Source organism: Lontra canadensis, unplaced genomic scaffold (genome assembly GCF_010015895.1).
Source record: "Lontra canadensis isolate GAN:19392208 unplaced genomic scaffold, GSC_riverotter_1.0 scaffold8, whole genome shotgun sequence".
Taxonomy (NCBI): domain Eukaryota; kingdom Metazoa; phylum Chordata; class Mammalia; order Carnivora; family Mustelidae; genus Lontra; species Lontra canadensis.
Genome location: NW_022631002.1, coordinates 1,184,025 through 1,321,999, shown reverse-complemented (window position 1 = coordinate 1,321,999; position 137,975 = coordinate 1,184,025). Strand labels below are relative to the sequence as shown.

Genomic DNA, 137,975 nt, shown 5'->3' with positions numbered 1-137,975 from the left:
GGCAGGGCTCTGCAGGGGCCAAGGGCTGGGAGGGGTGCACGGCGCCAGCGACAAGTCCAGGCAGGAGGGCACTGTAGGGCATGGTCGCACAGCCCGGGTTCTGCTGGACGCTGCTTCCCAGCTTCTCCCCGGCGAGGAACCTACCCTAGCCGGCTGGCCCAGTCCACTCCGGTTCATTCTAGATGTGCGCAGAAGGAGGGAGACTTGAGCAGGGCGAGAGCAGCCCACCTTCCCATGACTGCAGGCGGCACTAAACCTGGAGCCCTTCATTCCAGGCCGGCCGCCGCCCCATGCCATCCCCCTCCCCCATGATCGTTCTTGGGGTCCACTCTTGGGATGCCCTTCCCGCCTCCTGCCCGTGACCTCCCCGCCGGGACACCCAGCCTCCTGTCTCCCATCTCCAACAGCCAGCCACCTCCTTGCCATGGCTCGTGTCCCTGACCCCGTCAGAACCCTGCCCTGTCTGCTCCGGCCTCAGCCCCTCCGGCACCCCACCTGCAGGTGTGTGTGGGCACGGCTCATCCCTCCACTAGAGGACACCCGCTTGGTGCCCCGTCCCCGCTGGGCCGGCTGTAGCGGCACTCGGCACATGGCCTGGGGGGCTCGCGGGACTCTCAGAGAGAATGAGCTCGGGTCGTGTTGGAGATGAGCCGGAGCTTGGCGGAGGGCGTGGTGGGGAGGTGGGGGAGGCAGAGCCAGATGTCCCTGCAGGTACCAACGCCCGTGTCTTCGCCTCTCCCCTGTTAGCGGGGCCTCCCCCTTTGTCTTGCAGCCACAGCTGGGGCGGCAAATGCTGTCCTCGGGGACCGACTGCAGTGCTGTACGTCAGTCCCACAGTGAGGTCAGCCGGGGAGGCCCCATCTCTCTGGGCGGAAGGAAAAGTGGGTCTGTATGTCGAGCAGGCTGGTCACTGCATGGGGGCCGCCAGCCTGCCGAGGGGCTCTGTCCACCCAGGGCACCACCCAGAGGGCCCCACTTGAGACATATGTGCTATACGTGGACCGCTGTCCTAGTCCCGAGGACGTCATGTGTGCCTACTGGAAACTGCCCCCCGCCCCCCAAGGCCAGAGAGTGAGACATCTGTCACTTCTGACCTGAGATTCCCTTCTTCCTCATCACGGGCTGTCAAGCCTCCAAGACCCCTCCAGGTCATTCGGGGTCAACGTCACTCTTGTAGGCCCTCCTTTGGCTCAGGTGCATCAGGCCAGCTTTGGGAAGGGGTAGGAAGCGGGGTGGCAGGCCAGTCAGGAGCCCACTGAGGGCGGCGGAGTGGTGGGGATGGGGGAGGGGGGGTGGTGGCAGGGCCAGCCCTGGTTAGCACCACTGGGAGCTCCTGCCTCCAGATGTTCATCAAAGCCCACGGGCCCCGCCCCCTCGCCCTGCCCTGCGGTTTCTGGTCCTGCTTCCCAACCACCAGAAAGTGAGGTCAGCGACTACACTGGCAGGGCTTTGGGGGTTGTGACCCCAGCGTCAAACTATAGGTTTCCTGCTCATTACTCATCTCAGCTCCTGTCGGGGTCGAGGTGGTCTCGGAGAATTACATCCTTGCTTAAATAGAGCCGGCTTTGGGGAGGAGAATTCCAGATCTGAGTGCGGGGTGACTGTGGGCGGAGCCTAAAGGCGGAGGGGGGAGGCTGGGCTTGTCTGGGGGACTCCGGGGTTGGCCCCCAATCTTGAAATGGTGGTCCCAGGCCCCCTGCCCACCTCTTCTCCCTGTCCCCCAGTGCTCGATGAAAGCCTCCGCGCGCAGACGGCAGAGCAGTCCTCCCATCCCCCATGGGGGCTCTGCATTCCCGGGGATGGTGCTCAAGGCCCTTGAGGGAAAGCAGCGTGGACTTGGGGCCCCTCAGAGCCCTCGGTCAGGTCCCACTCTCTGGCTGCGCCGCCCCTCCAGGCACGCCTGGACCACAGAGACCGTGGCCAGCCCGGGCTGGAGGCCGCGTACCCGTTAGCGTGTGCACGGACAGGTGGGCACTCAGGACCGCAGCCCCCTCCTCGCTCCTGGCCCCTGGCTAGAGCCAGGGCGGGACGGGGACATTCCATCCCTGGCCGCCTGCTCACAGCCTCTGTCCCGACTCAGGACTGCTCGCAGGGCCTACGTCCCAGCCAAACAGGCCAAACAAAATCCACATTCATGAGCGGCCATTGAGGCTTGCTGGCGGCCCGGGCACAGAGGCCGCCTGCAGATGTGACCGTTGTCTTCCCCACATTCCTCCGGAGCTGCCGCGCCAAGGTGGCCGTGGGTAAACAGGGCTGCCCCTCCCGGCCCGGCATGGGGTTGGCCGGGCCCTGCCCTCTAGGGACACGGCAGAGGGGGGCTTCTCTGGGCTCCTGGCAAGGGGCAGGGGTGGGGGGTGGTGAGTGTAGAGACGCCAAGACCCTGGCTGGACCAAACGAGGGAGCCAGGACTGGGTCCCGGTGCTGGAGGAAAGGCCCCCTCGGCCGAGGCCAGTGGTCGTCCCGTGTCCCAGACCAGCCCAACTCAGCAGGGACCTCCCGGGCTGGAGCAGAGTTCGCAGAGCCCAAGTGCGGGGCTCTGGGTCCATAGTGTGTTCACACGCGTGTGCTGGCAAGCCCGCCGCCTCCTCCTGGAGCGCTTCCATCCCCCAGAAACAAACGCTGCGCCCCGTGGCGCTCCCTGCCCGCCCCCAGGGCTGGAAACCACGAATCCAATGTCCGCCTCTGCAGAGTTGCCTACTCAGGACATTTGCCGTGCATGAAATCACACGGCGTTTGTGGCTGCCTGGCTTCGCTCCTCGGAGCGTCGCCGCGGGGCGTCCCCAGCATAGCGTGCCCGGGGCCTCGTTCCTTTTTATGGCTGAGTACTATTCCGTGGTATGGCTGGACCACCGGTCGTGCAGAGCCGCTGGGAGCACTGGGAACACGTCTCAGTGGGGCGTGCATTTGAGGTTCTCAAGGACAGAGTCTGGGAGTGGGACGCCGGCCTCCGTGCTCACCGTCACCATCCCCAGCGGCACCGTGTCCCGTCCGCGCCAGTGTGTAAGGCTGTGGGGGCCTCTGTATCCCTTTCTGTGCGCGAGGAAGCCAGGACATGGAGGAGAAGGCCCAGTGTCCCATGGCTGGGAAGTGAGGCCCTGGATGTGACCTCTGCCCAGGCTCCAGAGCCACAAGCACACAGACGGGGAAGTCGAGGCAGAGACCATGACAGTCGCAGCTCTGGGCACTGCCCTGTGGGAGGCTCTGCCCTCTCACCCCTGCCCTCCCTGAGGCTTCTCCTGGGCCCTTAGCACATGCCGGGAGGTGCCCCCTCTGCACACACGTTCCCTGCTGTCGTCCTCACAGTGCCCTCAGGGGAGGGCCCTGCTACACTGCCAGAAACTTCTGCTGCTCGTCATTGTCCCAGCCAACAGGACCTGTGGCCTTTTCCCAGGCCAACAGCTCACTGCAGAAAAGGAATCACCCCACCATTCAGAGACACGGATCCAGGAGGCCCAAGCATCACACGCTGAGGTCAGCTGACCGGTGGGCCTTTAGCCCTGGCCTGCCCCAGAGTAGCAGGGGCCCCGAGCCCGTCCTGTGGCTACAGTTCCAGAATTCACGATCACAATGGACGTAGCCAACAACTAGCGGGATCCACAGCTCTCCCCCGCAAGAGTGATAACATGGTCCCAAGTGCACCCAGCAGGGAGCTGTCAGGGGGCTCGGGTGCTCAGGCCAGGCTGCCTCACCGGACACAGGACAAGAGTGCACACACCTTCCACAGCTCCCGTGGGGTGTGAAGACTGGGAGCCTCTGCCCTGGGCCACCCTAGGCTGGCTCCTGCTGGAAGGTGTCTCCTGGACACAGCCACATCAGAGAGAGAGCGTCGGGGGCTCAGTGTCCCCCCAGGGCAGTCTGACCACTCCTTAGCCATACATATCCTGTGTGCAGAGGCAGAGGGGACAGTGTCCTCCCCAGGACAGCCACAGAGCTGGGCACACTCCGTGCTTCCTGCACGGGTCTGGGGGTCATCTGCTGAAGGCCACTGGGGGCCAGGCTGTGCCCCAGGCCTTGGGGCCGCTGGAACAGGACGGTCAGCCTTCCCCCTTAGGCTGTCCAGGGCTGATCTGCGCTCTAGTGGCCGAGCCGCTGTGAATGCTGTGTCGCCCTCCTGGAAAGGCAAGACTGCTGCAGCTGCTTTGTAGGTGAGGAAACAGGTATGGCGTTGGGGGACCAGCCTGTCCCTGGAGCCTAAGGGCCTGGGGGGGGGGACACCCACCCCCAGCCCTGCTCACGGCCTTCCTTGTCCAAGTGCTTCACAGCGTGTGGCCATGAGAGCAGGGAAGCGTGTGAGTGTGTGTGAGCGTGCCTGCACGTGCAGACACCTGTGGCCGCGTGTGTGCACATCTGAGTGTGCGTGTCTGTGGCGTGTGCACGTGTGTAACATCGTACGAGAATGTGAAGACACAGCACAAGCCACAGTTGCAAGGTGCACAGGTGACCCTGAAAGTTCGGATGAAATTCCTTAAGTGTCATACGTCACAACCAAAATGCCGCCATCCCAGCGTGTCTTCAGCCTACAGTCAAGGGGGGAGTCCAGCTTCTTGAGACCTGGAGTGTTAGTTTTGTATGTAATTGGAGTCTCGGTTCCGACCAGCCGCGTGCGAGCACTCCGTGTCTCCGTGCGTCTGCGGCCGCCGTGTGCCATTGGCGTCTGGGTCGCCCCCGCTCCCGCCGACTGTGGAGCCCCCGGTGCCCACCCCTTGCAGAGGTCACCTCCCGCCCCTTGCCCCCATGTCCTCCAGGAAGCCCTCCAGACTTCTCTTCCTTCTCGGACCCTCAGTTTCTCAGACGGGGGTCAGCAGCCCTGGGTCGGACTCCCTGCATCCCCCCTGCTCTGCTGGGTTGGAACCGATGGGGGCGGCCTGGGACCCTGAAGCCTTGTCCACATGGAAGTTCGGGGCCCTCTGGGGGCGCCCGTGCGTTCTTCCCCAGACGCCGTGTGCCGGGCACATGGGATGGCAGCTGTCCCCAAGAGCACTGTCCCCTTGCTCACCTCCAAAGCAAAGCGCATGCTCCTTGTGATGTCTGAAAAACAGACCGTCCCTCAGAGCCCACCTCAGGGGCTGCCCCACCTTTCCTCTGAGACGGCGTCCCTCCCGAGGCAGCACGGTCCCCTCCCCTCCTCTCTCCTTTCAGAACCCCCCACCCTGTGCATGTGGGTCCCACGTCTCATGTCCCGGAGTGCCCGTCCTCTTCCAGCTCCTGGAGCGCCACCAGGCCCGGGCGTGGAGCAGCCGCGCGCATCGGTGCCGGCGGACTCCGGGCGCGCGTGGGCGGAGCGGTCTCTGCCATCTGGGGAAAACGTCTGGCCGCAGGCCCTGGCAGGAAGCGGACCTTGAGGGTGCCACTCGGCTGGCAGCCGTGCCCATTTATAAATACATGTTACTCCCGGGCCAGCCCACGTGCATTCCTGCTCCCCGCCCTGCAGCGCCCTCCCAGCGGAAGGAGGACAGCCGGCGGCCCTCCGCGCCCGGCCCCCGCGGTCAGTCCCGGTGATGGGAGCGTGCCTGAGGCAGGGTCAGCTCAGGGCCTGCGGCATCCGATTGTTATCTGAGTGCGCTCGCCGACCTGCCCAGCGCCGAGGCTGCATTTAGCCCCGGGAAGGCTCCCTGTGCCGGCAGCGTGCTTTTCTTGGCCCTCGGGGCTGTACTTATGCCGGGCCAGTGCCTGGGGAGTAATTAGAGGCTCAGAAGCTGCTGGAGGGGCCTGAGCCCTGAGGCCTCTTAGGCCGTGTCCCCCAGAACTTGTCGAGCAGAACAACAGCACTGAATTTACCCAAGCAGCTCCACGCTGAGCCCACGGGGACCCAGAGACCCCGGCATGTCGGGCCCGAGGAGGAGCTCAGGGCAAAAGTCCACGGGCGGGCATGGGGTGTAGTCAGGGCATCTCCCCACCTCCTCCAGCCTCAGTCTCCCCACCTGTCCTGCCTCCCAGGACAGGAATGAGAGCTTGTGTGGCTGACAATCAGCCTGAAAATGCGTCGCTAGCCGGGGACTGGGAACGGCATCCGGCAACAGGCGTTCCACCAGAAGGCAGAGTGGACGCCACGTCCCCAGCCTTCTGGTCACCGGTCGTCCCAGACACGTGCCCTCAGGAAGAGTGGCAGGCCCCCAAGTGCGGGCGGCCGTGGGGTCTCGGCAGAAAGGGGCTCGCCGTCCACACTGGCGCCATCCAGAGAGCCGGGATGCGAGTCCTGAAGCGGGGAGTTTGTGTCGTGATCGGGGACCGCGGGTTGGGAAGGGCAAGAGGTCAGCGGGGTCACACGTCTCAAACACAAGCCTGCATGTAAATGCAAACACGCGTGTATCGTGCTGCATGTTATGGGGATCGCCGTGTATGTAACCGATACCAACTGCGTGGCTGTGTGTGCGTGTGCATAGCGTGTAAATGGCATGTCTGGTCTGTTGCACGTCAGCTCCTGACACCATGTGCCAGGCACCGTGCTGGAGCCGTGCCCAGGTCACGGGTGTGATTCCCACAGGACCCCTCTGTGTAGATGACATGAGGATACTGTGCGTGGAGCCTCCAGGGGGCACACCCAGCACCCCAAGGAGGGCTTGAACCCCAGTTTGCAAATCTAAAGTCTTTCCTCCCCTGTGTTGGGTTGTCCCAGAGCCCAGCAAGGCCACAGTCCACGCACGTGCCCCCAGTGCCAGGACAGTGTCACGGCCGGTGCCCCAGGAGGGAGACTCAGAAGCTCAGGGGAGCTCGGATGTGGACCCCTTGCTTGGCCGGAGCGTCCATGGGGGCCCTGGGAGCAGATGGACAGAATGGACCTGCGACACCTCCACCAGAAAGCGGTCATTTTCATGGGTTGGGGACAAAGCAGGTGATGAGAGCATCACACTGTGCCGACAGCCTGACCCCCACCCCTGCCCCATCTGGTTTAGTGCCCGACCACCCCTATGAACAGAGGGGATCTCTAGAGTGAGAGCCCATGAGAACCACACCTGTCACTCGCTGTGTAAGCAACAGCCCCAAACCCAGGATGGCAGCGGCCGTTCACGGAGCATTTGCAGTGGGCCAGTCTGTGCGCCATGGGCTAGGCCGGGAAGGGGCACAGGGGTCCTTACAAGCTGCCGGGCTCCTTCCGAGCATCTGCTGCTTTCCAGAGCCCTCGCGGAGGGACCGCCTCTCCAGCCCAGCCCAGCTGAGGATGGTAGCAGCGACAGGCCTGGGACTGGCCCAGCCACAGGTCGGCCACTGGCTACGGGGTGGGATCTCTAGGCAGAGATGGAGGGGAGTGGGGGAGCTGGGCCTCTTGGTGCCCTGGTCTGTCGGCAGTCAGCTCTGTTCTCAGCGCAGCACGGTAGTGTCTTGTAGGAGCCCAGCACGGTGGAGCAGGCCCAGGGAAGACAGCCAGGGTCGGGACAGGGGACGGGAAGGGGGTCAGAGAGAGCATGACAGTGTTTCCTGCCAGGGGATGGCAGAGCATCTACTCTAGGGGAAGGACAAGTCTGGCTCCCCAACCCCTAGCCTCCGCTCTGGCCTGCATGCCCTGGGGCCCTCCAGAGGCTCCAGAGAAAAGGGGATCCAGACTCAGATGGCTGCGTAAGGTCCCACCTCCCGCAGGACTCCCACTGAACAGGAGTGTACCCAGGAGAGGGCACAGCTTGTCCCTTCTCCCAGCCATGAGACAGAGGCTGTTGGTGATAGTGCTGTGGGCTCCCAGGCCACCCAACTCCAATCATGTCATGTCCTCTTCTGGGGTGATGAGGGCAGGTGGTGGGGCAGTTGCTAACTCTAAGATTTTGCTCCCTTGGCCCTGCAGTGAGCCAGGGGCTAAAGTATAGCAGTCAAGACCCGAAGACCTGAACTCCAGTCCTGACAATGGATGGACGGATCGATGGATGGAAGGATGATGGATGGGTGGATGTGTGGATGGAAGGATGGGTGGATGGATGACTACGTTTTCCAGGCAGTGTGCCGGGCAGAGACACAACTGTGCACCTGTCATGCTAGGCTCTGTCCCCCAGGGGCTTCTCATCTAAACAGGAGGCCATTAATCCAGGTGAACAGGTGTGTGGAGGACCTTGAAGCCATGAGCAGGCGCTACAAGTGTTGCCAGATGATGAAGTCTCTGAAATGTCACGAGGGGAGATGACAAGGAGACAGTGAAGGGACAGTGATGTGGCGAGAAGCTGCTACATGAGCACGAGTGTGAGGGCGAGTGGGGACAGACATTGTGCGTCCCAGCAGAGCCTCAGTGTCCCCTGGGCCCTTGCCCGTTCTCCAGCACTGCACGGTTACCCACTGTCTTTGAGCCCACACGGGGACTCACTCTGCCAGGGGCCAGGGGCACAGAGAGCGGCCAGGCTGCCTACATGCCTATGGGTACCTCTCCTCTGCTTCCTGGGGCCTCTCTGCCCGAGTACACCCCTGTTTGTCTCCCCTATGCAGTTCCTCCCCTGGTGGGGACACAAGCTGGGGAGGGCGTCCGGGGGCTAAGCCCAGGTCATGCGACCAGTCAGGCTTTGCTGGGGTCTGCCGACTGTCTCATCTGACCGGCCTGCACAGAGCAGAAAGACCCCATAAAAAAGGCCAGCTCAGCCTGGGGAAATAAAACTGAGCGCCGACACCCAGCCTCACATACCAGAGGTGACATATGTGGGAGATATGTGTGCATCAGGACACTGTCAACTTCTACAAGGTCCAGACCCTTGGAGGGGGAGGAGGAAGGGTGGGACGCAGGAGTCAGGGTCAGAAGCACAGAGCCCAGGACCCGGAGTCCCGGGGGCAGGGCGGCGACACCACATGGGAGCGTCCGTCCGGCAGGGCGACCCCGGGCCGTGGTCCGACACCCCATGTGGCCTAGCAGTCACCCCGGGCATGACAGACGGTGCAGACCGACCGCTCTGAGTGCGTGTCGTAGCCGCGCCTTTACACTCGCAGCATTTCTCAAAGCGACACCCGGAAGCCGGATCATTCTGCCTGTAGAAAATTCCAGAAACACTGTTGGCCTTCAGGGACAAGCCAGTGGTCAGCAGTTAGGGGTTTCAAAGAGGGTCGTAACGAGTTACCAGTGCAGATGAGTCACTGGCCTTTCTAATGGAAGCGAGCGTGAATTTGAGGCCTTCCCTGTGGCCGTGTCCCTTTTCAGCCCCATTCTGTGAGGCTTTCTTGGCAGGCGAGGACTGGAAGGTGAGGGAGCCCCTTGCAGCTGAGCTGCCGGAAGCGACGGTCCCTGGAGCACGGACGTCATCTGTGCCGGGTCTCACAGGAAGACCCAGGAGCTTTAGAGAACTTTGGAAACCTCTGGCGCAGGACGGTTGCTTTGAGAGCACACGCGAATGTGCTCACGGGGCAGTCGTCCCTTCTGAACGGCCGGGTGGGGGGACAGAGGGGCGCAGCAGGACGGAGGCACTGACCACTGTACAGAGCTGAGTCCTAGTGGCCACGTGAGGAGAAGGATGATAAAGTAAGGCACAGGGTGGGTTGGGCCTCTCAGGACAGCTAGCTGCTGGCCAAGGACAGGACCGGTGCCCAGTGGAGTCGCCTATGAGCCCCCATATGAGGCTGTATTGGTCACAGGGGGACAGAACTCAGCTCAAAACAGGTTAAGCGAAAGGAAACCATTTGGCTCACAAAATGGGGTGACACAGGGTCTGCATCATGTGTAGCTGGGTCCAGACACACCCATAGTGGCCTCGGAGTCCAGGCCGAGAGTCAGCCCACTGGAACCACATGGACGGGGAGGAGAGGAGGCGTGCTCCCCAAGGCATACCCGAGTGACCGTTGCCAGAAACAGGGAGGGGTGCTGGGCAGGCAAGGGACGGATGCCACACGGAGACCACCGGCAGGGGTGGCCCTGGGTGGGAGATGGAGCCGAGCAGGAAGACTCAAGCCCTAAACCTTGGGGTACAGCCCCCAAGCAGGATGGGGGTTGCGAGCTCGCAGCTCCCGGGTCAGATCCATTCTGCATGCGTGTCTGGCGTGGCCTTGGGCTGTTTTTAAAATCACAGAAGTCCACAGTGATACTCACGCTTCCTTGGAAACCTGCGGGGGACATCCCTGCCACGGCCCCACGGCCACGGGACATGGCAGAGGGTGGGGACATGAACAGGCCGCAGCGTCCTCCGTGGCTGTCCCAGCTCCTGCCTCGCGTGCTCTCACCCAGCCCCTTGAGGCCTGCGGGGACTGTGGCTGGGAGAGAGCACGGGTCCTGGCACGGCCGGCGGGACTGAGACGCGGCTAACCATAGGGGTGGGACCAGACCCAGGGCTGTGGGGTCCTGCGGGCCCCCCAGGAAACAGGCGAGGTCGGGAGCCTCGGGCCGTCAAGCCCAGCCCCTCCCAGCCACCCCCACGGGGCTGCAGTGTCCTTCCCAGTCAGTGCCCGCCCGCCCGAGGGCCCAGGCCAGAAGGGCCCCTGGCCCTGCCGCTGGCAAGGCAAGCTGGCTTCCGCGGCGCCCACCCCCGAGCACACGCGCTAGAGCTCTTGGTGGCTGGTGAGCGCTGACGTGGCTCCGTTGCTTTGGGGACTTTGAAGGAAACTAATTAAAAGCAGCTGAGATGTGAACAGCTGGACAGTGGCAGGGGCCAGGGGCGACTTTCCACAGGGCCCAGAGCGAGCCACCATGAACCACTGCGTCCGGCTGGGCCTGCAACGGCCCCGGGCCGGGAAGCTGCCGCCGTGCACCCAGGGGATCCAGGGGTCTGGGGGACGGGGGACAGGAGTGTGCGCATGCTCGGGGCTCAGGGTGGCTGCTGTGGCAGAGGGGGGTGGTCCTTTGCTGTGACCCCTAGAGCAGCCGTCCCCCAGCCTGGGTTTGTCCCTCCCAGAGGGGCCCTGCAGAGCATCATGCTGCTCCTCTGCCTGGAGGTCTGCAGGAGACCCGCTCTCGGATCCTTGTCATTGTAAGTGCCCCTGCCTTGCGTCGGAAAGCCAGAAGGCCAAGGGCATGCCCTCCCTCTGCGCGGCCTCGGGGAGTCCTGGGGATGCCCTTCCTGGGGGGAGCTGTGAAGCCCTACAGTCTTCCTCTGACATAAAAACCGGTGTCCACCTTCTACCTGGGGGAAGAGGACCAACACGGTCCCGACAGCGTGGGAGGGGGCGGCGTGAACTAGCGAGCCCCTCTAGACGCCTGGAGCCTGTGCGCCCAGCAGCCAGGGCTCTCCCGCCCCTGTGACCCCAGCAGGCCTGCAGTCAAGCCAGGGAGCCCAGGGGCCAGCAGCCGGCTGTGACGGGCCCTCAGGAGTGGAGTGGAGACCGCGGGGGCCTGGCTGGCACAGAGCTACCCTGGGCCTCCTGTCCACACCAGTCCGTGCGTAGCCGCACCGGGAGAGCTCAGGGTGCTTGTCCGTGCAGGAGCAGAGTGACGTGGCCATGGTGGGGGCCCCTCTGCTCCGCGGGACACACGTTGCTGGCTCCACATATTCCGCGTCCGATTCGATCACGTCTCACGGAGGCTCCACCAGGCCAGCAGGGAGGTCTCTGACACCCGCTGGCTCACTGAAACCTCCCACAGCCTGTGTGGCAGGTACTGCTGGGATCCCCACTGTCCGCAGGGGACGCAGGTGTCATGACCCACGCAGCTGGATTCCACACCGGCTCCTAAAATTCTACGTAGGTTTTCAGGGTGTTTCCAGCTGCCCCGGCCCCACTGGTGACCCCAGACAGGAAGAAACCAGAGGCGGTGGTGTCCCGAGCTGTCAGGGCTCCCAAGGGCCTCTGAGCGACCGAGCCCAGTGTCTTGCATGTAGAGACGTCAGCAGTAGGACAGACCACAGGCACACACACCCCGGTGTGCACACGCACACAGCCGCACGTGCACACGCGGGCACACACGGACACACACGCACGCGGGCACACACGGACACACGCGCGGGCACACACAGCCACACATGCACGTGCGCACGCGGGCACACAGGTACACACGCATGGGCGCACGCAGGCACACACGGGCACACAGGCACATGTGCACACACGGGCACACACGCACGGGCACACACAGGCACACACGCATGGGGGCACACGGGCACACACAGGCGCGGGTGCTCACTGCACCCTGACTCCCGCCTCCTCCGAGCCGGCTAGGCCAGGAACCTGGTAACAGGCACCCCCTGCTGGACGTCGAGGGGACAGGAGGGCCGCACACCCAGAGGCCCCCACAGCCTCTCTGAGACCCCAGCTGGGAACCAGCTCAGTGTGGGCGGGGGCCGGCGAGATCTCATGGGGAAATGGGGTCCCAGAGAGACACATTTGTAGCATCATTTTGTGAGGATCTGAATTCCTGCCGTGTAGGAGGTCTGTCCGCACACCCGGAGGGCAACGACTGATGGTTCATTATACAAACACCAGTGACACGATGACAGCGAAAACTCACTGGGGCGCGCCATGAGCTGATGCTCGACCTGTGCCGTCTGATGTGACCCTGCAGACCCCACGAGCAGGGACCAGCGTCAGACCCACTTACAGGCGGGTGAATGGGGCTGAGAGCCTAAGTGCATGGCCCAAGGTCACCCAGCAAGGAAACGGTGGTGCCTCCCTCAGACCACAGTGTCTGCGTCCTCGGTCCCACTTTCCCGATGGGCCTGACTGGCCCATGGCCCCCAGCTCGTGGAGGGGCCAGGACCCCTCTCCTGAGGCATCAGAGAGCCCGTGGCTGGGCCAGACTCATGGGGACTTGGGGAGCTGCACTGCCGGCCCGGGCGTGGCCATCACCCTGCGTGAGCTATGGGCGCCAGCAAGGTGGCTCCCAGGCCCTCCTTGAAGAAACATGTGGTCTCAGCCCTGTCCAGCCAGGGTCCCGGGCCCCAGGGACCCCAAGGCAAGTGCCAGGACTGACACGCTCTGTCCTCAGGGACACGTGGTCCAGCAGTGGGGCACGGGGGTCAAGCAAGCACGGGGTGAGAGGCCGTGGACAAGACCAGGTAGGCTTCCGGGCAGGTGACATTCCTGAAGACAGAGGCCCGCTGGGAGCACAGGCCTGGCCCCCCACTCCTGCACCTCCTGGGTCCCCGCCCCACCCCCACCCAGATCGCAGCAGGCAGAGCTGAGCAAGTCCATTAAATTAGAGCCCAGACCGGGCGACTCTCAGGAGGGCTGCGGCCGTGAGACCAGGCCGTCCGTCCCATAGCAGGATGTGTTTGCCAACTCCCCATGGAAGAAGGGCTCTCCGGGCCGTGTGGGGCTCCCTGTGCCAGTCCCGGGGGGAGAGGGGCCCGTGAATGCCCCCGAGTGCCTGCCGCTCACTGCACGACACGCCGACGGAGTGTCCACCCTGCTGGGCCTCAGTGTCCCCTCCTGCACAGCACTGGTGGGGGGCGGTGATGGCCGGAGACAGGTGTCCTGTCGGAGTGTCCTGCACCAGCAGGGGTGGACACTGTCTGGTGGTACGTTTGGCTCTGTGGCCTTGGCCTCCGTTCTGCCCTCTGGGAAAGGGGTGACCGTGAAAGCAGCTGGGGACAGAGGGTTGCACAGCAGACCCTGCTCCTTGGCCCACACGGTGCTCTCTGGCCCCTGGGCAGGCTCTGTGGACGGTGGGGAGGGAGCCCAGGCCTGCCCCCTACTCTGCCATGTGTGCCAGGAGGGCAGGAGATGGCTGCCGTCGGGGGAGGCACTGAGAGGCCTGGGGGCAGCTGGGGGCGGCCAGGAGTGGTAAGCTGCCCCCCCGGGGCCCCTGAGACCCACCACCAGGAGGCTGCGGTTGGAGATACTCTGGGTCCCCTCAGTGTCAGGAATCGGGGACTCCCTAAGGGATGGGGGAGCGGCAGGCCCCCCAGGCTGGTTCCCGCGGTTTGTCACCCCTATGCACCCCTCAGATGGAGGCCCTGCATGTCCACAGGAGGATGGACGGGTCTGCTGGAAGCCCCTGCCTGGCCTCTTCCGGCCACCCCAGTCCACAGGAGCCTCGGGTTTGCCGCCCAAAGCTCCCCATGACCCACATACCTCACTCCAGTCAACAATGGGTGTTGCCGCCATACCCAAGCGAGAATGTGGGCAGAGGGGGACATAGTCTGGGCCGGTGAGCGGCTGGCAGGGGACAGCAGGAGGAAAGACGGGCTCATTTCCGGGGCCTCGGAAGCCCAGGGGGACTGTGGGGCCGCGAAAGCCGGGACTGGAAAGGGGTCCAGGTGGCAGCTTCAAGGGCAGACCTGGGGTTTATCAGAGCGAGAGGCTCGCCTGACACACAGCTCAGCGCCCCTGCCGAGTGGGGGTTCCCTGCCCACTGGAAAGGGCTGCTCGGAGGGCCGGGGTCAGCCAGATGCGCTGGGCCCAGGGAGAGCACGGCCAGGCCCCCCACCTGGGGCTGCCCAGACACCGGCCGAGACTCCTGGCAGGACAGTGGGCTGGACCCCAGACAGCCTCACGGAAAACAGGGAGAGGAAGGTCACTGCCCTGAGCTGCTGAGCTAGAGGCCCCAACCTGCCTTCCAGCCCGTGGCCTTGAGTTGCTTTCCCTCCCAGAGCCTGTGTCTCTGCTCTGGGCGACAGGGAGCACGACAGAACCACCTCGCAGGCCTGAGAGGCTTAACGCGGTTGCGCTGGCTCTCAGGCATTGTCGGCGGGGCCGTGCGTCATCGGGGGACGCACTGAGGGGCCTGCGTTAAGGCTAGGACCCCCCGTGTGGGAAGGCACGTGAACCCCCCACCTCTTGGGGGCCTGCCACCAGGGGAGGGTTTTCCAAACGGTGCTAAGGGGTCCGGCAGGTACGGAGCCAGAAGCAGCCCCCGGGGCCTCCTGGCCTCCCCGGGACCCGCCTGCGGTGGGAATTCCAGCCTCCCTCTACAAACGCGGCCCCAGCACGTTCTGGGGCGGCAGGACGCAACAAGAGGAGAGACGGAGCTTGGAGCTGGGCACGAGCCCCGACCTCCCGCACGGGAGCCCTGTGACCTTGAGCCCGTCCCCCAAACCTGAGCCTCGGTTTCCCACTTGTGTGAACAAGCTGCGTGCTGCTTCCCCAGTTCCACAGGGCCACTGGCGCCTCCAGGATGGACGGCCTGGGAACGCCTCGGCCGGCACTCGGTCAGCTCAGCACTCGGCACCGCGTCCTCCCACAGCCCGGACGCAGTGGCAGGTCACCCCATGTGGCAGGGCCCCGTGCTGAGGGCCCCCCCGAGCCAGCTGCCCGCCAGCGTGGTGCTAATCCTTTCCTCCTTGGGAAGTGAAATTATAAATACTTTTAATTGAAAAAGGAGGCTGATAGGATCCAGAACCTGACGGGAGAGCAACGAGCACTGCCACCGGGCCTCCACAGAAGCTCGTTCATCTTGTCGCTCGGGAAACCGCTCGTTAAACCCCGCCATCCGCACGGCCCAGCAAGCGAGGGAAGGAGGGCTTCTGGGAGGGTCTCGCTCAGTTTCCCAACGTCACAAGGCTCCCCGGCCTCCTGGGGGGTGTCGGGGCACCGCTGTCGGCCGGCTCCCTTTCCACCTGCAGCCTCGGCTTCCTCGCCTGTGAAATGGGTCTAAGGCTGCTCCCCCAGGCTGGCTGGAAGCAGGGAAGACCGGCCTGAGGCACCTCACCCCGAGCCCCAGGGGAGCAGGAGCCGAGCCCAGCCCCAGCCAGGCTGGCCCCCAGGGGCCCGTTCCCTCCGGGTCCGCAATGCTCTGCTGCCCTCTTGTAGAACTTAATCTCTGTGCCACAGTCAGGGTCACAGGGTGGGGGGTGACCGCTTACGAGTTTCCCGAGGCATGCTCTGGGCCCCCACCCCGCCCTCCCTCGGGTGCCGGTCCTCTGCCCTCCCTTGGCATCAAAGGTCGGGAAGCCGCTCGCTCCCTGAAGGCGTGGTCGGTGTGCCCTGGGCTTCATGCGGGGCTGAGAAAGGGACGGCAAAGGATGGACTTTCGTCAGTGGATGGATTGTCTGGGGGAAGGACGACGACAGGCTTTCCCCAAAAATCAGAGCCATGGGAAGCTTTGAACATCCATCTTCAGGTGTTCCCAGTGGGACCCTGAGCCCAGGGGGCCAAGGCCAACTGAGGCTGGAGGCACTGAGGTTCCTGCCCCGCACTCGGGCAGTGATGGGGGGCTGCAAAGAAGGACCGAGAGCCAGGTCTCCGAGAGGGGGTGTCCGCGCCGAAAGAGCCCATGGGGACCTCGGGTCTGCAACCATATGGGGTTCAGGGTCCACCCTGGGGACAGAGGGCACCAGGATAAGGCCAGCCACCCCCACCGCCCAGCTTCCCCCAACCTTGGGCCCTCTAGCCGCGTTCCCTCCCGGCCAGTGGGGTTGGGGTTGATAGAGCTGGTACCCAAACCGGGCAGTGCCAGCCCTTCCTCAGACCAGCTGCTCGGCACCCAGACAAGTGTCTTCCCTTCTCTGGGGCAGGGGGGCCGGGAGCAGGGACACTAACAGCTGCTTCAAGCGTCGCTGGAACGCTGCCCTGGCCACGACCTCGATGCCCCTGGTCCCGGGAGCCCAGGTTCTGCCACTGTGGCCTCCAGCAAGCCCGCGCCCTCTCTGAGCGGGCAGAGCTCAGAGCAGTGTGCAGCTGAAGTGAGCACAGAAAGCTAGGTGCCCCCAGAGATCCTTGTTCTAGAATCATGAGCCCACTCTGAAGAAGACGCCTTGCCCGCGTTACCGTAAACAGTGGTTTCCTTGGACCCCCGAGTTCTGCTGCTGCCGTTAGTCCTCATGAGCCACTGCCCTGGGGGAGCTACTCTCGGCTTTAGGACAGTAGACACTTGCTGCACACACCCCCGCCTTGGCCGACAGCTTGCTGGGGCCTCTGAATCCCAGGGCGGCGACCCCGGCATGGCAGACCCTGGGTGTCACCACCCCTGCGGCACTTTGTCCCTCTGAACCGGGGAGAAACTCGTCCCAAGGAATAGGCCAGGGGGCCGCCAGCCTGTGCCAGGACTAGCTGCGTCTGGTGTTGGCATTCGCGGTACCAGACGCACCTCCCAAACTGAGCATCGGCCTTGCCCCCAGACGTCCCTGCCCTCGGGTGTCAGGGCAGAGATGGAGGGGCCCCGGGCAGCGCCCCTGCCTGCTGCCTCCTCCAGGGGAACAGGGTCCAGAGTCTGAAGACCGTGCGCCCCTCCACGGCCTGGGAGAGCCCACAGGACGTGCATGTGTGTGTTTGCACATGTGTGTGTCCACGTGCTGGGGACTGTTCACACATTCGGGCGTGTGTGCACGGGTACCCGTGTGTGCATGCTTCTGGGTGGGCACACATGGGCGTGCATGTGCTGAGGGGGGCATCTGGCCCATCTCACCGACGGACAAACAGGGCTGCAGAGCTTCCCCAAGGCACCCAGAGAGGTCAGCAGAAGGCTGGGCAGAGCCCGGTCTTCTGAAGCCTGTGCTGGACCCCGAGGGTGGGGCCGAGCCCACACGGCCACAGGACAGGCTGGACCCCAGCCCTCATGGTGCCTGCGGTGGAGTTTGGGGCAGTGCATCAGCAAGCCGGGGAGGGCCAGAGAATGACCGCAGGCAGCAGCTATGCTAGTTCCATGGGCAGGGAGGACTTCCTGGAGGAGGTGGCACTGCAGCTAGACCAGGGGAGGAGGGAAAGGAGGCATATCCTGGGAAGGGAATGGCCAGGGCAGGTGCCGAAGGCAGGAGCCTGCCCGGTGTGCAGGGACGTGGAGCATGGCAGAGGGCAAGCAGGTACCAGGGACGGTGGAGGGGTGCGGGCAGAGGGTGGCAGGACAGAAAGATCTAGGCAGTGCCGTGCGCAGACCTCTCGGGCATGTGGCGCCCGAACCAGGAGCTCGGGCGTGAAGGCACAGGATTCCCCGCAGCGATTCTCCCCGGGTACCCAGCACGTTGCCCTCCAAAGGACTTGACACCTCTCCTACTTTTGATTCCCCAGTCTCCCTCTGTGGCCCTTCCGTGGCCAGCCTGTATGGGACGGTGTGGTCACTGCCGTCTTGCGGGTGAGAGCGCCAAGGTCCCTAGAGAGCTGGCCGGGCTCCTGTCACCGAGGACTGCTGGTGCCTGGGGTTCCAGAGGGCACCGTCAGCGCAGGCGTCGGGGACAGCCCCTGGCCAGAGTGGTGACCGGGCCGGGACTCCCACCCTTGATTCCTGGCGCCTCTCCACATGCCAGGTGGTCAGCTGGGCCAGCAAGTGCGTTCCGGACCACACGGGCTGCCGGACGTGCCAGACCAGGCCACTCAGGCTCGGGGACAGTTCCCCCGGGCCGGGCTGGACACGGGCAGTCCAATGTGTGTCCATCTCCTCCTGTGGTCCCTGCTCCCACAGCCAGCCGCAGTCAGCGCAACCCTGTCACATGTCGGCCAGACCCTGTCCGTCCCTGCCGGGGACCCCAGGGCTCCTAGCTCCCTGGGGATCAGATCTGCAGCCCCGCCCAGGGGAGGGCGTGTGGGGTCTGGGATGGGCCGCCGCAGCCGCACGTGGTACAGGGATCCCACTCTGTCACCAGGTGCGGCAACTAGGCTCCATCTGGCCTGTGGGCACTGGCTGGCCGGCTGACCCCTGAAGTCTGGGAAGCGAGGAGCTGCTGCGGGAGTGTTTGCACTTCCAGCGTCGGTCCTCGCGGAACAGAAGGGCAGGGCGAGGGGCCTGTCTGGGCCACCGGGTGGGCGACGGCCCCATCCGGAGGCAGGAGTCCCCGCTGCCCCGCCAGCCCCCTCCCTGTCATTCTCGAAGACATCGTCTTCTCCCTCGTGCTCCTCTTATCTCCCTCCTGTTCAAGGATCTCAAATGTGCGCCCCGATAAGGCAGACAAACCCGCTTCCCGGCCCCGTGCAACGCCTGCCTCCACGTTTCCCCAAGTCATTAAGATGAACGCAGCCGATAATTGGCAGGGCGCTCGTAAGCACTGCCGCAGCCCACGGCCTAGATACCGTGGCACCGGCACGGGATTATCTGCGCACTCGGGTAACAGTTTTTAAGCAAAGCGGCAGCGTTTGAAGGGAAAGGGCAGGAGAGTGTCGGTAGAAGGAATGTCACTAGGAGCCGCGCCACAGCGCCCAGAGCACCCAGCTGGTGACTAGGAGCCCCGGTGTGGCTCGGGGCCACGGCACTCAGCTCCCCGAGGATCCAGGGCCCATGCGGAGACACGGCCGGCCAGGGCCGGGATGGATGCGGCAGGAACAGAGAGCGAGCGAGGGGGGCACTGTGTGCCACATGCTTGGCGTGGGGGTGCGTGGGGACACAGCTCTGCCTGGCTATGCTCTAGCAGAGACCCTGGAGCCGCTGGCCCCGCCCTGCAGAGCTGGCACCAGGCCCCCCTGCACGCTCCCCTGCCCCCAGGGGGCGGCCAGGAGGGGTGCACGCCAGGGAGGCCAGCAGCAGGGCCGGAGGTGGGGGCAGGCTGCCAGAGGCAGGACAGGGAACCAGGGGTCAGGGCACCTCCCAGCCAGGAGGCCCTGACCCGGCCGCAGTGCTGAGAGGCCCTTCCCCACCTGTCGGGCCCTGCACGCCCTCACTGGCCCTGGCTCCTACCCTAACACCCCGCGTGTTCCGTCCCAGCCCCTACTCCCACGTCTGAGCCTGCTTCTGCCTCCCTCGGCTGCCCCAGCTGGGAGAGAGACCCCTCACGTGCCTCAGCATCCCGTCTGTAGTTCATGAGGGGGCCTGGCAGGGCGGCGTGAGGAGAGCAGCCCACCGTGGGGCCACATTCTGTGGCGGGTTCTCTGGGGCCACGGGGGCGCGGTGGGGAGGGCTGAAGCAAGAAGCAGGGCACACAGCACTTGAACCCCGGTGGGCGGCCTTGTGTGGCTCGTCCCGGCCCGCCTGACCCCCTGACCCCTGGCTGGTCCGGACCCCGGCAGGTGCCTCGGGTAGGGGGCTGAGCTGGGGGGCTGAGGAGTTCCTGAGCAGGGAGGGTCTCATGCTCGGGCACAGCCCCACAGCCAGGAGACAGGCCGGGGCACCAGGCTCTGACTGCACAGGCCAGCCCAGGACATGGGAGCACGGACTGCCATGACCGCGGGGGACACCCTCAGTGATCACCTGACCAGTATCGCCCTGGGGGATACACGTGCAAGCAGGAGGGCTTCTCAGAAGAGGCAGACAGAGAGGACCTAGGAAGCGCCCCCCTCCACAGGGGCCCACTGCATGCTGGTTTTTGCACGAATCATGGAGCGCCAGGAACCCCCTGAGGTCAGGACACTGACGGTCCCAGAGAGGCCCGGGCTGGCCCCGTTGACCCGTTGCAGATGTGTGGGAATCAGGAAGGCGGGAAAGAAGCAGGTGAGGTGTCCTAGGTGCGGCGGGGGTCTCCAGAGCAGCCCTGAAGTGAAGGGACAGGAGAGCAGAGAGAGGGCACGGCGACATAGGGCAGATTGGGGGCAGGGGAGGAGCCGGAACAGAGGCCAGACGCCATGCAGGGGGTCGGGGGGTCGCAGGGAGGCCCCGGGAGGGCCAGGTCCAAGCCTACAGCAGGACTGCCGGGAGCCACCGCCCCACACCCCAGCCAGAGCCAGCTGCACGTTCACAGTCTCGGGTTACCCGGGACGAGGGGTCCGGGTAGTGTTTCTGCGGGAAAAGGAGGTGCCTGCACTCCTGGGGGTTCCCTGGGGCGGCCCCGGGATCGGAGGGATTGCATTGACTTCAAAGGAGCCCCAGGCCTGCTGAAATCCACACCCAGGCACAGCGAGGGGCCTTGCCAAGAGCCTGGGCGGGGGTGGGAGCCCGAGACCCTGGGCACACCTGTTGCCCCGAGCCTGCTCTAGTGTCCAGGCCCCGGACACGGTCCGTCCGGCCCCTAATAGGAGCCGCGGGCTGAAAGGGTGACAGTGTGCTGAGCTCTGCCCACAGGCTTGGCACCCCCGGGAGAGGAAGGGGTCCCTGGGGCAGGGCCCACGGTGCAGAGCCGCTGTGTCTGGCACAGGAGCACAGTCGCAGGCCGGCTTCTTGTCCCTTTGCCTCACCGCGTGCTGTGCGACGGACAGGTCACACCTCCTTCTGTCGGGCTGACCTCCCAGCAGACCCCGTGAGGCAGAGCCGAGAATGGCCTTGCACACGCCTCGCACAAACGTAAAGACATCTGCTCGACCGGACGGGCGAGGGTAGGGACGGCCGCACGGGGTCAGCCCACCTGCCAGCTGCGGGGGAGGGGCGTCCTTCCTGCTCTGGCGCGGGACTCAGACCGAAGCCGGGGACCTCAGGAGGCATCCCAGACCCGTCGGCCAGAAGAAGCAGTGTCTGCTGCGGGGGGCAAGCAGCTACTAAAGCAGCCACCATCGGTGTCTCGCAGGTTTCCAGGTCAGGAGTCCAGGAGCAGCTCCGCGGGGCGGGCTCAGGGGCTCCCCGAGGTCATGCTGGAAGGTCGGCACGGGCCGCCGGCTGGTCTGGAGGCCCAACGGGGGCTGGAGGCGCCGCTCCCCAGTGGGCGCTCACGTGGCTGTGGGTGGGGCTTCGGGGCCTCGCACTTGGCCTGCCCGCGGGGCTGCTGAGCGTTCCACAACTTGGCAGCCAGTGGCCCCCGGGTGGGCAACTGAGGGCGAGCCGGGCGGGACGCTACTTCCTCGTAGGAGCTGATTTCTACAGCCGGACCCCTCCCTTCCCCAGCCCGGGTGCGTCAGCCGGTCTCAGTGCGCCCCCCACCTTGAAGGGGAGGGGATCGGGCTGCAGCGCTGGGAGGGAAGAGAAATGAAGGGACTTCTGGCGACTCTCAGAGCCGTCATCCCCGCGCTTTGACAGCCTCTCTCCGTATTGGCTGGTATTTGCATCGGTAGACTCTGGAAGGAAACACAGGAATCCGCCTCTGGTGCTCGCCCAGCAGGGCTGGGGCAGGGGGCCCATGGGGCCGGGCTTGGCACGAGGCTTCTCTCTGCAGACCTCAGAGCGTTGTCCCGGGTTTGGGAAGCGCATGAACGTGTCCTCTGTGCACACACTTCCTAGCAGAAGGAAGTGTAAAATAATCATCAAACCCCGGGGGAAGCAGGCGGCCGACCCCCAGCCCGGCAGGGGCCCCAGGGACAAGCCTCTGGAGCTCACCCATCTCCCTGCGGCCCCCATGGCAGCCCCACTGGCTCTGCAGGGCGCCGGGTGGGGGCTGGCTCCTCCGGTGGGGAGGGGGCATGCCACCTCAGCCACACACCATTTGGGTCCTCATGTGCTTTCCATTCTCTCGGCAGCCGGGAAACCCTCATTCCTCAGGAAACGGACCTGCACAGCGACCCGGCTGACAGGCTGACTCCCCAGGTACGTAGCCGAGGACACCGGAACAGGGTCAGGCCGCCTCTCGGGCCAGAGATGTCCTTGTCCCCAGCCTGAATCCCTCCCCACCGCACCTGGCCGGCCCCCTCCACCTCTAGCCATGGGGGCTTCCAGCTGCCTCCCCGAGAGACCTTTCCCCCGGACTTCGATGTGCTCTCAGGGCCCCTCCCTCTGGGGCTCCAGGGAGACAGGGGGAATCACCACCCGAGATGCTGCCATCCCCCAGCCTGTCCCAGCCTGTCCCTCTGCCAGCAGGCTTGGCCGCGTAGCTCGATGTGGCCACTAGATATGAGCAGCGAGGACTCGGGCTGAGCACAGACTCCATCCCGCTGCCTTTGCGGGGGCTGAGGTCACACGTGGCGGCCAGGCTGCTGGGCATCAGGGCAGGCTCCTCGGAGGAGGTGGCAGTGGGTTGCTCTTGGGGATGGCCAGGCTTGGAGCCTGGGACAGAGAGGACCCTCGGGACACAGGCAGGTACAGAGCGGCTTGGGGATATGTAGAAAGGTCCTGTGTCCTGGGAAGGCACAGAGGGGCACTGAGGCTCGGGGAAGAGCCAGCCCTCCCTGGGGAGTGCCGCCTCCCCGCCACCCGTGTACCAGGCACCAAGCTAGCTTATGTGACCATTGAACCTTAGGGCCACCCCGAGAGGGAGTCGCCGTGAACCATCCCTACAAGGTCAAGGTTGTGAGAGCTGAGCTTTCCCCAGCCGTGAGAGCCTCTGTGTGTCAGACCCCAGACCCCGGCAGGGCTGAGTCGCCGGCTCCCTATCCCCAGGGCCTGGGCTCCACAGAAACACAACTAGTCAGCAAACCACGCAACAGCACACAGTCTTTGAGGGGCCCGTCCTGCCCGTGGGGCACAGCACCAATGTCTTCTGCACCAGCCGGGGGCTCTACCGGGACCCCCACGTCCCAGGGGCGGGGACGCTGAGGGCCTTGCCCCCCGTCACAAGGTGGGTCAGAGGCTGAGATGGAAATGTCCAGGTGGGCCCTGCCCCCTCCCCAGACCACGTTGCCCTGGAGCACAGGGGGCTCTGCAGGGGTCCTGGCCCTGAGCTCCTGTGGACCCTGTGCATCACCACCGGGTCACATGGGGATCCCAGGGACCCAGAGCCTGCCACCAACCGTGAGGCCCCTATCTCCGCTCCTTGCCCATCAGCCAGGGCTGGGCCTAACAGTTCCAGCCTCCCGAGCCAGTGCGAAAACAGGAGGAACTGACGGGAAGTGCCCAGTGCCCCCGGCCCACAGCGGAGCTTGGACGGAGCTCAATGCTGCTGTTACCATCACGTATTCATTTGACAAACATCCCCCATGAGACTTTGCTCTAAGGTCTCCTGGTCCCAAGAGAGAAAGGAGTGGAGGACGGGCCCCAGGCAGCCGGCCAGGTTGGGGGGGGGCAAAGCTGCCACTTAGGAGGGTGATGGGTTGTGGGGGGACCCCTGGGAGTGGGCGTGGCACCCTCCCAGGAGAGCGAGGGGTTCCTGTACCCCAAGCAGACACAATGCCCCTCCTCAGTGGGGCGGCCCCTGGGCAGGTGTCCACGCACAGGGAGGGAGTGCCCCCAGAGCCTCGCACTGCCTAGAAATCCACACGCAGGCCCGCCCTGTGGGGGCTGACCAGTGGGCCCCCTGGGCAGGGCCAGCCACGCCAGGGACAGACTCACCTCCTCCCTTCCCACAGCTCCAGGCATGCGAAGGTGGCCCCGTCCTCCTCCCTGGGTGGTCCCCTGCTCGCCCCTGGTTTTATCTCAGGCCATGCCAATGACACCTAGGTGCCCGTCGTCCCCGCCATGGGGGTCCAGTCTGGGAGTTTGCATGGCACACGGGGCCCTTCCACTCGTGGCCCAGCTAGCATCTGGCGAGGCTGGTTTGAGGGCGGCCAGGGCTCTTCTCCCTCCCAAAAGGAAGCCTCCCCTGAGCGCAGGGGCTCCCCTGCGGCCCCCCGACTCACCCTGTGCTTTCCTTGCAGGCTCCATTCAGGACCATGAGAACAGGCTTCCCCAGGGGCCCCCTTGGACCACCACGTCCTCCCAGCACCCAGACGGAGGGGCCATGCCCGGGGAGCAGCCCCGCCGAGCACCGCCCCCAGCCATGACCCGAGACCCGCAGCCCTGCCAAACAGCTGGTGGCCCAGGGGGGCCCTCCCAGCCCCCCAGCGAGGATGGCGCCCCAGCCAGCAGGACCACCAAGGCCACGGGCAGCAGAGCCTGGGTGGGGGAGCCTCCAGAGTCCCAACTGTGGCAGGCCAGGGAGGGGGAGCCCAAGGCGCCCCTCCTGAGAGCGGAGTCCCTGAGCAGCCTCGCAGGGAGGGGGGGCAGCCCGCAGGGCACCCCCGGAAGGAGCCCGGCGCAGGCTCTCACGCAGCAGTCCAGCAGGGCCGACGGCAGCCCCCAGCAGCTGTACAATCGGAGCATCGCTGGCCCCAGGGCCAGACACACTCTGGACAAGACTCTTGAGGGCCCACAGGGTGAGGACCCCGGGCCCCCAGAGGCAAAGGCCCCACCGACCCCAGAAGAGCTCAGTTTCCAAAGGTGCTTCCAGGAGACCCCCTCCAGCTTTACCTCCGGCAACCATACCTCACAGAAGGCCACCTCTGGGCCCCCACCCCTCAGGCTCCCCCCGGGCAGCAGCGCCAGTCCCTGCCGGCCGGCCTCCTACTCGGAACTCCAGGCCGGGGGTGCTGACAGCTGGCCTCCCGCTGTTGGGAACGGCTTCCCAGGTGCTAGACTTGGGGTCCCTGCTGCCAAGCCAGAGCCTTTTCCCAAAGGGGACGGCCCCGGGGTGGCCTCCTTCCCGTACCCCCTCCAGGCACTGCACGGGCCCGGCCCGAAACCCTTCCCCGAGGACAGGTCCCCGCCCACGTATGGGGAAAGAACGCTGGTGTTTGCCTTCTGCCAGCCCAGGGGAGCATGGTCAGAAGACGCGGTGGGCACAGGCACCGCCTACACCCTGCCCACCCAGCCCACTCCCCAGCCCCCACCCTGCTACCCGGACCGGACCAGCCTTGACGCCCCCAGTGACCTCGGCTGTGCTCCCCCACAACCTGGTGCTGCTCCCCCAGCCCCCAGCCCTTTCTCGGAGAGCACGGCCACCTTTCCGGACAGTTTGCACAAGAGCCTGACCAAAGCCCTGCCTGAGAGACTGCTTTTGGCCCAGGACGACAGGCTGGGGAGCCCCAGGGGGCCCCCAAACTCTCTGTCCCAGAGGCACTTTCCTGGACAGCCCTATGGAAGGCCCGGGGCCAGCAGAGTGGGGACCAGCCCGGGGCCTCTAGACACAGAGCTGGCCGCCCCAGAGCCCCTGCCCACCAGACTGCCCCTGCTGTGGGACCCTGCCGCAGCCCCTTACCCCACACCTCCCCTAGGCCCCCCAGCCCCTGCCAGGAATGCCTTCTTCGAGGGCCAGGCCAACCTAGGCCAGCACCTTGGCCTCCCCCGGAGCCCCCCACTGCCCTGGCCCCAGGTGCTCCCAGCCACCGGGCCTGGCCCCCAGCACATGGAGGTGCTGAGCCAGCTGCCTTTCCCCGCAGGGGCCCCTGAGTGGCAGGGCGGCAGCCAGGGAGCCCTGGGTGCTGCTGGCAAGACCCCCGGGCCTGGGGAGAAGCTGGCAGTCCTGAGAAACAGCCCAGGTCAGCACGGGGGCAGCTCCCCTGGCCTGTTTGCCTACAATGGGCTGAAGGACTCTGGAGCCCAGCCCCTGTTCTTTGGGGTGGCCCAGTCCCAGGTCTCACCCCGGGCAACCCCTAGCCTGCCCCCTCCCCGAGTCATGGGCGCCTCTCCCTGCGGGTCCCCGCTGCCCTCACCGGCCACCAACACGGCCAGCAGCAGCTCCTGCTCCTCGCTGTCCCCGCTGTCCAGCAGCCCAGCCAACCCCAGCTCGGAGGAGAGCCAGGTGTCCGGCCCACTCGGGCCCCCCACCTTCTTCCACGCCCCTGCTCGCCCCCCGGAGACCAGCAGCCCCTACCCGTCCCCTGAGCCCCCACACGCCATGCCCGTGCACTACCAGCCAGAGTCCGTCGGAGACTTCCCTTTCCCCGTGGAGGGGCTGGGGCCCGAGGGCCCTTTCAAATGCCTAGAGGAGGCCCCCTTCTCAGGCTCAGGCCCCGAGGCCAGGCTGGAGGGCTTCCCCCGGGAGCCACCCCCCTACCCGGCCCACCACTTCCCCCTGAGCAGTGCGAGCCTGGACCAGCTGGACGTGTTGCTCACCTGCAGGCAGTGTGACCAGAACTACAGCAGCCTGGCCGCCTTCCTGGGGCACCGGCAGTTCTGCCGCGCGCTGCTGGCCAGGGCCAAGGACGGCCCCCCACAACCCCCGGGCCCCCCTGGCCCCCCCGCCGTCCCCAAAGCGCCAGCCAGCGGGAACCTGAGCCTGCTCAGCCACACCAAGACGGTCCCCTTCCTGCCCAGCGGGGACCTCCGGGCTGACGGCAAAGAGGACCCCCTGAGGACCAGCTTCCTGCCCGGCCTGGCCACTGCCCCCTTCCCCCTCCCTGCCACAGACCTGGACCCTGAGGACGACGCCAAGCTGGACAGCCTCATCACCGAGGCGCTCAACGGTCTGGGGTACCAGTCGGACAACCCCGAGATCGACAGCAGCTTCATCGATGTCTTCACTGACGAGGAGCCTTCTGGCCCCAGAGGGCCTGGTGCTGGGCAGCCCCCCAAGACCAAGGTGGGGACCGTGCCAGAGAACAAAGCTCAGCACCCGCTCCTGGGCGAGGCCACCCCTCTGGAGCCCCAGGTCCCCCACCCTGGGAATGGGGGCTGCCCGGCCCGCAGCCGGCCCAAAACCCGCTCCCTGGGCCCCGTGCCCGCAGAGGCAGGTGGGGCTGGCCCGGCCAGCCAGCAGAGGAGAGGGAAGCAGTTCAAGTTGTTCCAGAAAGGGCTGGACACCTCCAGCTCCACCGATCGCCGGAAGGGCCCCAGAGCCGCTTGCCTGAGGCCAAGGAGGAAAGGCCAAGGGGCGGAGGCACCCCCACCCCGCCCCCGGGGCCTCAGGACCCAGGCCCCCAGGAGCCCCGCCGATCCCAGCCGCCGGGCCCTCCCCGTGGAGACCAGGAGCTCGCCACGCCTCCGCCTGTCCCCGGGGAAGGGCTCCAGGAGGAGGAAGCCCCGGGCCGGCACCTGGAACAAGGAGCTCATCCACAAAATCGTGCAGCAGAAGAACAAGGCCCAGGGGCGGTCACTGCGGCGCAGCCCAGGTGGGCACTTCCCTCCGGCCCCGGCGAGGCAGGCGCCCGGCAGCGCTGAGCAGGGCCTCCGAGAGCTCACCTGTGTCTCCGAGTCCGAGGAGGAGGACGGCTCACGGCCCCACGGCTCCTGCCTCCGAGGGCGGCCCCGCCAGGGCTGCGGCCGGCGGCACCGAGGCACGAAGCAGAGGGAAGCCGATGTGGCCCCGGGCCCCGAGGAGGACAGAGGGCCGCAGAAAGCCAGGACGGTTGGGAGGCAGGAAGCCACAAAGGTCAGGGCCTCCCCCAGCCCCGAGGAGCCAGGCAGCCCTTGCCCAGGCCCCGAGGAGAGAGGCCCCAAGCATCTCCTGCAGGTTCCAGCCAGTGCCGGGCCCCCAGAGGAGAACCATCCAGCCCTGGACTCCCCCCCGGAGACCAAGAACCCCAGACCTGCTGAGGAGCGACCGCCAGGTGCCACCAAACTCCCCAGAGAGGCTCCAAGCTCTTCTCCAGCCTCCTGTGGAGAGGGAAGCCCCCAGTCCCCAGCCCCGGAGCCGGGCAGAGGGATCCCCCGGCTGTCCCGTGGGAGTCTGCCAGGCGCTGCCCGGTGCACAGAGCCACCCACCTCCCAGGACAGAGAGGACCCCTACCCATCAGGAGAGCTGCTGGCGCCCATCGCTCGCGCCGCCCACACCTCCGCCCTTGAATCTGGCGCCCTGTTTTTGAAGACCCCTGATCTTGGCTGTGGCCCTGCTCTTCTTAATGGAGACCCAGTGGGGGTTCCACTTGCCAGAAAGGGGGCCCAGCCCTACAGCAGTCCCCCCAGCAAGTTGTTCCTCGGACCCGAAGACCTGCCTGGCTGTCTCCAAGAAGGCCTCTACTCCAAGCCCTTAGCGCCAGACACTCCGGCTTCCAGCGGCACACGCTGGTCCCAGGACGGTTTGCATGCCAGTGCCCTTGAGCCAAAACCACCGAGGAGTCCACCCTACGCGATCCACAAGGGCCCTGACAAAGCCGGACCCCCGCTGACCCTGGAGTCCACACCGCTCTTCCCGGGGCTACCTGCAGACCGGCTTGACCCGCCCACCTACCGCAGCCGGCAGGGAAGTGGAGACACCCACCCCCCGCCGCTGTGCACTGATCCTCCCCCAAGGAAACCCCAGTTAGAGCCGCCATACTCCCTGCTTCTGCCCGACAAGGGCTGGTCCCTGCTGGAGGAGGCCCCAGTGCTGGCCAGCCATGTGAGTCACCTTCCCGACCTCTTGGGGGAGAAGACCTTCAGTAGGAGACGCCCCGGGGAAGCGGCAAAGGCCGCCAGCCCTCCCCCTCTGCCTAGCAAGGTCAGCGAATGTGGCATCGCTTCTATGGGCAGCCTGTCCGAAGATGAACTGGAAATCAAAAGGCTGGTCGCTGAGTTAGAGACTCAGCTGCAGAGTAAAGGGGTGTCCGGGGCCCCAGAACTGCTGTGCGCAGCTGGGCAGGTGGGCACAGGGGCCCCTCTGCCCACCCGCCAAGCCGCCTCGCCCCCCAGGGACGTCTTCTCCGAGGCAGACCTCACCGGCCTTGGGGTGTTGACTCCACACCCAGAAGGGGCAGAAACAGCAGTGGCCACCATGGAAGGGGGCCTGGGGAGGCCCCAGGAGGAGCAGCCCTCACCCCACCCAGAAGCATGCAGACGTGTGCATGCAGACGGGGCATCTGGGGCCCCCAGAAGCTTCAGTGGGGCCGACTGCAGCTTCCAAGCAGTACAGAGAGCCGGAGTCTTGGAGACAGGCCCCCCCGAGGCCAAAGGGGACTGTGGGGTCCACGCAGATGTCTCTTGCCCCAGCTCTGGAGAGCTGTTCAAGCCTCCACGGGACGTGAGACACTTAGCAAGGTGCAGCCCAAGCTGTGAGCCTTTACTCCCCCAAAATAACGGGGCTGCCAAGATGCACCCAAGCCACGCCCCGCCGCCCCTTCCCTGCACACAGGCAGGAGGGCCCGGCCGAGAACCCCCAGAGCTGGAAGCATCTGGCCGCCCACTAGCCCACCTGGTGCCCAGCTCGGCCTCTCAGGGGGCCGCCCCGTCCTGTGATGCCAGTCATAGCGACGCCCCCGGAGAACGCTCTGTGAGCCAAGCAGGCCCGCCCCACTCTGCTGCGGGGGACCCGGGCCTTAAGGGTGATGAGGAGTTTGTTCCCGTGGGGGCCTCCCCGAGTCCCGCCCGCGCGTCCAACACCGGTCCTGGCTGGAGGCCCCGGGACCCAGCCGCGAGCCCCCTCTGTCAGCTGCAGCTCCTGGTGGCCAGAGCAGCTGGGAGTGAAGAGGACGCCCTGGGCTCACAGGGGTGCCCGTCCCCAAGCCCTGGGTCTCTGGAAGGGGTCAGTGCGGAAGGTGGGGACATGGCCCGCAGGCCCCCCCAGGACGTCCCCGCAGCGTCCAGACGTCAGCTGCAACCTGAGGCTGATGGACACCTGGACCCGCTCGGCAAGGCTGGGGAGCCCGAGGACCGAGGCAAAGCAGGCAGACAGCAGCCGGATAACTGGGGGGGTCTGCTGGGGCTGGAAAGCCTCTTCACGGTCAGTGCCAGTCCTGAGACTGCCCTGGCCGGGCTGGCCAGGCAGGCAGACCAGCTAGGGGGACAGCTCCAGGGAAACAGCCAGCTCTTAGGCCTTCGGAAAGAGGCCTGGGCCGCCCAAAGCCCTACCTCTTGTGATGCAGAAAGTTTGGTTCCAGCCTTGGCAGTGGCCCATGTCCGAAATGGGCCTGAAGCCCGGACCTCCGAGAAGGCGGCAAGCCCGGGCCTAGAGAAGCAGCTGCTGCTCACTGGGGACAACCCCGCTTCCCCCATCAGGGAGCTGACCACCTGTGTCCCCCCGCCCGCCTCTGCAGCCACCCCCATTCCCTGCGGCCTGGAGCATCTGCCCCTGGAAGACCCTCCCAGGGGACCTTCAGGCGAGCTGGGGGGGGCACTCCCAGCACCTCCAGCCTGCAGGGATCCTGACAGCCCGCAGCAACTCCCACCCCCTTCTCCTGCCGGGCCCCCTTCACGAAGGGCTGACTGCAGCCCGGCCGCCACAGATGCTGGGGCTGGGCCACCTGCGGCAACTCCCCCATCTTCGAGGACAAGCCCCTGTGGCTTCAAGGAAAACCTGGCCCACCGCCCCCTCCTGGGGGACCACAGCCCCCTGCAGAACCCTCCCTGGGGCCGGCCTGGCTGCATCAGTGTCTCCCCTCCAGCCTGGGGGCAGGACCACCATGAAGGCAGCATGTCAGGACCTCTAGAAGGTTCCAGAAAGGAGAAGCCAAGGAGCTCTCCTGCCTGTGTCACCAGTTCTCCCCCCGTGAGGCCCAACTCCCCAAGAGTCACCACGAGCACCCCTGCTGGGACTGACGTTCCCACCGCAGATGGCACAGGGGCAGAAAGAGGCCCTGGGGTCGACCATCCAGACCCGCAAGGCTGGGGAGCCTCACCCCACCGCAGCCCCAGCAGGAGGCCCCCTGGCCCTGCCTCCCCAGACCCTCGAGGCAACAGGCAAGGCCAGGGTGTCACTGCTGTGCCCACCAACCCTTCCACATGGGGGGTCACGGGGCCAGAGTCCTGTGCCTGCCAGGAAGGCAAGGCAGGGGCTGGCCGCTCTGGTGCCACGACGGCCCCCGGAGCTGACACCAGCAACCTCGCCGTCCCCTGCCAGTCCCCGGAGATCCCCCGGGGCAGAACCACGTCTCCCAGCAGCACAGCCCAGGACTCCAGACCTAGCTCTCCCCAGAGCCTCAGAACTGTTCACTGCACACCCCAGAGTCCACAGGGCACCAGACAGAAGGCTGTGTCCACAGAAAATGCCCCCCAGGAGGACAGAGCCTCCAGCGGGCAGCCAGTGACCTGTGAAGTGTGCGCGGCCTCCTTCCGCTCCAGGCCGGGCCTGAGCCGCCACAGAGCCCGGAAGCATGGGCTGCACAGGGGCCCTCCCGCCCCACCCGGCCCCCAGCCCCCAGCATGCCAGCCCCCCGGAAAGAGGAGCCGCCGGGCACCTGGGAAGGAGAAGTCCAGCCAGGTGCTGAATGGCCCTGGCCGTGCCACTGGGCTGCATCCTGACCAGGGTACAGAGGCTCCTGAGGATGTGTCAGGCCCGCAGACAGCCAGGGGACTCAGTGCGGGGGACACCCTGGGCTGTTCCCCCAGCCGGGAACCTCATCCCCCAGGTCCGGGCGAGCCGGGAGAGGACATGAGGTCGGCAGAGCCCAGGAAGCAGGCCCCGCTGGTGAGGGACAAGCGCTGTCCCAAACAGGGAGACAAAGGAAGCAGCCAGCGGCGGGGCAGGGCACCCGTGGATGTCCCCATCAAGGTGGAGGGGAAGTCGCAGGAAAAGGGGAGAAAGCCAAGAGCGAGAAGGTTCCGGGAGGCGAGGGGTCCTCCAGTCAGTCCTGGTGTGATTTCCGGCAGAAGCCGCCGGGGTCTGTCCACAGCAACTGCCAGTCCCCCGGGGCCTCTGGGCGGCCACCTCTCAGTGCAGGCCGAGCCGGATGCCAACGCCTGCTGGCCCGGGGTGATGGAGAACACGGTGGACACAGATCTGGAGGAGACACCCGCACAGAGGTCACTCCAGGATTGGATGACCCGTGGGGAGGGGGTGGGGTGGGCGCCACCTGGGGACGGACCCAGGGGACAGAAGGCAGCCCTGGCCAGGGGCTGCTGGGGGCCCAGGGAGGCCAGAACATCGGACGTCCACAAAGAGCCGGTGTGGGCAGCCGGGGCCAAACCTGCAGGGCACTGCAGAGCAGTGGAGAGTGGGTCAGGACAAGGAGTCAGGGAGGGGCCTGGGCCCTCCTCGAGCCCCCGGGACCCTCAGGAGACACATGCATCTGCCGGAGGCGCCAGCAGCAGCTGCTCCCAGAGCCCCCTGCACAACCCAGAAGTGCAGGTCGGGGTCCGGGCACGTGAGGGCGCTGCTCCAGGAGCCCCCAGCCCAGGTCTCCGGGACCCTCTGAGCGTGTTTGATGATGAAGCCTCGTTTTCACAGCTCTTCCCTCTGGGCGACCGCTTGTCGGAGAAGAAGAACCCCCGAGTCTATGGGAAGCGCTATAAAAAGCCGAAAGCCCCGCCCCCGCTGGAACCCCTCTGCGAGGTGGGGGGCCGCGTGGAGCTGGGCCCGGCTGGCCTGTCCACGGACCTCAGCGACTCGGGCTCTCTCTGCCTCTCCCACGAGGACCCGTGGGGTGAGGAGGCCGCAGGTCTGCCGGAGTCCTTCCTGCTGGAGGGCTTCCTGAGCAGCAAGGTGCCGGGCATTGACCCCTGGGCCCCCAGCCCCAGCCTGTGGGCCCTGGAGGCCGACCCCCGGGTGGACTGTGCGGAGGATGTGCCCCCCCGCCACACGGAGGACTGGGGGTCAGAGAACATTCCCGAGCTGCACATGGTTCCCGCGTCTTGGCGAGACCTGGACCTGCAGGTCCCAGCTGAAGGGGTGGCCTCTTCTCGAGGAGACCTGAGCCCAGAGCCCCCCGACCTGGAGCAGGAACGCTACGACAGCGGGCCCCCCGGGGCCGCCGTGGACCTGGAGATGCTCCGCGCCAAGCTAGACGAGCAGGACCTGTGCTTCCTGACGCCCCAGGACGACCCCGGGGGTGTCCTCAGCACAGGCTCCTTAGACTTCGCGGCCACGGCGAGCCCCCAGGAGCCGCAGAGCCCGGGGGCCGCCGGGGCCGGGGGAGCGCCGGGCCGGGACCGGCAAGCCAAGGCCGGGAGGGCGTCCTACAAGTGCAAGGTGTGCTTCCAGCGCTTCCGCGGCCTGGGCGAGCTGGACCTGCACAAGCTGGCCCACAGCCCCGCGCCGCCGCCCACCTGCTACCTGTGCGTGGCGCGCAGGTTCGGCTCCCGCGAGCGGCTGCGGGCGCACCTGCAGGAGAAGCACGCGCAGAGCGGGCCGGGCCGCTGGGCCTGCGGCATGTGCGGGCGCGCGGCCGCCGACGTCTGGATGTACAACGAGCACCTGCGGGAGCACGCGCTGCGGTTCGCCCGCAAGGGGCCGGCGCTGGGGCCCCTCGGGGACTGGGGCGCCGACCGGCGGGGCGCACGCGTCCTGACGGGCGGCGGCGCGGGGCAGACGTCCGGACCCCGCGGGGGCGGGCGCTTCCCGGCCGACGGGCGCCCCGGGGAGGCGTCGGGGCCGCAGCCGGGGGCCGGGAGAGGGTCGCCGAGGGAGAGCGCGAGACCCCCGGCCGCGGCCGCCCGCCCCGGCCCGGAGCGCACCCCGACGCCGGACGGGGCCTCGGCGGGCAGCAGCGGCCCCGCGGCCTGCGGGAAGCCCCCTCCTCCCCGCGGCTCTGCCCAGACGCGCGCCGGCCGCTCCCCGCCGCCCCGGGCCGGCCGCGCGCCCCCGGCCTGCGAGGACCCCTCGCGCGACTGCCACCACTGCGGCAAGCGCTTCCCGAAGCCCTTCAAGCTGCAGCGCCACCTGGCGGTGCACAGCCCGCAGCGCGTCTACCTGTGCCCGCGCTGCCCGCGCGTGTATCCCGAGCACGAGCAGCTGCGCGCGCACCTGGGCGGGGCGCACGGCGCGCGGGGGCCGCTGGAGCTGCCGCACACGGCGCTCTACGCCTGCGAGCTGTGTGCGCACGTCACGCGCGTCAGCCGGCGGTCGCTCGTGTGCAGCGCCTGCAACTACACCTTCGCCAGGAAGGAGCAGTTCGAGCGGCACATGCGCAAGCACCGGGGCGGGGCGCAGCCGCCCTTCGCCTTCCGCCGCGTGCGCAGGCCCGGCGCCCCCGGCCCCAAGGCGCCGGCCCGCGAGGGCGCGCTGCCCAGCAAGCGGCGCCGGGTGGCCGCGCCCAACAGCCCCGCGGGGCCCGGCGCCCGGGGGCCTGTGTCCTGGGGCTGCAGCCCGCCCCGGAGCGAGGGGTCCCTCCCAGCCCTGCTCCAGCCCTGCCCAGAAGCAGCCCCTGGCACCACCAAGGGGCAGCCCGGGATCCCGGAGAGGCCTGTAGACCCCGTGGGCCACCCGGGCACCGGGGGCGACGTGCCCTCTGACCTCCAGGAACCGCTGCCCCCGGCTCTGTCTCCTTTCCCGGCGGCCTCTGCTGATGGCCAAGGTGGCCGCAAGCCTGGCGGAGCCCCGGGGAGGTCCGCAGGTGAGGCTTCTCCGGGCAGCCCTGGGCCTTCTCTCCAGCAGGCTCTCCCGCTGGGGGGGTCCGTGCCCCGGCCCGGGGCCAGAGGCCAAGATGGAGAGGGAAAAAGGGCTACTGGCCCATTCTCAGGGAAACGCAGGACCCCGAGTACCCCTGACCTTTGCCTGGAAGCCCCGTCCCTGCCCCAGAAAGAGAAGCAGGTGTCCACAGGCCACACGGTGCCGGAGGGAGGTACAGGGGGACCCTCCCACAAGGGCAGTGCGGTCAAGCCTTGGGGTTGCCGGAGTTCGTCAAAGGACAGGTCGGCTGTGCCCACCCCCAGCAAAGCCCCCAGGTTCCCGGTACAACCGAGGAAGGTCGTGGCCAGTCCGACACCCACAGAGCTGACCCATGGCACTGAGCCTACCGCCCTCAAAGCCAAGCCGAGCCCCAGCACCCAGGGCAGTGGAGGCCCACGGCACGGCAGCAAGACGGCAGGTGGCAGCCAGCCCCAGCCAGCCAGCGGGCAGCTCCAGAGTGAGACGGCCACCACCCCAGCCAAGCCCAACTGCCCAAGCCAGGGCCCCGCCCCAGACAAGCACCCTCCTCGAGCCAAAAGTTCTCCCAAGGGGCCAAGGGAAGCCGGTGACCAGGGTTCCCGAGGGAGCCTGGGCACCAAGGAGGATGGGGATGTCATCGAGAAGAAGAGGAAAGGCCGGGCCCCAGGGCCAAGCAGGAGTGAGAGTGTGGGGAGCTTGGGGAGAGCCCACTTGGTCCCTGACAAGCCCCCCCGGGCCCCCCGAAAACAGGCGACGCCCAGCCGTGTGCTCCCCACCAAGGCCAGGCCCAGTAACCAGAGCAGCCCGATGCCACCCCAGCCGTCAGAGCAACGGCAGGCGGGCCCCGGACACACCCATGGGGACTGCAGACGCAGCAAGGAGGGACAGGGCAAGGCCTGCCCCCAGGGGAGACCCCTGCACAGACCCCCGAAGAGGGACAGAGCTGTCCACGGTGCTGAACCGGCCGACCGCCGTGCCTGCCGGACCGCCGCGTCCCAGAACGACCTCCTCAGCCAGCTCTTTGGGCAGAGACTGACCAGCTTCAAGATCCCGTTAAAGAAGGACCCTCCCGAGTAGTTCACGGCCGTGAGTGAGTACCTGGGTGCAGGGCTCAGAACAGCCCAGCGCTGGGTGCTCCTATCTGTGCTGATGGGCCTCAGTCCTCTGAGGGCGTCCGACGGGGGCCACGTGGCGGCCCGCCTGACTTTGCACAAGCACTCGGCGTCCAGTGTTAGGGCCGAGACTGTGATACTCTGAGCGGGGCCTGGGTGGACAGCAGTGCCTTTCTAGATGGAAGGTGAGGGTGAGCCCCTTGGAGACCAGGTAGCTCTTTTCTCGGTACCAAGAACTCGAAGAGAGAGCCGACCCTGCCCCCCACTCCGTGCGCCCTGTTGCCCGGGCACAGAACTCTGCAGACGACTCACCCGACAGTTTGCACGGGGCCCCCCCATGTCATCTGGCAGGGAAGTGAGCCAAGGCCGCCTGCACTCAGGTCATGGCAGGCTCCCCTTAGTCTTGCTGCTGTTGCTGGAAGGGCTTAGAAGCCACATGCGGGGGCAGGGCTGTCCCCTGGAAGAGCTGTTCGTGAGGCCCCAGGTTCCCAGGGTGCGCCAGGCTTCTCTGACCGCCGAGTGGCGATGGCCGCTGTCCGTGCTGCTCACGGAAATACCGGTCTCTAGCGCACCTTGACCCCTGGGGATCGAGTTCCCATTAGGAACTCAGAAAAGCTGCTCACCAACCAGCTCCCGCCACCCGCTCTCCCTCCCCAGCCCCTGGCCTCTGCTGATGCCTTTCTAGAGACTTCCTCCCACAAGGAGCTCTCCGCTGCAAGTATCAGCAATTTTACTCTGAATTTCTGGTGCTATTTCGTGTCGTAATGTGAATTCAGTCTTCCTTGGTGCGTTTCATCTGGAGCATTGGGTGGGGAGCCCAGCTGGGGAGGCGCACGAAGGCCCACGGACACCGGCGGCCCTGATGAGTCCTTCACTGGCTCCCCTGGCCGCTGGCTGGCCCCAGCCCCAGGATGGCGGTCTGTGGTCAGAGCAGCCAAGTGGGGCACTGCGGGCCGGGGCATGGCGCTGTGGCCTGATCCTGGAGGCGTCTCGTGCACTGACATGATCCAGGGGTCATCGTGCGTGTCCTGTCTTCCAACGGGGCAGGAGGGTGGGCAAGGTCTCCTTCTGTCCTTAGGTATTTCTGAGGTTTGTGGTTTGCGTCCTTCTGTTGGATTGTTGTTTTGTTTTGTTTTGTTTTCACTTTTTTACCTTGGGTGCAATGTGTGTGTCAAAAGTTTTTATTTTGATATTTTGAAAGAGACCAAATGGGCCCAAATTCCCTTTCTCAAAGGTGCTGCGTGCGCTCAGACCGCCTTTAGTGCTGATGAATGAGACATGGGACTCTGAGGTTGTTCTGTGCGAGTCATGGTGAACACATCCTGTCAAATATATCCTCAGTATTTTCCCAGAGAGCCTCCGGCTGTGGCGTCTGTCCTCTCGCCGCCCCCCTGCCCCCCACCCCCAACACGAGCCCGGGGCCTGGCCCAGAGAGCCTTGGCTTCCGTGGATGCCTCTGTCCCTGCAGAGCTGCACCCGAGCAGTCCCGCCAGCTCCTCCGGGACACGGCGGGGGACCTGACCTGGGGGATGGGAGCAGGAGAGGCAGTGTCGGGAACTTGTCAGCACGGCTCAGCTGGGGGTGTTGGGATGGCAGCAGAGGCGGTTGGAAGGGTCAAAGCGGGAGACAGCACCCACCGCAGGCTCAGACCCTGGGGCCCACCGTGTGCTGAAGACAAGCCTCGGAGACCCCGGCGTCCAGGACAAGTGTGCCTAGAGAGCAAGCAGAGCTGTCCAAAGTCAGGCAGCCACGCTGTCCTGCCTCTGACCCCAGGGTGCGAGGGGCACTCAGAGCAGCCCCGCAAGGTGCGTGCAGGGGAGGGGAGGGGACCCTCAGGGAGGGGGACGCACAGGTGAAGCCATACGTGGGGTCCCACCACCCCGCTCACCTTCCTCGGCCAGGAACAGCCTTCCCAGGTGCTCCTGCTCAGTCCAAGCCCTCCCAGGGCCCGGGCCACCGGGCATGTGGACATGCCTACTGTGTGTTGCCCTTGGGGGCTTCCAGACCCATCTGTGGGGAGCTGGGGGCCTTGGTCTCCTTGGAGGTCTCTGTAGCAGGGCCTCAGAAAGGGGGACACAGAGGGACATAGGGTTGGAATGAGGTGAGTCTGAGCTGTGTTTCACAATGGCCGTCCGGTGATTTGGGGTGCAGACCTCTGGGGCGCGGCAGGGTCCGCAGTGCTGGGCGCCTCTGCTCAACCACACGGGGGGCAGCGGGGGGACCAGTGGCATCCCAGCCCCTGGGAACAGGAGGGAAGTTGCAGGCCCCACCCCAGACCACATATCTGAGCGGCCCGTGCCCGCCTGGCCGGCAGGGGGCAGCATTGGCCTGGCTCCGTGATGCTGGCTGCGGAGGCCCGAGGGCACGGTGCCCGCCGGCTCCCACAAGCCAACGGGACCAGCACGCAAGCACCCCGACCTCATCGACAGGCTCAGAGACACACACTTAGTGCACAGCTTCACCCGGGCCGACCCTGGGGCCCACACACGGCAAACACACCGCCTCACCCTGACTTGCTGCAAGGTGAGTGACACCACTGCCTCCAGTCTGGGGACCTGGCCCTCCAGACGGCCCTGTGCACGTGTCCCCGAGCACCCTGTTCCATCCGAAGATGGGGGTGGGTCGGGGGCACCCGGGCCTGGGCCCCATACCAGGACCACAGATCCCCGGGCCCCCTCAGGCCTGGCTTGTCAGCCCTCTAGGAAGCCCTGTAACTGCGGGGCTCTGGGAGCTGCCCTGAGGCAGGCCGGTGGCCCTGGGGATACCATGTCTTAGCAACAAGGCCACATAAATGCGTGTATTGTTCAGTCGTATCCTATATGAGGCCCAAAACCTGACCCCAATGACCCCTCAGCCCCACCAATCAGAGACAGGGTCGGAGAGATAGTTCCTGGGACCAGGTGAGGGAGTGCAGGTGCAGGGACAGGACAGGCAAGCCCCTGGACACAGAGGGTCAGGGCGGCCACCCATTGCCTGGCCCCCATGGGGAGGGAAGCTGGTGGTAGGAGCAGATGTGCCCCCTGCCTCCTATAGGCCCCACAGCGGGAGGCTCCCCACCCAGCCCCAGGCTTCCCGTGGCATATCGGCTCAATGCCCCCCACCCAGAAAATACGATGGGTTTTCCCAAGCTTCTGGGGTAGAATCCCGCCTCCCGGGGAAAGTGTGTAGACGGCCACACTCACACAGTGTCAAGACTCAGGACCAAAATGGACCCCCAGAGACAGGAGCAAAGAGCCTCTGGAGAAGGACCGGATACTTGCCCTCTGGGGTGCTCCTCAAAGCACCCCCCCCATGGAGGCTGGGACTTGGGGGCCCTTGGGTCCATCCCTATGAATGGGCCACATATGGGCTCTGGAGCTCCAGCCCTGAAGCCATGTCCCCCCGGCCCCGTGTCTCTGTCCATCCAGTCGGGAGGCGATGGGCAGCTCATTTCCTGGGAACCTGCCCTCAGGGCCCCATGTCCCCCTGCCAGATTGTAGTCCCGGGAGTGACACAATGAGCCCCTTGTAGCCGTCTCTCCTTCCCAGCCACTCCGGGCCTGGCACCCAAGGCCATGGCCCCTTTCCCACAGGGCAGCGCCCCCTCACCTGGAGCCCCCAGGCGTAGAGCGGGGCAGGCCATGGGGTTCCAGAGGCCCGGGGTTTGGTGGGCTTGGACAAACCGCAGCTCAGTTTGCTGCTGAGAGACCCCTAGGCAAGTCTCTGGGGCCGTGTGCTGTGCCGCACCGGGAGTATGAAGGGACAGTAGGGCCCCGGGTGGGGCTGGAGCCCATTCTCTCTGGAGCTCAGCTCCCCGAGCCATCAACAGGCACAAGAATCACTGACAATCAGTGGCTGCATCTGAGGGCTAAGAATTGTGGCCCGCTGGACCCAGCTGGGTCTCCCTGGCGCTGCCTGGACCCTCTACCCACCGTCTCCCCTGGCCTTGGCCTTTGTCCGGCCAGCACCTCCTCTTGGTGGCTCCCAGACCCACCACAGTGCCCCACCCCCCTCCCTGCTTTATTTATAGCACAGGTCACCCTGCCACGTGTCCCATGGCCCACTCCTCCGCCATGGCCACAGTCCCGCTCCCGCCAGACCCCAAGTGGCACTCTGTGTGTGTGGTCCACAGTTGTCCCTGCGCTGCCTCAATGAGGGGTTCCCTATGTGTTTGGGGTGGGAGGAAGGGAGGAAGGGCGTAGGGCAGGAGGGGAGGCAGGAAGTAGCAGGAAGAGAAGGAGAAAGAAAGGCAGGAGGCCAGTGGGGACGCCAAGATTTCCTATCTGGTGATGTCACATGACCCCAACTCCCAGAGATTGGGAAATATCTAGATAATATTTCCTGTCTGCACCCGACACGGCCTTGCCTGGCGGGGTAAGTGGACACACGTGGGCAGTTGCGTGAAAGGGTGGCTCTCACTAAGCCCCAAGGACCGTCTGCAGACGACAACCGTCTTGTCGTGTCCCGGAATGCCTGAGATGCTGGCCTCACAGAGGACTCCCTGGGGGTGGGGGGAGCAAGAGCCAGTCCCGTGTGGTCCCAGCCCAGCTCTCTCTGTCCCTCAGGGATCCCAGAGATCAGATGGGGTCCCCAGCTGCCGGCGCACGGCCAGAACCACCCCCAGCCCCGCGAGGGGGGCCACGGAGGCGGCAGCCCGGCCCCCCCCCACCACGACCACCCAGCCGCCAAGGGTGGCCCGGGCTGCACCTCGTTGTCGCCAGAGCGGTCTGGGCTCCTCCCCTGCCCCTCCCGCAGGCGGCCTCCTGATTCCTAACTTAATTTATTTTGACATCCTCGCTGCCGTTTGACCTCCTTACGGAGTCACGTGGTGCTTAAAACTCATTATCCCCCCATTGCAACAGGAAGTTAATTAAACCCTTCACGGAGCCAGTGTTGATGAATGTCAGGACGGGCCTCCACGGCTGCCAGCAGCTCCGGGGCCTCCGGCAGACCGGTGGGGGGCAGCGAGGCCAGGCCTGGGGCCACAGATGGAGCCCGGGTCCCCCTTCCTCCAGCACGGCCACCAGCGTCCACTCTGGAACAGAGCATGTGGATTCCCAAGGGAGGACATGGCTCGGCCACACACCTGTTGTGCAGCCTTGGGCAACTGGCTTACTTCACTCTTCTGAGCCTCAGTTTACTCTTCCAACAAATGGGAATTCTAACAGTCCCTTCTTCAGAACGCCATTATGAGCAGGCAGTCCTGTTCCCACACCAGGGAACCCTGCACTGTGCAGCGGGTGTAAGCTGATGGTGCTCTGCGTGGACAGAAGAGACACCAGGCCCTGCGAGCTGCAGCAGAGACGAGAGCCCGATCTTGTCTGGGAGCAGTGAGGGACTTCCCTGAGGAGGGTGCAGCCGGCAGCAGAAACAGCTTGTGCAAGGGCCCTGTGGCCACAGGACAGGCGAGGAGGTTCTGAGGAGAAGGTAGAATGGGGCAGGGCTGAGCCCGAGGCTATCACACGTGGCTGCTGGGAAGGTCCCACTGGCTTCAGTCCGCAGGAAGGGCAGCAGTGGCCGTGGGGGACCTGCAGGGTGGGCAGGGCAGGGGGATGGGGGGAGGGGCCTGGAGCTGGGGGGGATGGTGGCACGGTACCAGGGCGCATCTCACAGCGACGTCCTGGGCACGGGGGTGACATTCTGTGAGGTGTGACGTTCTGGGCGCGGGGAGGGCAGTGTCTCAGAAAGAAGGTCCTCTGGCCTGGCCTCCGGACGTGCACCCCCGTCAGCTCGGCCCCAGGCTTCCCCTAGCCTCTGCACCCGCCCTTCCTTTAGGAAAGGATGCCCCCTGCCCTCCACTCTTCCGGGAGCGTCCTCTTCATCCTTCAAGGGCCACCTTAAGTTTCTAGAACATGCTATGGCTCCCTTAATCATAGCCCGGAAACCAGCACAAGGCTTGGCGCGTGGACGCCCCTTCCCCACCCCCAGCACCTGCCCAGCCCGGGGCAGCCCTCGTGGGCAGTGGGGCAGCACAGCGCATGCCCACAGCTGGCCAGCCCACAGGTCAGAGGGCAGAGGTAGACCAGGACGTCAAGGCAAGAGGAGCCCGGAGGGATCACGCCCCAAGCCCCACTTACATATGAGGAAATCAAGGACCGGATTGGTTAAGGATGTGGTTGGGGTCACACCCTCAAAAATGGCAGAGCCAGGATTTGGGGCCAGTTCCCCTTACTCCCAGGCCCAGCCTCACCATGTGGGCGCTGGAGCTCGGCTGCCTGGGGCTGTATCCCGGCCTGACCTCATCTGAGCTGTGGGACCACTCTGAGCCTCCGCGTCTTCCTCAGCACCACCGGACCCTGCCGGTGCTTAAAAGCAAGCCTTCCATGTCCCAGGCCCAGCTCAGCTGCTTTCTGCGGCGCTGACTCTGACATCCTAACCGCCGGAGCGGAGCACAAGGACATCGTGAGGGAACCGGCCCAAAGGAAGGGCTCACAAAGGGGATGGTGACGTTGTCCCTGGAGGCGGCACCCGGTCAAAGCCATGCCCGGGAGACCTCCGCGGAGCCTTGCGATCCCGGCGGGCAGCTGCCCAAAGCTCTGATCCCGGGAGCAGGGAACAGCCAGGCTGCAGCGGGGCAGCCCAGCTCCCGACGGGAACTGACAGCCCTACACGCGGGCCGAACAGAAGTCCGTTCTCCCCACCAGGGGCTTTGGGATGGGAACCCTGGCACTCCCCGCACACATGCAGGGGCGGTGGAAGCAGACTCGCAGCAGGCGGCGCGTGGGGAATGGAGGTGGACACTCTCGGCCACCCCACACCCTGCTTCTCCCACCTGATCGGGGCCCCTGCCAAGCTGCCCTCGGATGTCACCTTCTCCAGGCAGCCTACCCCAGACTCCCCAGGCAGGGGCGGCCACGCCTCCTCTGGGCTCACACAGACCTTCCTTCAGACAGTGCTCCTTGCTCCTCATTCCTGAGGAGGTGGTCATTGTCAGCAGACCTCCCCCGAGGAGTAGAAGCCTGTGCCAGCGAGGTCCTATGGCAGTGCCGCCGGTCCTAAGCAAGGCTGTGGTTTCCATTTCTGGGGCCATAGGGTATCCCCCAGGGCAGATAGGAGGGGCAAAGCTCAGGAGGAGAGTGCTCCGGTAACAGCTCTGTCTGGGTCAGACTCTCTGGTGCTTCAGGGCTGTGACCCCTGCAGGCGCGTGGGGTCCCGCCCTCGGGAAGACCCCGCGCTTGGTTTAAAAGCGCTCTTTGGCTGCCCTGAAGGTCCTAATTTTCAAACAGGAAGCCCTACGTTTTCATTTTGCATTAGGCCCCCCCACCAGTAGTCGTCCATGCTGGTTCCCAGGCTCCGTTCCTGACCCACCCCTGCCTCTAAGGCACTGGGAGAGCTGGGTGTGTCCTTCCTCTTGGGGCCTCGGGTCTATAATCTGTGTATGGGAAGCGGGGAGCCGCAGTGACTCCTATCTTCTGCAGCTTAGAGAGGCAGAGGTGATGGGGCGGGGCTCTCTCCCCGGACCCTCCAAGGCCTCATCCGTGCAGGGCCCCAGCCACCCCCGCCGCACCTGCCCAGATGCCACCTGCTGTGCATGGAGCCTCACGGCCCCCTCCTCTAGAACTCCTCCCACCCCCCAGGTCCCCATCCTGTAATGGGGCCCCGCTTTGCGAGGAACGGCAAGGCCCAACGGAAAGCGCAGACAGGTGGGGCACCTCATTCAGGTGACAAATACTGTAGGAGCCCTGGGCTGAGGGGACCAGCCACCTGTGGCCCCCAGTCTCCCCAGAGGCGGGTACAGCACCAGGCAGCTGTAGGAAGGTTGCCCCCCGCCCCGCCCCGGCCCAGGGCAGGGAGCAGGAAGCACTGTGAGCCACGTGACCCTGGGCCAGTGTCTTGGCCTCCTGGCCTCAGGGTTCCCATCCGTCCAGTGGTGGATGGGCAGACCTCGGGTGGACCTCAGCCTCCTGCCCTGCCTGCCACTCTCCTGCCCAGAGGCCCCTTGAGCAGGGCCGGTACAGGGGGAAAGTGCCCAGGCTGCAGGGGTAATCTCTCTCCTCTTCCATGGGGTAGGGGCATAGATAACAGGGGTCAAACGGAGGGGGCATGTCTCACAAAGTACACAGCCCACAGCCCACCTCTGCGGGTGATGGTTGTGATGACTCCCTGCTGGCGGTGGGGGTGGACGTGGGGGGGTGGGGGCAGCCATCTGGAGCAGCCACCCAGGCAGGTGTCTTTGCAAAGGTCTTCTGCTTGGCCCCTGGGCCTCACTCACCCCCTATTTCTTCTGAATATGGGGCAGAGGCAGCAGTTACCAACCACATGCAGGCTAAGAATATTAAAAAGAATACAGTTCAACTTGGGGGCACAGCTCCTCATGCCGTGTGATTTGAGCTGCCCTGGAAAATGGGGGGGGGGCCTCTGGGATCCTATGAACATGACCCAAAAGACAGGAGAGACAAGGTCCATTTCCAGGGCTAGAACAGACAGCACTGGCCCTGTTCCAGGCTGGGAGGCGATGCGAGTGTCCGCTCAGCCCGTAGAGGGGCCTCTTCCTGGGGCCTCCAGCAGGGGCGCCCTGGGGAGTCAGGCCCGGCACAGGGGCAGTGCCAGGGGTAGGGGGAAGCTGCTGCGCGAGCGGCAGGGACAGCCTGCTGGCTTCCGCACCCTCCCCGACTTCCAGCCAGACGGGAGCCCAAGGGAGGAGGGCCTGAGGTCCCTGCTCTCCGTTTGGGGGTCGCAGCCGCCGGAAGCCGTGGACCCCAGGAATGCTGCTTCCACCTCGGTCTCGGACGGAAATCCCCACCCGGCCGCAGCCGCCTCCACACCCCAAATCTGGCCCAAGACACTGGGGGGCGTCAAGGCCTCGGGCTTCCTGAGCGGACCCTTACTGCCCACGTCCTGCCGACGGAGGGAGCTGGAGGGGAGCGCAGGAGTCCTGGGCGGGGCCGAGGGTCTGGGGGCGGAGCCACGAGGAGCCTGGGGCGGGGTTGGGGGGGGTGAGCAGAGCCTCCCGGGGTCAGGTTTGGGGGCGGAGCTAGCGCCGAGGGGGCGGGTCCAGAGCGACCCGAAGCTCGGCCGGACCCGGTGCCGCTGGGCGGCGGGAAAGAATACGTCGCTGAGTCAGGGTTAGGCCTGGGAACAAAGCTGCGAGGCCGAACGAGGAGCCAAAGAAGCCAGAGGTCTGCCCAGGGCCGGGGGCGGGGCCAGAGCCGTGCAGACCGGGGGCGGGGCCAGGGCGACAGGGGCGGGGTCGAGACTGCAGTGAACGAGAGTCCGCCCAGGGGCGGGACCGAGGGGCGGGGGGGCGGTGCCGCGGGGGCGGTGCCAGCGCGGCGGGGGCGGGCCGGAGGCGCGGCGCCGGAGACACGCAGGCCCCGCCCCCGCCGTGCCGGCCCGCCCGCCAGCCAGCCGGGAGAGCCCCGGCCGAGGCCGCCCGGTTAGCCGCGCGCTGCCCGCAGGTTCCATTGAGAAAAGCCGAGCGGCGGCGGCGGCGGCGGCGGCGGCTGCGCGGTAGCAGAGGAGCCGGCAGCAGCCCGCCGCCCGCCGCCCCCGGCGGTCGGTGCGCCCGCAGCGCAGGGCCTTGCCTCCGGCCTCCGCTGCGGCTCCGGGCCAGGCGCGGCGGGCGGGGGCGCGGGCCGGGACGGCCGCGGAGCCCGGGGCCGGGGGCATGAGCCACCCCGGGGCCCCGCCGCGCCCCCGCCGCCCGCCGCCGCCCGCCAGGGGCTAGAGGCGGCCGCCGGGAGGGCGCGCGGCGTCGGAGACATGTCCAGGAGGAAACAGAGCAACCCCCGGCAGATAAAGCGTGAGTCAAACTTTGCCCGCCCGCCCCGACCCCCGTCGGCCCCCATCGGCGCGCCCCCGCACGGCCGGCCGGCTGCGCTCGCGGCGCCCGCGACCTTCACCCCGCGCCGCGCCCCCCGCGCCGCGCGCCAAGCGCGCGGTAATCTAATCTCCGCCGGCCAGCCGGGCCCCCGCGTCTCGGCTCGGGCACCCAGGGTCCGGCCGGGAGGGGTGTCCGCGCCGGGGACCGGGAGCGGGGCGGCTGGGGGCGCGGCCCCCTCGCGTCCTGCCCCTCCCCCGCATCCCCAAGATGGTGCGGCGATAAGGCGGCCCCGATCTGGGCTCCGATAAAGTTTAAAATATTCCATTCTGCAAGTCCCATCCTGATAAGATCGCTCTGTCGGGACGGGCTGAAATTGTGATCTTATCTCGCCGCGCGGTTGACTCTCCCAGGCTTTGTATCTAGAGGGAGAAACAGAGAGACCTGGGAGGGAGAAGGGGCACCCGGGCCGCGTGGAAATGCACGACCAAGTGGCGGGGACCGGCCCGCGCCCACCGGCTCTCCTGCCCACCCAAGAGCCGCGTGGCTGGGGGGTGGGGGTGGGGGCGGCCACGGCAGTCCGTGCGCTCGCAGCCGCTCGAACTCCCGCGTCCTGTCGCCGGGGTCTCAAACTCCAGCCTTCCCGGCCTGGCGACAGCCTCCTGGAGGTCCGACCTTACTCTCTGTCCCGGCCAAGGCCGCACGTGTAGTAGCAGCCGGGCAACACCCACCCCCTCAAGCGAGGGGCTACTCCAAATCAGGGAAGGGGGGCTTCCGGGGACTCGGCCCCAGGTCACGGTCGCCTCTGCGCGTGTCCCAAGTTTGTCGCCTATTCCGGCCGCGCGGGCCCCTCCGCAGGGGCCCGCGCGGCCGCTGAGTTCATACTGCCAATGCCCAGTGATAAAGCGCCGCGCACTCTGGGCCGCTGGACTGCGCGAGGAGCGAGAGCGCGCGCGCACAGGAAGCGCCGCTCCCCACCCCACACCAGTAACTTCGCGCTTCTCGCCCGGGGCCGGAGTACGGGGGTTCCTCCGGGGGTCGCATCTCCCAGGCAGGATGGGAAGTGACGAGGGGAAGCCTCCAGCCCTCTGCCCAGCCCCAGGCACTCGGGCTGTCCACACGACCACTACCACCAGGATCCCATGTGCGCGCGCCTGGGGGAAGTGTCTACCCCCCAGGTCCTAGACAGGGGGAAAGCAAGCATGAATCTGGGTTCCCGTAACCCACTCCCTCAGTGCGCAAGCGGGACCTGTTTTCCGAAAGTCTCCTTCTATCAAGTCAACTTAAGTATTAAAACCACCCACAGGTCCCGATCTGCGCTCATTCTCTGGTTTCTTTTTCCCCTCCTCCCCTGTGCGCCTCTGTTCGGTCTGTTCTCATGTGTGCGTGTGTGTATGTGTTTCAGCGTGATGAGAAACACAGATAGCGCGGGCAGGGAGATCTCAGGCTGGGAACCGATCAACAGCGCCGATAAGGCCTCGAGCAGGGTGAGCGCCCGGGCCCAGGGGGGTCGGCCGAGCGGTGCGCCTTGGGGACAGGAACCGCATCAGGCACGCAGAGGACCCCCGCTGCTGGCCCTCTGCGCGGCCAGGATCCGGGCAGGGGTGGGGGCGCGGCAGGCGGCACCGGGCACCCTCCCTGCGGCACCCCCGGGCGCCGCCTCCCTCTGGCAGATCTTGGCGCGTTAAGATGCGAGCGCTGATTGTCACCAAGCGGCGGCGCCCGCCCGCCCTCCCTCTGCCCGCGGCAGTGCGTGCGGCCCTCGCAGCTGTGCGCCCGCTGCGCTAGCCTCACCTGCGACCAGGCCGCGGGTGTGGAGGGAAGGGGGCCGGGCTCTTGGGGCCACCGCCCCCTGCGCCCTCACCAGAGCCCGGGCGCAGCTGCCAGCGCCTCTGTGCGCCTTTTGTTCCGCGCGGAGATAGATGTGCCGTGCTGATAAGGCGCGCAACCGATGGCGGAGGCGATAGGCGCTTCCATTTATTAACTTCAAACGTGGGAGCGGGGGAGGGCGAGGCAGGAGCGCGGCCTTGGCCGGCCAGATGGCCGAGACGATAGGCTGGGCCGAGCGGGCTGGGAGCGCGGGGCAGAGCCCAGCTCGGACCCCCGGCCCGCGGAGCTTTCCTCCCGCCCGGGTCGATGTGAGCTCCGATAAGCTCAGGGCCGGTCGGCCGGATGGCGATCGCCAAGAGCGATAAGAGGCCTTATCTATGGCCACCAGGCCCGGCCGGGTTCGAGGCAACAACAGCGTGGGGGAGTCGTGGCTGGAGAAGTGGGGGCTCGGACCGGGCCAGGGCGGGGGCAGGGGGAGCGGGCGTCTGCGACGGGTCGTGTTGGCGAGTTTTCTTCCCAAACATGCTTAATTGCCAAGAAGTTGATCCTCCCTGCGGGTGGTACAGTCCGTCAAAATGAAAGGAAAGTGACTCTGCGCTGGCCCAGAGCTGCGGGGGTGGGGGTGGGGGTCACCGGCCGAGTCCTACGAGATGGTGTGAGATAGCCCGAGGTGGGGTTTGTCACCTCCAGCGCCAGCATGTTTTCCCCCTTGAAAGGTGCTAGGGTTGGTGTGCGTTCCTGGCAGGTTCTAAGTGTAGCCTCCTTGGAGTTTTATTGAAAAAAAAAAAAAAATCAAGGTGGAATCTGTTTCCCAGGCTGAGTTTGGGGCGGGGGCAGTGTGCTGATGGTCTTTCCTAGCTCGTCTCCCAGATCAGGATGGAAGACCTGCCTTGACTCACTCAGCGGAATCTTTATTGAGCACTTGCTGTATGCATGCCCTGGGTCCCAGCCCTGTCTTAAGTGGGGGGTAATAGGTGGAAGTCCAGTCCGAGATACGTCACAGAAGGGGGTACCTCCAGCCAGGTCAGCAGTAGGCCCCCGTGGCGGGACCTTGGACAATGGGCAGGCTCAGTTTCCAGCTCTGAGAAGTGGGATGGTGATTCCTGGCTGTCGGCAGGGGTGTGAAGGGCTCAGAGACAAGGGGCGCCAGGGAAGGGGCGCCACGGTGACGAGGTGAGGCGGGTGGGGCCAGGCCTCAGTTTCCCCCTTCTGAAAAATGCTGGCAGGTCTGACTGGTGTTGTCAAGGGGACCCCTTGGCAGGGGGAGGCCCCTCGGGGACCATGAGCTTAGATACCGAGTAGAAACCCAGGCCAGCCGGGTGGGGGGCTTCCAGCAGAAGCTGGGGACCTGCCCCTCCCATCCGCCTCCAGCAGCCACTGCCTCTCCTGGGAGGGTGGTGTTCACACGTTCTCCGAGTTTGATTAAGCGAAGTATTGGTGGCCTCAGGATGACTAATTCACTCCGTCACCCACACTCTCTCCAGCAGCCCGGCACCTGCCTGCAGGGCTGGCGGGGCCTTCTGGTGAGGGCAGGTGCTGCAGAGCCGGGTGAGGCCCGGGATGGGGGGGGAGGAAGAGGTGGTCTCTCCTCGAGTTTTCGGGAATGTAAGAGGGATTGTCTGCACAAGGCTGTGCGCAGTCTCCTCCCAAGTACGGGAGGCATGTGGGGGTCGGCTTGGCCCCACAGGGCTCCCTCATTGGGATAGCAGAGGGGTGAAGAGAGAGGGGGACCTGGCCACCTGCTTGTCCTGATGTAGAACCCACACGGGCATTTCACTTGCCTTCCACAGCCTCAGTTTCCCCTCTGTGAAAGACAGGTGTGATGGTGCCTGCCATCCCGGGCTCAGCAGGGACGTAAGTCCTGTCCTCCGCTGGCCCTGGGAACACGGGGACCAATTTATGGTGAGCCCAGGGGACAAAGGACCAGAGGCCAGAAGGACCTTGCCCACGGGTCCCCAGCCCTGAACCTGGACTTGAACGTTCCAGGTGGACCCTGGAGCACCCCCCCCAACCCTGAGGTTGGGTTCTGCCCTGACTCTAGATGGCTCTGGGTTTTCCTACACACCCAGGCCTCAGGCAAGATGAACCGCTCTTTCATACACTAGACAGTAATGACATTAACTGTAGCTAACACTTAAGGTTACATGTTAACTCCAAATAGGTCCTATTCTTACCACCTTTCCGTCTGGGGAAACCGAGCTTAAGTTTCTCCCCCAAAGAAGCGGCAGAACCAGAGCTGGAATGCAGGCAGCCCTCCCCGAGCTCTGGACCAGCCTGCTCGTGAGCATCACCTTGTCAGACAAGCATTCCTCTTGTCTGTCCGCCCCCAGGCATATCCGGCTTCAGTCTCTGCATCTGTGAAATGGGCCTCTGGGAGTGGAGCTGCTCTGGGTCCTTCTCTAGCCCAGCCCTGGCCAAATCTCCCAGGGCCTCCTTCCCAAGATGCTGCTGCGCAGGGGTGCTCCCTGGGGAGACGGAAGCCGGCCCTGCCCAAGGGCCTGAGCCCTGTCCGAGCCTGGCCTGCCCAGCCAGCCCCTCCCTGCAGGTCACTGGGAGCCCAGCATGGCACCAGCCCCGCCAGGGATTTAAATGGGTCAGTTAGGGAAGAAAGGAGGAGGGAATGTGATGCCATTAATTGTACCCCTTATCTTCTGTTTCTATGCCAACCAGACGTTCCTGGGGCTTGACGGACTCGTGAATAATAGTCCCAGCCGGTCTATCTGCCATCGACGGGCCTCCTCCTGGAGGCAGCTGTTGCCCGCTGATTGGTATCGCCAAGCGCAGGGACCTGGGCCTGGGCCTGCACTCAGGCTTCTGCCCACCCAGTCACCATACCCCTGGAGCTGCCCCAGGGTCCCTGTTCCCATTTCACAGGAGGGGAAACTGAGGCCACAGCCCTGTGTTTACTCTCTGGACCTTGTCTACTGCTCCCCATTCGGCAGGAGTGGCCTGGGGTGCATGGGCTTCCAGAAGTGGGCACAGTAACCCCTGCAGATGGAACTGACCTCCACATGGACCTCCCGGCCTGCTGTGCTCTAGCTGAGAGGGGAGGATTTCTCTCTGGCATGTTTCAGTCCCAGCGCCAGGGCCTTTGCACAGGCAGCCCAGATCTCTGCTACCTGGGAATGGATCTGTCCTGTCCCCACATAGTGGGCTTTCCAGAACTCTGTCACATAAATGACCTAATGGATACACAGTGTGAAATGGTTGTAGGACTATGGGCAAGGCCCTCCCGAGTGATCCTCCGTTTACCCATCTGCAAAATAGGGATGATGACATTGCTGGTCCCTGAGCACAGCACTGAGAATCCAAGGGAAATTCACATCGTCTGGGACAGTGCCACTCCTGCCTCCCCTCCTTCCTGGCTGAGTGACCTCAGCGAGGGTCTTTCGTTCCCAGTGCCGGTTTTCTCATCTGTAGAATGGGTATAACACAGTGCCTTCTCCTGCGGCTGTGCCGAGGGCCCAAGTAGGACTGGGGGGTGCTGTGGGTGCCTAATGAACAGCAGCATTTGGAGCACAGCCTGCGCCCCAGCTCAGGATGGGAGCCCGGGCTGTTTGTTGCTCAATGACATGTTGCTCCCATGCACCCCTGGGGGCCAGTGGGTGAACGGAGGACAGAGACCCTTCCTCCTGGGACCCGAGGGCTTGTATCCCCACCCTGTCCCTACACAGGGAGCAGAGGCTTTGTGCTCTGGGCCTGGGCTGCCCTCATCTCCAGAGTGGGAGGCCACCGCAGAGGGGCCATCGCTTGGCCTTGGGTCCTGACCTCACCGTGACCCTGAGGACAAATTACTTCTTGGATCTCAGTTCCCACTTTTGAAGCAAGAGCTTAATAGCACCACCTCCTTCCTGGGGTCGTTATGCGAGGCGTGTGAGATCGCCAGTGCCAGCTGTGAAGTATGGTCCCAAGGTCACGTCCTTTGTGGATGCGGCCGCCCTGGTCGCTGCTTGTTGCGCTACTGAGATTTTGCCGGGAGCCTGGAGGACTGGACACTTCATGCAGCAGAGTCCTGTCTCTGGCCTCCCTCCTCCTGCCCTCTGGTGTTACTTTCTACGGGGACATGTGGGCGGGGTGCCCTGATATGCCACACCCGGGCTGGGCTGGCCCCACACCCTCTCAGTCCTGCTCCTGCCCAAGGGTCTTACCTGCCGCTATGACCGGCAGCATATGGGTTCACCCATCTTACAGGTGAGAACACTGAGGCCCTGGGGGACTGGGACGCGCTGGAGGCTGCAGGATGGAAGCTGGATCTGTGGACCCCGGTGGTGGGCAGAGCTTCTCTGGGGTGCACTGGCTCGCCCCTCAGGCCACCTGTCCCAGGACCTCTCTAGCCCACTCTTCCCCTCCTCCTTCTCCCTCTCCCAAGGACCCATGTTTGGGGGAAGGCAGTGTCCCCGCTGGGTCAGGAATGTGGCAGCTGACCTTGGGCCCGAGCTGGGTTAGGGAGATAAGCCAGCCCCTCCCCTCCACCTCCCGTTCCTCCTGTCTGCCTCCCCTAGACCAGAGACTGTGCACTCCCAGAGCCCAGCTTTCCCCCGCTGTAGAAGAGGAGAGAGGGTGCTGGGGTACCACTTCCAGGAGCCTGAGCACGGGCAGAGCTCAGACCAGCCCTAGTGCTCCTGGATCCTTCCGTCCAGGCGCTGCAGTGGGGACAGAGACCCAGACAGCCGGCCGCTGCTAGCTCCCATCTGCTAAGTGCTTTGCAGGCATCCCCTCCTGTGATTCTCCTGGACGCCTGCTAAGGTTGGGGTTTTCAACCCATTGTCCACACAGAGAAGTGGAGGACCAGAGGGTAGGTGGTTATACCAGGGTCACCCAGCACATGAGCAGTATAGAAACAGGTTTGAGGAGGGGGTCTACAGAAGGCTGGGGGTCTGTGTCCTAGGCCTCCCAGAAATCATAGGCAGGCTGCTTCCTGGGAAGGAGGGGATGGCCACCGTGTGGGCTCTGATCATGGGTGCCTCCAGGAGCTTCCCTGTGGGCGGCTGCAGCCAAGGACAGGCCAGAATCCTGGGGTCAAGGATAAGACTCTGCAGAGACAAAGAATTTGCCCTGCCTTCCCGAGGCTCAGTCTTTACCTTTGCAAGACAGGATGTTATGAGGATGCCAGGCTGGGCTCTGGGGGTGCCTAGACCTCCTGCAAGTCGCCAAGCCTCAGTTTCCCCCATGAAGTGGAACATTGATTCCGACAGCTTGGGGTGGGGAGGCTAAGACCTGGTGTAGGTGGTGGCTGGGTTCAGAGCTGGGGGGCCATCATGGCTGGGTTCAGAGCCGGGGGGGCCATCGGGGTTGTGCGACAATTAGAGTGGAGAGCACAGAGGGTTGTCTGTCTTCTCCTCAGTCCCCCGGGCCTGCTTCCCACCAGTTCTTCTTGGTGTCTGTCTCAAGCCCTCCAGCTTTCCCAGCCTACCCTGGGTGCTGCACCTGTCGCAGGCCTCCTGCCTCAGTGCCCCTTTCCTCCATCGAGCCTCCACCCTGCAAGTCAGACCCAGAGAGCAGGAGGGGGGAGGGCTTAGGGCCTGGTGGTCATGGCTCCATCCTGCAGTGGGCCCTCTGCTGGGGACAGGGCCTCGCGGACAGTGGTGGGTCTGTCCTGGGCTCTCCCGGATTCTCAGCGCCTGGGGAGGGCTTGGCGGCTGCCCAGGCATCAGGTGCTGGGACGACCGAGACCCAAGAGAAGGCCTCGGCTCAGAGCCTCAGGCAGCTACAGGACTTCACGTGCCCCCCCCCCCCCCAGTACAGACCCAGCTTGTCTGCCCCCCCACCCCACTAGTCCTGCCGTGAAGCCGGGTTTGCCCGGCCTCGGTCAGTGAGGCAGGCGTCCCCTGAGCACTTACTGAGCCCCCGCTCATGCCTTTCCTCCAGCCCCCGCTGAGGGGCGCTGAGTGGCTAACCCCGTGCACAGAGGAAACTGAGGCTTCCTGGGTTTTCAGAGGGAGGGCTGTCTCCGGAGCTCCCCGCCCCTGGGGAGGGGAGAGGATGGCTGCAGCGGTGGTTTCCATGGGGAAGAGCTCTCCTGGCTTTCCGCTGGCCCCGCAGCACTCATGCTTGAGTCCAGGAAACTGAGGCCTTCCTGCGGTTCCGGGCAGTGTCCAGCTGTGGTCTCCAGGCTGTTTCTCACTGGCCGTATGACCTTGGGCGAGTCCCTTCCCCGCTCTGTGCCCAGGTGGCTGCTGCCCTGCCCTCGAGCTGCAGGAGAGGAACCAGAGCCCCGGTCGACCCTGTCTATACCCGGGGCAGTTCCTAGGGCCCTTGGAGTCAGATGCAGAGCTCCGTGCAGGGGCCGGGACACGGGGGAGACTCTTGCCCCACAGCTCAGATGCCCCTCTGAGCACTCAGTCCTCGCAGGGTTGGAATGAGTGGACTTGGGGTCCCTTCTTTTGAATAAACAGAAGCGTTCCACTTATGGCCTGTTGGGGTGTCCCATGCAGGAGGGCTGAGGGCAGTGGGAGGCCCTTTCACATTTGAGGGGTGCAGTGAGTGTACCCCAGGCTGCCAAGGGGCCACGAAGCCAAGCCTCAGGTCAGGACCTGCAGGGGAGAGAGGCCACAAGGCTGTCTTCACCCTGCTGGCCTTGTCACTGATGTTTCTGGCTCCTGGGGCTTAGAGCCTGGAAAAGGCCCCAAGAAGGGGCCACCTGGCAGGAGGGCATGCTGTTCCCATCCTCTCCCCGCCACCACACTCTGTCGCTTCATGGGCCTGGCACAGCTCAGGAAGGCCCGGGACCCCTGGGACCCTGAGCTAGTTTCCTGCCTCAGTTTCCCCTCCTGTGCCTCATGCCCATGCCCGGCCCTGCCCAAACCAAACATTTTCCCAGAGTACAGAGAGACTCCCGACATTCACGGTAGTGGCCTTATGGTCAGGGGGGCACCCAAGCCCTCAGGGGCCCCAGCCAGGCCAGCTGTCCCCCCTCCCTCCTGGCTTTGCCCGCCGAACTCCAGCCCTCCCGGAACTGTCTGCTGGCCGGGCCTCTGGCAGGCGCAGGTTTCAGCTCCTGTGATAACTCGGAAAGTTGAACTGGCCCCATTACCGCGCTGAGATGGTTGGCGAGATACGGCCTTGATAATGGGGGAGATACAGCGTCTCCGTGGCCAATAGCCCAGCCTCTCCGCCCATTAACATTCCCTACCAGCGATCCGTTCCCGCGCCTATCTCCTCCGTTTCCACTCCTCCCGCAGATAAGAATGGAAATTCTGACTTCATAGCTCACTGATTAAAGTGTCTGGATTTCTTGATAATACACAGATAAATTATGTTTTTGAAAAAGAAGGTAGGGAGGAGGGTGGGGATGGGGAGGGCCCTGGAGGGGAGCCCTTGGCAGTCCCCGCCAGCCTCTCCTGGCCCCCAGGGGCCGGCGGTGAACCTCAGCTGGTCCATCCTGCCCCTCACAGGCCTCTGTACCGACGCAGTATCTGGGGGCCCGGCCCGGGAGGGGAGGGCTTTGGCGTCCACTCAGAAAAGCAGTGGCAGGAGGAGGAGGCATGTTGGAAGGGAGGGGACCCCTGGCCTGAGGGGTGAGCCTCATGGGGGCATGGGGGTGGGGGAGAAGGATTCAAGGTGCTCCACTACAGCTGGGAGTCTGCCCCGGCTGCCTGGGCTCTAACTCCGGGTGCATGTACCTCAGTTCTCTCCTCTGTCCACTGGGCCCCAGGGCAGGGTCTCCGCTGTCCCCGGGGAACCCGGAACCGTACCTTGTCACACAGTGCATGCCCAGTCGATGCAGGGACTGCGCAGAGCTCCGATGGGGAGGGGCTCCCGTCCCCCCTGCCTTCCCTGGCCCGCCAGCCCCCCTGCTACTTGTGACGGTCGGCGCCCGGATGGGACGCTAGTGCCATCTCTGCATCTGTCTGGATAAAGCCGCCTCCTTCAGCTGATCCGAGATCCTTCGGTGATGGTGGTACGATTAGCAGCGATTAGGGCCTGGCGTGTGGCTAATCCCCCTGCTGAGGGACAGGCCCGGCAGCCACGTGGGGGCCAGGCACCCGCAGCTGTGCCAGAGGGGATGCCGAGGCCTGGGAGAGCGCGACCCCCCCCCCTGCCCCCGTGTGTGCCTGAGGCTCCTCGCAGGTGTGGCCTTGCATGTCATTGTTCCCCCTTTCCTGTAGTTCTTTTTTAAGTGACTCTCAAGACATGACATTTCTCTGTGATCCCAGAGGCAAGAGGCCTGAGTGGGCAGTCAGCAACGTTTCCGACGTGATCTAGGATGCCACGGTCCCAGCAGTCCTAATGGTGGCCATCGTCAGCTGGTAGCTCGCTTTACTGAGCACCTCCTGTATGCCAGGCCTAGGCTTGACCTGTGATACCCTGTAGAGTCCCAGCAGCCCTGGAAAGGCGCCACCTCTGACCTCATTTCTTCTCAGAAGAGGACTAGAGGGGCAGAGAGGTTGAGCAACTCACCCAAGGTCACACAGCACAGAAGGGAGCAGTAGAGACTGACTTGGCGGCCTAGTCAAGGTCTGGGTCTCCATCATAGCTGGAGGTTCTGGTGGTGGTTATAGCCGTAGCCTCTTCTCCTAAGGGGTCTCCTCCCTCCATTTAGGGAGAAAGGACCAGGCACAGAGGGTGAGTGAGTGCTTGGGACCACGCAGACCTGTCTGAAGTCAGGAGACGATGGGGCGCCCCACTCCTGCTTATCTTGGGGGTCATTTCATCTGCCCCCATAAAATAGGTTCCTTTGGTGATAAAATTGGTTTCTTTCCGTCTTTTGGGTTTTGTTTTGTTTCATTATTCTAAAGGAAGTCAGCTATTTCCAGTAAAATGTGTGCATATGTGGGGGAGGAAGACAAGCGTAGTCTGGGGTGACCAAGGTTCAAATTCTGCCCCTTGCGTGGGTAGCCTGGGCAAGTGATTTAATGTCCCTGGATGCCAGTTTCCTCGTCTGTGCAATGGGCATAATCATAATCCTGGCCAGCTATGTGTAGTGGGGCACTGTCCTCCAGGGACGTGTGCAGGGGTTGGGGTCCCCAGGGCTGGGGCTGCCTCCCCACGCCCTTCCTGCCTGCTGCACACTGCCTGTGAATCCCACCAGCATTGTTCCTGCACTGATTTTGGTAAATAGCTCCAAGGTGCAGAGGTGTGAGCTGCCCCCCCCCCCCGCCGCCCCGTTACACAGTGCTGTGGAGGGTTCTAGAATATTTATCCTGTGGCCTTGGGAGTGTGGCTTCCAGAGCCAGAGGGAATGCAGAGAGTATATGGGGGTCTAGCCTGCCCCTGCTGCTGTGGCTCACAGGCACAGCCTTGCTGCAAGACTCAGATGCAGAAACTGTAAAATGGGGCTGAAGGTGTTGAGGCCAGCCCCAGAGACTTAGGGCAGCAGTGTCTCCCGGTCCTGCCCAGCTATGCCCACAGGGCCTCACAGGCCTTCTGGAGAGAGGGACTCAGCGCCCAGTCTCCAGGCCACTAGCCTCTGGGCCTCCCTGCCCTCGTCATTGCCCCTTGGGGCCCTTCTGTGGAGCCACAGGGTAGAGGTGCAGCTGTGTTCCCCCTGTTGTATGAACCGTCCTCAGGAGCCCCACTCTTCTGGTCAGGAGCTTGGAGGCCAGGGCTGCGGGGGGTGGGGGTGCGTGGGGGGGGGACGACACAGCAGGAGGGATCTGAGCTAGGGCGGCCCCCACCCCTCAGTTCCCCAGCTTGGGGGCCTGGGGTGGGCTGTGCTCCTCCCTCCTCCCCCCCAACTAAAAAGGAAAGGGAACTCTGATAAAAGGCGATAGTTCCGCGTGGTGGAGGAGCCCCTATCGCCGTATCTATCTGCCTCCTCGCTCCCGGCCGGTGTGCGGCTTCCCTTATCTCACCCCTCCAAAATGCCAGGAACAAAAGCCTGTGCACACTCACACTGACCCCCGAGAGCCCACCGCCCCGCAATTCATGGGGAACGGGATGCCACTCCGGGGGCGGGGGGGTCCGCTTAAAATCATCATCTTCTGCATCATTGCTTTGCGAAGGAAACCAAAAAACAACCCTCCCTGGGGAGACGCGGCTCTAAGCTGCCCCCCCAGGAGGCCCTCCCTGCAGGGAAGGAACCTGGCCTTGGGATGAGGGGCGAGGTCCCAGCTGTGCGCTGCCGCCGCTGCCGTCCTGGTTATGTGACCTTGGGTCAGTGTCTTTCCCCCTCTGAGTCACTCCTAATGGGCGGGGGCGGGGGTGGGGGGGCGGGGGAGTCCGAGGATTTAACGGAGCTTTAGAGGAAAAGGAAGAGCATGCACTATAACCAAAGTCCTCCCCATGTGGCAGGTGGCCATTTTGTGTCCCGACTTGAGCCTGGGGCAGGTTATCCAAAGGTTGGCACCCCCAGACTCTGCTCCCTCAGAGGCCAGCGCCCGGCCCCCTCCAGCGCCCCTAGCCCGGCCCCCCCAGAGCCCAGCGCACCCCCACCCCACCCCCCGCAGCGCCCAGCCCCGCGCCCCAGCCCGGCCCCCCAGAGCCCAGCCCAGCCCCCCAACAACTTCTCCCCAGGCCCCGCCCCCGCATCCCGGGAACGGAGGTCCTAATCTTCACGCCTGCCGCCAATGGAAACGGACATGCAAATGAACAGGAGTGAGGCCTGGGGATTGGCTGAGCTCCATGTGTGAGGCGGGGCCTCTTCCGGGGGGCGGGGCTCCGGAGGAGCCCTTAGTTTATGGAATGGGGGACACTGTTTTGTGCGGACCTTGACCCCATAATGGAAATAACCCCCAACTCTGGATGGGCCAGCCTTTCTGGGACCTTGCTTCTGGGGCCATCCGTTTGCCCAGGTGCATGGAGATGGACAGTTTGGCCTCTGCATGACCTCTTTCTGATCCTCAGAGCCCAGACCCCCACAGCCTGAATTAGGGGGCCAGGACTTGGGCGTTCCCGAGATCAGCCCCGCCAACTCTGACTCCCAGATGGGAACACTGAGTTCAAAAATGGGGTGGGGCAGCTCGAGGCCGGCCAGCTACCCCTCCCTGTGTCTGGGGCACCTCCAGACTCTGTGCACGCTTTCCCCCATTTCTGCCCCCCCCCCTGAGTTTTATCCAGGACCTCACACTGCCAGGCTCACTGTACCCACAGGCTGGGATGGGGCCATGGTACCATTTTAATGAGTGAGAGTCCTGACCCCTTGTCCAAGCCTGCTTTCCGTAAAATGGGACGGTCTGTTCTGTCTGCCTCTCAGGGCACTTTCTGTGTACTCTGATGGGCACCATCTGCTCCCTGGGCCTCAGTTTCCCCATCCACACAATGAGGGCTCAAACAGGAGTTTCTCAGGGGGTTTCTTAGTCTATCTGTGGCTAGGCTATATTCTAGAAACTTGGGGTCTTTCAGATTTTCCATTTTCAAAAACTTATATAACAGGAGACCGTGTCTGCATGAAGTATTCAAGAAACTCTGGGGGATTCTCATTGGGTTCAGAGTCGCTCTGCACCCCACGGATTGTCTTGGCGGAGAGATGGGGGCCTGGCTAGGCCCAGCTGGCCCAGAGCCTGGCCAGGGGCTCCCCCAGTTCCACAGCACCTGCAGGACTCCATGACCCGAAAACCAGTCACAGGCGTGGGCGTTTTGTAAAAATGCCTAAGTGGAAAATAGCAGAGGGGCAAGGAGGGGACAGGTTCAAGCTGAGATCTAAGGGGAGGAAATAGGGAGGGGGCTGTCGGACCAGAACCAGACTGAGCGTCCTCACACCCTCTTAAAACAGGGTGACAGGGTGACAGTGCCTTCCAGGCCATGGAGTGAGAGGCACTCAGTGCTCAAGAGGGAAAGGACAATTCCTAGGCCCTGTCCCGGGGAGGGGTCTGGCAGCACTGGCCTCAGAGTCTGTCCCCAAGGGGCCTTCATTCTAGAGCAGCTCTGTTTCCCCAGGACAGCTCAGGGCATACAGTAGGTGCTTAGTAAATACTTCTTCAACTGATTTCAAAATATCCCCACCCTGGCCTCTGTCCCAGGAAAGCACAGCAAACCCAAGGGAAAAAGGAAACTGGAAGGAAAGTCAATGCCTCCAGTGAGCACTGTCATGGCCAGAGCTGTAGAGCCCAGGGAGCTGGGGTCATTAGCAGCAGACAAGGAGGACCTGTCCCCTGCAGCAGGGCTGAGGCTCGCTTCCTTGGATGCTGCGTGCCTGGAATAGGGACAGCAGTCTGACTTCTGGGCATCCTTATGTGTTCAGGCCTCCAAACTTGGCTGAGTCCCTGGTGTGCCTGGTCCTTGTCCAGGATCCCCGTGACCCTCACGGGGATTTGGTCCCTGCCCTCATAATGCCCCAGGCTGCTGGGGAACAGGGAGGGAACACCAGAAATGAACCCTAAGGACAGAGGGGCACCCTGGAGCTGGGACACTAGGGTTGTGGAAGGTGAGGCAGCCGACGTTAAGCAGAGACAGATGGTGGTGTCAGGGGGTGGGGGAGAGCAGTGTTGGCAGAGGGAGCAGCAGAGGCAAAAGCTCTGAGCAGGCAATGAGCTACCACGGGGTTGGGAGGGGGCATCACAGCCCCCACCGGGCGCTGACCAGCTGGGTCAGGTCTCAGTTCAAATGCCAGCGCTGCCCCCAGGACAGGCACTCCCTTCCTGTGTGCCCTCAGCAGCCACGTCATGGGCAGGCCCAGGATGTGGGGTAGGACACAGGAACTGCGAGGCTCCACCCCTCCCTCCTCCTCCTCATGGACCAGACTTTTCCTCTCCACGTACTTTATCCTGGCCGGTGGCCTTGAGGACTCCAGATGCTAGCAGGGCCCTTGACCCGCCAGCAGCCAGAAGGTTTGGTTCCAAAGCTGTAATGTCCAGGCCCTGAGATGACCATCATCGCCGTGGCTCTCATTCACCCTAGAGAGGTCAAGACCACAGGCTCTGGAGCTGCACAGCATGGCTGCAGACCCCTTGGGCCAGACCCCCGAGCCTCAGCCCCCTCATGAGAGATCCAGGAAGCCAAGTGCTAATTGGCAGCCAGAAGTTTGCCCAAGACTGACCAGTCATGGGATGGGTCAGTGCCCGTGGCCTCCCTCCCAGCCTCGATGCAGCCCCTAGCATCCCCCAGCCCACCAAAGTGGTGGGGAAGGCCACATCACTGTGGAGGGCTGTGCACATGGCTAGGACATGCATCTCTGAATCCCCTAGGACAGGAACAGGCACTTGTGGAGTGCCTGCTGTGTGTTCCATGACACTGGGCTATAGACCTTTTTTTCCCCCCACTATGATGAAAGATCCCAAAAGAAACTGTCCCCCTTGAGCACTCATTCCCCATGCCATCCCCCTGTCTTGCCTTCCTTCCTTGGCCTCTGGCTGCCTCTGCTCTCTCTAGGAACTTGAGGCTGACTTTCGAGTCCAGGAAGCAGGCAAGGGGCTGCCTGGCAGGGTTTGGGCCCAGGAGGGCTCCCATCCAGCTTCCCCCACCCTATGGCTCTCTCTGGTCCTGGTGGGGACAATGGGTTCATGGGGCCAGGAGGTGTGGGCTCAGCCCTGCAGTCTCTGACTCCCCGTGGGACCAGGAAGACCCCTCCACCCCTCTCTGTGCAGTGGGAGCCCATTAGAGTTGCTGCGGGGGACCTGGCCCCGCCCAGCAGGGAAAAAGACTAGCCCAGAGGCCCCAGCTCCTTCCTCCCTGCATGGCATCCGCCAGGGGCTGGGGACACAGCCCGAGTGCGGGTCTGCCCGGCCTGGGCGTGCCCCCTGCTTCTGACCCAGAGAGCAGCAGGACAGCCTGGCCTGGAGCAGGGGCCGCGGCGCCCGGTGGGAATGCGGTCCCCAACCGCGGGCCGGGAGGTCCCAGAGCCCGCGCCTCGGGGCAGCGGGCCAGGCGGTGAGGCGGGGGTCTGCGGCCCAGCGCGCCGCGCCCACCGCACCCCCAGACGGCAGGGAGGGTCCCGACACCCCCGGCCCCGGCCCCTTCCGGGAAGCAGTGCGCGGCATCCCGCGGACGCGGCCCGGCCCCGGCGGCCCCATCAGCCCGGCCCCCGCGGCCATCCGTCAGCCCTAATCGGCGCATCGGCAGAATCAGTGCGCGGCCCGGGGCGCCCTTCGGCGGCCGCGACTTCCCTGTCCCCGCCCCGCGGCCGCGCCCGCCTCCTGCCCGGGCCGCGGTCTCTGCCCGGCCACGTGGTGCGCGCCCCGCCCAGGGGAGTCCGCGCTCGGCGCTGGCCGCGGCAATCTCGGGTAATCTATCAGCGGCTATCGGGCCCATCGGAGGGCCGGGAGCGGCCGGGCCCGGAGATGGCGCCAAGCCCTCGCGGAGATAAAGCCTCCGAGTTCGGCGGTGATGAATGCTGAGGCGGTGCAGGCCGCGGATAGGATGTGGACTTGGCAGCCCGCGGCTCCGGCTGAAACCAATCTCTCCCTATCGGGCCGGCCGGGCTTTCCCGGCCGCTCCCCTTCCCTGCCTCGCCTGGCCCCGGCCCCTGCCCCTGGGGACCGGGCGGGGGTCTGGCCCACTGGCCCGGGACCGGCCCTGCAGGGAGAAGGGCCAGGCCAGAGACAGGGGAGGGTCCTGAGCGAGGCCAAGGAGGTGGCACCCAGCTGGGGGCTGCCTGGAGGCGGTGGCCGGTCTGGGTGTCCCACAGCCCAGAGCCCATCTTGCTTCCCACCGTGGGAGAGTGAAACCCTGGGCAACGAGAGCCCTCTGCCTGTTCCGCACCCATCCCTCGCTGCCGGGCAGGACCCCACCGAACACGGCCACTTCGGGGCCTCCGCCCTGGCCGTTCCCTCTGCCTGGGCCGTTCTTGCCTTCACCGTGTAAGCAGCATCTCCTGTGGCGAGAAGCCCCCCAGACCCGTCCTCCCCACCGTTCTGCACCCCGCACCCCAGTCCTTGCACGTCGTGGTGTGGGGGGAGGCTCCCTGCTGCCCGGGCCCTCTGGCACCCCTGGCACGTGGTCACCGATCCCATGAGCACCTGCTGTGTGTCAGACGCTGTCCCAGGCACAGCCTGGGAGCGTGCTAGTCCAGCAAACACCCTGTGGGCATCTGGGCAGCCGTGGGGTCAGCAGAGCCAGGCAGGGGCGGGAGCTCAGGCCAGGACGGCCCCTCCCCGAGCGAGATGGCTGCTCAGTGGCCCCAGTAAGGTTTGGCTTCCACGCTGGGAGAGATGGGGACCTGGGAGGCAAAGGAGTAGAGGAGGGCAGGTGAGGGCGTGGGGGGGGAGCATGAGTCAGGAGACGGGTGTGTCGTCAGAGTCAATGCTGAAGCCCCAAAGGAAGGAGCTGGGGAAGCTGACTGGCCAGGTGTGGGAAGGGTGAGGCTTGGAGGAGGGGGTGGCCTCGGGGTGAGAGGAGCCTGGGGCCCCAGGAGGCAGTCTTTCCCCGCTCTTGGTTACTGCCGCGGCCCGAAGGCGACATGGGGACACAGGGACACGGTTGTTGGCCCTTCCCACTTCACCTGCCTGCCGTCTGCCACCGAGGGGAAGGGTTTATGTTGTCCGGGGGCATGGAACGGTGAGTTCTGGTCATTGTCAGCCCGCCCGAGGGGGCGTGAGGAGGAGCCCTGGGAGGCTCCATCAGGGTCCACGGGGGCTGGGGGGCCACTCCTGTACAGAGCCCTGGACCCTGAGTGGCTCCTGGGAAGCTCGGGGGTGGGAGGCATGTGAAGGTCTGCCCTGGGACGGCCCACGCAGCCCCAGGCCCCACCGGTCTTGCAGTAATGCTGCTTGGAAAGCTGAACCACCGTTAAAGGATGACTCTTCCTGTGTAGGAATCACGTCTCAGTGAAATACTTCCAACGTGTTCAGAGCTGAAGTAGGTCATATGACGTCTCGTTCATTAGACGTGGTCTGTGCCCCCGAGAGTGTGGGGCCCTGCTTGGCACCGTCGTCAGCACCGCCATGTTCTTTCTTGACGCGGGGGGCACCTCCTTGCCCTCGGCCGGCCCAGAGTGTGTCGGGACAGCGGCCGGTCGCCCTCCTGCAGCCCGGCTTACCTTGGACAGCACCCGCGCCACCCGCGCCACCTCCGCAAGCATGGTCTGACTGCTTGCTGGCCTCCCAAGGCCACGGGTGTTAGGGTCTGGCTCGCAGAAGGACAGCAGAGCAGGTGAACTGCCAGTCCGTTATACACAGCCCTAATGGGCACTCCCTGAGGCGGCGGTGCGGGGGCAACCCTGAGAGGCAGAGGCTCTAGGACCTAGATGTCTGCGAGAGGCGTAGTGAGCTTCCCGCTGTAGGGGCGTGCGAGGACCGGCAGACTGATGGTTGGTGGAGAGCCCGGCTGCCCCGCTGCCCGGCCCCCTGCCGCCGGCCCACTCAGGCGGTCGGGGGGCAGAGCCAGTGTGGGAGGGCACGGGGGGCAAAGGTTCAGAGACTGCTCTCCCCGCTGGGTAGGGTGCCCGCACAAGTAAGCCAAGATTATCTCACCAACATCCTCTTGTGGTCGCCCTGGGCTGTCAGTGGGGACTGACCAGGGTTGAAGAAGCCACTGGTGGGGCCGCAGCAGAGGCCTATGGGCCCCTCCCAGCCCGAGCCCCTCGAGGCCCCTGGGGCAGGTGGGCAGCACCGCTGGGCAGCTTCCCTCCCCGCCCGAGCCAGGGAGCAGAGCACCTGCAGATGCGCGGAAGCCCCTCAAAAGCCGGTCTGTGTGGGAAGAGCCTGCTGAGGTCCGAGGGCTGAGGAGGCCTTCAGCAGGCAGGAGGCGCAGCCTGGGAACGGCCCCGCAGCTGGTGGGGGTGGGCAGTCGTGGGCCTCTTCAGGCCATGGTGGGGTATGGATCAGGGGTGCGGTGGACCCCCCCAGGAGAGCCAGGCTCCACGCAGTGTGTGCACCGGGCCTCCCCAGAGCTCCGTCTCCCTCCCATGGGTGCCTGCATCCCTCCTGGGGAGCCCCCACCCCTTTGAGGCTGTAAGCTCCTGGGAGGCAGTGGGCCAGGACCCTGCCTCTGTTCTAAATGTTTGAGAAGCTGTGTTAAGTTCTCCATTAAATGGACTCCTCCCCCAGGTCTTTGTAGCTTCTACTGAGGTCTAGAACCTGCCCCCCGCCCCCCACTGCCACCTGTGCCCACCTGTCACCCTCTACGCCCACCCATCGGTGGCACGAGCCCGGCCACATGGGCCTAGAGCTGTCTGGGGCTGCTGTGCACTGGGCCCTGGGGCTCTGGGGTGTGGGGACACCCTTGCCCTTCAGCAGTGCCACCCCCCTCCGCTCCTCCTGGGCTTGCCCGACCCCCAGCCCTGCTCAGCACCCCCTTCTTCCATCTTGCTTCTCTCCATCCACCTCAGCCTGGGAACCAGCTCAGCTGCTCGTCAGGACCTGAGTAAAGCAGGAGTTGCTGGGCCCCAAGGGTCTTGTGGGTGCAGCCAGTGGGCCAGTGCGGGGCCAGAGCGGCCAGCTGCCCTGGCGTCCTGTGCCTCAGTGTCCTTGTCTGGCAAACACCTGCTGGGTTAGAGACTCTCGTCCCCAGGAGTCCCACTCGCCAGGGCTCAGGGAAGCACTCCCCAGAGGTCACACTGCTGCCGCCAACACCCCTGTCTGCCTGGTGGACCTGGGCCCCTGGGATGCTGGCCATGGTCCCCAATCACCCAGAGCTCCCCTAGCGAGGCCCCCTCATGGGGAGCAGGGCTGTCCCCACCGTGGCCTGAGCTGCCCCGCGGTTCCCCTGGTGGGAAAGTCGGAATCTGTTGCAATTTCCCCCTGTTATCAGGGCCTTATCTGGCCGCTGTGTGCCACCCAGAGGCCAGGGTCTCTCTCCTGGCAGCGCCGCACCCCCACCCGCCCTGGGCCCAGCGCCGCCAGCCTGCCCACCAGCTGCCCAGGGCCAGCGAGACAGGAAGCCAAGGCCTTCTGCCCGCACTGTCCCCCGGCCAGGCCTCAACCTGGTCCACCACCCTGCCACCCCCAGAAGGCAGGTGTGCCACCCCCCTGGAGAGCTGAGACAGTCACAACAGTTGTAATAATAACCTATCTGTGCTCAGTACCTTGCTGAACCCTGACCCCAGCCCTGCTTTCCACAAGGAAACCAGGCTCCGGGAGGTGTGGCCAGCACACCCTGCACACCACCGCCTGCCTCAGCCTCCTGCTGGGCCTTCTGCCTGGAATGCCTCTCCCTGGCCCCAACTGCAGGCCACCCCTGTCCCCTTCCAGATCACCAGCACTTGTTGCCTCCTCTAGGAACCCTTCCCTGACTGACACCTGCACCTCTCCTTCTAGCAGTGGCCGCAGTTGTGTTTCTGTGTTTTTCACTCTGCTTTCTTGTGGGGTGTGTCCTGGTTGCTCTGGGGTTCCAGAGCCTGGGGCAGAGTCTGGCCCTCTGTGCACCCAGGAAAAGTTGGACAAGTTAATGAATGCGGGGCCTAGAAGGGGTGCAGAAGAGAGTGGTGGGGAGGATGAGGCCCAGGATGAGGGCCAGAAGGGGCAGGGCCTCGTGGCCCATCATTGGCCGCCCCGCCCCCAGGGCAGGGGGCCTGCCTTCAAAATCCAACCCAGACACAGGAGGGGCCTCTGTCTTCTCTGTAAAGGGGGTAGAAGAAGAAGGGCCTTACCAGAGAGGCATAAAGGACCCACGTCACAGGTGGGCACAGGTAGAGACTCACACTAGGGTCAGGCCCTGAGCTGGGTGGGGGGCTCGAGGGGACTCTGCCCCCGTTCTTTTACATAACGTGTTCAGTGGTTTGGGGGTGCGGGCACAGTCCCCTTCACTCAATACGGGCACAGTCTTTGGGACCAGCAGGAGGCCTGGGGCCTCGGGACTCCCCGTCCAGTGCTCAGAGACACCCTCACCAACTCTCTGCCCGACCAGTCTGCCTCAGGGGTTAGAGTCTGGGGGGATTTTGTCCCCTCGGCAGAGACCAGCTCTGGCCCTCTTAGAGGCGGTCATTCACAGCCCCCCCACCCCTACCAGCTGCCTGGCCATCAAAGCCAGGAGGGGCCCTTAGTCCTGTGGCTCAGGGACTCTGAAGGGAGCGGGATCATCCCGCCGCACAGAGCCTGTCTCCGTAATTCAGTCTTAAAGCATGAAGAACGGGAGTTGATGAAATTCTGCTATCAGCGCCCAGCCAATATGCAAACTATCTCGCCCCCAATCAAATAGCTATTATGTTTTCATTTCCATTTCCACGTCTGGCTTAATGAGTAGGAGACGGATCGGTGCGGGGCGTCTGCTCGCCGTGATAACTGAGGGGCTCCGGGCAGCGAGGGCAGTGCTGCGACCGCCATCATCACCACAGACGCCCCCAGACAGGGTCCAGCCGTGGGCACTGGCCTGTGCGACCGGCGTCCCCCCTCGATCCGGCGGGGGCAGGGGTGAAGGGAGGCACAGGGGCACCCAGGTGCAGAAGGGGGCTTCCCCTGAGCCAGCGTCTGCAAGGCTGGCATGTCTGGGGAGGGTCCTGCACTGACCGCCCCCACCACTGCTTCCTCTCGGGGGCCATGGGCAGGCCATTTCACCTTGCCAGGCCTCAGTTTACTGTCTGCAAAGTGGGTGTGAGTTCTGGGTGGTGTTGAGAGACTGGGAGGAGACCTGCCCATGGTGACTGGCTCCGTCCCGGCCAGCCCCCACCCCACCCCTCTGTAGTCCACACAGCCTTCCCCCACCATCCCTGCACTCTGGGCCACCGGGCAGGGGTGGTTAAGGGAGAGCATTGTAAGATGCTGAGCACAGGGCTGCTGTCTGGCAATGACAGGGGCTGCCCCTGTCCCCACCCCATTCCCCAGGCCCTGCTGTGCGGCGGGTGGGGACAGGTAATGACGGCAGGGGCGTACTTACTACTCCCCTCACCCTGTGACAGAGGAGCACTTGTGGTTTCCAAGCACAGAGAGGTAGAGTAACTTGCCTGAGGTCATGCAGCACGGACGACGCCTGCTGTGCACGGATTGGCCTGACTGAGCTCTTGGGGTCTTTGGCCATAGAGCGTCCCCCAGGGGCCCGGGGAGCTCATTCCCGGCACAGGGCTGCTGGAGATGCAGCAGGGTCTCCCTGATGTGTGGCCAGCGGAGGAGCCCTCCTCCCCAAGCCCCCGGCAGAGTGGGACCCAGGTGCCCCCCCCAGGACTGCAGGTGTCCCGGGGGGCGGGATGGCCCATTCTCGGGGTGCCGAGACCGGCACAACGCAGCCTTGGCTGTGACACATCGGCTCAAGGGCTGGGATCACTTTGCTGGTCGGCCACTGCCTCCGGCATTATCAGCCGGCTTTAATTGCACTGGAACTGAATTAGCGGCATTAGAATAAACTGCGGCAGCCTGGCCGCCTCTTTCTTCACGCTCCTTGTCATGCCTTTGTGTGGCGCTGGGGCCTTTGTTCTCCCATAAACGGGCCGCAGCAAGCTTGGGGCCTCCCTGGGTGGCTGAGGCCCACCTGAGCAGGGCCTGACAGGCAGAGCTGCGTGCCTGGGTCAGGCAGGGGAGGGGAGGGCCGCTTCAGCTCTGCCCCGAGAGCAGGTGGCTTTGTACCCGGTCACCAGAGCAGGCGACTGAGGCCCCAAGGTCCTGTGGCCGTTCAGCTACACGACATCCCCTTAGAGCTCTCATGAGCCGTGGGAGGCCCGCGCATGTCTCAGGCTGACCCCAGAGGCCTTCGTGCTGCCCGGCGAGGGGAGCCACGCTGTGGCCACAGGGACCGGCTGCACCTACTCAGGACCAGCCCCACAGGAGGGGCAGCTCGAGGCCAGCCTCCCCCACAGCCTCTGGTTCCCTGCCCAGATGCATGCCCGGGGAGGTCACAGCAGTCGGGCCTCCCAGCCGTCCCAGGGGCACAAGCTGGACCAGTCTGGGCTGTGCCCGGTCCACGTCAGGCTCGCCTGTCCATGCAGGCGCATCGACAAGCGAGCACGAGACTTGGCCTGGGACTGGTTCTGTGCGGTCTCAGCCTGGCCACGGGGGCATGAGCACCTGTCCGTCTCCTGTAATTACGGCTCCAGGGCATCCCGGGGAGGCCAGGGCTCAGGTCTGGAGCTGGAGTCCAGACAGCCCGTAAATAACTCCGCCTGGGGCTCTCTGTGGCTCCCCAGTGCCTCTGGGATGAGGGTCCACTCCTCGCCCTGGTCTCTCTCCAGTCTCGAAGCCGAGCTCTGTCCGGTCCCCAGGCCCTCCATCCGGAGCCGTATTCCCAGCTGTCTGTCACCTCTGACCTCTGCTGGTGGCATCTCCCCTGCTCTCTCCTCCCTTGTTTGCCCCCTGGCTCACAGCTCTTGAATCTGTTGTTTCCTGTTTGGGACCCGTCTGTCATTCTTTGACGGTCTCCCCAGCAGGCCTGGAAGTCCCCCGCAGAGTCCAGATGTCCCGGGCACCTCTGCCTCCTGGAGCGGTGTCCACCCCAGATGTCTGCGGGAGGCAGGAAGGGCGTCCGCCCTGACGGGAACACTTGGTTTTCCTTACTAGAGCCAGCCGCCATCTGCCAGTGACCAGGGGTTTGAGCTGAAAGGCAAACAGAAGACCAGCTTGCCCACCGCGCTGCCCACCACGCTGCCCCATGGAAATTGCTAGACTGGGAAAGTCAGGCTGGAGCCTTGTGTCTCCATTGCTCCTTCTGTCATAGCCTCCCTGGACTGCAGCCATGAGCCCGCTTCTGTGGCTCGCAGTGGACCCTGGCTTGGGCCATCAGGTTTTACCCCTGGGGGAACACAGCAAAGGAGGGGAGTGAGGGAGGGCACCACAAAGAGGACTAGGAGTTTGGGGAGAAGCCGCTGAATCTGGGCAGATTTTGGCCTCTCTCTGTTTTCTGGGGAGAAGGCCCTGGCTTTCATTAGATCCCCACGGAGTTCATGATGTACAAAAGGTCACAAAGGTATGATCCCAGTCGGATCTCCATCAGCTGCTGCTTGCTTGCCTCCAGGGATGGGGAGCTCAGCCCCTGAAAGCTGGCCCCTCCATCCCACATGCCTCTGTCCCCGAAGCCCCATCCTGCCCCATCAGGAGCTCCCGACGCATGGATTTGCAGATGTCATCATGACTTCCAGGCATTTCTTCTTGCTCAGTTTCTCAGCAACAGGAGGGCCTGGCTGCTGTGGGGTTGGCACCCTGGGCCCAGAAGAGCCCCCGACCTACTCCTGAGTGGGCTGAGTAGGGAGGGGGTGTCTGTGAGTCAGGACCCTGCCCTGTGGCCATGCCCTGATGACTGGGGTGGGGGGGCAGGACAGGCGGCTGGAGGAGCAATTTGGAAAGGTGACTGGGCTGGAAGGCAGATCCAGCGCTAGCACCCGTCTCGGGGGCTCAGGGCCCAGACTGAGACGGCCAGAAGGGGCCCGAGGAGACAGAGGGCAGACTAAGGAGGGACACTTGCTCACCAGTGTTCCTTCGGTTCCCCCCCGGACGCCCTGGTCTGACCTCAGGGACGGAGGGTTCTGCCCAGAGCGGCACGAGGGACACCCCTGGTGTGTGTGGCTTCCCCCCTCCCCCACGAAGCCTGTGGGCCCTCAATCCACCTTCTCAGCCGCAGGGGTCTCTGTGGAGGACCCCTGCAAGAAGATGGGGTCGGAATCAGGTGCTGCGGGCCTGAGGCCCTCAAGTCCCAGAGACCTAACGGCCAACACCTGTGCTCTCCCCCACCTGTGCCCCATCAAGCACGGACTCCTGAAGCCCGGTTTTCCCGGCGCTTCCTGGACGCCACGGACGGGGCTCACCCTCACGAAGCTGCCAGACCGCGGCGCCTGAGTGTGGGGGGCTCCTCGCGGCACCCGTTCTGGGCCCGGGAGACAGTTACCCCCCGTCTGTGGGGCTGCGCCCGCGCTGCGGCTTCGCGAACCCCCAGAGGGGCCTGGCGAGGGTGAGGCGAGGGCTGTGGTCCATACGACCCCCAAGAGCTCCCTGAACCAGAAGGGGCAGCGTGTCTGCTACCACAGCTTGGAACAGAGCGGAGGGGAGACCCAGGGAGGTCCCAGCCCGAGGGGGTCCGGGGGGTCCCAGCCCCAAGGGGGCTGAGAGGTTGCAGAGTTGGGGGCGGGGCGCGGGAAGGCGGCGGTGACCCCAGGCGTTGGAACTGTTGCCAGCACTGGGGTTGATCCAAGGGTGAGGTGCGCACGGGTCTTGGGGGTGCCACTCATGGCCCCTGGCCCTGTGGGGTGGCGGAGCCTGTACCCTCTGCCTGGGAGGGGGTCTGGAGGCCGGGGGCCGTCGCCCCACAGAGCCTCACGATTCCCTTCGGGCTGTGTCCGCAGGTTCCCTTGGAGACGTGGAGGCTGCGGAGGAGGCTCAGGCCATGGATGACCCCCGCCTCCCAGAGCCGGAGGCCGGAGCGCCGGAGCCCGAGCCCCCGAGCCCTTCCAGTCCAGGTGAGTCAGGCGGTGGGTGCGCTGGAGGCCGGGGTCCCACACCCCGCGCCGTCCCACCCCTTCCCACGCCCGCCCCTGTGAAGCGCACCTTGAGCCGGCTGGTGTCTGTGGGCCCGCGGCCGGTGGGCTGGGCGGCCAGGGCCCTGACCTCTGAGCCCTGGAGGGGCAGGCGCAGGACACGTACACCCTCAGCGTCAGGAGTGCCTTGGGAGTCCGGCCCCTCCTGGTTACAGATGGGGAGACGAAGGCCTTGTTGGGGAAGGTCTAGCCCAGGCTTGGACGGGGAGTCCTGGGCTTGAGTGACCTCGAGAAAATCTCCGCTGACCCTCTGTGGAATGGGGGCAGGGAGGCCTCAGCACGTAGCAGGTTCTCCTGCTATGGCCCTTTACCCCATTTTACAGACAAGGGAGTGAGGCCCAGAGAGGTTAAGGGACTTGTCCAGGGTCACACAGCCTGTAAATACCCCAGTAATGATCTGATCCCAGACCCGGATTCAGGGTGATTGCCCTTCTTACAAAGCCTGCTTCCCCCAGGCCCATCCCAGGCACTGGAACCTTTCCTTGGACCCTCTTGGTGGCAGTTTCGGGGGTGGGGGTGGTGTTGGAGAGAGACCCAGGGGTGAATCAACCTGACACGGGGAAGCCTGCTCTCTGGACAGGTCCCCAGCGGGCCTCCAAGTGAGGACAGCCTCTCGAGCTAGCCGTACCCCCAGACACCCCCAGGAGGAGAGGCCTCCCTGAGGTGGAGGCGCGGAGGGAGGTCAGCACATCACCCTTGTTTTCCTGAGGAGGAAACTTGGCTTGGGGGATTAGTGGGGGATGGGGGCTGCCTGTCCTGAGCGTGACTGGCTCTCCCTACCTCCCCCCTGCTGCCTGAGGCAGAGCTCTTACCGCCAGTCAGGGCCGTGAGGCTCTGGGCACATGAGGCCCAAGTGACCCCCAGGCCGTAGTCTGATGGGAAAGATACCGTCCCAGGCTGGACCACTTTGGAAGGCAGTGAGTGGGCAGCATGATGGGGTGAAGGAGAGATTGGGCAGAGCCTGGAAGGGTGCACAGAGAGGGGCGTGCCTGCCAGGGCAGAGGCCGCGAGGGGACTGGCAAGGGGACAGCAGAGGTCCCAGGCCCACTGGGCTCACTGTGGACCTCCCCCCACACTGGCCCCCAGAGTTTCCCAGTCTCAGTGCCTCCGTGCCCCGCCCCCTGGGATGACCACAGGCCCGGAGCCCAGCAAGCCTCGTCCTCGGAGACCTGCTGGCCCCAGTGTCCCTTTCCGCAGAGGCGAGGCTCCCCTCCTGCCAGCTCACCCAGGGACAGTGGCTGGGGAGCTGCGTCGTGTTCATTACTGTTATCTCCGCCGCCCACCTGCTCTTCCTGGCGGCTAGAGGTGCAGCCTGCATGCCCCCTGGCCCTTCCCCGGGGCCCTTGCCCCTGCCCTGCCTGAGCCTCAGTTTCCACATCTGTGTCTGGGCGTCCAGGGCTGCAGGAGCACGCGAGGGGCCCCCTTATCGCCCCCGCCATCATCACTGCTGTTGGGCGCTGTGTGCCACGGGGGGCGCCCAGAGCTGTCAAAGGGCAAGTGCCTGTTGCTGGTGGACTTTGACCCGGTGGTTTTCCCGGGGAGCCGGCCCTTATCTGATCTGCTCCTCACTGGGGCTGTGCACGGTGGGGGCGGGGCCCGGGAAGGAGCTGGAAAAAACAGCCAGGGTTGCACCTGGCACAGGCCGTGGTGATAACGCAGCGATGGCCGAGATAAGGCGGCGGGAGGGGCGGGCCTAGCTCGGCTCCCGCGCAATGGCTGGAGCTCAAATGCCAGCCACGTTGATTTATAGCCAAAAATAATAGGACTTTTATACTGTGTGATTGATTTATTTGATGTTAATCATGGCCCTTATCTTGGGTATTAATAATCTGCAGGGCGCATGACGTCACCAAGGGGGGGCTTTTATGGGAGCTCATCGATTGGGGGCTGCGGGAGTTATCAGGCTCAGCAGGGAAGGCAAATATGCCCTTTGGGCTGGAATTGGGTTCAGGGCCCGGCTCGAGGTGCCCCCAGCTGCTGGCACAGTAGACTGAGGAGCCGGGGCCCACACGTGTGCCTGCTGGCCTGGGTGTGCCTAGTAGGGTGCGCTCGCTGCGCTCTAATTATTGACTGCAGCTAGAAAAGCAATTATTGCCACAATTAATGAAGGGATGAGAGGTTTTAAAGGCCCAGGAGAAAACTGAGGTGTCTGCCCCCATTAGACCTAGCCTGGGTGTGGGGGTGACCTTGGGCACGTGTCACCCACTTGGGCCTCAGTTTCCCTCCCAGCCACAGGGCAGCGGGGGAGGTGGGTGAATCAGCACTCAGGGACGGCGGGACCTGATGGTGCTTTCTGTCTGCAGACGCTAACCCCCCACCCCAACCATCACCACCGCCCCCCACGCCCCCAGGAGGCCCCCAGGAGATGGAGGGGCAGGAGCCAGACACGAGGCTGGAGGAGGAGTCCGGTGTCTCCTGGAGTGGGCCAGGTAAAGCACACCTGCGGTCGGTCGGGGTCTGGTGGCCCAGCCTTCTGAAAATCTGGGGAGACTGCTGTCCTGGCAGCTTGTGGGGGACACGCCCCTCCTCCTGTCTGAGGAGGCCAGTGGGCAAGCCTCTGAGCCAGGGTCGGGGCCCATTCCAAAGTCCAGCCCACCCGTGGGGCTGGGCACCACGCCATGCCTACAAGTCCTGGGGGCTCCCTGGAGGCGTTCCCCTTGGGCTGGGAAAGAAGAGCAGGTGGGGCGGGCAGGGAGAGACGTTGCAGGGGTGCGTCTGGAGGGCCGTCCCCGCTGGGCTGGGGGTCCAGGTCTATGCAGGTGGCTGCAGCCACGTGGGAGACCAGCGTTGGCCCCACCTGCCCGGTGCTGGAGTCCAGGGCGTGGCTTTGAGGGAAGTTTCCTGCCCCCCTTCGGCTCGATCACCAGTTTGCAGCCAAAATTCTGACCAGAGGCGTCTGTGCGCCCTTGTACCTTTACAGATAGCGGGGAACCTGGGCACGTCAGGCGTGCCTGTTCTTTGTAATTCTGAGGAACGTGGGGTGGCGTGGGGGTGTTTCTGGGGCTGCCTCTCCGGGCACAGGCATGGCTTGTCCTCAGGGGCTGGGGACCAAGGGCAAGTGCAGGTGCGGGAAGCGTTCATTGAGTGCCTGCTGTGTACCAGATGGCCGGGAGCAGGCGGGCCCCAGGGCCCAGAGGCCACCCATTACTCTCTTGAGGGCCACAGATGGTCACAACCAGGACAGTGACCCCACGCCACAGGGAAAGTGAGTCCGCTCTCAGCCCCTCCCCCCTGGCTGGGCTGTGGTGTTGTCTTGGAGCCACGCATCCTGGGTAAGACAATGCTGGGGTCCCCGCTGCCCCCCCCCCAGCGCTGCAGGCATGCTGCCCTTCATAGACTGGCCGTCATGTCCCCCAGCTGTGACCCTGCCATCTTGGGGTCCCGTTGATGGCAGGGGGCGCCCAGGTGTCCTGGCAGATAGTTGGTGGCCACGTGTCCTGTCTCCACTAAGGTGCCACTGGCCCGAGGGTGGGGGGCGTAGGGCCCTGTGTCCTTGAGGCCCTCGGGGCCTGGTCAGGCACCGCTAAGCCACATGCCTACCTGCTGGGTGCTTGGGTCTGCCCTGGGGCCTTTCCGCACACAGGAAGGTGCCCTGAGCCCTGGGTGGGGACCCTGTAGTCAGATTGCGGTCCTTGCCTCAGTTTCCCCAGCTGTAGACGAGGTAACAACGAGGCCCCCACAGAAGGCAGGTCAGTGCTGCCACAGGACGTGACCCCTCACGTTCCACTCTTTATCAGGAAACTTCCTGTTTCAGTGCATGGAGCAGGGACAACCCATGTGCCTGAGGGGCCCTGACTGGCCACTGGGCAAGCCATAGGCTGAGGCCACAGCCGCCGGGAAGAGTGTCCCAGGGGAGGAGAGCGCCAGGCAGCCCCCACACCAGCCTCTGAGGTGGGCACAGCATGACGGAGGGACTTATCCAAGGTCACCCAGCAGGGAGGCGGCAAAGTGGGGTGCAGACCCGGCTCCAGGGGTGCAGGCCTGGCTCCAGAGCGGGGGCTGTGGTACATCAACGCCAGCTTCCGTCACTGCCCCAATGGGCCTCACCCACCCTTCGGTGTTAGAATCCTCACCCCCACTTTATAGATGGGCCACGGAGGCCCCGAGAGGCCGAGGACTGACCCCAGGGCAGGGGTTGGCCCTGGGGTGGCTGTGGTTTAGGGCTGGGTGCGCCCTGTGGGGCCAGGGGGCTCCCTGTCCGCCTCCGCAGATAGGAATATCTGTACAGTGGGCAGCGATGGGCCGATAAGCCACCAGTGGCCAACCGCCGTGGGGCCTGCCCCCTATCAGACCCCAGGCAGGCCCACTTATCGTCCGCCAGGGAAGCCAGAGAGGCCCGCTGAGCCCTTATCTCTGCGGGGCCGCTCGTGCCAGCGACGGGGCAGCAGGGCCTGTCCAGGCTGGTGTCCCTGAGGGCAATGCCCAGCCCAGTGACCTGCCGTGGCAAAGGAGCGTGCCGCTGTGGCCTTTGCCCACAAGCCCCGTCCCCCCGTTCCCCTTCTCTGACCTCTGAGCCCCTCTGCCAGTCCTGGGAGAGCCTCTCTCCCTCCCTGTGTCACGGAGTCTGTCTGGCTTCTGGCTGGCAGCCGCTTCGGTGTCCCCAGATGTGGAAAAAAGTGCTGGACCCACCCCCGGCTCGGGGACCGGGCTCTGGAGGCCTGCCTGGGGGACACCAGCTCCTGTTCTCCTCTGGGATGAAAGAGCTAGCTTAGACCCCAGTGCACCATGCGCTGCCTGGCTTTGGGGGAGTCACAGGGCCCCAAGCCCCCATTGCTCACCCGGCGTGCACGAGGCGGGCCCTGGTCATCGCACAGAGCCCCGGGCTCAGCACGCACCCAGCACGGCGCCCAGTGCTTGCCCCCACCTCTGCTGTCTGGGTGCCATCCACTGACCAGGGCTCATGGGGCTCTAGGTGACCCCCTTCGTCCCGGGGTACCCACCACCCAGGGAGGCCCAGGGGAGGGTGACCGCAGCCCAGCAGAGACCGGGCATCAGGGCCTCTGTGCCCCAGCCTAGCACACACGTGCAATGTGGCTGCCCTTCCGGGGGTCGAGGCCCAGAGCAGATGGCCACGAGCACCCCCAGGGCTCCCCCAGGCACCAGGCAGGAGAGCGGCCTCCCAGAAGGGCCTTGACACCCCTGCAGCACAGGGGCATCTTCAACACTGGAGTGCGTGGCCGGGATGCGTGAGGGGCCCACAGTCTCCTAGGCCCATTCCTGCCCCTTCCTGATGTCTGCTGACCCCAGAGCTCCAAAAGCAGTCTGGGGGCAAGGGGGGCTGCTCAGGGATGTGTCTTCGTGTGAAAGACTTATGAGCTCTGTGGGCGGCTTAGCTCCTGAGCGTCCCTGGTCCCATGGGAGCCGCTCCTTATAGCCGCCCTGAGAGGCAGGAGCAGAGCCCCCCGGGCACACCTGGCCAGGACTGGGTCCAGCTTTGCTGAGCGACTGTGGGCTGCTTGCCTGACCTCTCGGGACTTCCGTTTCCTCATCTCTGCATTGGGGCTGGGGAGATCCAAGAGTGGTGGCCTCCCGGGGGGCCTGTAGAGAGGTCATCCCCACAGCTGGCAGAGGGCCAGCCACAGTGTTCTCTGCCCACCTGGGCAGCCTGCAATCCTCTGGAAAGAGGGGTGTCACTGGGGTCAGTGGGAAGAAGCCACTGTCGGGCCAGAAAGGCACTGTGGCCCCAAGGCAGAGAGAGGCTGCCCTCCGTGGTGTGGGCTCGCCCCCCCGATGCTCTCCCCTGCCTGGGTACGAGAAGCCCCGACTGCACCTCGAGTCGGTGGGGCCAGGTGGGAATGGAGACTCAACTCTGAGGCAGCACTGTCCCCTCTGTCCTCTGAGGTGCAGCACAGCAGCCCACCTCCGGCAGGTGACAGCCAGGACAGAGTCCACCCCAGGGGTTCCATGAATACCCTCTTGGCCCTTGTGGGTTGGCGTGCAGGGACGTGTCCTCCATGCAAGTCAGCCACGGGGTGCGTGGGGAAGGGAGGAGATCCTGGCGAACAGGGAGGTCCCCACATGGGCCTCCCAGGGCGAGAAGTTAACAAGTGGAGAGTCTGAAGGCTCAGGAGTGTGATCGAGGCCTGGCCAGGAGGCCCTGGGGCCTGAGCAGGGTGCACGGGAGAGGTGGAGCCTGGTCCCTTGGCTGTAGAGGGGAATACAACCCGTGATGGGGAAGGCCCCCCTGTGGGGCTTGGAGAAAGGGGGATGCTGGGCTGGGGGCTTTGAAGAGAAAGATGGGAGCCAGGAAGGGGGGTGCTCAGTATTTTCATCTTCAAAATGACCTTGTCTGCTGGAGGGGCTGGCTGCTTAAAATTCTGATATGCAAATGTCTGAGAACTGAAATCTGCAATCCCCAAAGCATGTCTGGAGGGCAGCTGGCCAGGAGCTCTCTGCCTGTGAGGGGTCGGCCCCCTACTCCCTGCCCCCCCAGCCCTCCTGCCGTCATCCCATTCCCCTGCCCCCTGTCTCCCCATTTAACATCTAGGAAAAGCAGGTCGGGTGCACAGGCCAGCCCTGTTAGGACAGAGAACCTCTAGGGTCCCATCCTGAGTGTGGGTCTTGGGCCTGTCATCCACCTCCTGGCCCCCATTGGAGCCACTGTCCCATGGCAGTTGGCATGCCCCCAGCCTGCCTGGCTGGGTCATGAGGGAACTAGAGGAAGGGAACAACTGTGGGGACCCTGGAGGGGCGGTCCAGGAGCATCCTCTGCAACCAGCCTCGTGGTGTGGGGTCCCCTCCCTGCCGGCTTGCCTGGCACGGGGCAGGCGAGAACCTGCTCTCGATCTACCAGTCTGGGAGCCAAGGTCCAGACACCCCAGCTGAGGCAGTGGGTGCCCAGCTGCTGAGTGCTAGGCTGTCCATAGGTGCTACCTGCCAGGTGGGGAGCAGGGAGGTGAACCTGGGAGGCCCACGGTGGCTCCCCACCGGTTCCGGGGACATCAGGTGGCTGTGAAGAAGGAAGGGGTGGTCAGACTCACACTTGGTGGCCAGGCCTGGCTTTGTGATCAGAGCCCCAGGACTGGGGTCCCTTTTACCCACAACTGCCTTGGAACCCAGAACTCTTTCCTGGTGACCACTGCTTACAAAACAAAATCTGGCCGGCATCAGGGGTTACCTTTTTTGACCCCATCTCAGGCCCTGGAGGCAGAGACGGGAAGGCTGGCCATGTCCTCATGGCACTGTAGGTCAGCAGAAACCTCCCCAGCCAAGGCCTAAAGGACCGACTAGAGTGGGGTAAGGGAGTCCAGACATGGAGCAGGCATGTGCAAAGGCCCTGAGGTTTGAGTACCCGGGTGTGACTGGAGCATTAGGATGGACACAGATGGGTCATGGTCTGGGCTCAGTGTAGGGACCATACACGGCTCTTCTGTCTTGGCTCTAAAATGAGGAACTGGAGGGCTTTAAGTGAGGTGTTTGGCTCACCACACCCATGCGGTGGATGGGTCGGAAGACTCCTCCAGAGAACATGGTGCTGTGAGGGGCCGGAGGAGATGGCTGCCTCCTGCTCGAGCTGTGGAGCCTCACCCCCACCCCGGGGGTCCTGGGGAGCCTGCTGGAATCTTGGCCCCCAGGGTGAGAGCAAGGGCGTCGGGCTGCCTATCTGGGCCGTGCTCGGCTGACTAATCTCATTGCCGGAGTTTCGAGGCAAACCTCAAGGTTTGTTATCGGGCAGCGGGCAGTCGGTCTGCGAGGCAGGACAGCCTGTCCTGATGGACAGCCCGGGAGATGGACTGATAGGGCCTGGCCGTGCGTCCCCTCCCACCAGCTCCGTGTGTGTGGGTGGGAAAAATCATTTCAGCTATTTTGCGTTATCGTGGGGCCTGGCACTGCGGCCCGATAGGCCTGTTTGTCTTAGATTAACAGATGGGGGAGGGGCAAGTGAGGGGGGATGGCGGATGGCAAGGGTCAGCCTGGGGTCAGCAGCTCCGGAGACCAGCCCCAGTGGCTGGGTCAGGAGCCACGTCTTCCGGGCGTCCCCGGGAAGGGAGTCCACGCTGCATGGGCCCTGCGGGACGCGTGCCCCCAGACCCACGCCGCCGGCCCTCAGCCCCTCCTGAGCCTCCCCATTTCACAGCCGAGCAGACGGAGGCCCCAGGAGATGGGGGCGGCCTGGGGCCAGGGTGCTGTGTGTCCCCTGTGGTCGGCCCACCTTTCTTCTGCACAGGTGCTTACTGAGCACCTGCTGGGGGCCCCAGGGGGTGGTCCCTCCGTCCCTCGAGGTGTGTTGTGGGGCCGCGGCCCCGGAGTAGGAGAAGGAGCTCGCTGACTCGCTGCGCAAACACATGGCTGTTCGATGTTGCCTGGGGCCGGCAGTGTCCCAGCGCCCGGGGAGCCGATGTCCGAGTCCGGGAGACAGAGACCACGTAATACGGGAGCAACGTGGTCATGTGTCTGAGGAACAAAGGGGGGTGACGCCTCACCGAGCCCACACGGTGCCCAGCCCACGAGAGGGAGGGGAACCGCTGCCCCGGGCAGAGGGCACAGGGGAGGGGAGAGCCCCCTGCAGCCAGGGTGCGTGCAGGGGTGAGGTGGGAGGAGGCAGGCTCAGAGCAAGGGGGCTGCCTCGCATACATGGTTGTCTTGGAAACAGAGTTCAGCCGTCAGCCGCTTCTGCCAGCCCAGGCCCCTGGGGGCACGCTGACCGCTGGACCCTCGGCCTGCATCCACCACCACAGCTCAGGCCTGCCCACCTCTGTGAGCAGGGCCTACAGGGGGGCCCCTGGGCCAGGGCTGAGGTGGGGGCTATGCGTGAGCCTGTGGCCTGTCCTCCGTGGCTGGCCTGGCCCCCGTGGAAGCCCCCTCTTGCACTACCCAGCGGGCGCCGGGGCCCAGGCCACGCACCGCACCCCAGAAAGGCCATGTGCAGAGGTGCATCTGTGGTAAGACCGGTCTGTCCCTCTCTGGTGGGGACTCTTGAGGCACAGAGCTGGCTGTGGCTTCCCCCATGGCTGGGCTGCTGACCCCTTGACCCCGGGCATCCCCTCACGGACATTAGTGGCTCTTTACCGCACCCAGATGGGCCTTGGCTGGTTCTGTCTTCCATCTGCACCCTCAGCAGACATGTGGGCCGCAGGTACCCCGGGGCCAGGCACCTGTGAGGGGAGCAGGTGTTCGCAAGACCCGGAGACCGCCGTCCTGCCACCGCAGCCCATCCGTTGGCTCACTGGTTGCTGCCTCTGTCCGTTGTGCACCTGCTGTGTACCAGCCCCTGTAGTAGACGCCCCGGGGACACAGCTTGGACAGACAGCTCAGCCACTGCCCTCCTGGGCCTACAGCCTGGGGCAGAGACAGCAGTGAGGGGCTCGGACGCTGAGCCAGGGATACAGAGGAGCGGGCGGGTGGGGGGGTTGGCAGGGATGCACACAGACTGCGCACGGCTCGGGGAGCAGGCTGCAGATGCACTGGGTAACCCACCTCATAGAGCTCAGCCCACCAAAAGCCCTGTGGTGGGACTACAGGGGGAAGGAGGGCTGGGGGCAGGGCTCACCCCTCGGGGTGCGCGGGAGACCCGAGAGGAAGCCGGTGGAAGTTGGCGGCAGATGCTGTGCTCCCTGTTTTACAGATGTGGAAACTGAGGCACCCCCAGGGCCTCACTGGGCACTTGAGTGGGGACTGAGCCCACCCACGACCCTGCCTCCTGGGGAGTGGCCCCCTCCCACCCCCATCGCACACAGTCCCCAGGGGCTACCCCAGCCCCTCCCCAGGTATAGACACTGCTTGGCGGAGGGCAGGTGGACAGAACGGTGGCCCGAGTCTTCGGCTGCCCGACGGCGGGTGGGGGCCCAGGCCTGGCCGCCTGCCCTGTGCTGCCCGCTGACCTCACCGGCCTTCCGGGAGCGGCTATCTGTGGCCGGGGTGGCCTATCTCGGCCGCCGAGGCTAATCGAGCCCGGCTTCCTCCTCCGCCCTCCCGCCCGGCTTCCTGCCGAGGCCAGACCGCCCCCTGGCCCCAGGCTGTGTCTGAGCGGCTGCCTCACCCAGGCCAGCCCCTCCCAAATGTCAGTGGCTGTAGGTCGGGGTCTCCCTGTCCACACCTGGGGGACCCCTTCCAGAACTCTCGCTCCCTGTCCTCCTCCTAGGCCCAAACCCAGACTCTCCCCGGCCTGGCCATGTGGCCTGGGGTATGTCGGCTCAGCACGCTCAAGCCTGTGGCCTCCACGGGGAGTTGGCCACAGACACGCACCTAGGAGACACCCGGGATGACGGGGCTGTTCCCGCCACAGCAGCCACCCTGGCTATCACTCTCGCACAAACCAGCAGGGCTCCCTTCCCGGGACCAGCACTGGTCCCGTGTCTTGGCGGCCAGAAGGATTCCCCTTGCCGGTGTCGTTGTCTGCCTCCCCTGTCCCTCTCCTGTTCTCCCTGGCTGGCGGGGGCCCACAGGTGGCCTCCAGCTGTCCCCTCTCACTGGGTGCCTCGGGCCCACTGTGCTCTTCTGTGGGCTCGGCTGCTCCTCTGGGATGGGGACAGGGCATCTGAGCTGTCTGGAGGCAGGAGGAGGGTCAGGGACGGGCCTGGGCAGGGTGGGCAGCCAGAAGGCTGCAGGGCACAGCGGCCCCCTGGGGCCCGGTGTGGGCCCTCCCCGTGGTCGTGGCCGTGGCCGTATGGCCTCTGCTGGGATGTGCCAGGGTCTCGCAGGATCTGCCCCAGCCCCAGGGAGTGGGCTCCTCGGTCACACCCACCTGACAGACGGAGAAACTGAGGCTTGGTGCGGTGCAGCGGCCGTCTCAGACCCGGGATGGGAACGGGGAGCACCCACAGCCCTCCTGCCCACCCCTTGGGCTGACACTCGGTCTGCCGAGACCCCCCCCACCTGCTGCCAGCGTGGGTCGCTCTTTATTTATTTATTTATTTATTATTTCTCTATCTCTGTGCGTAACTTTTGATTTCCTCACCGTGTTTTTCCATTACGGGCGGCGGTGGACGTGGCCGATAAGATCGGTCCCTGGAGATGGGACAAAGGGGCCGCCACTGGCTCGAGGGCTGGTCATATCCTGCCCGAAAGGGCCGCGCTGGGCCTGAGATGCGGCGTGATGCTATCGCAGGGGCTTTTGTGTGTCGTCGCAGGGACCCCCCGACCCTGGCCCAGGACCCGCCTTTGCCCCCACAACAGAAGACTGCCGCCTCCGCGCCGCGCCTGCTCCGCCCCGCCCCCCGGGTCCCGGCCGAGGCCTCGGCAGGTGCTCGGGGGGCCGCGGGGGCCGCAGGCCTTGGCTTCCCAAACCTGGGTCTGCCCCCACCCGGCCAGCCCTCACAGCTGCCCCCGTGCGCCGCCTGGACTCAGCCGTTCGGCTCCTGGGAGTTCATCCCTGCAGAGTCCCCTCTGCGTGGACGGGCATCGGCCCGTCCTGTGCTCCTGACAGGACACCACTTACTTCCTTACTCCATTATTTATTTTGCTGACCTCTAAAATCTCTAGAAGAGGGAAAAACGATCCTAAGAGAAGCGAGGTCTTGGCCCGCCTCTGTCTCTCCCTGCACACACTCGCCTGGGTCTTACAACAGCAATAGCAGATCTGGGGCTAAACCCTGGAGGCCCCGCACCTGCCTACCGCCTGCCCCACTCCCTGGGCCTCCGAGGGAGCTGCAGAATTCCCAGTCACCCCGGCCCAGGGCCCAGGGCAGGATCAGCCCCTCTCCCGATGGCCTGGGACCCTGCTGGGTCTCAGAGGCCCCGTGCCACTGCCCTGGCCGATGAGCGAGGGGTGAGGGTTGGAGGGGGGAGCGAGCCGCATGCTCCGATGGCTGAGACGCCCCGCGGTGGGCTCCACCCAGACGGCACAGGGCACCTGATTTGGGGCCCGGGGGAAGCCTGAGGGTTCCTGAGCAGAGGAGAGGTGGGAAGGAGCTGGACCTGCTGCAGGCAGAGGGCAAGGGCTTTCTGTCCACGCCCATCACGCTCTTTCCCTGCCCGGGCCCAGCCCTGTTCTTAACTGCTCCCCATCCCCCTCAGGGGCATGAAGGCAGAGCACTGGATGTGGTTGGACCCCGGGGCTTCAACTCTGTCACCCCCCCTCACTGTGTGGCCAGGTCCTCCCTGACCTTGGTCTGGTCTGGGAAGGGGGGGAAGAACCACCCCGACGGCGATGGCAGGGAAGGGGGAGGGGCGGGATTGAGGACCGGGCGGCTCAGTGCCATGAAAGCAGGTGTCTGCAGGTTCACCACCGCGTGTAGGCGCAGGCCTCTCCGGGGGCCCTAGCCTCCCACCCGCCCCCATGGGAGAGCGCCGCCTCCGTGGGTGGGGCAGAGGAGAGACACCGGGCTCAGAAAGGATCAGCAGGTTCCCCGGGGACCATTGGCATTTCTGGAAGGATCTTTGTAAGCCCTAAGGGGCTCACTGGGCCCTAGGTGCTGGCAGTGTCCTGTTCTCCATGACGTCAGGTGACCTCGGTGCCCGTGGCTGCCCCCCACCCCAGGTGAAGGCGGGTACCTGCCAGGCTGGGGTCACTACCCAGGGCCACCCCTCCACCCTCGCGACCACCTGGCTTCTGCCCAGACACTCACTTGGCACCTGCCCTTCCATTTACGGAGCGAAGACTGGGCCTGGACCCCTGGCCACACCCCAGCCCAGACAGGGAGCAGCAGGGTGGGCTGGCCAGGCCAGAGGCCAGGAGGTGGTGAGTTGGAGGCCGGATGGGAAGGAAGGGCCCTCAGTGGCGTCGGCCCCTGGAAAAGCGGGGCAGGGGCCAGAAGGCCGATAGGAGCCAGAGAGGCTGTTTGCACAGGAGACATTTTCTTTACCTTATCACACATCCTGCTTCCAGCCTGCCGCCGGGACAAGGCAGGGCCGGGAAGGGCCAGGGACCCCCACCCCAGCTCCCAAGCCTCAGGGTCTCCCGGGAGCTGATGGGACTCCCTCTCCCCACTTCACAGCTGGGAAGACTGAGGCCCCTAGACCCACGGCAGTTGGCTTTTCAAGAAGGCTGGAGGGACCACGGGCTCTCACACTCAGAGGTGCCAGGAAGGCAGTGTTCTTGGGCTCCGTGGGGCTGTGGGGGGCCAGGCGGCATCATGGGCCTGGCACGTGGACCCCCAAAGGGTCTCGGGCCCCACCTCTCACCCTGTGTCTCTTCCTGCCAGGTGAGCTGTTCTTGGCTTTTTCCGGAGGGTCTAGTGTCTGAGAGCACAACCCCACCCCCAAGAAGCTCTGGGTTGGGGATTCAGACGGGGTGATCAGAGTTCAAGGCAGCCCCCACCATAACCTGCTCCCCAGACCTGACTTTTAGCTGCCCACAGGGTCCCCTCCAGCGACCTGTGGCCTGGTCCCAATGGCTCTGCTCCATCCCAGCCCCACAGAGCCCCCCCTGCCCTCAGGGCTGCTGCCCCCCAAGCGGTGAAGGGCCCCCACGAGCCCCACCCCCACTGCTGGCGATTCCCAGGAGGCCCCAGCTCCGCCATTAGCTGGGGCCAGGGTTCAGCCCGATAAAGATGGGCTGTTGTTCTGTGTCAAAAAAATCAATAATTTCCAGTGATGTTCCAGCGATAGGAAGAGAAGTTCCCAGGCACCAGCTGGTGGGTGGGGCGGGGCAGGGGGGGCGGAGCACAGAGCCAGGGCCGCAGCTCTTGTTCTAACCCCTGCCGGCCTGTGGTGCAGACCCACAGTGGTCCAAGGGCAGCTCCCGGTGACCCAGGCCCAGCCCTGCCCCTCCTGGCCTGCCCCCCACACCCGGTGCTACTCCTTGTAGAAGGGTGCCCCCCCACCACAGGCAGGGATGTGGGAATGGAGGTCCCGGGGTCCCACGCGTGTGCCCAGGCTCATGGCTTGTCGGCTGCTCTGGGTGTCCAGCTTTGGCTCTGTAGCCCTCCTCCAGACACAGGTGCCCCCGGGTCCCAGGCACCGCCAGGGCCGGCAGGACACGGCCGTCAGTGACCCTGGCCTGAGGGATGGGAGCCCATCGGAGAGGCTGAGTTCATGGACCGTGAGCGTCCAGCCCCCAGCACTGGGGACAGGGGTGCTCAGGGTACAAGGAAGCAGGAGGCAGGGAGAGGCCAACAGCCAGCGGTATCACCCCCACTGCCTGCGCGAGGGGACGGGCACACGGAGGTCGCAACCGGGGTGCCCAGAGCCATCCCCTGGGGTGGGCACTGTGCCTGGCACCCACCAGCCTACAGCAGAGCCAGCCTCCTTGCGGCCCTACCAGCCACCCCTGCAGCTGGTTTCCAGGAATGTGGCACGCCTTGTCAGCTCCACCCAGGCTCAGGCCAGCCCGGCGTGACAGAACTATGGGCAGCAGCACCTGGTGGCAGAAGGGAGGTTAGAGCACGTGGCACCACGCCCGGGGGGCACATGCGGCCGAGGCCCATGTCCAGTGGACAGCACACCCTGGGCAGGCTGCTGGGGGCTCCTGGCGGGTAGGCCGCATCCCCATGGAGTCGCTCCCTGGGTCGCAGGGTCTGAGCTCTGAGACCCACCCACTCTAGCCTAAGCCCAGCTACTTAAGAAGGAAGGTCCTGGGCTTGAAGCCCTTTGAGCACCTCTTGTCCCAGAGAGCCCTTCCCACTCTGGGGCCTCACGCTGCAGGACGGTGAGCCTGCCTCTGCCATGGCACGGGGTTGGAAGTCCCAGATTGTGGGTGAGTACAGTTTCTCAAAGATGACGGCCGGTGGTCCTCGTTTTTATGTGTCCTCGGGTCACGGGGTCTGGGCCTCCCAGCGGAGCTCTGGGGGGTTGCCCGGGCCAGAGGCAGGGTGGAAACCCTCACCCCAGGTTCCTGAGAGGCAGGTGCTCAAGCCCTGAGACCTCAAGGGACTTGGCCCTTGAGCTGGTGACCGCACGTGTGTCCGTGTCCCCCTGCCCCTGGGGTGGCACCTGTCCCGTGACTCCCTCTCTCGTGGCCACAGCAGGTACCGTGGGCTCGCTGCCTGCGCACAACCTGGGCGTCGGGATCCTATCCTGCCCCGCCCACTCGACGGGCCAGATTCATGGGGGTGAGGACGTGCTGCTTGAGTAGGCATCACAACCACCTGGGCTCTGGGACCTCAGACAATCCCTCAACTTTTCCAAGCCTCGCTTCTCTCAACTGGCAGAGAGCACAGGAGATGGACCCCACCGTTTTTGCCAAAAAGCTCTTTCAGCCATGTCCCTGCAACCCTTCATCCCCACTATTCACAGAGGGGAGCCTGGGGCCTGAGATGGGGCGGGCTCTGCCCAAAGAGGCTGTGGCTCCTGGTGGTGATAGGGAGGGCTGGGATCAGGCTCTGCCCATTTTCTCCTGATGTGGCCTTCAGGTGTGGCTTGGTCCAGGGGACGTGCTGGCTGGCTGGGGGCCCAGGCTGTGTGGGCATCCTTGTACTCCTGCTGCCCTGCGAGGTAGTCTGAGATAGCAGGACCTCCCCCGGGCCTGTCGGCTCCCCGGTGGGAGTCTTGCCACTGCCCCAGGCCTGGGGAGGTCACCCCATGGGAGAGGCAGCGGCAGGTCAGGCCTCCCATGCAGCCACTGACAGCCCCTTCCTGCCCCCTGCACTTGGACCTTGCCGACCCACCAGCACACGGCCCCATGCCTTCCTCATGCCCAGTGTAAGGGACTCCCGCTCAGCCTGTCCCCAGGCTCCCTGCTCTGGCCTTGCTGCCCCGTCTGCACAGGAAGCAAAAACGGGCACCAACAGGATGGGCCCAGCAGGTGAAGATATTCCCAAAAGCTGATGGGAACTTGCCGTCCCCTCCAGCCAGACCCTGGGAGGGCGGCGCCCGCGCAGAATCAGCACTCCCGTCCCCACCGGCAGGCTCCCTGGCCAGAGGCCTGCCGTTCCCAAGCTTCAGGGGTGCCCACCCACCTGGCTGGGTTCTCCGCGCACCTCAGGGTGACTGTCCAGGAGGTGGCCCCCCTTGGCTGTATCCATGTGACCGGTCTCTGCCCGCCATGTGTGGGTCCAAATCTCCCCTCCGGCCAAGGCCAGTGGGACCCAGGTGCACAGCTGGAGGCAGCGGCCGCTGTGGCCTAGCGCCGAGGACTCGGGGGGAAAGAATGGGGTCCCGTGGTGCTGTATGTACTTGAGCCCGCAGGAAGCCCCCTTACCTCCAAGAGTGGGCTCTGGTGTGGTCTGTTCTAGGAGCAGGACGCCCCGGGCCCAGAGTGGTTGAGAGTCCGGCCAGCGTCCCGTGGGGACCGCCGTGGCCTGGCAGGACGCTCACCATGCACCCGCCATGTGTCCCGTCCTTCCTGCCCCCACTCCGTTGCGTCCCCTCACCTTGCGCTGATCTGAGACACGGGGGCTGTTCTCTCCTATGTCATATCAGCAGAAAGCCAACACATGGAGGGAAGTGGCCCATGCATCTGGGAGATGTGTGTCCTGGGACACAAGCCAGGGTTCAAGAGCTCCCAGGGTGGCACAGACCCTGCGTCCTCCCCAACGACTGGGCTCACAGGGATCTGTCGTCCACCCCCTCCTCTAGGCAGCACAGTCCCAGAAGGACCGGCAGACCTTAGACAGCAGTGGCGTCTCTCTGTCCTTCTAGGACCTCGCCTGCCACCAAGCTCATGGCTTCCCCAGTCAGGAGGACCATGTTGGGGGCAGGGAAAGGGCTGGACTTGACAGCCAGTGACCTTGGTCAAGTCATGCCACCCTCAGGAACACGGGGCTTATACTGCTGGCCGGGCCCAGTGGGGTCTGCACCTGCAGGGGGAGTGGCCGAGCACATGAGGGAAGGGTCTGCCTGGCCCCTCACTGTGGGACAGCCGGTGACCCCCACGCCGCCCCCTCACCCCTGCTGGTCATGCTGTGTCCTCTGACCTCGAGAGAGTGGTTCACCCTCTCTGGGCCTCAATTCCGTGCTCATGAAGGACATTTGGAAACACACACAGCCTCCTAGCCTTACCCACTCTGGGTGAGTGCCACGGAGACTTCTAGAACGCCACAGGGTGGGGCTGGCTCGGTCTAGGGCTTTCTTCCTCTCCCTCTCCCTCTTTTCCCCTCCCCCCCCTTTTTTGTGACTTTTTATCAAAGGCAAACAGCATGATCCTTGAGATAGGGCCGCTCCCGACAAGGCGGGGGCCAGCTGGCCCATGGGAGCCACAGGGTGGGGCCAGGCGATGGGCCGGTTAGATGAGTGAGGGCTGGCGGTGACCCTGGGACCCCAGAGCGCCCGCACAGGCCGCGGGCTGCGGGGCCTGTGGACCTGCTGTCTGCTCTGGAGACTATCCACCGTTAGCGCAAGTGCCGCCCGGCCCTAGAAGGAGCGGCGCACCTGCCAGCTGCAGAGCCCGCCCCAAGCTCAGACGCTCCTGCAGAACCCAGGGCGTCCCCCAGTCAGAGCCACAAGACAGCCGTGGGGGTGAGGGCGGGGGACCGAGGCCCGGCAGGCTCAGGATCGGAGCCCCAGACCTGACCATTGTGGCGGTGACTGCATCCTTGCCGTGGGACCCCAAGCTCTCCAGGCTGCCTCTGCAGACTGGCGGGCTCACTGTGCACACTGTGGCCCCAAGGGTTCTGCCGGGCGTGAGGCAGAGCTGGCCAGGGGCCTTGGCTCAAGGGCCACCCTGGGCTGGGCCCCACGACCCGGGACGGCCCAGGGAGGGAGAGCCGTGCTGGCCTCCCAGACGAACACGCTCGCCTTTACCCTCACCGCTACTGGCCCAGCAGGTAAACTGAGTCCAGCAGGTGCTGGGCAGAGGCGGGACCTAGTCCCGGCCTGCTGATTCCAGACCCCAGGTCTCTTACCCGGCTACCCCCTCCATCAGGGCCCCAGAAGTGGCAGCACTCGTCCCTACCTCCTCTGGGGTGTTGCCAGAGGGCTCTGGCTGACTACTTTTTTAAGATTTTGTATTTATTTGACAGAGAAAGATCACAAGCAGGCAGAGAGGCCGGCAGAGAGAGAGGAGCAGGCTCCCTGCTGAGCAGAGAGCCTGATGCGGGGCTCGATCCGAGGGCCCCGAGATCATGACCTTAGCCGAAGGTAGCGGCTTTAACCCACTGAGCCACCCAGGCGCCCCACCTAAACTGACTTTTAAATCCTATAAATATGCAGGCCTGAATCCTGGCCTCGGCTCATCACAGATGCTTAGGGGCAAAACTGAATCCTGCGCAACGTGTTTGTTCTGGAAATAACGTGTGTGAGGTTGTTTGCCGGCATAAATTAGTCTTGGTCCTGATGTGGCATCTGTAGTGATAGCCTGACCTCCATGGGGGCCTGGACAGAGGAGAAGGAGACCAGGACAGAGGGGAGACTGAGGACAGAGCAGGAGTCGTCAGCCTGCCCCATGCGCCCACCTCCCCTCCAGGGGCGTCCCCGTCTTTCTGCTGCCTTCTGCATCAGCCCCAAAAAGGGTGTCAGGGACCTGGCCGTGAGCGTGGCTGGGGCTGGGGCTCACGTCTCACCTCTCCGTTGCGGGTCTTAGGCCGGTGGCTTAACCCCTCCGAGCCTGGGTTTCCCCCTCTGTACACTGGGAGAAGAGCTTCAGTGTGGCTCTGCGAGAGAGAGGCTTAAGGCTTGATACGTAGGGGCTGGGAATCATGTCGGGATCATGTGTTCTCGGGGCACATGGCATCACCCCTGTGACACCCTGTGGGGACGGAGGCCAGGACCAGCCCCGAGTTGGGAAAAGAGAGCAGACAGGAACCACAGGAGGGTGTCAGGGAGAAGGACACCTCCATCTGGAAGCCCACCCCAGCTGGCCCACCCTCCTGGCTGCTACTCCACAGGTCTCCTAGGTGATGCAGAGGACAGAGGCCGTGTCTCCCTCGTGCCTGTGCCAGGTGCCCGTGCGGGGCTTTGGGACTGAGTGAGCACTGAGCCCCGAGTCCAGAGAGCCTGCAGTGTGGCTAGGGTGCTCATGGCCCCAGGCTTCTGTGTGGTTGGGAGCCGGCCCTCCGGCCACCACGGGTCCGCTGGCTATTAGAGGCTGTTTGAAACGGTCTTCCTGCCTGTCAGTACCCCCACCCCCCACCGCCAGCTCTGCGTCTCCCACCCCTTCACCCCTCGCCCTCACTCACTACACTTTTAGTCATTCTTGGCCTTGAGCTGAACCCTCTTGAGGTTCCCAGCCCGCCGGGAGTGGGTGGCCCCGGTGGCCCCACCCACCCCCACTTTCCTGATGCAGTTTTGCTTCTGGGTATGAGAGGGTCTCTGGTAGGTGCTAACTGGACTCAAATACTGCCTGACCATCTTCCCACTACGCAAGAGGTTGGACAGGAACTGTTTGCTAGAAATAGGTTATCTGAGTAGGTGGATGTTGAATGTTGCCAGGGCCACCATGTACAGTTGCCTGGGTTGTACACTGTGACAAGGGCTCTGGGTGAGCTGGGGCTGAGATCCAGCCATGTTCCCCTCACCCAGCCAAGTACCTACCATCGCCCTTCATGCACCCAAGGGGCTACCCTTCCTAATGCACAGCCCCTCAGAACCCGCCTCCCTGAAGCAGAAAGGTGGGTTTTTGTGGTGAGCATGGCCCTATCCCAGCCCAAGTTCCTCGGCTCCCTGGCCGCCTCCCCTCTCCCTCGAGCAGCCCCCCACCAGGCCTGAGTGCCGGGCTCTGCCCGGAGGCCTGCAGAATGGCAGCCTTTATCGGGAACCAGCCCTCCCTCTGGCAGGGCACGATACCCAGAAGATGGAGTGGCCGCCATGGGAAGCGCCAGCCACGCTGTTATCTGGGAGGCTCGGCTGGCCAGCCCTGGGGTTCCGATTAGGGAGCAGGGCTGTTGGCTGTGGGCGCCCACAGGGGTGTGGGGAGGCTCACTGGCTTGGCTCCTTCCCTCCATCAGCATGAGGCCAGGGCCTCAAGACAGAAAACCTGGGAAGCCCGGGGCTGCCCCCCCACTTCTCCTCCGCCCTCAGGGACCCCCGGGCCAGCCCCCCACACGCTGGATTCTCAGTGGCTCCTCCCACAGGAAGGTGGGCCCCCTGCCTCAGGTGGAAGGTTTCATCTCCTGATGGGGGCTCCATGCCCAACGAGGCCAGGAATGGGCTCCTTCCAGGACATCTGGACACTGATGGAGAATGAGGTGGGAATGGAGGGGCTCCCGGTCACTGTCCCTGTCTCATGTGGACCCGGCAGGTGAAATGCCGTCCAGAGAGGCGTACGGCCAGCCCTGCTCAAAGGTCCAAGGGCAAGCCACCCCCTGGTTGCTTTGAGGTTTCTGGGTGCCTGCAGAGGAGCTGGCCACAGCATGAGGGCGCTGGACGGTTCCCCCGTGACCCCCCGCCAGCAGCTGGGGAGTGGGGCTGCGGCACACAGGCTCAGCCCATCGTGGGCTCCCCACCAGTCTCGGACAGCCTGACAGACGGGTGGACGGACAAATGAGTCCCCAGCAAGCTTGCCTCTAGGCAGCCTTCCCCTCCTCATCCCCTCCTTCACATATGCTGGTCCTCCGAGGGCCAGCCAAGTAGGGAACCAGAGACCCACATACACCCAGGGCCCTGGTTCAGCGTCTAGAGCCCGGGGGCCCGGGTTCAGATCCTGCCAGCCCCTTCCAGCTGCGTGACCTCTTGGGGCCTCAGTCCTCACCTGTAAGGGGCGTAAGGAGAAGGCGGACTTAATTGGTTGGAGTAGGGGTGGGTGACTGTGCCAGCTGGGTCACACTCCAGTCCCTGAGGGAGGGGTGGCCGGTGGGCAATGCCCTGGGCTGGGGCCCAGGTGTCCTGGGTGGACTGGCAAGGGACGTGGACCCTGGTGGGTGAGCTGCAAAGTGACAGAGCCAGTCTCTGCCCCCTTCTCCAGGGGGCTGATAATGGGGCGCGGGCCTCCCCAGCCTCATTCTGGTCCCTGCCATCTTATCTGCCCCAGGGAAGACAAGGACCCAGTTAGAACGTTTTAGCTGGGCCTCCTGGCATATTTACACCTTATCTCTGCCATTAGGCCGGCAGTTATCTGATAATCGGGCCCATTAAGGCCACAGCCTGCCCGATCGGGGCTCCAGGAAGTGGGGCCGCCGCCACAGCGCTTGCTTGGGGACCAGGCCAGGCCACGTGAGGCCTCCGTGGGCCCAGGCAGCCCGGGTGGCACCCGAAGTACAAGGTAGCCCAGCCTTCCTGGGCAGAGGGTGTGGGATCAAGGAAGGGACTGACCTCTGAGGGCGCGACTGCCTGTCCCCTCATCCCAGGAGGACACAGAGGCTTAGGCAGTGCAGAGAATCCCCAGGCCTGCCTCAACAAACGCACACAACCTTGGGGCCCTCACACCTCAAAAATCTATTCCCTCCCAGGGCTGGGCCAGGGCCGTGTCCCTCTGGAGGCTCCCGGGGCCTTGGGGGAGGAGGGTCCTTCCTGCCTCCCCCAGCTCCAGGGCCTAGGGTCCGGCTTCCTCCTGACCCCGTCACTCTGGTCTCTGACTTCTCCATGTCTTCTGGGTCTCTTGTAGGGACGTCTGTCACTGAGTTTAGGGTCCCATCAACTAATCCAGGAGGATCTTCTCTCAGCCTCCTAACTTGATTACGTCTACAAAGACCCTTTTTCCAAATAAGGGCGCGTTCACGAGTTCTAGGCAGATGGATCTTCTAGGCGCCAGCGTCCAGCCCCCGTAGATGGTCCTGTGGACCATGCGGGGAGGCTAGCTGAACCCAGGAGCCTGACTCCAGACCCTGTCCCACCCCAAGTCCCACCCTGGGGAGAATGACGGTCTCAGGGACGCACAGCAGAGGCCTGTCTGTCTGTAGAAATGCAGCCATGCCCTGTGTTGGCCCTCCTACCCGTGCCCCGGGGCCCTGCTGGGCCACAGGAGCTTTTGGTGCCTGGAGGGTTTGCAGCCCCCTCCCTGCATGGCACAGGCGGCCACAGCCCCCAAGCGTCTCAGATCCTTATCAAGGAGAGGCCTTGCAGTGAGGCAGCAAGACTCAGGGCCCAGGCCTTTCTAGAAAGTGAGTGGTGGTCCCAGCAGCAGCATTCTGGGGTCCCCGTCCCTGCCCATCTGCAGGGAGTGAACGGAGCCAACACCAGCGCCCCCCAGGGGCAGACTCTGGCTTTGCCCAGGGCCTTGGGGTGGTGCGTGGCTCTTTGACTTGGTTTCTGCTCTGCGAGCCGCTAAGCATGTTGGTGGGTTGACACATTCAGTCCTCGCGCAGCCCGAGGAGGCAGGAAGTCTCGGGGAAGCATTTTCCCAGCTGCCGTCACAGGCTTGCTCTGTGGGTCTGGGCGGGGGGGGGGCCTCAAGCCAGTGGGGAGGGGCTGGGAGGACTGTGCGGAGGGGGGACCAAGAGGCCAGCCTCCCCGATGTTGGCACCCTCCACTGTGCGCCCCCCGTGTGCTGCAGGAGACACATGTCCTAACAGAGCAGCCGTGGTCCCCCCGGGCTCAGATCCGGCTGCGGGCACCCCGTCCCGTCCCCTGCGGCCCCCAGACAAGGGCTTGCTGCAGGGGTCAGCCCGGCTCCCAGGACCACAGGCCCCCTGGGGTGCCCCAGTCGTGGCAGTTGCTCCCGGTGGGCTTGGGGCTGCAGAGCTGGAGTGCGCCGGGCCAGCGGCGGGGCTGGGTGGTCACTGCGGCAGGCACGCCTCACTCCCCGCTGCTTCTCTCCACAGACGAGCTGGAGCTACTGTGGAAGGATGGGCAGAGCTGCGTGAGGGCTCGGCACAGCCTCGCCGAGGGCCTGTCCTGGGGCCCCTTCCGTGGGAATGTGCACAGCAAGGTCTCGTCGCCCGGGCAGCTGGAGCCGGTAAGGAGCCCCAACCCCAGCCACCCACCCTCCGGCTGCAGGACAGCAGCCTGGGCAGAGGCCGGCCAGGGGCACAGAACCCCTCAGCTCTGAGAGCCCAGCCCTGGTTACACTCTGGCCCCGGAGCACCTGCCCCTCTGCGCACACTGCACCGGGGAATGTGAGCCTGAGGTGTTGGGACTGGGAGGGTAGGAAGGAGTTGACTGCTTGGGAGCACAAGGAAGGCTTCCTGGAGGAGGTGACACAGGAAGGGCTTCTTGGAGGAGGCCCTTAATGAATGAGTAGAAGTTGGCAAGACAGAGAAAAGAGACGCGTGTTTGGAGTAGGGAGGCGACAAGGAGCCCAGTGTGGGGCTGGACCTGGCCTTTGTGGGCAGGGACAAGTGAGGTGGTTTTCCGGGAGCTTGGGGACCACAGCAGCAGAGACGCTGAGGTTCAGTTCATCCCTGGGGGTCCTTCTGGTGCCCCAGGGTCTTCACGTCCTCAGCACTTATGACCTGTTTGTGTCACTAAGAAGCCCACCCGGGCAGCGCCCTCCCACCAATCGCCACCGCAAGAGGGTGACTCACTTCGGGGTTAGTGCTTTCTTGGGGAAGTCGGTCTGCGTCCTCTCGCACGGGTACAAAAAAAGCTCCTTCTAAAATGCACTCTGGTGAAGACAGGGCACTAGTGTCTGGGAAACAATGGCCAAATGCATAGTGTGCAGTAGAACCAGAACCAGGAGGGGCTAGACCGTGACGCGTATTCCAGAAACCTCTCCTCGCCCTGCTGCCCCTCGCTTGAAAGACCAGGAGGCCCCCTGGGTGGGTCCCCTCAAGCCCGGGCTCAGGCGCCCCAGACGGGCAGCCACAGCCTGGGCCCTTTCTGATTCCCGATGTCGCATTCAGGTGCGACTTGACCCAGGTGCACCCTGGCTGGTGGGTGCCCCTCAGTGCCAGGCCTCCTGGTCCTCAGACCCCAGATGTGGACCTCTGGTCAGCCTCCGTGTGGTTTCGGGCAGTGGCAGGGCTGCAGGGCGGGGTTCCCCCATGCAGAGAGACTGGGTGCTGCCCGAGCAGCTCCATCCAGCGGCAGTCCAACAGAAGCCCCGCTTCTCAGCTGCAGAAACCAGGGTGCGGGGACTCGGCCTGCAGCGGTATCCGTGGGGCTGGTGGGGAGCTGCCCGGGGGGTGCCCAGCTGCAGGCCCTCGGACCACTGTCTATAGTGCCCACGTGCGTCGGAGTCTCTGGGCTGGGGCCTGGCTCCAGAGATCCAGGTGGTCTCCCAGGATCTAGACATGCAGCCTGGCCGGGGCCCCCCGGGGCCACCCACGCCGCCCATCATGGCGGAGCACCTGGGCGGGGGAACGCGTGCTGGCCTCGGCCGTGCAGTAGGGGGCTGGCAGTAGGGAGCAGGCCGGCCCCGCGGCACAGGGTCCGGAGCCCATCACCTCCTCCCCGTGGCTGTTCTGCTCCCAGGCAGGGTCCTGAGCTCCTTGAGCTTCTGCTCCTGAGCCTGTGAGGCTGCAGTGGGGACACAAGGGGGCCCTGAAGGGTCCGTGGGGCTGGAGCCTGCAGACCCTCCAATGTCCCTGCAGAGGACAGGGTGGCAGAGTCTGGAAAGTGGGGCAGCTGGTGGCATGCCCGCCTCCCAGGGCAGGTAGATGAGATGGTGCCTGCACGGTGCTTACCACCAGCGCACAGGACAGCTGGCCCTCCTGTCCCATGGCCCAAGCAGGGAAAAGTCAGTGGCAACCACAAGGCAGACTTTGGCTCCGCAGAGAGAACGGAGACTCTGGTGTTCCGAGCAGTCTCTTGAAGCAGTGAGCTCCCCATCACTGGAGGCATGTAAGCAGGAGTGGACTTTTCAGAGGGTGGGCTGTTGAGGGGCAGTCCACGGCTAGGAGGAGGAGTGTGTAGGCTGAGAGCTCCCCGTCTGAGTTCTCGGAAGCACTGATGAGATAAAGGGGTGAGCCTGTGTGTGGCCTGCCCCTCTCCCCTGCTCCCCACTCTGGAGACCGTCCGTCCCTCCGGGACAGGCAGGTGTCACTCCCTGCACACACCGAGTGTGCCCTCCTCACGCATGGCCCCAGTCTTCTCTGCCCGCGCCGTGTCCGCGTACTCCCCACCACACAGAGGAGGAAGCTGAGTCTCCAGTAGGTTGAGTGACTCGGTAACGGTGTCAGAATCAAGTAGCAGACGGGGATTCCACGCTGAGACCTCTGCAGGCTGTGTAAGGACAGGGCTGACCCGGCCTCAGGGTCTTGGCCATGTCCCCACCCCGCCCTCCTCTCTGAGGGCTTTGTCCTCCTTGGGCCTGGGGTGCGGGTCAGCCTGGGGGGACTTGGCAAAGGTTGGAGACGCTCTCCAGGCAGGGAGATAATGTCCACGGGGAGTGAGGGACCAGCGCCAGGGAAGCCAGTGGCCTTTGAGGCTCTGGCCGAGGAGCTGAGGGAGGAAGGAGCCTCGTCTGCTCGTCCCTGCAGCTTTATCTCCCGCAGAATTAAATCCTTGATTAACCCTTATCTCCCCAGCAGGCGCTATCTGCGCGTTGGCGCCAAGTGTCCAGACACACCGTACACGATGATTGATTTCTTAAAGATACGCGCGCCTTTCCGATACTTCATTTATTGTCTAAATATTTTTGCTAACATTTCAGCGAGCCCCTATCGAGCTCAGCTGATGGGTCCCAGTTCTCTCCCCCGCGCTCCTCCCAGCCCAGATCGTCCTACCAGCCGCCAGGCGGTGTGTCGTAGCCGTTCGGAGAGGGGCTCCGACGGTGGGGCGGCCCTTCCTCGCTGACTTCCTTAGCCCCGGAGCTACCTGCCGATGGGAGCGGGACGGGGGTGGCTCCCCTCACTGTCCCCCCGACCCCACACACACACACACGAGACTTTGGGGTGGGAACCCCAGAAGTACACAGAGCGAGTGCACAGAGCCTAGCAGGGGTCAGGTCCAGAGTAAGTCGTCCACCAGCTTGCTCTGTGACCTTGGGCAGGTCCCTCCCTGGTCGAGCTGTGGCTTCCACTTCCCAGGGTTCAGAAATCCAGCCAACTCTGAGATTTGCAGTCACGTACCCCAAAAATGTTCAGAATAGTTGGGTGGATGGATGGGTAGATGGATGGACGGATAAACAGACAGACGGATGGACAGACAGGTGGAGGAAGGGATGGACGGATGGATGGACAAGTGGATGGACAGATGGATGGACAAATGGACAGATGGACAGGTGGATGGACAGATGGAGAGATGGGTGGATGGGGGGATAGATGGATGGACAGGTGGATGGAGGGACAGACGGGCAGATGGACGCGTGGATGGATGGGTGGAAAAATTAACGAGCAAAGGAGCAAATGAATGAATGAGCAAACTCTCACACTGAGTCTGGCCCACAGTGGCTTGACCCATCTGTCTGTCCAGTAGTCCCCCCAGGGCTTACCCACTGTAGCCATGAGGCCACCGTGACATCACTGAGAGCTGGCAGCAGGGGTCGTGGGTGCAGGGGGGCAGCAGGTCCACTGGGGAGAAGGCCCTTCCAGAGTGGTTCGAACGAGCCCGGCTGGGCCGTGCCGCGCCACATCCTCACGCAGGGATCGGCACAGAGGGCCCTCAGGTGGGCCTCGCCCATCCGGCAGCTGGAGATGCTAGTGGCGCCGGGGTGCTAGGGGCCCCACCAGCTCTGAGCAGCCCTCGTGCAGGAAGCCCTGAGGCTGGGCACCGGGGGGCACTGCCCAGCAGAGTCCAGCCTCCTCACAGGACCTCTGCCTCTCTGCCAGGGCGGCGAGGAGGGCGGTGCGGGGTGCTCGGAGGCAGACGGCCTGCCGCTGGCTTTCTGGGTCCCTGACTCCCTCCCCCCACGCCTCAGCCTCTCTGCCTACAGCTGGAGGAGAGGGTCTGGGAGAGGCTGTGGGCGCAAAGGGTCGACTCAGACTGGCCTCCTGGAGGCCCAGGAGGAGGAACCGCCTGGTCTCAGGGACCACGGGACACCCCCCGCCGCACGGGGAAGACCTGAGCTGAGCGGTGGGTGGGAGATGTGTCTCCTGCGGCCAGGACCGCCATGGGCACCAGACCCGCCCTCACAGCTGGCTCCCTCCCTGAGCCCGAGGGCCACCCGAGGAAGAGGGCTGGCGGCCACAAGGAGCCGTCCACACGGCCCCCACCCCACCCCATCACACCGCATGCTCATCTCAGCCTGTGTCTCTAGCATGTTCTGCTTCCAGCCTTCGTTTGTGGTTTCTCGTCAGCCTGGGAGATCGGGATGGCATGTTCTCCTGGTGCCCCCACACCAGGCACATACCAGGCTCTGGGGGACTGTTCGACCAGAGAACAGGTGGATGGGTGGGGGCGGAAAGGGACGGGCAGGTGGGTGGAGGGGTGAGTGGATGGACAGTGGGAGGGAGGGATGGAGGGATGGATCAATATGTGGGTAGGTGGACGGACAGACGGACGGACGGATAGATGGGTGGTGGAGGGGTGAGTGGAGGGTAGATGGAGGGAGGGAAGCATGGATGAGTAGATGGATGGTAGGTGGAAAGAAGGAAGCCAAGACCACGCAGACCCCATTTCTAGTCCCACGCACACAGCCACCGCCTGCAGCCCCGGGCATCACACAACTCTGTGCGCTTCAGTCCTGACCTGTGAAATAGTAGGTTCTCCGCAGAGTCTGGGGGAGAGGAGGAGCCAAGGACAGAAAGGCAGTTGCCTCTGGGAGGGCGAGCAGGGCCCCATCAGAGCCCAGACTGGGCCTGCCCCAGCCCTGACCTCGCATGAGCGTGCCCCACAGTGGCCCGGGGGAGGCCTGGGCAGCCCCACTGGCCTTCTGCAGGGCACTGTGGCTCGCCGGGCTGGGCCACCCCCTCCCGCCTTTCTGCCTCCCTTTCCCCCGTGATGCTGCTTTATGAGGTGGCCAGCAAGGTTTGGGAACAGCCCCGATAAAGTCACAGAGGATGGGGCAGAGATAGAGTTTCCGATGGTTATCAGCAGACAGAGTCCAGACACTGACCTCCTTGTTGGGGGAAACAAGGAGTGATCTCAGTCGCACTGGGGAACTTTGAGTGGCCGCGCATTAGCTCGGGGGCTGGGTGGGGCGGTCCTGGGGCCAGGAGGAACAGGCGCGACCCCACGGGCCTGCAGACTGGGCGGGCAAGGGGGCGTCTTCCTGAACCTGGACACGGCCTGTCCAGGGTGAGCGGGACCCGGATGGGACCCGGGAGGCGCCTTGGAGGGAAGGTGGCCGGCAGCACAGGCCAGGCAGGGGAGTGACAGCCCCTCCCAGCCATGCACCCCATATCCCTGCCCACGGGAAGCGCAGTGTCAGCCAGGAAGAGGGCCTGCTTCGGCCCAACGCCTTCGGCCGCCAGAGAAAGGGGCTTCTGTTACCGGGCTGCTCGGAACGGGGGGTGGGGGGAAGAGAAGACCCAACAGCGGGGCTGCCGTGTTAGGCCCTCCCCAGGGTGGCGGTCGCGCAGCCCCAGGACGCGAGTGCAGAGAGGCCAGGGAAGGTGGTGTCCCCAGGCGGCCCCCGTTCAGGCGGGGGGCCCCGGCATCGAGAGGTCACAGGCCGAGTCAGGCAGCCCCAGATGCCCCGGCCTGTTCCACCCCCAGCCCCATCCTCCCAGCCCACCCGCCGCCCCGACAGGCAGGGACCCCGGCGCCGCAGCCTTCGCTCGGGCAGGCCGCAGGAGCCCGGCCGTGCAGCGTCAGCAGTCCGGCGTTTTCATCATGCTGGGAGCACACAGCCCGCGCCAGTGATAAGCATTAACCCTACCGGGAGGCTGTCAGTCTCAGTTTGAGGTTTAGAAATATTGGAACGAATAATTAGATTTCATATCGTTACCACAGCGCCAATCGGAGAATCAGGCAGATTAATTTTTTTCACCCTCCTCTGCTCATTAATATTCATTAGAGACTCAGGAGGCCCCCCCCCCCCCCCCAGCAGCCCCAGAGCTGCTGGCCCGGTCAGCGCAGCCGGGACTCGGGGGCCACCGGTCACCCACTGCAGCGGCAGCCCCACCCGGCCGCTCCCCCGCCCCCCACTGTGGCCCCTCTGAGCTGGCGGGACCCCCAGCTGGTGTCCTGCTCCGCAGCTGAGGGGTCCCCAGCTGTCTGCGAAAAGAAGGGTGTTGCCTGCGGCCAGCCGGCCCGGAGCCGCTCTGTGATGGAGATGCTCTCCCCGGGGTTGGCCTGTGGCCACTGCGGACGGCAGCCTTCTGGGCCCAAATGCGCAGCCCTTGTCTGCTGTGTCCTGCTGGCCGCAAGGGGGGGGGCGGGGGCTCTTCTGTGCTGGTTGCGCACAGGTGGGCATGGCTGGGAAGGAGGGGGTCGCACAGATCGGTGCTTCCTGGTGCCCTGGCAGGGCTGAGAAGCAGCCTTGACCACCCAGCCCCACTGCCGGGAGCCGGTGGCAGGACGATGGCAGGTCTGTGACAAGCACCGGGCTTGGGTCACAGCTCTGAGGAGGGGCACTGCCCCTGTGCAGAGAGGGCAGGCATGGGTGCAGACTGCTTCCGCCTCCATGGCCAGGCCACACCCCACTGGCCACGCTGCCCCAGCCTTGTTGGGAGTTTCCGCAGGAATGCTTGGCTCGGGGGCCCGCGTCTGCTGCACGGTGGGGGGGTGCGGGCAGAGTGGACGGGGGTGCCACGCCTGGACTGGACCCCAGAGCCCAGGGAAGTACCTGCGCTTGTGCCTGGCAGGGAGGTGCCCCAAATCTGAGGACACTGTCCCACCGTGGGGGTGTCCCAGCTGGCAGCTGCATGGGCCCCTGGGTGCACAGAGCCACCCAGTCTGGGAGGCAGCGTTTCCAGGTGAGACTGGTTTTCCAGTACACGGTCCCCGTGCACCACTTCCGAATAAAATGCACTTGTTTGCATAAAACAAATGTACCCCAAAGTGGGTGCGTGCTGTGCCTTTGCCCACGGGGCCTGGGGGCAGAGCTTGGGCTCCCCTGTTCAGCGAAGCCAGCCCAGTCCCAGGTCCGGCACTGGGGCAGAGGGCCCGGGTGTGGCAGCAGTCACCCCGACCTCCTAGGGCAAAGCAAGGCCAGGGTTCTGTCCCTCCTGGAGCCTTCCCCAGACCCGTGCTGGTCTCCTCACCCCGATGAGGGGCCGGGCTGTGGAGTGGGACCGCAGGCAGCTCTCCCTCCCCAGCACCAGGCTCTGTATGCCTCCTCTCCTGCTGGGGTGGCCCTGGGTGTCAACAATCAGGGACCCCCCTGCCCCCACTCTGCAGACCCCGGTAGCAGCCTCAGGAGCTGAGCCCAGAGCACTCTTGTCTTTCAGGCTTGTAGACCGAGCCAGGGAGAGGACATGGCCGGGCGAGGTGGTACTGGTGTAAGCCTCGCCCCCGTTTCCCCCTTCTCCCCACCTCCCTTCCCTCCCTCGAGGTGGGAGAAGGGCTAAGCCCACACACGGATGGCCATCTCTGGGAGCCTCAGGGAGGCTGAGCCAGCCTCGGCATGGGGACCTCAGCTCTGGGCCCAGGAGGTTATTCTAGTGTCTGCCGTGTGCTGGCCTCAGGACAGACAGGACAGAGGTGGGCCTGCCGTGCCCTGCCTCAGGGAGGACAGAGGAGCCCCTCTCTAGGGAGACACCCTCTCCTTAAGGCCCCTCTTGGCCTCAGCTCAGACCTAGCTCACTTAGGGGGCCAGTGTGGGGGGAACCCATGCTCGATCTGGCCCATGCCCCCACAGGCCGCCCTGTTTACTCCACAGCCTGCCAGAGCAGGGAGGCAGGGCAAGAGCCCAGATCTGGGTGCGAATCCCCTCTCCATGGCTGCCTGGGCCGTGGTTTCTAAGCAAGCCCCATGCCCCGGGCGTAGAAGGGGCCGGCTACTGGCTGCGTTGGTGGGAGGCCTTCCTGCCAGGGGGCTCAGCCTCTTCCCTCGGCGCCATGCGGGACCCCTGAACGGGCTCTTCCCGTGCTCTGTCCTTGAGGAGTCCCCTTCCTCTCCCGCAGGGCCCTGCCCGGACGCTGCTGCTGGAGGACGAGCACTGCTGGCTGCGGTTGCTGCCTCAGGCCCTGACCGAGGCCGAAGCCAACACGGAGGTCTACAGGAAGGGTTGGTATCATGGTGCTTCCCTCGCGGCCTTCCGGCAGGTGGGGGTCACTCAGCTGGCCTTAAAGGGACAGCAGCCTGCTGGCCCCAGCAGAGTAGGTGAGCTAGGGCCAGGCCTTGGGACGCCCTGATGGAGGAGGTCAGCCCCAGGGTCTCGGGGGGCTGGCATGCTGCTGCTCTCCCCGGGTCTCTAGCAGACCACCAGGGTCAGCAGAGAATCCCAGGCCCCAGGGGCCAAGTGTCTGCTAGCCTGTGGTCCTGTGCAGTCCGCCGTGCTCCGGGAAGGGCAGGAGGGCCACATTCAGACCCAGCCAGTGAGGCCTGGGCCACATCCCCTGGCCTTTTCGGGCCTGTTTCTGCCCTTGCCTCCCTGCATCTTCTAGAAGGAGTGGCTCCGGAGGGAGGAGGGGAAGGACACCCCCCCACCCCGACACACACTGCTCAGTTCCGAGAGCTCAGGCCACTCAGATGTGAGGCCGGGGCCTCCTCCCTCCCCGAGGGGACGACGTCAGGACAGCAGGGCAGTTTCTGCAGCCACGCCAGGTTTGGCCAACACAGCCGGCGGGAGGGTGTGTGCCCTGCGACCACAGGAGGTGGCCTCGTTCCCCTGTGGGGGGCTCTGCTTTGCTGCAATGTTTCTGGGGTGCGGGGAGCCTGGCCACGTTGCCTCCCCACACGCGGTGCATTCGCGGCATGCTCCTAGAGGAGACAAGCTCCATCCCGTGGGCAGCTCATTTCCGGAGGGAGCCAGAGGCCGTCCGGGGCAGGCCAGGGGCACATGCCCAGCCCGGCGGGCCTTACGGGCAGCCCCCTCTCCAGCTCAGTTCCCCCGAGGAGACTCCTTGGCTTGCTGGAGGTGGGAACCTGGCCACACTCCACTCCTCTGTGCCCTGCAGGGTGGGGGAGGACCCCAGCCCCCACCCACGAAGGGTACTTGGATGCGCCGTCAGCCCCGGGTGTGTTAACCCGGCCAGGACGCCGGCCAGTTAGTGCTGCGTGGCCTGCCCCTCCCGCCCCGGTCAGCAGGGCTCCAGCCCCCGTCCGCCAGGCAGGACAAGGTCCTCACAGAGGACAGGCGTGAGTTTGGGCTGGGAGGTGGGGGGCAGGGCTGCAGCTCCAGGTGTGGGGTTCCTGGTGGCCTCAAGCACGAGCAGGCGGTGGGCAGGCGGGTGCCTGGGAGGTTGGCTGGAGCTGCCCCCTGCCGGCCACCACGGGAACGACAGCTCTCAGGGGAGCAGTGGGGAGGGGAGGGCCCGTGGGGCACTGGGCTCTGCTGCCTGTCCCCCAGGCCACCGCTCTCCTGGACACCAGGGCAGCCATGCGGGCACCCCTCGGGGCCTCCCATGAGGCTGTTGCTCCTAGAGGCAGGATGGTCATTACAGAGACGGGCCTGACCCAGCCGTCAGGAGCCTGGTGCACCACCCCGCCGGGGGCCTGGCTCCATCCCCCGCCCACATTCAGAACCCTGGTCTCCAGGAGAGGGCCATGCAGAGGGGCTCGGAAAGGGAGGGTGAGCCGCCCGCAGCCCTCCCATCACCAAGGCTTTCGCCCCCACAGACGAAGCCCTCTGGTGCAGACTCACCAAGCCGGTGCCCACCGGCGGACGGCTGAGTGTGCTGCTCATGGCGGCCGAGCCTGGGGGCCCCCCCAGCCACGCTGTGAAGAAGCCAGCAGAGCCCGGGGGCCCAGCCCCTGCCGACATCCAGCTCCTGCCGCAGCAGGCCGGCATGGCGTCCATCCTGGCCACGGCGGTCATCAACAGTGAGTACACGACGCATGCCCCCTGGGCTCCGGGGCTGAGCACTGGGACCTGAGCGGCGGAGGCCATGCTGCAGCCGATGAGTGTGGGGGACAGGGGCAGGCCCCAGGCAGTGGCAGTCCCCACAGGGTCCCCGGGCCCCACCTGCTCTCCCCCTGCCAGCTGGGCAAGGAGCAGGTTACGGGTCCATGGTGGGGTGCAGAGCAGCAGCCTGGCTCCCACCCCGGCAGAGGCCAGGGCCGTGTCCACAAGCGTCACTACACGGCCTGGCATCCCCTGGGGCAGAGCCACCCCATGAGAACACCTGGGTGAGAGACTCGCTCACTCCCTGCGGGGATGCTCAGGGTTGGACCGCGGCTGCACACAGAGTAGGGTTTCCTCTGCACTCCACACACACGAACCAAGGGGTCCAGGCTCCAGGGTTGCCCGGCCGGCTCCCCGCATGGCGCAGCTCACAGAGTGGGGGCACGAACAGAGGATGGCAGTGGCCAACTTTATTCGGAGCGCTTGGGCCTAAGCCAGCAACGTGGTTCTACCAGCGTGGTACCAGGCGAGGGCCCGCATTTCCTCTCGGAGCCTCTCGGGCACTTGGGCAGGGTCCGCTCTCGTGGCCGAGATCCCCGGGCCATGAGGGGTGGCAACTGCAGGGCCGCAGGACGGGAAAGAAGTGACGGAGAAGCCCCACACGAGGCGGGCTTGCAGCACAGGCTGGACGGGGACCTGCCGTGTCTCGCGCTGAGCACCGTGACCCCCACCAAAGGGGAGCCCCGGAGGTGGCACCTGAGGGCAGTGGGGGGGCACGGCGTCCTGGCTGTGGTGACACCCAGGGCAGAGAAAGGACCACGGAGCTGAGTGAGCAGGAGGGAGGGTGTGGAGGGGACGTGGCTTGCGTCGCTCAGACTCGGGCGATGCCCGTGTGCACCTGTGGGCTGGTGGAAATGACGTGGGGGAGGGACGGGCTACAGGTGGATATTCAGCCCCAGAGCCCTCCAGGGAGAGCACAGGGCCTCTGGGGGCCTGGGCGCGGGGGACCGAGGGGGTGCTGAGCAGGTAGAGCCCGTCCAGACACCGAGGTTGCAGGGGAGGGAGACTGGAAGGGGCTCTCCGGGCCCGGGACGGCCAGCTCACCACAGCCGCCAGGAGCAGAAATGCCCAGGGTGACCCAGCAAGGTCCGTCCAGCCCCCAGCACTGAGCCAGCCTCACCCCCCGGCCCCGTCCTCTGTCCTGGCTGCTCAGAGGGGGCCAAGGGAGTCCAAGCTGCTGGGACGGCTTCCCCCCTTGGGTCTGACGCTTTGGTGTCCACACCTCACCCAGAAACAGCAGGACCGTTGCCATCGCAGGCTACACCCCTTACATACCCTATTCCCTTCCCCCCAGCACCCACCTCCGCCTTGAGCGCTAGAAAAGCTTCCGTACAGAGTCCACCATACCTGGTTTAAGTCAGACCCAACCTCCCTGGGCCTCCATCTTCTCACCTGTGCAGAGGGATCATAGTAACATGGGCGTCTGTGCAGGTCTCCCGGACGCACCAGCGGGACTTGGCCCGGGTCAGCCCTGGGGCAGGGGGACCATGACTGTCCTCACTAAACCTCAGGCCTATGTCCAGGGCTTGAGCGGGCATCTGAGGCCCAGCCCCTCTCCCCACCCGCAGCACCCTTCCCAGCCCCGGCCCTACAGGGACAGAAACAAACCCACCAGGTGCTTTCAGGTTACAGTTCGAGCTCAGCGCCTCAGCCAACGAACAGAGCTGCCCTGAGGCCCCCAAATCAGAGGAACACGAGAGGGAGGAGAAGGGCCCCCTCTGCCGTAACTGGGGACCTGGGATACATCTGATGCCGGTGTGAGAACCAGGTCCTAAGCTGCACTAGAGCCTGGACACGTCCTAGGGCCCAGAATGAGGCTTCCACCTGCCGTGTCTTCAGCCAAGGGGCGGCGGGCCGTGGAGCAGAGACAGCTTTCCTCACCGCCCTGCTAGAAAGACCCCAAGAACCACCCACGAAAAAAACCTGCACCAGCTGGGAAAACCCCGCACCCCTGCCACCTGAGCTCCTATAAACCGAAAAGTCACAGGCCTCCTGTCTGAGATAAACATGCAGAATTAAGCAGTTATGACCCATCGGTAGCTGATGTGAAACCACTGGGGGGGGAGTTGAGAGGGGGAGGGCTCCTCTTCCTCCGCAGCCCCCAGTCTCCCCACTCGAGGCCGCCCAGAGCCACGCTCTGCTCTTGTCCTCTTGCCCACGTGCTTCACGGGTGTCCTGCACACCTGGCCACTCCGACTGGCTCCCTTGCGCACACACGGGTGTCTCCTCCACAGGGGCCCAGGTCCGTGCCCGCCCTTCTACCCGCTCACAGCACACCAGCACCGGCAGGTACCTGCCTGCCCTCACCAACACGTGGCCACCCCTGCCTAGTCACACGCGCAACATGGCAGCCGTCCAGCCTCCCTCCCTCGGAGGTCTGCGGGCACGGCCACACCCCTCCCACTGGCCCCCACAGAGGCTCTGGCATCTTTCCGTCGGGGGGCTCACGGTTGGGAGGCAGCATGGGGGCCAGCCTGAGGGGAGGTTACTCAGAGACCCCCCCCCCATCCATGCGGTCCGATGGCATCCTGGAGAGCGAGAGAAAGAGAACCCGGGTTCTCAAGGGACAGAGCGTGAGCAGCAGTGACCAGGAGGGAGGGACCCCCGCTCCCCCATTCCTGCATCTCCGTCCTCGGGATGTCAGAGGCCCTACGCGCAAAGCCGTCCGTTTCTGGAGGCTCACTGCCTGGCCTTGAGCTGTGGGCAGCCCCCCCCCCGCTACGGTGCGGGGGCCCCTCAGTCTGCGCCCGCCTCTCCCCCGACAGAAGATGTCTTCCCCTGCAAAGACTGTGGCATCTGGTACCGCAGCGAGAGAAACCTACAAGCCCACCTGCTGTACTACTGTGCCAGCCGCCAGGGCACGGGTGCCGCGGCCGCAGCTGCCGACGACAAGCCCAAGGAGACCTACCCCAACGAGCGCGTCTGCCCCTTTCCCCAGTGCCGCAAGAGCTGTCCCAGCGCCAGCTCCCTGGAGATCCACATGCGGAGCCACAGCGGTGAGCCCCTCCCCAGGACCCCCGCTGTCTGCAACAGGGCGTGCGCGCCCTCAAGCAATGCATTTCTGCCCCCTCTGGCCCCCAGCTGCCCGCCCTGCCACAGACAAGCCTGTGTGGTCCTCCCACCGCACCCCAGTGCTCCCGCAGCACGTGGCCCACCTGTGCTCATCAGAAGGGTCAGTTCGGGGCCGGGCCCTTGCCGCAGCCCCAGGAGACAAGGGGCAGAGAAGGCAGAGTTCACACAGACACCCCCCACCCCCCACCCCATGTCACAGGTCCTTGGCCAGCTGGGCTCCAGGAGCCCACCCCTCACTCAGCCCTGTGTTCCAGGAGAACGGCCCTTCATCTGTCTGATCTGCCTGTCGGCCTTTACCACCAAGGCCAACTGTGAGAGGCACCTGAAGGTGCACACAGACACGCTGAGCGGTAGGTGGGGGCCGGGAAGGGGATGGGGGTGGGGGGGGCACCCTACCCCAGGGCCCTGATAGCCCAGCCTGCCTGCAGGTGTCTGCCACAGCTGTGGCTTCATCTCCACCACAAGGGACATCCTCTACAGCCACCTGGTGACCAACCACATGGTCTGCCAGCCGGGCTCCAAGGCTGAGATCTACTCACCAGGGGCCGGGCACCCCACTGCCAAGCTCCCCCCAGGTGAGGCCCTGGGCTCCCCATGAGGACTGGGCAGGGATGGGGCTGGTCCTCATGGCTGCCAGGGGTAAATTTCAATCTTGGCCCTCCACCACCTCTGCCCAGTCCAGCTGTCCCCTTCCCGCCCTCCCCCTCAGGTCTGGCCCAGGTAGGTCCTGCTCCAGCCCTGAAGTGTGGCCCCTGGGGTCTCCCTGCAGACAGTCTGGCCAGCTTCCAGCAGCCCACGGCCCTGCACGGCCCCCTGGCTTCTGCCGACCTCGGTCTGGCGCCCACCCCATCGCCAGGACTGGACAGGAAGGCCTCGGTGGAGACCACCAATGGAGAGGCCAGAGCCGCCCCCCAGAACGGGGGCAACAGCGAGCCCCCCGCAGCGCCCCGGGCCATCAAGACGGAGGCTGCCACGGAAGAGCCCGAGGCGGAGCCAGGGCCCCCGGCCGCATCGCGGACACCATCCCCGCCCAGCCCCGCGGCGGCCAGAGTGAAAGCCGAGCTGTCCAGCCCCACGGCGGACTGCAGCCCTGGCCTGGGCGAGCTGGGGCTGGCGGCCGGCACGCTCTTCCTGCCGCAGTTTGCCGCGGCGCCGCCGGCCTCCGAGATCCTGGCCAAGATGTCCGAGCTGGTGCACAGCCGGCTGCAGGCGGGCGCGGGGGCGCAGGCCGGGCTCTTCGCGGGGGCCCCCAAGGGCGCCACGTGCTTCGAGTGCGACATCACCTTCAACAACGTCAACAACTTCTACGTGCACAAGCGCCTCTACTGCTCCGGCCGCCGCGCGCCCGACGACGCGGCCCCCGCGCGCAGGCCCAAGGCGCCCCCGGCCCCCGCCCGCGCGCCCCCCGGGCCCCCACCCGCAGACGCCGACGCGGGACGTGCGTCGCCACGCTCCGGGACGCGCGAGGACGAGGCGGGCGGCGCGGCCACCCCCGAGGCCGAGCCCGAGGCGGAGGGGGGCAGCCGGGGCAGCCCGAGCCCGGGCAGCGGGGCGGACGAGGACGACGACCCCCGCCGGACGCTGTGCGAGGCCTGCAACATCCACTTTAGCCGGCACGAGACCTACACGGTGCACAAGCGCTACTACTGCGCCTCGCGCCACGACCCGCCGCCGCGCCGGCCCGCGCCCGCCGGGACGCCCGGGACCCCTGCGCCCGCCGCGCCCGCCGCGCCTCCCGTGCGCACGCGCAGGCGCCGCAAGCTGTACGAGCTGCACGCGGCCGGCGCGGCCCCGCCCCCCGCCGCCGGCCCCGCCCCCGAGCCGCCCGCGTCGTCGTCGTCGTCGCCGTCGCCGTCTCCCCGGCCCGGAAGCGGTGGGCTCGACCCCGCCGACGGCCCCATCGACCTGAGCAAGAAGCCGCGGCGGCAGGCGGCCCTGCCCGCGGCCCTGCCCGCGCTGGCCGACTACCACGAGTGCACGGCCTGCCGCGTGAGCTTCCACAGCCTCGAGGCCTACCTGGCGCACAAGAAGTTCTCGTGCCCCGCGGCCCCGCGCCGCCTGCGCGCCGCCCCCGAGGACGCGGCCGTCGTGTGCCCCTACTGCCCGCCCGACGGGCCGGTGCGCGGCGACCTCGTGGAGCACCTCCGCCTGGCGCACGGCCTGCTGCTGGCCCAGCCCCCCGCCAGCGCCCGGACGCCCTCGCCCGCCGCCCCCCGCGACGGCCTCAACGGCCGCGAACCCCGGGAGCCGGGCCCCGGCGCGCCCGACGGCAGCCCCCGGCCCGGCCCGCCGCCTCCCTCCCCGGGCCCCGACGCGGGGCCGCCGCGCCCGCCGACGCCGCCGCCGCCCCGCGCGGACAAGGGCGTGCAGACCCCGGGCAAGGCGGCGCCGGGCGGCCAGCGGTACTGCCGCCTGTGCAACATCCGCTTCAGCAGCCTGTCCACCTTCATCGCGCACAAGAAGTACTACTGCGCCTCGCACGCGGCGGAGCACGGGCCCTGAGCCGCCGCCACACTACAGCCGGCACCGCGGGCTTAATAAAGAGGTTCAGCCTGAGAGCGCGGCGGTGCGCGGCCTGGTTGTCTGCGCGCGGGCCCGGGGGCAGGGGACGCACGGGCCATCACCGGGCGCCCGGGCCACCGCCGGGGTCGCGTGCTCAGTGGCCCCAGAGCGGAGCCGAACCCCAGTCCCGAGACGCCACAGCACATCCTGATGGTCGCAGCCCTGCAGGCCGCTCTGGACCCGCCTGGGGCACTGGGGACCACGCCCTGACCTTCCCCGCCCTCTGCTGCCTTCCAGGGCGCTACCGGAAGCTCGCGGTTGGCCACCAGATACCGAAGGGAAGGACTTCGGACTGGCCAGCCAGCAGGGGAGGAGGAAGCCCTGTGCTTGCCAAGGCTCGTGGGGAGGGAAGGGACACAGGCATCCAGCAGGCACCAGAGGACTCAGTGGGCAGGGCAGGGAAGGGGGCAGGGGGTCCCACAGCGTGCCCTGGGGCCAGCGGGAGCCAAATCCTGAGCTGGGCATAGCATGGCACCTGTAGGGGCTCCAGGGCGATCTCCCACCCCAGTCTGTCCCGCTGTTTACCGCAGGACCTGGGTGGCCACACCCCAGCAGAGTCCAGCCATGCTCTCACCCTGCGGCCAGCGGCCTCTGCTAGAAAGCACCCATCCGTCCTCCCAGCTTTGCCAGAAGAAGCAGAGCGTTCCACACACACCCCCCACAGCCCAGTCAACTTCCCACCAGCCGCTCCGGCTTGCTCTCCCTGCTCAAGGCACATGTTTCTCCCACCCAGTCCTTGTGGGGTCATGGGGTCATGGGCCCATGTTTGGACAAGATCAGCCACAGGCCCCTGCCTGTCTGGCACACCCCTCCTGTGGGGCCCCAGGCCCCAGGCCCCAGGCCCCGGGCCTGACCAGACACCAGAGCCCGTTCTGGGGAAGTCAGTCGAGGGAGGGTCCCAAGGGAGCCGAGATGCCCTGGCCTCTGCCACCTGAGGCCGGGGCGGAGGAAGCCCGCTGGCGCTCAGCCCTGCCCCTTTGCCTTGTCCTGCACGAGTCTGCATGGACACTTCCGGAGGCCTCAGACCCCGGATGGAAGCAGACGTCACCGATGTCCACACATACTGTCAGTAGAACTTTAATGCAAGTGAACTTTACTGAACATAAACTACAATAAAATATCTGAGGGGTGCTGGGAGCATCAGGGATAGGAGTCCTGATGAACCGACGGGGGCCGAAAGGGAACTGCGCGGGCTGTGGGAGGAGGGCACACGGAAGGGCCTCGGTCCCCCGCCTACGGGGGAGGCGAGCGGGTGTGCCCCCATCCCAAAGCCCCTTCAGGGGGCAAGAACACCCCGTGATTCCTATTCCAGCCTAGGACTGGTCTGGGCTGACCTCTGTCACCAGGGAGGTCCTGGGCCCTGCAGCCCACGCCCCGACCCAGGTCTCAGGAGGCCGCCGGGAGGCAGCGCCACGCACCTCATTAAGGTTCCTGCACAGGGGTCCTAGGTCACATCACCTCCCTCTCAGACCCCAAGTTTCCCACGCCCTGCAGACACCACCCGTGCCCATGCCACCCCCTCGAGTCCCTTCCATCTCCCCTACGCCCACACCGTCCCGGGGGCAGCTCAGGCCTTTGGCCCCTCTCCAGGAAACCCGGTGCTCCCTGCTCCCAGGCCACACCTCCCAAACCCGCTGCCTTTCTAACTAGGGGGTTCGAGGCTCTCAGGGCCCTCCCTAGAAGCTCTCCTTAGACATACTCTCCCTGGGGGGGGCGAGGGAGGGGGGCACATGAATTTTGTTGCCCCTGCATCTCTCTCCAGCCCAGCCCCTTCTGAGCACTGCACCCACCTGTCCCTCCGGAGCCCCGCCCCGTCTTCCCTGCTTCTGCTCAGATATGGCCATTGCCAGCAACCTTTGCTCCTCAAGCCAGTGACACGTGCCACCCTCCCCTTCAGAAGCAGTTCTAGATCGCCCCAAGCGCGCCTTCCCCCATCTGCCACCTGCCTCTGGCTTCCAGGTCTGTGACTTTGCCTCCGTCCTCCCTCAACCCCCACTTCCAAACGCTATCAGCGAGTGTGATAGGTTCTACCTCTGGGGACTGCTACCGCTTCTCCCTGCCCCGTGGCCTGGCCACCGCCACGGCCACTGCAGCTCGTCCCCACTGCTGTGCTCTGAGGGTAGCCTTGCGCCCTGCTTCAGGCTCTCGGGATTTCCCACCACACAGAGGTGGCCTCTGAGCCCTGCTCACCCACCACACAGCTCGGCTCAACGCAGCTCCACACTACCCCAGCCACCAGGGGCCGCTCCCAGGAGGGGCTGCCCTTCACAGCACACGGCTCTCAGCTTAGGGACCTTCTCTGACCCTTCATCCTGATACCACAGCAGGAGTCACTCTGGGGACCCCTGTCACCCCTTCCCCCAGGCCCCGCCTGCCTTGACCAGTGCCTCCTGTGCCCCTGGCACCTGGCACTGGGAGGGGCACTCGGGTCACCGATGTCGAGAAGGAATGGAAGTCCGTCTGGGGCGCCAGCCCCACCCAGGACCCTTCTGAATCCCAGTCCCGTTTGTCGCCTGCCTTCCATTGCCCTTTGCCCTACGCCAGCTGCATCTCCCTGGAGCCAGCTGTGACCGGGTGATGTCCAGCCACAGCTCCTGGCACACATGGCACATGGTCCGCATTCAAGGTCACCACCTGACCCCATCTCCTCCTAACCAGACATCCCGCATGCCCTGGTCATTGCTGTCCACCACCCAGCACATCCCACAGGCATCCCCATGCTGCCAGCTCGCCCGGTGTGGTGGCGGGAGAGTAGGCTCTGGCAAGTCCTGCAGGCGGGCATTCCTGATGCCAGGGCCCAGCAGCGACTCAGTTCTACAGGCCAGCAGGCCGGGTGCCGGGCAGCCTGTGGCCATATCATGTGCACCAAGGCTGACCCTTGTTCTCCTCCAGGCGGGGGGGGGAGAGGCTCCACGCCAGCCGGGTGGGGATGGGAGGCTTTGTGGTCCCTGCTGGGATGGAACACGGGGGAACAGAGCAGGAGCAGCCGGCAAAAGAGGGGCCCAGGCTGGGACGGGGCCGTGGGTGAGGGGAGCACCGGAGAAGGCAGGCCAGGCAGTAGCAAACGCTTCGGATGTGACCCCAGGGTTACGGCCCCTGAGGGAGGGAGCAGCAGGACGAGGGGGCAGGGGCAGGACCGGCCGTCACAGGAGCGAACACCAGAGGAACACAGGCAACCCCGGCCCCTGTCCCGGTACGTGGACACCCTCGGCCAGCCGGCCTCCTGTCTGCCACCAGGGTCTCCTCTGAACCCCTGGCCCAGCCTCACACACATGCCTGGCCTTCAGCCTCACCGGGAGCTCTCAGTGGAAGCAGCCCTAGGCTTCCCTCTACCTCCCTTCCTGTTCAGCCAGAACAGCCCCTCCTGCATGGCACAGCCACCCCTCCACTCCTGGGGACAACGTAGGAGACTGTCCCTGAGCCTGGAAACACTCGATCCAGGCCCGGGCCCGAGGGTCTGCGTGTTTGTCCCTGGCAAGGCAGAGAGACCCCACAGCAGGTGCTCAGAGCTTGGTAGCCCCTTTGTTATCAGCCTAACGGGAGCCTGTATCACATAGGGAAAGGGAAGGGAGGGCACCCAGGTGTCCCCCCTTTGGGACCTTGGGACGGGGTGACCAGCCTACCACCTGCCTGGGGAGCCCGCGCTTCAACCCCTCCCTGTCCCAGCACCCTGCCCTGCTTCCGCTCTGCCATTCATCCGTCATGGGAAGGAGCCTTCAGATGTCCAGACTACACGTGAACAGAAGGGCCGGGGCAGCCACCCTCAAAGCCAGAAGGACACCCGCCCATCCCAAAATACAATCCCCCAGAAAAACCGGAGTCTTCCCAAACCCCCAGGCACGGCTCATGGGAGCTATGGGGCATGAGAACGTGTCCCCCCGCTCAATGCTTCGTGGGACTTGGGTACCCCTGCAGGCGTTGGATGCCGTGCCAGCCACCACTGTCGGGGAACGCTCAGCCCTTCGCGAGCTCCGCCCGTGGCCCTCCCCGCCACGAGTGGGCTTCCGGGTAAAGGCACCCTCACAGGGAGGACATGGAGCCTCCCTTCCCTGACCGCTGTGTCTGCAGGACCCCCGAGGCTGACCGGGCTCTCTCGAGATGGAGGGGCCCCCGCAAACCCATGTGTGGCCGTGGCCCACAGTCTGTCACCGCCCACCGTGAGGCTGTCACACTCATCCCCTGACCAAAAGGGGCATTGTGGGTCCCACCCCTGCACGTGGTGGCACAGACCTCATGGCCAGAGCACAGGTGCCTGTGCCACCCGCTCAGTAAGGACGAAATGCCCCTGGAAGTGGCCACAGCGTGGGCTCCATGCTCACAGGTCTACAGGGCCCCGCCCCAGCCCCCGCACTGGAGGAGGCCAACCCCGCCCTAGCATGCCCGACCACAAGGGTCTAGAGAGGCCGCGTAGAGTCCAGCCATCGGGGACGGCCACCACACACCTTCACAAGGTCAGAGGTCAGATCAGTGGGGGTCATTAGGGAACTAGGAAGAAGCTCAAAACAGCATGCCTGTGGAGACCCGAAATATGTTAAAAGCTTTGTACGGCAGGAGGGAGGAGAGGGTCCAGCTGGGTCTGTGCTCTTACCCCCCCAGAAGTGCAGGCACGCGCCTCATTCCCAAGGACTCCAAGTGCATTACCTTGGACAACCTCCAAATCTGAGGACCATGTTTCTTAGGGACACGGTGACCCTGACTGCCCACCGGGGAGAGCGGGACCCAGATCTCTGAGTCAGAGTCAAAGCAGACGCTGCATGGATCAAGGGAGGGCCACACCCCCGGCACCTGCAGGCTCAGACAGTCCCTGCTTACGTGGACTCCAATGGCTGAGCCTGCCCATCTCCAAAGGACCACCGCCCGGGCTCAGCGGGACACCAAGGATGAAGCCCGGCGCTGATGTGGCCCCATAGGTCTGTCTCTTCTTCCCCACTGCAACCCAGACAGCCCCGACTCAACCCCAGTGCACGGGGCCCCAGCAACCCCCATCCAGAGACGTCTCAGCAGCCCTCGGTCCAGGACTTGGAATTCCATCATTAAGGGCTCTCCAGGCAGTCGCACGGCAAGAAAGGCAGCGGGCTTCCCAACCTGTCTGCGGACACTCAGAAACAAAACCCACCCCAGACCAGGCCCGGCCTCCACCCGGGGACTGCACAGATGGTCCTCCACGGAGAGGCCGTGCTTCTGCAGAGATCGCCTCAGCGCTGCTGCAAGCCACGGCCCCCACGAGGAGCGCACCTCCAGCGGCCTGTGCTCAGCCCCAGAACGCGGAGCTCGGGCAGGCAGAGAGGAGAGCGAGCCCGCCCGGTGCCCAGCCCCCTCCCAGTTGGTGGGGCGTCTGCCACCACGGCCTGCTCCCTGTCCTCTGCCAGCGGCACACGCCCTGAGCCTGGAGGCAAAGACGCAGGCCCGCACACCCTGGGAGGGACGAAGAGGGGCCCAGCTGCCTGCACCAGGAGCTCGGTCGCAGGAGCTCCTTGGCGCTGTGGCATAGCCCACTGTGGGTTTCTCTGGGCTTCCTGAAGGTCACCTTTGCGCTCCCCCAGGGTTCCCTGCAGTGACATCACTTGTGGGCAGGTTTCTAACACTTCACGATGAGAAAGCAAAAGCAGGCTCCCTGAGGTCCTGCAGGGTCTCTGTGGTCCGCCCCGGCTCCAGGCAGCTGACGGAAAAGCCATTTATCATGTCGAGGTCTGAGCCGGAGCAGGACCAGCCACTTCGTCCCGTCCTGCTGAAAAGGAGCCGTCTCTCAGCTCCACGGAAATCACATCTCCGCACCCCAGAGTACGGCGGGGTGGCCCTGTGAGCCCTCAGGGAGAGCGCTTGGCAACAACGCGAGGGGGGAGGGCACGGTGCACAGAGGGGCGCACACAGCCAGGCTACGGGAAGCTGCAAGGAACCGGGTGTGATGGGCGGAAAGCTGTCTGCCTTCTACTCCCCAGAACCCGCTAATTATGTTGCCTACACAGAAAAGGGGCATCCAGCTGGCTGGTCAGCTGACCTTGAGGTGGGCGACAATCTCAGAGAGACAAGGATGGACAGTGAGCAAAGGCCCAGGCAGACTGGCCACCTCAGAGCAGTGAGCCTCCTGGTGACCTTGGCTTGACTAGGACGAGCTGGGAAGAAACCTGCCATACTTTCCCCCAGCCACGGGCTGCTATGCCCTACCCGGGCGTGGAAGCACCCAGATTCCACACTCCCGCCTGGGGTTCCCTGAGTTAACAGCAAGCCGGAAGCAAGAGGACGTCTGAAATCCCGCAGGGGACAGAGCTCTGTCCAGGCCCCTGCGTCGTGCAACGCGAGCTCGCCTTCTGGATATTCACAGCCCCGGGCAGAGGGGGTCAGCCAGAGGGATGACCGGTAACCCCCCACAGCCTCGACTGCCAGAACGAAGGCGTCTCCCCTGCAGAGGTGGGCAGGGGTGCAGCGGCAGAGAGAACCGCCGCAGAGGCTCTGAGCTGGGTTCCAAGCCCCTGCCTGGACCACAACCCACCCCAGAAACAGCCAGCGGGGCCTGGGGAGCAGCCAGGAGCTCCAGCTGTGTCCCCGCCTCCCCCGAGACCAGGGTGGGAAGGAGGACAACACGGCCTCGGGGACTAGAGCCACAGGAAGGTTCTAGAAGCCTGGAACTCCCTATTCTGCATGGCCCAGGGTCAGGACATCTGGGGATGCCGTGGGGAGAGGACACAGGACCAGAAGTCAGCCTGGACCAGGGGTACTGCCTCCCCTGCCTCTGAGCCCCTCCCCCATGGAGCCCCTTTCCCCAGATGTGTGTCCTGGGACCCAAAGAGCAGATGTATTCGTTCCCAGTTTGGGGGGCCAGAGTCCAAAATCAAGGTGCAGGCAGGACCCCCCACCCTGAAGCCTCCAGGGACAGTCTGTTCCAGGCCTCTCCTCCTGATGCTGCCGATGGCCGCCGTGCCTGGTGTCCCTCGGCATGGAGATGTGTCACTCTACTCTCGGCCGCCCGAGGAGGTCCCCTCTTCTGGGTCCATCCATGTCTCCTGTGTCTTTTGTAAGGACACACTCACGGGAGTTCAGGACACCTGGATCGGGGGGACCTCACCGCGATGCTTCATTGCAGACAGATACCACACAAGGACACATTGGAGGCTCCGTGTGGCCATGAATTTGGGAAGCCACCGTTCTGCCTATTTCACCTGGAGGCCCCGAGGAGGAAGCCGCCTTCCCTGCTCCCCGAGGGGCTTCTGAAAGGGCAGGGCGTCCACCTTCTCTGCCGGTGGTCAGCCTCCAGCCTGTCCTGAGCCCATGGCATGTCCAGGCTGTGAGCAGGATGGTCCTCAGAGACCCTGCGGCCACCAACCAGCTGGAAGGCTGGCACTGTGGGGCCATGGGTGCTGACGAGCCCTCGGCCCTGACACGCGGGCACACAGCCACAGTCCCGCGGGAGGAGGTCCCTAGGCTTTTAACCATCCTGGTGGTTTCCAAACTCTGCCCCAGGGCCTTTGAGGTCCATGAGGCACCCCGGGGGGGGGCGGGGCGGTGGAAAGGGGAGGGAGGCAGCTGCAGCCTCAGGGACCAGAACACCGCAGGATCCCATGGTTTCTTGTCAGGACAGTGTCACACAGCCACGGAAGGGGAAAATCAGGACGCCGGCTGGCCCACCTCTAGTGCACAGAATGAAGGTCACTACATGTCATAAGACCGCATATCATCTGGACCTCACCATGTCGTCGTCCCATCAGTGCCCACGGGTCCACAGACACACGGCTATGGCTGCAGTCCCTATGCATGTATCTGGGCATCCTGGCTTCAAATTCAGCCCTGTCTGTGCTTAGCGACCTTGGCCTGCACTCCTGATGGCCCTAACCTAGGGCTCTGGGGCAGCCTCATCCTCCACAGAAAAAGGAGCCCTTGTCCCCACCATGGGGCAAAGAGGGTGGCCTCCCTCCTCCCCCAGTCCATACCCAAGTGACTGGAGTCTACTGCCAGCCAGGCTGCACCCCTGGGAGGGAAGGGGCAGGAACAGGGAGAAAGGAGAGAGGAAAAGAGACAGGGAGGAAGAGAGGGGAGGAAGAGGGAGGAAGGGGGGGGTTGGCGGAGAAGGAGAGAGAGGAGGAACATAGGAGAGAGGGAAGGAGGAAGGGGAAGAGGGAGGGAGGAGGGAGGGGAGAAAGAAGAAGGGGAAGGAGGAGGGAGGGAAGAGGAGGGAGGGGAGAAAGAAGAGGAGGGAGAGGGAGGGGACTTGTGGGGGGAGGGAAGTTTTACGGAGAACCTGGGGTCCCCCCACCACCAGCCCCGCCCACTACTGGAGGTGATGGGTGCAGGGCACGCGTATAGGGCACCCTGCATGGGGCTGCATGATCATCCCTAGGGCCCTGGGGGCAGCCCCCCCACCCTCCGGAGCCAGGGTCTCACGGACTGTGCCTCCCCTCTGAAGGGACAGTGAGCCCCAAGCTCTGCCCAGTCATGCCCTGGACCACCGGGCACCTCGGGGACCAGGCTCTCCAAAGCCCCGATGTGCGGATCCTCGGCATCTGAGGACGATGCTGGGAGGCTGGGGCAGCTGGTCCTCCTAGCAGCTACCCTGGGATACCCACTACCTGCCACGCAATCCACCCACGTAAGTGGACCATTCAGTGGCTGTCGCCACCCCAAGGAGCCCCTCAGCCGCCACCCCCTGGCCTGTCCCACCCAGCCCTGGGCCACCTGCGTTCCGACCCTGTGGACCTGCCTGTCATGGGCACCTCATGGACGCGGACCCCATAGCTCACAGCCGCCCTCCATGCCGTGGTGCGTGTCAGGGCCTTGCGGGTCTAGAGCTGGACATGACCACGTTGTGCGGGTGGACCGCGTCCTGGGGTTCATCAGGTAACAGACACTGCGGCTGCCGGCACCGTCTCGTTGTTACCAGTAACGTGGACACAAACACCCACGTGCAAGCATTTGCGTGGACGTGGCTCTGGTTTCACGTGGGTGGACGCACCCATGGGGACGCAACGGTTCCCCCACGCAGGACCCGGCAGACGGTCTGGCGCAGCAGCTGTCCCCCCGCCACGTCACCAGCCGCCGCCCTCGTGGGAGGGAGGTGGGTCTCGTGGGGTCCTGACGTGCCTTTCCCCACTGGCCCTTGGCCGTCGTGCAACTTTGGAGTATCACGTGTGCAGACCCTCTGACCATCCCTGCAAACTCTACGCTCATCTTGACGGTGAGAAACAAGCTGAAGAGCCTCTGAGTCTAGAAATCACAGGAATGACCTCCGGCCTCAGACACCACGGCTTGTTCCCTCCTGGGCCCCGCCCAGCCCCCAGCGTGGGGCGTTCACTCCAGGACCCCGGTGCTCTCACCCGTCCAGCACGTAACGAAGGAGCGACCTTGTCCACGTCTGCAGGCTCCGAGGTAGTCGGGCACCTGAAGCCCGGGGGGGACAGGAACAGAGCTGGGGCACACTTGTTCCAACAGGACACGTTCTGGGTGGGCTCTGAGGGACAGAATGGGAGGGACACAGCCGGCAGACAGGTGACCCTCATGGGGCCTCCAGAGCCCAGGGGTGGGAGCCCCAGGCCCACTCCCAGCAGTGCCTGGGTGGCTCCATGGGGACACTGGGCGAGGATCTTGCTTAAGATTCTCCATCTCCCTCTCCCACTGCCCCCCTTACCCCGCTCTCTAGAAACAAAGAAAACAAAGGCTGACTCCCTAAGCCAGCCTGGCCTGGTCTGTAAATGGGAGGGTCCCACCGGCCTCACAGGCACTGCCACTGGGGACCACAGCGCCAGCCACTGGCTCCAACCACAGCCTCCCAGATTGGTGGCAGACCCACAGTCACCCTTAAAGACAGCACCCCTCCCAGGTCGGCACCCCACCTCCTATCCCCTCACCTCCCCCAGGGTCTGGTGCCTTCCTCCCACACAGCATCGACCGCAGAACCCCAGGGACCCTCCTTGACTCCCAGCTCAGAGTGGGACTGAGCTTGATGGACCCCTGAGTGGCCCAGTCTTGGGGACCCCTCCTGCCCACTGCCCCTGCGATCCAGCCACACCGACAGCTGGGCCCCCAGCCCCTCCCTCCCCACCGGGCCCTCTGGGGCCCATCCGAGGGGGTCAGCACTGGGTCTTGGAGCTGGATGCCGGAAGGACATGAGCCCCCAACAGCAGGGTTTCGGGCTTTAGAAAATCACCAGCCACGGAATGGCCAGCAACCGCTCTGGGGTCACACAGGCCTGACCTCTTTCTTTCCTGTTTTTCCAGATACCGAATTTAACCACTGGTGAATCATTTCTGTGTTTCCTAATAACACATTTCGGCATCAGAAATGTTAGAAGACAGAACTCAGAACAAAAGACAGTTTTTTATAAGAAATTAACTCAACTTCGTGAAACCCCCACTTCCCTTTTCCTTGTTCCACTCCACACACGGGTCCACGGACCAGGGCTCAGAAACGTCTGCTCCTGTCAGAACGCTTCCAGGCCCCTCTCTGTCTCACGGAAGAAGAATCAGAGGGTCCCAGTGACTGAAGGCGCCGGCAGCTTCAGCACCAGCAAGTCCCCCACCCGCCACCCCCCCAAGTACTGCTGTGACTGTATCAGACGCCACAAGATCTCGTGAGACAGAGAAGCAGTGTGGGTTTCAAAATACGCTAAAAATACCAGAGCGGAATAAAAGTCCGTTTCTCTGTCCAAAAATAGGTCCCGTGTCAGAGTCCGCGGCCCAAAAGCAGTCACCCCGCCGTCTCACGTTCACGGTCACGTCTGAACTACTTGGGCTGATTCTCAAATGCTCAGAACAGCGGAGGCAAGTCGCGTCACCCGTGTTAGCTCGTCAGTAAGGCAGTTTTCTCGGAAACGCTCGTTTAAACCGCAGCGAGAACCTCTGCGGTGCTCAGGGGTCTGGGGAGGGGCGAGGGGCCCTCAGGGGCCCGGGAGCCGTCCCTAGAGACCAGGGCTCCCCTGGGGCCGGCCCTGGTCCTGTCCCGTCCTGGGGCCTGCAGGCGGCTCCGGGACCCTGACGGGGACCCTGCTGTCTGGGAAGACACGGGACCCTCTCATGCACCGAACCCCTGCTGTGCCCTTGCCTCGCCCTGGACACACGCGTCCGCGGCGACCCTTCAGAAGCCCCCACACCTGCTCACTCCCTCCAAGCCAGCTCCTCCCCACCCAAACTCTGCTTCCTCTGTCTCCGCCGTGAGGTACGTCCTCGTTTGGGGTCTCCTGCCCCCAGCACTGCGCATGCCTCTAGCCCCCTCCCACCCGGGCCTAGTGCCCCCCAAACTCCACTCTGCCACCAGCATGGGCGAATGCATTCTGCTCCTGCCAGCCCCAGCAGGACAGAAGTCACCCAGGGACCTTGGGGTGGCGTCCCCACTCACGTCTCCTCTTGGAACGTCTTGGAGATGAGATGCGACTGTCAAGACATGAGGTCCACACTTCACGTGCACGACCCAGCAGCATCTAGCCCGTCAGCAGGGACGTGCGACGCCACCTCCCATTCCATCGCCCCCAAGGAGACCCTGTACCCACTGGCGTCATTCCCCTCGCCCCCCCGGCCCCCACACCCGCCCTCCGCTCCTCCACCTCCCAGCCGCATGGTTTGCCTGTTCTGGACATTTCGTGCCCATGAGATCAAGCACACGGGGCTTTGGGCCTGGCTCCCCTCACTCCCACGCTCCCGGGTCCATCCGAGTCACAGCTCTGCTCTGCCGTGTGGATAAACCACATTTTGATGGAGCCCATCCGTGGACAGGCGTCTGTCCTGTTTTAAATGTGTTCGCAGCCTCTGAGCAGGGATAGCTCTGAGTCACGAGGCTGGGAGGGCTGAACCCTGCCATCTTCCTCAGGGACAGGGGACGCGGCCGGCCATCTGTCCAGGAAGCAGGGGTTCTGATGTGGGACGCCCAGCCCACAGCATCCCCCCAGGGTCCAACTCCTCTTGTGACATGTGACACATGCTCACAAGCTCTGTCCCAGGAGCCTCACCCTCCCCTCCCCACACCCACCAGCCCATGACACCCCCCACTCCCCCCACCACAGTGCCCCACACCTTCCTGTGTGCTGCCCCCTCTGCCTGGGGGGCCCTTGTAGATCATCTCCACACCCAAATCCTGCCTGCTCCTCAGAAGCCTCATGTGGGGACCGTGGTGGGGTGAATTGTGTCCCAGAGTGATATGTCCACGTCCTAACCCCCCTACCTGTGACTGTGACCGTTCTGGAAATGGGGTCTGTGCAGGGACCATCAGGTTAAGAGGGGGTCGTGCTGGAGTGGGTGGGCCCTATCCCACCAGGGGGTTCCTAAGAGGACAGACACAGCACCCCGTGGGACAACGAGGCAGAGCTGGTGGCCATAAGTCAGGGGACGCCAAGGATGGCCGTACCTGCAGGCGCTGGGGGAGGACAGCACGGCCCCCTCCCCGCCGAACCTCCAGCGACGGCCTGCCCCTGCCGGGACCGCAGACTCACGGCCGCCGGGATGGGAGAGAACCCGGTCCTGCGGTGTCAGGCAGTTGGGGCTCTCTCTCCCCGCAGCTGCAGGAAGCACCTGGGCCCTAACTTTAGACCCAGACCGATCGCTAGTTACGCGCAGATGTTACCTCCCACGTCAGACACAAGCCTCCCTGAAGACAAAACCTGCATTTCCGATTCTTACGCAGGTGGCCAGCCCCCCGCCAGCCGGTCTCCCGCCCACAGGGCCGTGGGGGAGACTCGCCCTGGCCAGACTGCACCCCGCACACAAGGACCAACCCGGGGAGGCTTGTGGTCCCAACAGCCGTCATCCTATCTTCTACGCTTTTCCCCAAGGCCACTCTTTTCAGCACCGTGAGGGAAGGGGCGCTCTGGCCTGGCCCTCAAAGCTGCTATGGAAAACCGGCTGAGATGGCACGGAGGCCGTGGTCTCGCCGTTCGAGGAAGCCACACGGACCTATCATGTAGGCCGCACAGTCAGCGGATAGAAAACGCTGACAGCCCCCAGCAAGGACAGGAGCAGATGTCCGACCCGGTCACTGGGGCCCCTGGTTAGACCCAGATGCTGTCCCTATAGGAGTATCCTGGGGCTGCTGAGCCCCCCGACCCCCCATCCAGGTCAGGCCTCGCCTGGAGGCTCCTCTCGCGCGGGTGACATGATGCCCACGGTCCCTCGCCCACACCTGTGTCCCCTCACGGTGATGCTAAGGTGACTGAGCAAGTGAACAAAGGTCTCCCACTTCTGGTTGGTCTGTCCCGTCCTCACTGGATCCGGCTCCCTCTCCTGCTGCCTCTGGCCTCCGTTCCCCTCCCGGGTGGCGCCCATCTGACCCACCCGTGCCTGCTGGCCCCACCGCCTGCACCCCTCCCCACGTTCCTCACCTCCAGCCAGCCCGGATGCCCCACAGCTCCCTTCCCAGCAGCAGCTCACTCCCTCCACCTCCTTCTGTAAGCACTGACCTTTTTCGTCCGCTGAATTATGGCTGGACGGAGCACGTCACCTTTAAGCAGAATTTTGTCTGAATTCCCACTTTTCTGTCCCAGATCTAAATATTCCTCCTCTCTGCGTCCTCCTCCAGGGGCTTTCTCTCTCTCAGCCTCCCATCTCCCATCTCCCCATGCCCTGGGGCCGCAAAGCTCCTAGGCTTTGCCTGCTAGGTGGGAGGTCAGGGGAGCCCCAGCACGGTCTTACGTATCCCCCGGTGTCCCCAGAGCCCAGGCAGAGGTGCACACAGAGCTCAAGTTAGAGTCTGTGGATACCCGCTGCCTTGTGTCACCACAGCAACACCCCAAGTATCCAGCATCGGCAAAGGGAGCCCAAGGGACCCCTTGACATGCTTGGGGTAGCTGGCCTTGGTTCGAGAGCAGAGCAGTGACCAAGGGCCCCCTCTTTCTAAACACCTGTTTGCCGCAGAGAAACGCACGCCAGCCTGACGGCCTTCACCACTGCCAAGCACACAGCCCCAGGGTGCAAGCATGCACAGCCGTGTCCATCAGGCCACGGAATGTCTCCTTGTTCCCCACCTCTGTCCCCAGGACACCCTAACTCCCCAGCCCCGGCACCCTGTCCATCGCTGGCTCTGGGGGCGACTCCTTGGGGGGCCCCATGCAAGTGGCACCTTGCCGTGTCTGTCTCTGTGACGGGCTGATCTCACAGGGCCTCGTGCCCTCCAGATCCACCCACGCTGTGGCCGGCGTCCGCATGGCCTTCCCGGCGACGGCGGAGTCCTAGGCCACAGCACGGATGGACCACACTCTGCCCGGTGTCCCATCCAGACATGGACCCTTGCGTTGCGTCTGCCCTTGGGCTGCTGTGAGTGATGCTCTTGTGATCATGGGGTGCAAAGGGGTCTCCAACACCCGGCTCCCAGAGCTCACAGGTGCGCACGCGGTCCTGCAGTTGCTGGGTTGTGCGGGAACTTGGCGTTGGTGTTCTTAGGAACGACTGCGCCCCACACACACCGTCTCCCACAGCGGCCGCACCTCCTTGCCTCCTCACGGGACACGAAATTCCCAGTCTCTCCACGTCCTCATGGCGCTGGGTTTTCTGCCGCCATCGTCAAGGCTGCGGAGGTGTCACGATGATGCGTGACGACCATCCCTTCGGAGCTCACTGGCCACTCATACGTCATCTCCAGGGAAACCGGGAGTCATGTCCCTCACCTGTTCTGCCTCGAGTGTCTGGTTTTGCGGTTGGGTTTTGATCTCTGGTCAGATTGGTGGCTTTCTCCCTTTCTGCAGACCATGACCTAGGCAGCAGCCTTGACCCAACAGATGCACCTTCCAGGCCCACTGTGCATCTGAGCACGGGCAGACCGGGGGCTCGCTCCAGACCAGCTGGACACTGTGACACAGGCCACTGCCAAGGCGCACATCCAGCCTTGTGGTCCCACCGTGAAGCCCCCCCATCCCCACCGAGGAGCACACCTCTGTTCACAAAGCACTTGGGGGCAGAACTCGCTCCTCTGACCTCACGAGGATCCCAGACCTTCCTTCCTGCATGGGTTCTCAGCCCTGTTTCGTGCTAAGAGCTGCCCGTCATGAGGAGCTGCCGTGGGCCAGGCTGCTACCGAGCCCTGTGCAAACAGCGTCCTGCTCTAGGGCACCCAGGGGGGGCTCTGCGTGTAGCCCCGTTTATAGGGAAAGGACAAGAAAGCTCAGAGGGCTCAGGGAGCTGGTCACCGGGCTCAGGAGTGGGGCGCAGGGGCAGCGAGTGACTTGGATGTGGGGCCCGGCCTCAGCTAACCACACCACTGGAGGAAGAGACATTAAGGCACAGACACACCCAGAGCCACGTGACGTGCACTAAAGGGCCATGGTTCATACTCCTCATCTCTGGCATGGAGCACAGACCGCGGAGTGGCCTCATCTCTGGCATGGAGCACAGACCGGGGTGGTCTGCGGGGGAGCAGCCCATAGATGCTCGCCCCAGAACCCACAGATGTGACTGGATTTGGAAAAAGGGTGTCTGCTGATATACGTAAATCAGAGATCTGGACATGTGGCCATGATGCTGGCCGCCCTGGGGGACTCCGTGCCCCTTCACATCACAGGACAGAGGTGGGGGGAGATGAGGCACACATGGAAGCTGGAGGCTGTGGGATGACAGAGGCAGAGACTGGGGGTTTGTAGCCACAGCCCAGGGACACCTGGAGCCCCTGGGAGTCCCCCAGGAGCTGGGAGACGTGGACAGACCATCCCTGGGGCCTCGGAGGGAGAGTGGCCCTGAGACACTTGAATTTCAACCAAGTGCAACAGATCTCAGACTCAGGCCTCCAGGACAGTGAGGGTCTCCAGCTCTGCTGCTCTGAGGCCTCCCACCCCCCCGGCTTGGGGCACTTTGTCACAGCAGCCCTGGGACAGAGACACCCACACAGTCCTGACCTCAAGGCAAGTTTCGGAGGTGTTCGATCGGTCTGGCGGGAAGGGGGCCGATGTGGATTCAGATTGTGTTCTTGACGCTGGGATGTGGAGCTGGGGATGCCGGGCCATGGCCAGGGGCACGGCTGAGCCCCCGGGGCGCCTCCCGAGCCTGGCCGCAGTGTCCAGCTCCAGGGACACTCCGGGTCAGGCGGGCTGAGAGGCGGGCAGTGGTGGCCGCCCTTCACCAGCTCCAGGAGGACAAGGTGCCCGGCCTGCTCTCCAGGATGACCGAGCCCACGGCAGATGCCTCTCCATGGCGAGGACACGCACACTGCCACCGAGCCGTGGGAGACACCCCGGAAGCATCCCGGATCTGGGCAAAGCTTTGCTGTGACAGATGCCATCCCATGAGCACCAGGACCACCGGGCCTGGACCATGGCCCGTGTACAAACTTCGGCCTGTCCCTTCCTTCCCTGGGGCCTCAGTTTCCCTGCCGTGAAACAAGAGCTGCATTCTGCTTCACAGTCCTCAGCCTGTGGGCAGGGACCAGGGACCCTGGGCATCCGGCCATGAGTCGTGCCAGTGCGGTACGACTGGGCTGTGTCTGTGAGACGTGTGCTGAGTGTTTCCGAGTCCAGTGCTACTCTCCTGATGCCCCACAGACACTCTTGTTCAACAGCCATATCGGGCGGCGCTTACGGTTGTCTTCTCAAAGCTTTGGAAGCTTTGAAGGGTGGGGAAGGCCCGGAAAGCCGGGGCGTGCGGAGGACACGGGGAAGGCAGAGGGCTCAGAGCCTAGGGCCCTGCTAGGGAACGTGGACTTGGATGTGTAGCTCCGTGACCGTCCTCCCCCACCGCTGTCAGCCCAGCAGCAGCCGTCCTGCCCCCGGGTCACGGCAGCGGACCCCTGAGCACATCGGCCAGGCTCTGTGGGAGCGCTAGCTGGACCGTTTTCATGGTGGGAAACTTAACTCTGACCCTGGGCCACGGCCGGCTGTGGAAGGACTGGCTCAGCCTGGCAGCCTCCAGGCTCGGAGCCACGGGAATGGGCCCTGGGCTCTTTCCCTCCTCCCTCCTCCCGCCAGACCTTCACGTCAGGTGACCCATCCCAGAGTGAACCTCGCTGCATCCCAGACCTTTTTAGCCCCCAAGGGAGGCCGTGCCCACCACCGCTCACTCCCTTCCCCTGCCCTGGCTCTGGCCACCGCCAGGCTGCTTTGTGCCTCAGTGGAGGGTTTTTCTGAGCGTGACCTAGGAATGGCATCACAGGTCACGTGGCGCTCTGGGCCCAGCTTCCATGGTCCGGCACGTCGTCCGGGCTCCCCCGTGCCACATGTGCCCGTGGTCCGTCCCTTCTTATGGCTTAGCAGCCTTCCCCGCACGGCTGAGCTCCACGCGCACCTCGTGAACCCCCTTGGTCACTGACGGGCTGTGGCCGTGTCCACCTTCTGCGCGGGGACACCTGTTTGAGAGCCTGGTTTCCAGTTTCTCTGGGGGCCACCCCGGAGCAGAGCTGCAGGGCCCCGTGCTGTGTTCCGTTCCAGGTTCCGAGCACGTCTGTCTGCACCTGTACCGCATGTTTCACTCAAGCGAGTGGAAAGCACGCGGAGGAGAGCAGGACACCGCGGCCGCACAACTCAGCCTCCGGAGCCCCTCACGGCCCCGCTCCTGGGCAGCCCCGTCCGGCACACTGTGCGCTCATCCCCCTGCTTTGCTACCAGTGATCAATGCCACTGTTTCGGGGACTTCCCATCATATCGCTACAAAACACGAGAAGGAATTCAAGGGGCTCCCCGGGTAGCAGAGTCGGTGAAGCGTCCGCCTTTGGCTCAGGTCATGATCCCGGGGTCCTGCGTCGGGCTCCCTGCTCAGTGGGGAGCCTGCTTCTCCCTCTGCCACTCCCCCTCCTCGTGCTCACTCGTAAATAAAATCTTCTTGACCTTGGCAACCGCACGGTGCGATGGTTCGAGATCCTGCCCAGGATCAACCTCACGGCCACGTGCTTGGTCACACCCGGCACAGCCGCGGCGCACATCCACAGGTCCAGTACCGGGGGCAGGAGAAAACAGTTGCCTATCACCCATGTCAGTGGAGTTTGCTGCAAAGAGACAGGCTCATCTCTGGAGTTAATTGTTACTACGTTTCAAAGGGTTTGGAGAGGGCACCTGGGTGGCTCAGTGGGTTAAGCCGCTGCCTTCGGCTCAGGTCATGATCTCAGGGTCCTGGGATCGAGTCCCGCATCGGGCTCTCTGCTCGGCGGAGAGCCTGCTTCCCTCTCTCTCTCTCTCTCTCTCTGCCTGCCTCTCTGTCTACTTGTGATCTCTCTCTGTCAAATCAATAAATTAAAAAAAAAATCTTAAAAAAAAAAAAACAAAAACAAAGGGTTTGGAGAATATCGACTAAGGAAGCATTTTCCTGATTGATGAAAAATGATTCGGTCATGCCCATCTAGCCCTTCTAGAAAGTGACGCAGCCTATTAACGTGCATACTGAAAACAAAAAAGTAAATAAATAAAATCTTAAGAAAAGTTCAAGACCTAAAACCGCCGGTATCTGTCACTGCCTCGGGTAGGACAGTCCCTGGGAAAGCCGCGTCTCCTTCGAGGCGCACGCAGAGCCCTGAGCTCCGTCTGGGGCTGCAGCCACTCTGTCCCCACAGGGCGAAGGTCAGCTTGTGGAAGAGACAAGGCCAATGGTTTTTGGTGTCACAGACCTTGAGGGTTCCCTGGGCCACACTTTGAGGATTGCTAAACATGCACCCACCCCCACCCCCCACCACAGGTCGAGAGTCTGTGCCCTGCTCTGCTGAAGAAGGAAGTGGGGGCTGGGAGACATGAACGCGGTGCGTGTGGAGCCCGGAGCCCTCGTGCCTCATGAGCTCGAGGGAACCTGGAGCCCCCCACGCCTGTCTCCGTGGGCAGGAATCTGGGAAGACCGCCTACCCTGCACAGGGTCAGGCAAGGTGGGGGCGGGGGGATCTCTGAGGCCCCCAACCGCACAAGTCCAGCCCTCCATGCTGACCCCCTTGCCTCTGCGAAGGCCTCCCTTCCCGGTCACTCTCTGGGGCCTGTGTCCCTGCACAGGAAGTGGCCTCCATGTGCCCCTGCCCACGAGTGTGCACTCCAGGACTCTCCTCTCTCATCCTCTCACCTAGAGGGACCCAGGCTTGGAGAGGCGCTGGCTGCCCAGCCCTCCTGCTGCCCAGGCCACTCTAACGCCCCCTCCCCCGCCTCAGTCCCTCCAAGCTGTAATTCTGGGAGCTGCCACTGGGGGTCAGAAGAGGGCTGGGAGCTCGAGTCCGAACCCGCCCCTCTCCCCTGCCCACCCAGCAGCTGTCTGCCTTGGGCTGGGAGTAGCCCCTTGACCCCAGGCTCCACCACAGGACAGGTTCGAGTTTGGGCAAGTCCCCAGGCCCTTCTCAGTGGGTGACCGAGGCAGCGTCACTGCCCCTGGATGCCAGCTTCGCACCTCCTGGACAATTCCTCTGGAGCCACCAGATCCCTCTCCTTACGCCGGATACTCAGAAGCCTGATGGACTCAACCTTGTTCCCTGACAAAGCGCTGGGAACTCCGTGCCAGGCTGGATGGAGCGCACCTGCTGAGAACCACCCCCTCCTCCTAGGCTGCAGCAGCCGTCCCTCCCTCGCTGCCCCCGAGGCCCGCAGCTTGGCCTGGACCAGGGCCCCCAAGCTCCTCATCAGCACCTAGTCCTTGCAGGAGGGGGAAGGAGAGGTCACCTCTGCTAGAAGCAGACAGTGGGTGCAGGGTGACCGGCGCCTTCAGAAAATGCGCACCTGGAATGAACAGCAGGTGCGCTGGGCCAGGGGGCGGGGGAGGCGGGCGGAGGGCTCTGAAGCCATCTCAGCTCATTGTGCCGCAGGAGCGCGGGAGGGCGCTGTGGGCAGCTGCTGAGGGCCCAGAATGTTCCTGAACTGAGCAAGGTAGCCGCCGTCCTGCCCACCCCTAGCCGGCTCCCGTGGCGGTCATGGGCTTCTAGGACGGCATGGGGCCACCTACAGGTGCGCAAAATAAGGGGGCTGGGAGCGTGTCAGGCTCATCTGCATGTATTACACGTTGTCATTCTGTCTCCCAGATGGACGTCCTGCCCTGCGCTTTTCTCTGGGATTTAATTTGTGGGTTTTCAGGCCCCTCAGACCCCCCAGAACCAGCTCTGTTCATGACACAGGGCATCGAGAAGACCCCAAGGCTTGTTGAGGGCAGGGCCTCACCATGAATGCACTGACCCAGGCCAACGTTGGCCGCGGACCCGCACCGCCACGCCTCAGCAGAGCCCCAAGGAAAGGGGCCTCCCCAAGCCCACCCGACTGCACACGCCGCCCCCGTGAGACCCGGACCCAGCGCGAAGGGACGTTCGTGCTGCCAGCCCCAGAGGCAAGAACTCAAAGGCACGAGCCAACTGCTCATACCCCAGCATTTCAGTCTCGAACAAGAGGGAAGCCACGGAAGTCATCAGTTGGGCCCGAGGTGGAAAGTATCAGGGTCTTCGGAGGGGCGGAGGGGGGCATCATGCTGGGAGCTGCCCCCGGGGCTTCCTAGAGGAGGCTCCTAGCATCGCCCTCAGGGGCAACCCCCGCGGCTGCCTGTAAAGTTTCTCGGCCGAGCGCGGTCTCCCCTTGGCCACACGGGCCTGCCGTCCCGGAAACTGCGGCGAAAACGCTTCACATTTGGACGTGGAGCGCATGAAATCGCAAACCAGTGTCCTACCTCCACACAGGTCCGGCCGCGGGGACGCGTCGTGGCGTCACTGCCCCCGGAGGACTTCAGGCGGCTCCACCGCCTGTGACTCCCCCCGGTCCTGAGACCAGCAAACGCTGTGGGAAAACACCGAGACGCCGGTGCCAGCCGAGGAGGCGCAGGCGAGGCGGGCCGAGGGGAAGCAGGAGGAAAAGGGCCACGGGGCCTGCTGGGAGCTCGGGCATCAGAGGGGACACACTGGGCACGCCAGCTGGCCCCCTGGGCGTGGGGGCGGGGCGCGAGGAAGGGCCACTGGAGCGCCGCCTGCCTCCAACGGAGCCCCGTGGGCAGAAAGGGTGTGGGGGTGCCCAGCTTTGGGGGAGCGGAGGCTGCTTGGAAAGGCACAAGAGGCCAAGAGTGTCTTCAGCTCAGGGACGCCAGACGAAGCAGGAAGCAGACCTTGATTCCAGTCGGGCCATTGCAATAGGGAGCGCTCTGCGGGGCTGAAGACCTCGTGTCCTGGCAGGGGATTCTGCCCGGGCTCGCAAGGGGAGGGGCAGACAGGGGGCAGGGTGGTCCGCGGCTGGGCTGGTCTTGCAATCGGGGAACCTGGGTCAGGGGCCTCCACGTCTAGCGAGTCTCAGCTCATCAACCGTGAGACCAAGGACGGGGAGCTGCAGGGTCTGGCCTGGCCTGGTCCCAGGTGACCCGGGGAGTCCTCTGTGGGTCTCATGGAGCCATGAGGAGTGTCCTGTAAGTCGTTAGCGGAAGGGGGTCTCTGCAGCAAGCCGGTCCCCGGGGGACGTTGAAAAACGAGAGATTTGTGGAAGTTTCCTCACGGGCCCTGTTTTCGGGCTGCTCGGGCGCAGGTGAAGTTCTCCATTGTCCTAAGAAGCTCAGAGGGGCCCAGCCGGTCCAGTCATCTCCCCGAGGGAGGCCCACGGCTGCCCGAGCCCCACACCGTGCCAGAAAGCATGCAGCCCCTCGCACTCCCTCTGTCCTCACAGCTGTCCCCTGGGGGAGAGCAGGTGCAGCCTCTGCCAGGGTCACATGGTCTGTGCGCCTGGGGCCTGTCCCCTCCCCACATAGGCCACACACTCCCACTGGAGAGCAGAAGGCAGGTGGTGAGTGCCAAGTGACCCTTAACCTGTGAGCCCCACGACAGTACGAAGCCTGCCCCCAGCCTCCCCCAGCCTCCGCCGGCCCTGGGGACTCGCCCTCCCGCACTCTCTGGACGCACGTTCTGGGCACGTTCTGGACACATGCTCGCCCTCCCGGTGCCGTGGCCTGACCGCTGCTCCTGCACCCTCCGGCGGGCATCATGGGATGCGGGCACCCGGGCTGTAGCGGTGTGGATTTCACGAGAAATCAGAGCTCAGCCCATGTCTGTACGGATTTCACGGCCACCTGTGAACCCTGCTGATGCCTCCACACACCAGCGCTTTTCCACTCTTAGCCACTTGGGGCGGGAAACAGACCCAGAGCATCGTGCCTTGAACCGAGGCCTTGCCTTTTAGCGGGCGCTGGCCGTTTGGGGGTTGGGGGCCGGCCGTCAGCCCACCCCTCCACCCCGCATGCTTCTTAACGCAGGCTGCTGGTCCCAGTCTTCTCCCTCCTGGCAACTGTGGCTCATCGCGGGGGCCGCCGAGCAGCTCCCCTCCGTCTGTCACAGACGCCCAGGCCTCGGCGCCCTGGCCAGCACTCTGCATTCCTGACCCAGTCCCCAGGAGACCGCCGGTGATCGCTGTCCTGGTCCCTGCACAGAGAAGCCAGGGCGCACGAGGGCCTCCGCTCAGAAATGAGGAGGGGCTGGTGCGTGCCAGCTCTGGGGGCCCCGACGGCTGTGTGCGAGACAAAGGCAGGAGCGGGAGCAGGCCACTCCTGGCCGTCATCCTGCTGAGCTCCCAGACGACTGGAAGTCACTTTTTGTTGGCAGGGAAGGGGGTGGGGGGGCGGGGCACACCTCCTCCCAACAACTCTGCAGAAATTCTCTTTTTAACCCACCCCAGAGAGGCCAGGAGGAAAGTGCTCTCCAAAGGAATAGGGACAGGGTCGGGGACACGTGCCCATCTCAGAGGTGGGGACACAGCGGCTTCCTGCCTTAAGGTGTCCAGGGCTCACGCACATAACCGGGACAGTGGGAGTCCCGCTCAGCAGGCTGTTGCTGGGGTGAGGGTGGTGGGCTCGGCCCAGTGCCTAGAGCCTCCCTTCATTGAGGAGCACCCCACGGGGACGGTCCTGCCTCCTCAGGGGCTCCCTGCTCACCCCAGCACCCCCACTCCTGCCCAGCTCACTGGGAGGGGCAGGGACATGGCCGTGGGCTAGGGAGGGGTCAGTTCTGCAGACCCTTCCACGGGGAGACGCTTTCCAGGCTGGGGCACCAGGGCATGGGGGTGGCCTGGCTCCCCTGCCCCATGGAGTATCTCTGGGTGTCAGCGGAGGAAGCTGGGGGCCTCCCGATGTGGCCCGGGGCAGCTTCTCTCTGCAGGGAGCAGGTGATCCTGGGCAGGCCCCACACAGTGGAGGACAGTGTTGACAAACACTGGACACTTGGCCTTTAACACCCCCAGGGCTTTCCCCGGGAAGGATGCTTAACACAGTGCTGGTTCGTAGAAGGTCACACAGTCACCCCGGTGAAGGCCGGTGGTCCTCCAGACTCTCCTTCCTGTCTCTCCCCTCCCCTGCTTCCCGAGGAGGGGGAGACCCCACATGGAGTCCAGACTTGAACTTGAAGCACCTAGACCCAGGCCGTCCTGCTGTCCTTGCCCCCAGGGGAGGGAAGCCACAGGGGGCCCGGGGGCTAAAGGGGCGTCTGTGCCTGTCCTGGCCCAGGGCCCAGTAGAGCCCACACAGGAGCAGACAGAGGGAGCAGAGGCAGGGAGGGGCAGGGAGGGGCAGGCGCCGGGCAGGAGGAGCGATGCCCTCAGACCGTGCTGACCCAGGGCTCCTGCGGGGCATGGCAGTGACCCTGTGGCCTGATGACCCCAGCCCTCACTCCTGGTGGTCTGAGGCTTCTGGGGGGCTCTCGGACCACACTGTGGCCAGGGGCTGCCCCAATGGACCTCGGCACAGGCGCCAGGAGGCCTCGCAGAACTTCCGGGACACAAGGCTATAGACGCTGGGGTTGAGGCATTGTCAGCGGAGACACAGGTGTGGCAAGAGAGGAGCACCAGGGGTCCAGGAAGGGCCGGGCCACCAGAGAGTTGTGCAGACCCCATGTGCACAGCGCCAGGAACGTGCACGACCACCACCAGCGTCCTGGTGGCCCACGGGACAGGGGGACAGGCTGGCCGCCAAGCACAGGCCCCAGGAAGGGGTCCGGGCCACTCCCGCGGTGGAGCACTGACGAGACTGTTGCTAGCACACCAGCGGGCAGTGTGCCAGGCCCTCCCTGTGCACTGCCGGGTGCACGAGGTCACAGGACAGGCTGCCTGGGAGGCTTCCTGGTCACCGCCTGCATCCCCAGGGGCACCCTGCCCCCACTCTGCTTGGACTTCCCGCTGCCAAACCCTGATGCTGGGGGCCCCAGTGGCTGCGAGCCTGGGATGGCGCCCCTCTGGGCCAGAGCCCCACCCACACCCCACCCCATCCTTCAGTTAAGGGGTGAGTCACAGACCCAGAAAGGCCTGTGGGGGATTCGAAACCCACCCCCATGCAGCCGAGGACAGTCTGGGGGGGTTGGGTTCATCAGGAAGGGGAAGGGGCATCTGTCCAGGCCTCTGGGAGGACTGCTATCAGACTGACCCATGCCAGGAGCCTCCTGGGGGCCCCGGAGCTGAGGGGAGGTCTCCAGGGGACCCCTCCCTGCTGCCATCTCCAGGGGGAGGGTGTGATGCTGCTGTTTGCCAGGTCGAGTGAGATCCCAGCTCCTGCCGTGTGACCCTGGGCAGCCCCCGACCCTCTCTGAGCCTCCCTTTCCAGCTTCCAGCTTCAGGATGTCAGCAATTGCCTTCCTGAACTGTGCTGAGGAAGGGGGACCGTGCAGTCATCGCTGGCTTTTGCCCCAGGAGGTGCGACCACCTGTGTGTCCAGAGCTTTGTCCCTGAGAGTGACATGACACAGGCCTTGGCCATTGTATGTGCCTGGCTCTATCTCTCTCCCTCTCTGACTCTGAGCCTGCCCCTCTGTCTCTGTCTGTCTCTCCCCTCGCAAGACTGTGGCTCGGTCACAGGTGTCACCTCTGCTCAGTGCTCTCTCTCCCTCCGTGTCTCGGAATGTGCACCTGTCTCAGGCTCCCCGTGTGGGGGACTCCCACTGTCTCAGAGCCCCGTAGCTGCCCCGTCTCCCTGCAGTCAAAGCTATGAGCCCCTGGCCATTCACACTGGCCCCTCCCAGCTCAGGGCGCCAGGCCTGCCTCCACCTCCAGGCGAACATGCACCGTGTGCCCACACACAGACGCACGGGGCCCTGCCAACATCCCCTGCTCCTGCAAGCCCCTGCAGGGGTGACGGCCAACCCAGCCAACCCGCCCGCTGCTAGTGCAGCTTCCCCAGCAGGAGACCCGCTCTGCCATCCCTGCCTCCCCTCCCAGGCCAGGGGAAGGGGCTCCCTGGGAGGTTATTAGGCCGAGAAGGACCCTGCCAGCCAGCTGAGCCATTGGCGGGCTAACAGGAGGAGGCAGAAATCCAGGGAGGAGGCGGGAAGGGCACGAACAGGCCCCCTTACCCTGAGAGACCAGGCTGGGATTAACTGGGAAGTGCTCCAGTGTCTACAGTCTGCAGGCAGCTCTGGTGAGGGGTCCAGCGCTGTGCTGTGGAGAGGACGGAATGACTTCAGCGTGTGCCGGGGGGAGACTGAGGTGTGGGAGGGGGAACGGCTATCTTGGGCTGAGACGCAGGTCTAGAGCCTGAGTCCAGGGACTATGGGAAGCAGGGGTGCCCCGGTCCCTTGCTGCAGGGTGCCCCACAAGGGGGCATGTTTGGCACATCTTCTCTTGGCTAGCCCTTGGGAGGAGACCACAAAGGAGCCCATCCGCTGGCCCAGGAAGCACAAGTCCCAGACTGTTTCCCCCATACGGTCAGGGGCCTGGCTCTTCCAAGGCATTTAAGAGGTAGATCTCAGGGGCGTGTGGCTGGCTCAGTCCTATAGAGCCGCAACTCTTAGTCTCGGGGGCCTGGGGTCATGAGTTCGAGGAGCCACAGGCGCAGGCCTCAGAACCAGGGAGGGACAGTTAGTGTGCGAGTTCCTGGCCAGGAATTGAGCAACCAGTGACACTGCCCTTGAATACGGGTTTTAATAGCCCTCTCCCCAAGAAAGTCCAATGGCCCCACCCCAGGGACTTTCTGTCTTTTACTTTTTCATCTTGAAATGGAATCAGCACAGGAGCAAGTACATCAAACATAAACCGGTGATTGAATGAACAGAAAAGAGCCCCGCCCTCCCCGCCCCTGCCTTCCCTCTGCAGCCCCAAATGCCACTCTTCCTGTCACCTTCCTGGGAGCTCTCTGTAACCAGAACCACATCTAAGGATTTATGTCCTGCTTATCCCAGCATCATGGTGAGAGATGCGTCCCTGCCGAGTGTGACTGTCCCTTACCCATCTCCACGGCTGCGTGAGACTGTGCTGCAGGCCTCCCTGCAGCGTGTCCACACACAATGGGCTGTCAGGGGGCTTCTGGGTGGTCTCCGGTTTGGGGGACTCACAGACAACACAGCTAGTGTTCCTGCACACAAGCTCAGCCTGAGCGGCATTTTCATCTGCTTCTTCCCAAAACTGTGATTTCCAGGGTCTGACTGAATTCAGGACCACAGAGAGCAGGGGAGAGGCTGATGTGAGGGGGTGGAGAAGGTTGGCTGAAGGCCCTTGTACAGGGCTGGCCCGAATCCCTCATGCCCCTAAGCGTGGCTGCTGGAACCTCTGGAAAGGCTGTGATCCCGCGAGCCACCATCGCGTGGCAGGGTCTTCGTTCCCAGGCGCAGAACACTTGCCCGTCTCCCACCATCCCTGCTGCTTCCTCCCCGCGGCCCGCACCTCTGCAGCCCTCTTCCAGTGGGGGTCTCCCACCCCCTGCCCCGTGAATTCAGCCCATGGACAGCTCCCAGCGCTGTCCTCCCTCGCTGGTGCTGAAGCCACCCGCAGCCTTATCACGCAGCCTTCCAGAAGGAGCCACTGGCACGGTGACCTCGGGAGAGAAAGCGATCAAGTGCCTACAAGCCCATCTCCTCCAAGGTCCGTGGACGTGACAACGGAGGTGCAGAGAGGGAAGGGGGCTCACCCAGCTGTGCAGTTAACAGTAGCAGATGAAATCAGCGGGGGCAGCTACGGTTAGAGGACCCCTTGCTACGCCCCACATGCTGCATTATTTGTGTGCACGGTGTCTCCATCGATCCTGAAGAACAGGACGCCATTGACAGAGGAGAAGCTACATCAGCCTCACGCTGCACCTTTCTTCTACCCCACCCCCCTTGCCCCTGATCTTGGGGAGTCCTCCTCCTCTCCGGGAACCTCCCAGAACCTGTGTAGAGAGTGCTTTCACCCTGCCCTGAGTTCTCTCAGCCACTAGCCCGCCTGCACTGTAGACAGACTACATCTCACAGCTGCTGTGCCCCACCCCCGACCGTGTGCCCCAGAAGCCCTGCAGCCAGCAACCTCCCAGAAACCCCCAGTGGCACCTCCTGGTGTTACGGAGCAGTTACATAGCCTTTGTTTGCAAGAAGACCACTCACCGACAACTTAAATGTCCATTCAGAGTGGAAAGAACTCGATGCTGTGTCCCCACAGCAGAATATCAGTTAAAACCGATGTCATGGGGGCACCTGGGTGGGGAAGCGTCTGCCCTCGGCTCAGGTCATGATCTCAGAGTCCTGGGATCGAGCCCCACTTCAGGCTCCTTGCTCGGTGGGGAGCCTGCTTCTCCCTCTCCCTCTGTGTGTGCGCGCGCGCTCTCTCTCTCTCTCTCTCTCAAATAAATAAATTTTAAAAAGAAAAAAACCCGATGTCGTAAGAAGTACCTATTGGCATGGCAAGACGTGTGTAACAGAGTGAGCCAAAGCTGTCTGTAAAGAGCTGGTGCGTGTTGTCTCCTACTCGCGAATGGGTTCACATCTACCAGCAACCATTCTCCAGGAGCGTGCCATATGCCAGGCCTGGGCATGGCCTGTGGCATCTTGTGTGGTTCTTGCAACCATCCCCACATGCTGGCAACTGTTAGTACCACTGTTTTCCAGAAGGGAAAGCAGAGTCTCAGGAAGGCGAGGCTATAGCAGGCAGAGTAGGGATTTGAACCCAAACCTCTCTTTCTACAAAGTTGTGTCTTTAGCCACAGGGCTGGGCAGCCACTCCTCCCCTGAGACTCTGGAAATGCCTGGATCCTGGTATACACTCAGGGCCCAGATCCCCTTATTTTCTTTAACTGTCTGCCTCTGGAAGGGTGGATTGATTCCATAATTAGGAAAAATGCCAAAAAGTTTGCCGTCTTCATGGCAGTGTTCCTACATTCGTTCCCAAGGACCAGAGCAGGCATGGGCTGGAAAGGCCACTTTACCATGCTCTTGGGAGCGAGGATTTGGGGATGAGCCACAGTGAGATTTCCTAGAATGTGGCTTCTCAGTCCTTAGACTTAGGAAGTTGGCAGCTGGTGAAAACCTACAGCTGGGAGGTGGAGGCTCAGGGAAGGAGGTGTTCCAAACGTGTGTTGCAGACAGCACTCCTGGGGCATGCCCCAGCGGACCTGGGGAGGGAGGGTCTGTGTTGGAGTAGGCCCCCAAAGAAGCATGCAGGTGTTCTGCTGTGTCAGTGCTAAATGACCACACGACTCCCATACCATCTGTCCATAACCAAGGACCCTCTACCTCAGCCAGCTGGACTCTTCTTGGGGACTTCTGGACCTCTTCCATGGCCCAGAAACTGAAGGGTTCATGTCTGGTCCCACGGCTGTGACCCCTCTGGCTGGTGGACAGTGACGCTGTCCAGCTGTTGACCAGTACTTGGCCGTGGGTTCTGCTGAAGGTGGGAGGTGCTCCTGGAAGCTCAGGGGGCTTTCGTATAAAAGAGGGTTGGGGGTGGAGGTATGAAGCTGTTGGCATAGAGATGTAGGCAGGCTGGCACTAAGAGAAAGCAAGTCGTATTCTGGTGGTAAAGTCATCACAGGGCTGGGGGGCCGCATGGGTGCAGAGCCCGGGTCCCAGGTGCGGCAGAGTCCCTGTGGCCTTGCTTCTCTGGGGCTGGGCCCCAAGGACAGGCACTTCCTCATTGTCCACAGTGCTGCAACAGGCTCCCCTGGGTGGTCTTCTGTGTGTGGTGATGGTGGGGCCTTAGGTGTCTTGGGTCAACAACCCAAGACCAGTGCTTGTGCACCTGCTGTCTCACAAGGAAGACCAGCAGGCTGGGCTAGCTGGGATGGCAAAGCCTGGCCCTCCCCATGCAGCTGTGCCTGTGAAGAAGCCGGAGTTCCTACAGCACCTCAGGGCTCCAAGAGCACACAGTGCCTTCCCCCACCCCTGCCAGCTTAAGCCGTCATGACTCAGCCCAGATCGAGGGACTGCTCCAGAGCACGAGTCCCAGCAGCCAGGGTTCCTCGGGACCATCTTGGAGACTGGCCACCACAGTCCCCTTGTCTTCTAGAAAGGGCGTCCCTGACAGCTGGGATGGGGAAACCACGGGCTGCACAATAGCATGAAACGAGAGTGCTGTGCCCATGCTGTTACGGGGGGAAGAAGTCCTCGCTCTTGGTAAAGGCTGTGAGTTGGGAACTAAACTAACATTCTTTCATGCAATTATTCATTCATTGACTCACTCGGCCACACCAGAGAGGAGGGGGCTGGCAGCCACTGCTCGGCTGGGACCAAGGGTCATCCCTGAATGTCTCCAAGAAAAGAAGGGAAGAGGCTGGCAGAGTCAGTGCTGGGCAGCCCTCAGGAATCAGGGACAAAGCCTGGAGAAGGCAGGGGTCTGCAGGAGTCAGTGTCTGACACAGAACCAGGGGGCCCTTCCTGCAAGCCGCGTCCATAGCTGTCTCCCAGAAGTTAATTCCAAACACATAAAAGAGCTGAAAAGAAATGTGTACTCCATCGATTTTCTCATGAAGCTGAAGAAAGAGCTTCTGGATGAAGACGAAAGGGAATGTGTGTGTGTTTGTGCACGCATGTGCCTCTCGCCAGGTGGGACTGGATAGCACTGGAACGTCCAGGAGCCTGAGGTCAT

At 64.6% G+C, this 137,975-nt stretch overlaps 2 protein-coding genes across 2 annotated transcripts; both read left to right on the top strand.

Annotated features, from left to right (window-relative positions):
• The first annotated feature begins 24,062 nt into the window (after window positions 1-24,062).
• On the top strand, window positions 24,063-35,757 carry ZNF469 (zinc finger protein 469). Its single transcript, XM_032854599.1, has one exon. It carries the CDS (start codon window positions 24,132-24,134, stop codon window positions 35,460-35,462), a length of 11,331 nt encoding a protein of 3,776 aa, XP_032710490.1. The 5' UTR covers window positions 24,063-24,131; the 3' UTR covers window positions 35,463-35,757.
• Window positions 35,758-45,047: 9,290 nt separating this feature from the next.
• ZFPM1 (zinc finger protein, FOG family member 1) lies at window positions 45,048-108,317 on the top strand. The gene is made up of 10 exons (XM_032853785.1): window positions 45,048-45,217; window positions 70,077-70,190; window positions 72,572-72,697; window positions 92,719-92,852; window positions 100,786-100,888; window positions 102,443-102,646; window positions 105,494-105,724; window positions 106,055-106,150; window positions 106,229-106,375; window positions 106,570-108,317. The coding sequence occupies exons 1-10, from the start codon at window positions 45,178-45,180 to the stop codon at window positions 108,300-108,302; spliced, it is 2,928 nt and encodes a 975-aa protein (XP_032709676.1). The 5' UTR covers window positions 45,048-45,177; the 3' UTR covers window positions 108,303-108,317.
• The last annotated feature ends 29,658 nt before the right edge of the window (window positions 108,318-137,975 follow it).

Coding starts and splice junctions, on each gene's coding strand:
- ZFPM1 (XM_032853785.1), top strand. CDS start 45,178: ATGTCCAGGAGGAAACAGAGCAACCCCCGGCAGATAAAGC. Junction 92,853..100,785: donor CGCCCGGGCAGCTGGAGCCG/GTAAGGAGCCCC, acceptor CCTCTCCCGCAG/GGCCCTGCCCGGACGCTGCT. Junction 100,889..102,442: donor CACGGAGGTCTACAGGAAGG/GTTGGTATCATG, acceptor TCGCCCCCACAG/ACGAAGCCCTCTGGTGCAGA.
- ZNF469 (XM_032854599.1), top strand. CDS start 24,132: ATGCCCGGGGAGCAGCCCCGCCGAGCACCGCCCCCAGCCATGACCCGA.